The sequence below is a fragment of the Megalops cyprinoides genome, chromosome 13, assembly GCF_013368585.1.
Source record: "Megalops cyprinoides isolate fMegCyp1 chromosome 13, fMegCyp1.pri, whole genome shotgun sequence".
NCBI classification, from domain to species: domain Eukaryota; kingdom Metazoa; phylum Chordata; class Actinopteri; order Elopiformes; family Megalopidae; genus Megalops; species Megalops cyprinoides.
Genome location: NC_050595.1, coordinates 34,724,798 through 34,868,976, shown reverse-complemented (window position 1 = coordinate 34,868,976; position 144,179 = coordinate 34,724,798).

The following is a 144,179-nucleotide window of genomic DNA, read 5'->3' as shown; positions in this document are numbered from 1 at the left end:
TAAGCTCACCATTACAATTAAAGAGAATCCAAAACTGCATCAAGTCTGGACTTGAACACAGCAACTGTGATCAGTGATCCCTGACAGGAGCTAGTTGTGGAGAGGCAAGTTATTGACCGGTAGTTTGATGGTGCTGTTCCCTTGACAGGGTGTTCCAAGATTACTACCATCCTGCCTTGCATCATCCAGTCAGGGTAGGACCCTGTTGTCAGTAGCTGGTTCATTTGCATTGCTAGGCATTCATGTAGTACTGTCAAGTTCTTCAGCCATTAGGCATGGATCATGTCAGGGCCGGGTGCTGTCCAGTTCTTCATTCTGGCAACATGCTGTAGGATGTCCTTCGTTGTGATAGTAACTGGTTCCTGTTCTGGGAGGCTGTGATGCTCTGCTCGTAGATGTACCAGCCATTTGGTATTGATGTTATGTGATGCCTCTTTCTTGTTCTTCCAGTACTCCTCAGTTTCTGCTCTTGGTGGAGCTGATCCACCGATGCCCTGCCCTGCATCTGGGACTACACCTTGGATGGTTCTCTGTTGAACAGGGCATTTATCCTTTTGGCCTTTGCTTCTCTGGTGTATCTGCTTAGTCTGGCAGCCAATGATGTGAGCCTTTGCTTAGCAGTCTCCAGGGCCTCAGTTATGAAGATCCCATTGTATTTCTTTATGATCCAGCTTTTGTCATTGATCCTCACAGCAGTCTGTATTTGAGCCAGCTTACTCACATCCTTCTGTGCTGTCTTTATCTTGGCTTCCAGGCTCATCCTCCAAGGCAGAAGCTGTCTGTTGTTTGCCTTGCTGATCTTGTAGCCAAGCATCTCCAGGGTCACTGTTGCTGTGGTGTATACCAGGTCATTGGTTTCAGTGGGTAATTGGTGGTGGTAGACATTGTGCGTAGTGCTGCATTGACATCTTTCAGCAACATGCCAGGTAGGTGAGATTCAATTCAATTCAATTCAATTTTATTTGTATAGCGCTTTTTACAACACAAGTTGTCACAAAGCAGCTTTACATTGTTCCCAGGCCTGAGACACCCTGAGAGCAAGCCTAAGGCAACAGTGGCAAGGAATTCAATTCAATTCAATTCATTTTTATTTGTATAGCGCTTTTTACAACACAAGTTGTCACAAAGCAGCTTTACATTGTTCCCAGGCCTGAGACCCCCTGAGAGCAAGCCTAAGGCAACAGTGGCAAGGAAAAACTCCCTATCAGGAAGAAACCTTGAGCAGAACCGGGCTCATGGGGGGGCCCATCTGCTTCTGGCCGGCACTGGGCAGATAGAACAATAGTAGTTAACAGTAGAGTAATTATAAAAATGTCTCCTAGGATGTCCGGGTCTTGGAATGCAGTCGGCTTTGATGGGCAGGGCAGCGAGGTAGCAGGACTGGAAAACGGGATGAGACGCTTGGGCTACAGCTCCGGACAGGAGCCCGGAGCAGGGAATAGGAAGCAAACAGAAAACAGTGGTTAGTGGATGATAAGAATGGCAGGGATGTAGAACAGAGAGGCAGGAGAGGAGGGGCAGAGAAAAAGGTGTGCAACAAGGAAAGACCCCGGCAGGCTAACATTATGGCAGCATACCTAGGGGACGGGAGGCAAGGGACCGGCATAGTCATGAGGGCGACCCTAAGACAGTCAACACCAGATCACGGCACAGGGTCCATGAAAGCAATGACCACTTAGTCCACCAGAGACTCTATGATCCACGCCAGCACCAGGCCATGTCCCTCAGCTGAAGGATTTACTATATAGATAAGGAAAGGCTCCCTATTTTACAGGAAGAAACCTTGAGCAGAACCCGGCTCAGAGGGGGAGCCCATCTGCTTCTGGCAGGCACTGGGCAGATAGAATTACATAGAATATTTGAAATTGTACAGTCTACTTTAAGACATGAGTTTTGATAGACAGTAGTAAATAACAGGGTAATTATAAAATGTATCCTAGAGAATGTCCGGTTTTTGGCACGCAGTTGGCTCGATAGGCAGGGCAGCGAAGTAGCAGGACTGGAGATCTGGGTGTGATGCCTGGACTACAGTTCCAGGCAGAAGCCCGGAGCAGGGACAGGAAACAAATAGAGAACAATGATTAATGGATGGTAAAAGTGACATGAATGTACAGCAGAGAGGCAGGAGAGGAGGGGCGTGGAAAAGAGGTGCCAGTGTGCAACAAGGAAAAAACCCTGGCACACTAACATTATGGCAGCATAACTAGTGGACAGGAGGCAAGGAACCAGCATAGTCATGAGGGCAGCCCTAAGGCAGTCAACACCAGTTCATGACAGCAATGACCACTTAGTCCACCAGAGACTTTATGATCCAAACCAGCACCAGGACATGTCCTCTGTGAAAATTCTTGTTCTTGTCTCTCAGTGTCACTGTGTTATGTCGAACTGTTGTATTGTCACCGTGGGCCTGAGAGAAACGCAATTTCAATCCTCCGTATGTCCTATGCATATTGGAGAATTGACAATAAAGTTGACTTTGACTTTGATGTCCCTCAGCTAAAGGATTTACTGTATAGATATGTTTTTAGCCTAGACTTAAAGTTGGAGAGAGAGTCTGCTCCCCGAACCTCGGTGGTTAAGCTGTTCCACAGGAGAGGGGCTCGATAGGAAAAAGCTCTACCGCCTATAGTAGTTTTACCCACTCTTGGAATGATGAGAAGTCCGGCATTTTGGGAACGAAGGGCCCTTTGTGGAAGGTATGGATGAAGGTCCTTAAGATAGGGAGGGGAAAGACCATATAAAGCCTTAAATGTGAATAGGAGTACAGTATTTTAAAATCGATCCGGTATTTAATGGGTAACCAATGGAGAGAAGCTAGAATTGGGGTAATGTACTGAAAACGTTTAATTCTAGTTAGGATTTGAGCAGCTGCATAGAGGTGAGGTAGGAGAGATAAGTGAGGTAGTCTTGTTTGGGGCTGACAGTGGCTAGCTTGTCCATGATCTTCCTTTTTACATCAGCAGCTACTGTATGTGGTTCTGTGGCGGCAGTGTAGCATAGTGGTTAAGGAGCAGGACTCGTAACCTAAAGGTTGCCGGTTCGATTCCCGCTGGGACACTGCTGCTGTACCCTTGGGCAAGGTACTTAACCCACAGTTGCCTCAGTAAATATCCAGCTGTATAAATGGATAACATTGTAAAGAACTGTAACCTATGTAAGTCGCTTTGGATAAAAGCGTCTGCTAAATGAATAAATGTAAATGTAATGTAAATGTTCAGGTTCGGGCAGGGTTAGGTGTCCCAAGCTGGGCATTCAGGTCAAGGTTGCTGCTCAGGTGCGTTGGGGTGGTCATCACATGTTGTTTTTCAGCCCATCAATCTCCAGTTGTAAGAGTATATACACATTATATGCACTCAGTGGACATGCCATGCCTTCACAGAGCTCTTACTTCCTTATCTTTAAATGCTAACTGCAAAACAGGAGTCTTGATCTTTGGTATGCCTTGGCTTGGAACTAAACCAAGAACCCAACAACTTAACAAGAAAACAAAGAAACTATCACAGAAAGAACTGGTGATGAGATAATAGATTTTATGGGCTCTCATCATATGACTGTCTCATTGGTAAATCCGTAATAATCCCTAACAATGAATACATTCAATGTCATTCAAACAAAATACCCTGAAGGGCAACCACACTACTGTTCTTGTGTGACTTAATATTATTATTATTATTATTATTATTATTATTATTATTATTATTATGTGCGGTTGCCTGAAGGGTCTCTGCTCTAAGTCATGTCCACACATTCCTTTGTCAAAGGGAGCTCACAGCATCAGACACACATTGCATTTTCTTCAGAAAATGCAGACAAATCTAGTTATTTATTCTTTTTGTAGCTCTAACTGTGCCTAAACCATTCGCAGACACCAAACCAACGCCAAATTGACCAGTTTGTTCACCTTTGGTGTGCTTGTATTTTTATAAATTGATAGTTTTATAGGTTTAACGATACTTAAAAAAAACGCTCTAATTTTACCCCCATTTATAAATTTAGGATTTTAGAGTGTGGGCCAAAGGCTGTCATATCTCCACGAATTTTTTGCTCTATATGTATAGGTTATACATCAAAACAGAGGTACACAATGCCTTCAGTTTCAGTTGTGATGAACAGTTTTTAAATTATGAGCCTTTGTTCGGTCTTTGGTGTCCCCTCGCTCTAACTAGATTAACATTTGATATTTAAATTGCTGCAACAGAGCCGGTCAGGTGTCAAGTGATAGCTTGCAGCACCAGACACAGAGGGAGGGGGCATCTCCAATGCACACAAATTTGGGCGTATGGTCAATAGTGAAAAAAGGCAACCACACATCACATTTTCCTCAGGAAATTCACACAGTTCTAGTAGAGGGAGAGATTTATAAATGATAATGATAGTGCATCTATTTTTAGGGATGTCATCACCACAGGAAAGTTACTTGAAGAAGGAAAATGAAGTCACATGACCCTTGATTGTTGACTAATACTGTTTGGCACATTTTAAATTGCTTGCAGTGGGAATTCACACCAGCAGAACTGAGCTTTGACACTTACTGTACACTTACATGTACACAATGCAGCTGGCATTTCAATTCATTTCTCTCTCGGACAAGACCATTTCATTAGTGATATTTTTCCATTCTCTCATTATTCGTCCCAACTAACCAATTTACAGTTTAATTTGCTGCAAAGTATCATTTATTGACTCAGAAACCGTATTAGTAAACCTGCACAGAGACCCCTGTCCTTCCAGTACTTTTAATTTCTTGAGCAATGGAGCCTTTAGAGAGGGTAACAATCCTGTCAGATTAACCACAGGGATCTAAAATATTCAAATACAGTAAATCCCACTCTCTACCACTCCCTGGCTCCTACTGTTTTCATTGTTGCAGATTAACAGGCTACAGGTTATGTCAACACACACAAGTCAGTGTCAGGCCGCAAATTTAATGATGTACAGCATGGTGCTGTATGTTACATAAGGTACATCCATACTAGCTTCAGGTTCAGGTTCAGCTTCAGATGATGGGATGACATCCATTTGGAGATGTCAGCCAGGCATGAGGTAATTCTTTCGTTGACCTGGGGGGTAGAGGGAGGGAAAGAGAAAAAGAGTTGGATGTCGTCAGCATAACAGTGATAGGAGAAGATCAGTATATGTTGCTAAAAGACAGGGAAGTCTTTTAGATACTATGTCTTAATAGTTAAGGCCTTTTACATTATGTTACATTGTATTGTTCATTTAGCAGACGTTCCTATCCAGAGCTACTTCCAGAACAGAAAGTGCATGCATTCATGTTGAATGAGCAACAGTGTCCAGACCAGACTAATAACACTCCCAGACCAGTGACCATAACACTACTCAAGCCCTACCACAAATTAATTTGTGCACCCTGGCTAGACAAGCCAGGAAGACAGGTAGACTACCGTACATCAGGCACTCGATCACAGAATCCAAAACGCATTGTGATACTACACGTAAAATAAACAGCAGGTCATACAAGTAGCAGGTGTAAAGGTGCGTTTTAACCGAACGCGATGCGAAATTTACGAGCAACGCGAATGCATGAAAAGTCAATGGCAGGAGGCGAATGAGCGGAGTTAATCGCGGCGAAACTGCGAGCGACGCGAAATGGGCGAAATTGTCAGTACTGCGGCATCGTAGCCGGTTTGTTTTTGTTTTCCTCGGCCATGTGCTTTTGTGTTCAGTACTCTCGTTTGCCTGCCCCGCCCCTTGTTTCTCCGCCTGTGGCTTGATTGCTCATCTGTTTCACCTGCCCGCTTGTTCACCTGTGTTTCGTTTACTTGTTAGCTTGTGCATGTATACCCCGTCTGTTTCCTAGCTGTTTGCCAGTTGGTCTCAGTTTATTTGTTTCACAACCAACATTTTCTCGTCTTGTTATTCTGCCTACCTGTCTTTTGATCTCGCCTGTTTCCCGACCACGAGTTTTTGGATCCGATTCTTTACCGTCCGCTGCGCTCTCCTGGTTTTTGCCATAGCCTGTTTTTGACCCTGTTTTCTGGATTCTCCCTGAGGATTGTAATGCATCGCTTGTGCATCCTTCACGCCTGTCTGCGCCTGAGTACCTGCCTGAGTCCTGACCAGTACTGCCAACTACTTTCAATGGAAAGTAGCTGAAGTCTAATCGAAAAGTCGCTAAATGTCGCTAGATGACGCCATGCTCCGATTAACATATTTGTAACGCCATCGCGTCATATTTGCATTCTGCCTTGTGTCAGATGGTGTCAACTCTTTACATCTGGTTGCTTCTCTCCTACTCTCTGTGCTCACATGTACTGTATTTTAATACAGCCGAATTCCCAATAAAGCTGTTTTCATTTACATAATTTCCTGTTGGCATACAACGAACCAGTATGAAATAGTGACTGAAACGCGGCTCATTAAGACTACAATGTTAACCAGCAGTCACTTCCAAGCCATTTCCAAGCTGCTGCTCTACACTGCTAAAATACTGATTTTATAACCCCGACGTCGTCTGACAAAATCACCACACACATAGTTTAAAGACAATGGCTATGCTGTGATTTCGGCTATATTTACATGTAAAATGATCACTCAGAGAGAAAGTTAGAAACGATCGAATATCTTATTTTTTCTCTCACACAGTGCACACACTCCGTGTGATAGTGAATGATAAGACAGTAATAACGATCAAATTAAATTGTCTAAATTAAAACAAAGGAGGAGCAAACAATACATGAATAGTGATGGGGCCTTGGCAACACTGTTTGCACATGCGCAGCTCATTCACGTCTATGTCAGCTGCCGTGCTGAATGTGCTGCTCCATCTCTGCCACTCACCGAACAGAGTAGACGCAGAGAGGGCTGCGTCTGTCGCTCGCGGGGCAGTATTAGCGACTCTCTTCCATGGAAAGTAGCTAAGATTTGTCCAAAAAAAAGTCGCTAGATTTGTCGCTAGGTGCTTTTTTGGAAAAAAAAAAAAAGTCGCTAAAGGGGTCTGAAAATTCGCTAAACTGGCAATAGTGGTCCTGACAGAAATGAGTGTTCGCTTGAGTTAAAAAATGTTCAACTCGAGCGAAAATTTCACCTGGCGAAAGCCAATCACCTTCAAATAGGGCTCGAAGCCACGCCCCCTTTCCAGTATTGTCCGTTAGCTGACCCATCGTTGTGTTGACCGTTAACTTTGAAACGTTAGAGAAATATTTCTTAAAAGAGTGTTTCTAAAAAACATAGACAGTGCGTTCACACTATGCACACAGCCACGGCACTGACTCTCTGTCGCTGATCCATGATCACAAGAAATGAAACTGCTTGTGTGCGGTATTTATATATGCTAATTAACTAGCTAGCTAGCAACGGAAGATAACTTAGGTGTCTTATATTGTGTTTAGCAAACTTGCCAGCAGGCTCTCAATCCTGCTCCTGAGCCTCACTGCTGCGCACGTTTTCCATCTTTCCCTGCTCTACCTACCAGCCTGAACTCATCAGTGGCACTCTTGATTAACTGAGCACACGGGTAAAACACAGCGACGATGTCTATACTTTTATTTGATTGGTAGCGGAAATAGGAAAGCTTACCTTATTGCCTAGCAACTGCCCGGGCTGTGGGTCTGCCGCGTGCATCCACATCCACGACCCCATCGTGAGTTCAGTTGCTAGCTAGAGGTAACGTTATTATTATTATTATTATTATTATTATCATTATTATTATTATTTAACTTTCTATTTATTTTGTCGGTTTTTTAAATTGGGGGAGAGACGGACGAGGAGGACGACAAAAGATCGGACGAGCCACCAGCGTCAAAGAAAAAAACGTTTTACAACGTACAACTCAAGACTGAGGAAAAAAGCGAAACAAAAGAGAAAACTTTTCTGAATGGGTAAGGCCCACCCAAGGAGACCCGTTCTCTGCCACCTGTGTTTTGTGTCCAGCCAAAATTTCAGTTAAATATAAAGGAAAAAATAGCGCTACTTATCTACGGAATGTGGCAATAAAGTAAGTGCGAAAAAGAGGTGAGAAATGTCAATGTTAGGTTGCCCAAATTCATTAAGTTAAATAGTTGTTTATAATCTATTATAATACATCTAATCATGTTTTCATTTCTGAAGGGAGTATACCTTTGGACCAGTGGTGGCTAGTGAACTGGAAACAGGGGAGGCTGAAACATTACCTTTTAATCTATCATTACTTTCAGCATGTTCCCCTTTATCCTCCTTGATTAACAATGAAACAAATAATTCACAGAATAATTGACACCAATGCGTACATACAGTGAATGATTATACTCGCCAAACAGCGCAGATTGTCTGTAGTTTGTGCGCTATTGCGAAAGCTACAGCATGAGGTTGTTTAATTAACAAGGATGGCAATTTGAACAATTAAGTGGCAAGTAATCCCAAAGCTTTCTCTTAAATGTTTCACATTATAGCTTTTTTGTGTTACAAAATTCAAATTACAAAACGGAGCTAAAGTTAGTTAGATCGATTTAAATTACTGAGAATAAACTTTTAGGTTAGGTTGAGTGCAATGAACAATAACGTTTAGAACACACCTCACAAAAGCTGTGATGTGTCATGAACATTTAATGTAATTTAAATCGATAAATGCCATCCTTGTTAATTAAACAATCTCACGTTGTAGCTTTCGCAAGCACAGAAACTACAGACAATCTGCGCTGTTCCGCGAGCATAATCATTTACTCCATCTACGCGATTGGTGCAGACAAGGGAGTCCAGAGTGAGTGCAACTGCGTCAGGGCGTCAGGACAAAAATAGGTATGGCAGGCAATAGGGAATCCTACAACTGTTAACATAGTATATTTGCAAATATGGTTTAACCCCCCCCCCCCCCCCCCCCCCAAAAAAATAAATAAATAAATAAATAAATAAATAAAATAAAATAAAATAAATTTGGTCCAAGTGTCCCCGTTTTTCACAGATCAAAGGTGGCAACCCTAGATCAAACCCGCGCAAGGAAAGCGAAGCGAAATTTCGGGTTCGGGTGGTTAAAATGCACCGTAAGGGGGGGGGGCTTGAGTTTGAAATGAGATGAAGGGTGAAGAGGTGGGTTTTCAGTCTGCGTCAGAAGATGGCCATTGATTACGCTGTCCTGAGACCTGTGGCGAGAGAGGTAGAGGTGGAGGTGAAAACGGAAGTTCAGCATTAAGAATGAAGCTGAAGGGACAGGACTATGATAGTGGTCGGCATGCAGAGGAAATTTCAGTGTACTAAAAGTGTACATAATTCGAGAATGATCCATTACCCAAAGATCTTTTTTTTTTTTTTTTACTATGAAGCGAATGATTTAATGCCAGTGGGTTGGACTGTTTGAAGCATCATCACCTCCTAATAAAATGATCCAATTCTTCACTTATCTGTAGCCATTTGAATCACACTTTCTCCAGGTTTTGTTGGCTGCCATGAGTCTTATTTAAATAAGCCACTCTGAAGAAAAATGGCTTCTCTGTGGAACAGGCCCACTTGGCCCACTTTGATAATGAGGCCTGGTGGCAGGCTGGGTTTTATTTAAAGGAAAAAAGGCCCTCAGGTGCTTAAATAATTAAAGCTGACTGGTGATTTATTTGAAGTGGGACCAACATGTGAGCTTCTGACACCACCATTTTTGAATTGTAGCATAATTTTGTGTGCTGCCTGCCATTAAAATGGATTTTTTCTCAATTGGGGTTCCTTGACAGGTGATCTTAGTTGAAATCTTGCAGTGAACAGCCCATACCTTATAGGCAGTAATTTGTTGGTGTTTCAGGAGTAAAGTGTGTGTGTGTGTGTGTGTTGGGGGATTGTTGAGGGTATTGGGGTGAATGGATGAAGTACCCCCTCAGCCCTTCGGCCTGAATGGCCTTCACCATATAAAACAAGCAGCCCAAAAATGCTGGCCTGTGGAATACTCAAATAATTCGTATCAATAAAACAGGCCTACTGATTATAGATCATTGGGTCTAGCTGAGAAATATCCATGTATTTTTGTTGTGTTGTGTGGATGGGAGATGGTCACAAAAGGGCAAAGAGTAGTTGTGGCACTGTTGGCCCATCACAAAATAGTAAGTTAAAGCAGTAGATGCTAGTGGCATAGGTGACATATTTTGTTATTTTAAATTGTGTTGTTGTACTGACACTGAGCTCCTGGTTTTAATGCTAAAAGTACTTGTAATACATCGACAATGGATAACACTACTAAACAACATCATACAATCTATCATGTTCTTTTACTTTTTAATCGTCTAAATTTGAGTTGTAATATATGGAGATATAAAACAGAGGGACCATTCCTTACTGGAGTGAAAGTAGAATGCATGTTCTTTGTCACAGAATATGGCCTTGTACTCATAGTTTTGGTCAAGAGTGAAAGTCTGTAAATTTGGATGTCAAGGAAAATTAGAATAAGCTGCTGCCTGGATCTAAACCTGGATGTGAGGCATAATGGGTATAAACCTTAGCCTAGATCTAGAGGCATGAGTTGTAACCTATCAGTTTTAAGTTCAGCTTCAGTAACGTTCAGCTTACTTTACAAACCCCCTCAATACCCCCTCAACACTTCATATTCAGATACCCCTTGTATCCTATACCGCCCTTTTAAGAGGGTGGGATTTATGGTTTCATTGCCCAATGTCAGGAATGGTCTTACTCCCATGAAGATGACTGAGCTCTCATTGGGCACTTTCTGCCATGACATCATCCCTTTATATGTGACCCTCCAAAGCTAGTGAGCTGCACTTACTTAGTATTTGAAAATTATTCATTTTCTCCCTCATACAATTTGTCATGTTTTATTCTTAAAAAAGGAACATATATGAATTTCTGAAGAAGTTATATCCTGGAATGTATAGGAAACTGTGCAGTTAGAAAACACATTTCCAACAAGCACAGTTAAAATGGGCACAACACAACTATGGCAATAACTTAGAGCTGACACCCTACTGTAAAGTCAATTGGATTCACCTCTTTTTAGCTACTGTACCACCAACTGGACAAGATCTAGTAGTGTCCCTGTTTACAGGTGTGCTTCTGTGCAAAGACTACCTGATGAAGGAGACTAATAGGGCCTGGTACATGTTCTATACGGTTCTGTGCTTCAAAGAGGACTTTACTATTTCCACAAGACCTCTGTGGCTTAGGACAGTGGCTTGTTGTTCATTGGCATTTTTGTTCAGGCAGTTCTTTTGCAGTTTACTCATCACCTGACCCCATCAAAGAATAACCCAATGGATCATAGGAGAATAATTAACACTTAAACACAGAGGTCTATGTTGAGTAATTGCATGTTAGTGCTTCTTCTTTACAAGAGGGTTTAGATCCTCTTTATTTAAGTGGTGCATGATAAAATACAGGCTAGAGGGAAGAACTGCTTCTGTATTCTCTCCCTCTTTCTTTTTGCTGCACTGTGTGCATGTTCAATTCTTATAATACTCACCGTGTAGCTACAAATAATGTTACATCAGCCACAAAGGCTGTTGCTTTGTTGCCTGGGAGTGTGGGAAAAAGAGATGAGGGCACCTCACTCATACTGTAGTTTTACACCAGGCATGAAAGCCTAATCATGGAAGATAACATGTTTGTAGACACTGAAGATGAGGGTTCTGATAGAGAGTTCTGTTCTAACTATGGAGGTTAATGAAATTACTGAAGCAATAAATAAAAAGTGAAAACAGAATCTAATCATTGCTGAATGTTGTTACTTACAGGACAGCACAAATCATCTTGTGTATGTCGACTGAATCTGGTCCCAAGGCATTTTTTGCACCTGAACTAGAATGTGTCTGATTCCTTTACTTTGCTTCAGCAGCTTATTTCAGAGGTAAACTTCAGGACTTCAGAGGCCTGTTTCTAGTAGCGCCAGAACCGGGGATGCAGGGATGCATTTCCATCCCCACATTTTGGCTCTATATTTTTTCCACTTTTCTCCGTTATGACAAAAACGAAGAGGTTAGGCATTGCAGTGACAGCAGCGGCAATGAACATGAATGAACAGCGTTGTTGTTTGGCTTTAGCGGGTGGGGGTGTCACCTGATTTTCTTTAGCTAGTCCTTACAAGCTGTGGAAGGGTCAAGAAGAAGCTGAACGATGTTCTTCCGCACAAACAAGTGCATAGGCATAGCCAGGCCAATCCACATCGTTTTACAATTCATGCCTGCCTTCTGGTCATTATGTCACTTCTACCATCAACCAATCATATGTCTTAATCGCAAGGTAGGCAACAGTACATGAAGGACACGTGCGAGCTGTGTAATGTTTAGTTGATTTGGGAAATCGTTATCTGCTACCGCACTTACTCAATATAGCAGTCAGGAGTTGTTTTAACCTATTTATTTGTTCTGTAGGTAGGCTAACATTTCTTTATTCACAGGGGTAAAAACCTAGAGGTGACATCAATCACATTCCATCTCTATTGGCTAAACTCCACAAGTTAGCACTAAGGCTAATAATGTTACTTTCACAAATTGAAATGCAAACACAAACCAAGAGGTTAAGGTGGACGTTGTTACAGCACAACTGGAACATTTTGGTACATTTGTGTGAATTTCCTTTTACGCATCGTAATAAATGGTTATGGTAATATCAGTGTGTGTGGCTGCTACCGTTATTAAACCGCTAAATTGTGAAATTAAATTGATTACCTGCTTCATCTCATTCTTGTTTTCTTGCATATCCAATAGAATGCTATGACGTAATGTAACAGTCTGGTGGTGGTGTAGGTCATGCACAGCAAGTGCACAAGTGTTAATAATAGCCTAATATTATAATAGAATGTCTTAACTCTCAAATTCAGGGAGGACAAGATTTCGTGAGGCTGTAGCTCCCTCTAGTGACGTTGTGCAGATGTTATTCTAGTAAATTTGCCATAGACAATATGCAATGTGCAACATAAGCCAATATTGATATTAACAATAATAATAATAACATATATAACCTATATACACACAGAAAGATTATAAATGTTAAGTAAATGCAAATATGATGCGCAGCACATCCTTACAAATGTAGTAGGCTAGGTATTTTAAAGAGACGCTTGTGAGGCTGAAGGCTAGCGCCGCGCCTCCCTGGACAGGCTAGGTCAGACTGGCCTCATATGATTCATGTCGTTTAGGAAAAAAAAAAGATCAGATTTGCTAAATGATGCAGCCAGTGATTTCCTGTTACATCAACAGCTAAAGCTATGGGAACAATTCACAGTTGTTATCAAGCTTCTCTAGCTAGCCTGTCTGTCATTTATGTTTATATTTAAACCAATGAGCTATGACAGCTAGTAGCTTGCATGTGTGGAACAGAGAAGATAGCCTATCCACTGTACAGTCTTCAGCAATGATGATGGAACAATATGTCGGTTCACCAGTGGTGTTTTCTGACAGCTTATTCAAACAGTTTGATGTGTCCTCACAAAATGAAATTTCTGTGGATAAAAACCTTGCAAATGTTTTCTCTGATAACAACTCGGATTATGAACGGTAAGGTCCTACTCCGGAGACAAGAAATAGACTGCAGTTTTCAGATAACAAGAAGTGTCATTTCCGTTCCATTCCAATGCTGTGGAAACTTTAAATGGTAGCTATAACAACCATAATAATCAACTGTTGTCAATAACAATAACAGGAGGCTTAACAACAGTAGAATCAGCTCTAACCCAAAAAATTACCCACAGTTTTTGGTGTGTGTGGTTGGTGGTAGGCTATGTCTGGTTCACATGTTTAATTGACGGACCCTTCTTGTCTGTCTGTAGGCTACTCTTTTAGTCTCAAACTGCGTGAAAATTTAGCTGCCAGAATGCGGATTTGGCTTGGTTCTGCATCCCCACTTTGAAACTCATTCCAGCGCTGTTGCCTGTTTCACATAAACGTGTATCAACAGAAAAGATCAGAATAATCTTGTAAAATACTATTAATCCTTGGAAAAAATTCACATACTAAAAACAAACACATCTGGATGCATTTAAGTTACAAAGTCCCTATTTTCTGGATGGCAAATATTCAAAGTGAATTTTCCACCAGGATGTTAAACGTCATGTGCGCACCAGCTTTATTAAGGAGCAAAGCAATAACAAGGTGTCCAGGGAAGATACATTTCACTCAGCTTGTAAAATCATTCTCATCTGTCTTCACGCTCATCTCTTCAGTGCATACAATCAATCAATTTTGAGTGACATTCTGTTGAAATTATGCTGTATAAACCATAAAATGTGATTTAGATTCTGTACTACAAAATGAATCTATACACCACTAGGGATGTACCCGAATCCGAATACGTTATTTGGGAAAGCACAAATAAAGCGATCGAAACAGATATTTCTTCTATCTGACGTTGCTCGTTATTATTCTCAAAAAAAAGCCATGATTGACATGTCTGTGCATCATTATGTTTCTTCAGATCGATTCATATCATTGTGGATGGCCACAATGTAAAAATGCCCATTCTGTTTGCAACATAGGACTTTGATTTCACTAGTCGTTTCATTTACTACACATTATTGAAAAGTGATCGCTATATTCTGTAGTTGCCCCCAACGAGTCAGGTGCGGGAGCAAGCGAGACAAAAGCCTGGTGTGGCAGCTGGATTACCCACGCAACCTAAACATTACATTTATATTTATTCATTTGGTAGACGCTTTTATCCAAAGCGATTTATATAGGTTACAGCTCTTTACAATATTATCCATTTATACAGCCGGCTATTTACTAAGGCAGCTGTAGATTAAGTAGGCCTACCTTGCCCAAGGGTATAGCAGCAGTGTCCTAGTGGGGATCGAACCGATAACCTTTTGTTTACGAGTCCTGCTCTTTAACCACTAGGCTACACTGCCGCCCATCGACAGCCAAATGAAGCTTAGAATCAGTAGTTTTTAGCTGTATGTTTTAATTTACTCCATTTAAAAACCCAGTTGAAAGTCGTTTCATTTACTAAACATTATTAAAAAGTGATCACTATATTCTGTAGTCGCCCCCACCAAGTCAGCGCAAGGCAGGCAGCAGGCTGAGAGCTGACCGTTCCCAGCTATCAGTTGGGGAAACACTCGCATCGAGGAGGAGGAAGCGTCATGTGCGGGAGCTAGCGAGAAAAAAGTCTCGTGTGGTAGCTGGATTTTTTTAAACCCCCGCAAACTATACATCAAAATGAAGCTTAGAACCTGTAGTTTTAAGCTCTATATATTAATCTTCTCCATTTAAAAAACCCAGTCGAAATATTGAGAAAAACGACGAAACATAATTTTTCCAGATGTAACACTACTGTATCAACCACACCCACTTCCCGTCTAGTATCCTACAGAGACAAATATTGGCTGAGCAGATACAGATAATGACGTCTCTGTACACCTCTATACACCACATAAAAACTGAAGTCTTTATACATTTAATAATTAAGTTTGCTGATATCTTGTTATAGCATTACTGTGAAACCTATTTGAAGCTTTTTTGAGTATTCTTAATATTAGTATGGTCAGGGAAATTTTGATGAGCTAGAAAATACAGAAACAATATGCAATGTTACATTAGTGATATATTTACACTTTTAGTTTCAAGCTACCAATCTATTGGACATATGAGGTTCTGATGGTTCTAGAGCAAAACAAAAACTGAAATGTCAGTATGTGACTGGCCTTCCATATTTGTACCAAAGTGAAAACAAGCAAATCAAGCATGCAGGTATCTATCTACTTAAACATGTGTTTTGCTTATTCCTGAGAGAAGCATTAGATTATCAGTAAATAAATAAATACATAAAAACATACTTAATGAAAATTAAATGTCTTAGAAGCGTCTTTCAACCAACTGTAAGGAAATCTCCTTACTCATTAAGGGACCAAATAGATATTTATTAGAATAAAAATATGTCAGTTGTGTCTATGTTGTTTTAAACTCATTCATCATTTGTGTTGAAGCCTACAGTGAACTACCTCTGAATTGGTGGTCTATGGATGTTTGTTTTGCTGTTTGTTTGGCAATAAAAATCAATGGCATAAATATGACAACAGTAATTTCAGTGATTCAAGTGCAACCATCTTCTGGAACCAGATTCATTTTTAAAAATAGTGATATTAATGGTAATATTTGTTGAGGTAAACTTTCACCCTCTGGATTTCAGAAGTCAGCTGAACTAATTTATTTATAATAATTATTATCTTAGCGGGTGCCCCCCATCCAGGCCAATTCACATCATTTAGACAGTTACACAATGTATTCAAATATTTTCTGAAACATTTCAGGCTAAGTACCATACTCACAAGAGTAATGTTCTGGAAGTCAAACCAGCAGGTTTCTGGTGAAACCCAGTTGTCTAATCATAGCTATCCATAAGATAATGCAGAACTGTTGAACTGCTAGTGAACTACATTAGCAGACATGTAGCAGTAGCACCAAATATGAAATAAACACAAAAAAGTACAAAGTGCAAGTACAAGTACAAAAAGTATACTGTAAGTTAAAAAGAAGTTTATAAGACACATTGGGCATACAGTATTTAATGCAGATATCATGATATCGTGGCAAGTATTTTATTTTTGTTACATTTTTATTTTAGCAGTTGTGGTCACCCACTTCCCTCTGGAAGTCTGCCAGCAGAAGTGATAGTTATGCCATGTTGAAGAGATGCCAAAATTAGTGAAAGCACCAGAACTGAATATTTGACTGGCTTCTATTAAACTTTAAAGCGATTGAAATTGGGCCTCCAATTCCAACAAAAAAGCTGGTTAAACAATCCTTTTTGATTATCACACAAGTTTGATGTCTGCTGAAATTAACTGAAATACACTGGGAAGGAATGGGAAAAAGGTAAAACTTAAATTATGGTTAGGTCACACAGGAGCAATAATCAAGACCTGGCTCACATGGCATACTCTATAGAGCCACATTCATGGTTTCTAAGAAAGGAACAAAGTTGAGGAAATCGGATAATTTGATACACCCTGATCTATACTCTAAAAATATATATTTTTTTCAATATACAACACAATAAATGTCATTGTGTCTTGAGGGCAGAAACAGTAAAATAGGCTCTTGTGAGGTCTCTAATACACTGATGAACTCCCATGAACAATTAATTAGGTCAGAGTGCAGGGTTTCCACAATTATTCATTGTTACCAGCGATGCAGGTCTGTAATCCTTGTACAGTGCAGGTCAAGGCCATCCAAAGTGACCTTGGCCATTCGGTGGGAAAAACAAGTAGAAACCCAACAAGTATGCCCACAGTCATGGCAAGACTTCAAGAGATCTCATCCACCTCAGTGTGGACAGCATAATGTGCCATGACTCTACAGTCCATATGAATGTTTTCTCCACTGAAAGACGTCGTATTGTTATTATCATATGTACTCTCAGAGCGCATAGAAAAAAGTGAATATAAATATAGTTGTTCAACCCTACAGTTGATGTGTTGGTGTAATGGTGAGGCTTCATTCGCCCAACTTTAACACATACACTATATGGACAAAAGTATTTGGCCACACCTGTTTTTCAGGGTTTGGGCTAGGCCAGTGAATGGCAATCTTAATGCTTCAGCATACCAAGACATTTTGGACAATGCTATGCTTCCAACTTTGTGGCAACAGTTTGGAGAAGGCCCTTTTCTATTCCAACATGATTGAGTCCCAGTGCACAAAGCAAGGACTATAAAGACATGGTTTGATGAGTTCGGTGTGGAAGAACTTGACAGAGCCCTGACCTCAACCCCATCGTGCACCTTTGGGATGAAATGGAACGGAGATTGCGAGCAAGGCCTTCTCGTCCAACATCAGTGCCTGACCTCATAAATGCTCTACAGAATGAATGAGCACAAATTCCCACAGAAACACTCCAAACACTCCTTCCAACACTCCTCGTGGAAAGCCTTCCAAGAAGAGTGGAAGCTGTTATAGCTGCAAAGGGGGACCAACTCCATATTAAACTATATGTATTTGAATACAATGCCATTACAGTCCCTGTTGGTGTAATGGTCAGGCGTCCAAATACTTTTGTCCATATAGTGTACCTCTGTGGGGACCCCCGTTTCAAGCTTTGAGGTTACAAATGGTCTTTGTTAGGTCCACAGACCTGTCATGTAGGGGGCTCATCCAAAATTCATATTTCATAATTCCATGGCATTCAATTTCAAACGGCCTTCCTGTCATGTTCCAATTAGACAATCATGTGAAGTGATAACCAGACGTAAACTAGCGTTTAGACAACAGCCATAGATAGGTTATTTAGTAGACATACATTGCTTTTGATGGTCTAGAGGACTTTGATTCACAAAAGCATATTAACCCTTTTGCACATGACTTATTTCATGCTATGTAGCGCACGTGATACATTGCATGGTTTGTTATGTTTTCATTAGCATTATTAAGCTTCTCATAGTTTTCATAATCACATCAAGAAAACTGCAATGGTTTCAACCATTTACCAGACGTCTATAGGCCCATGTATTAAGACAAGCAGACACACAAACCTGAATTTGATTAGTTTTGTATTTTTGAGACATAGGAATGTGTGTAACAGATTATCATTCAAGAATTTTATTTGGGCTGTGCAAAATAACAGTTTATCATTTTAACATATTTTTTTCTCATTCTTTAGAATAAAACAGAACTGTATTTTAAGAAAAACAATATACACTGCTCAAAAAAAATAAGGGAACACAAATCACACAGTGGATCTCGAAGGAAATATTCATGTCAAAAATCTTCATTGATATACATTGTGTAATTTGTTAAGAACAAAATGACGTAACAATGTTCAATAGAAACCAAACTCATCAACTCATTGAGGGCTAGATTCAAAATCACACCAATAATCAAAGTGAAAAATCTAAATCACAGGTTGATCCAACTTGTGTAAATTTCATCATGACAACTCATAATGTGGCTCAGTAGTGTGTATGGCCCCCATGTGCCTGTATGCATGCCCAACAACATCTAGGCATGCTCCTGATAAGAGGGTGGATGGTGTCCTGGGGGGTCTCCTCCCAGACCTGGACATCAGTGAGCTCCTGGACAGTCTGTGGTGATACTTGGCAGCGTCGGATGCACCAATACATAACGTCCCGGAGGTTCTCAATTGGATTCAGGTCTGGGGAACGTGAGGGCCAGTCAATGTAATCAATGCCTTCAGCATCCAGGAACTGCCTACACACTCTGGCCACATGAGGCCGGGCATTGTCCTGCACCAGCGTAAGGTCTGACAATGAGTCTGAGGATTTCATCCAGGTACCTAACAGCAGTCAGGGTACCATTGGCTAGCACATGGAGGTTTATACGACCCTCCAAGGATATGCCTCCCCAGAAAATCACTGACCCACCACCAAACCGGTCATGCTGGATGATGTTGTAGGCAGCATAACATTCACCACAGCGTCTCCAGACTCTTTCACGTCTATCACATGTGCTCAGTGTGAACCTGCTCACATCTGTGAAGAGAACGGGGTGCCAGTGGCGAAGCTGCCAATTCTGGTGTTCTCTGGCAAATGCCAGTTGAGCTGCACGGTGCTGGGCTGTGAGCACAGGTCCCACTAGAGGACGTCGGGCCCTCATGCCACCCTCATGTGGTCTGTTTCTGACAGTTTGGTCAGAAACATGCACATGAGTAGCCCGCTGGAGGTCATTTTGTAGGGCTCTGGCAGTGCTCCCCCTGTTCCTCCTCGCACAAAGGAGCAGATACCAGTCCTGCTGCTGGGCTGTTGCACTTCTACGGCCCTGTCCAGCTCTCCTTGTGAAATGGCCCGTCTCCTGGTATCTCCTCCACACTCTGGAGAATGTGCTGGGAGATACAGCAAACTTTCTTGCGACAGCACGTATGGATGTGCCATCCTGGAGGAGCTGGACTACCTGTGCAACCTGAATGGGCTGCAGGTACCACCTCATCCTACCAGGAGTGACAAGAGCACTAGCAAAATGCAAAACTTGACAAAAATCAATCAGGAAGGATCAGGTGAAAGAAATTGTCTGTGGCCACCACCTGCAGAACCATTCCCTTTTTGGGGGCTGTCTTGCTGTTGCCTCTCCTGTCAACCTGTTGTCGCTTTCATTTGCACCAAAGCAGGTGAATTTGATTCACAATCACTTATGCTTCCTACACTGAAAAAGTGAAATGACCGTGTCATTCATTTAAAGTGCATTTTTTTGTTGTTATATTGGAAAATAATGGCTTCCAGTTTAAACCTGTTTTGTTCAGTTTGCCTAAAAGCAAATAACACTCCTCACAGAAAAAATCAAAAGCAACAAGTTTCCTTAAATGGTATTTTCACTTAAAACCAGAGGTTTTCATGTCACGTGACCACATGATGTCGCATCAAGTCGCTCAATGTCGAGTTTTGCAGTCCGCCATTACTGCGCTTCGAAAGTGAAGATCGTACAAGAAGATTGTACAAGAAAAGTCTTTTTAACAAGGTGAGAATTCGAAATTGTGTTGTTTTAAAGGGGAATGTGTGTTTTCCATGAACATTTATGGTTAGTGGTAGGATGGACAGCTACTTTACAGACTGTCTTTGTATTTTGCGAATGCTAGCTAAACCAGGTTATTTTCAAAAATGTACAAATTTGTAAGCCTGCTAAGATTGCTATGCCGAAATGCCTTATAATATTACTTATAGCTGAACTCGGTCAGCGACGTAAAAAAATCATGCTGCAACACAATTAAATTTAAACGGTTTTAAAAGCAGAGGTCCTTTTTTTGCATGAAATGATTAGTTATCCAGCTGACGTTACAGTCTCATCAAGTTAACTTATAAAATTATAATAGGAAAAGATAGAAAAACACAGGGTGCCTGTGCAGCTTCGCTGTTAGCCCCCAAATACATAAGTTTAAGCAGCTAATTAGTTAATATTAACACACCCTAGCAACCGCCAACTGTTAAGATGGCTCCCTAAGCTAGCATTAGATAGCTAGGATTGCTAGGTTAACCGGTGTGAGACCTTAACTATGACTGTGACATGAATTATTGTTCTGTTTTAGTCTCTATACTAGAAATCTTTGCTGGCAGTGATGACTGTCTCTCGTCTTGTGGAGGTTAGCTCTCACTATTCCGTAACATGCTGTTTCATGTCATAAAGAAGACACAAGGAACTTTGCTGTGATTGACGACTTACGTGTGAATGGCAATTTGTTATTGAATTCGAATATCGAATATTACGGATTGTTTTTTATGTGACACATTAATGGATTTCGTATGTGAAAGGTACTGTCCAGAGGGCCTGTCCTGCTCTGTCTGGGCAAAACACACACACACACAGACACAGACAAACAGCTGGCAGCAGAGCTGAGGCGAATAAGGTGAAACTCCGTGGACACATTTCATCGAATTGACGACTGAAATGCATGTTACTAGTGGCATAAACCTTTGGAGTAAAAACGAAAGATCAATGTATTTTAGGGATGTAACGATATCAAAAACTCACAGTAGGAGAATGATAAAAAGTCCACGATACGATATTTATCGCGATATTAAAAAATGAAGAAATATAATAAAAGAGAATTTTTATTGGTATAGAATTTGTTTTTCCTTTTAACTTAAAGTGCTTCTGCTTTCCTTCTTTAATAAAATAAAATAAAAGCAGCCAGCCATGACCTAAGCATGTGCAAAAATTGGCATGAATTGTCTTGGTCTTGGCAATGAATGATTGAACTATGTATATACAATTCAGTGGCGGTTCCTACCAAATCTCTCGGGGGTCAGTTGTTGCGATGATAGCTAAGGTGACCCGTCCAATGGGTAAACTGACAGCTAGCTTACTAGACATTGTCACATTGCATAGTGCAACTTAGTCAGCTATCTACCTTGACATTACCACATTGCAAACAAAGCATTAGCTACTTAACAGCCTACTAGCCACGTTTTCCGCTCATACCAGCTCCGCGAAAATCCCTGGGTATACGATTTTCCCCCTTGACGGATTATGTACTGATTAAAGAGGAAGAAGTCATATTTCATTGTTACATCTGTCAGTATAATACCACCAGTATGTCTAAGGCTTAGTTAATAAATAGAGTCTGTTTATTAGAGTCTGTAGTGACAGTTGTGGATTATGCTAACTGTACTAACAAAAAACTAAATGTAAAAATCTCACCTTTTCCTTTGTGTTTACAGGTTTACTGTTGTTTCCTGAAAAGGTCACAATTTTAGCCATATTGCTGAATTTGGTAAGTCCCGAAATATACAACTGTGAACATTATTTGCATTTATGTGTAAACAGGAATGACAAACTTAAAATAGAAATGCAGCGCTTTAGAGAATAGCTTTGATCTTACCACAGATGTATACTTACTTATGTAGTATGTAAATGTAATTGCAATAAATTCAGTTGAATTTGAAATGTAGTGGACATTAGATGACAGTATGAAAATTTAATGGTAGGTTCACTTCACATTATTATTTTTATATTTTTTATTTTCATATTTCAAGACTTGCAAACACAAATAACCTCAAATCAAAACAAATATCAAGAAGTTACACACCCAACGTAATGTAAGTTAATTTTACCAGACAATGTTAATTTTACCAGACAAGCGAAAGACGTACTACAAAAACATTTTAATATTGTAGACCCTATAGAATTTGTGCTTGACTCCCAAAACAGGAAATCTTTTCAATACATCTCTGTACTAAAGTCTTTACAGCAGATCCTAAGTTGTAAAACTTTTTTGGATAAAGCAATCAATTTGAAATCTCCCCATCAAATTCAATCTGATAAATTTCAGTATAAATCCTTTTATGATGGTATTTATTACAAAGAAAATTTGCACTCAAAGGAGTGTGCTGTTTGAGCTGAGTGTGCTGAGTGTGCTGTAGATGATTTTGAAATCTGTAATCCCCTCGGCACCTCCAGAAAAAAGCATAAAATCTGTGGGGTATCTTGGGCATTGGGGAACTTACCTGCTAGCTGTCATTCATCGCTGTCTAATATATATGTCAGGAACGGGGATCGGGACACAAACGCGGACCACCGGGTAAACGGAACCAAGCGTTTAATAATAATCAGCGGGCAGTTCGTCGTACAGGGACAGGCAGGGTTCAAAAACACGGGGAAGCAGTCCGGGGGCAGATCCAGGATCGGAAGTCGGGGCGGGCAGAGTCGGTAACCAGGCGGGCGAAAAGTGTCGGACGGGTTCAAGTCGGCAGGCGAAGGACGAAGTCGGGAGACAGGCAGGATTCGGCAAACAGCAATCAGACTCGGGGAAACTAAAGCGGGGACGAGACAGGAAGAACTCACTGAAACGAACTAGCAATCAGACAGGGACACGCAGGGGAGATATAGGGCAGAGGTAACGAGGCGATGGGATGCAGGTGAGCAGGCAGGCAGCGGGGCGGGGCTGTAACACAGGGGAAACACAGGTAAGGGGAAAAAAAAACGGGAACACCGCGACTAAGGGGGCGGAGCCCTGACAATATATTCTGATGACACCAGGAAGCTAATTCTGCCTGATGGAATTCCAGAGACAATGGAGCAGCTTATGGATGAAGTCAGGAAAGTGTGTGAGTTAAATGGGAATTTTAGACTACAGTACCAAGACAGAGACTTTGGAGATGCACTAGTGAACTTGACATCTACTGCGGAACTTGAGGATTTGGCAACTGTTAAGGTCATCCCAATAATTGATGATTGCAGCCAAGGATTTAGTCTCACTGTAATGATTTACTGTCTACTCAATCAGATGACACAGAGCTCCTGTCCTCACCCTCCAGTTCTGTCTCTACAAGAACTCCGATGTGGCCAAGAGAGTTTCCGATACCAGCATTCTTCTATGACACTGAACTGCAGTTAGAAAAGGGAAATGTGGTGTATAGGTCAAACATGACAAGGTTGACACTGAGTTCAAAAACAAAGTCAGATATTCTGGAAAAGGTAGCTGAAGAGATATTCAAGTACAAAGCCTACCCAACAGATGCTGACTTCAGTGACGTTGCTGAAGCACTAATCAAGAAGCATCCATGCCTCTATGAACCTGGTCCCTACAACGGTTGCTATGGGTGGAAGCAGCGGCTGAAGACAAAAATGGGCAACTACCGAACTCAGCTAAAGGGCATTGGGTGTTCTGAATTAATTGCAAATTCACTTAAGTCCAAAGCTCCAGAGGATGCATTGCCTGCAAAAAAAGTAAAGAGACCTAGGAGAGGAGAGGCCATGTGGTTGGCCTCTCCTCTGACATTCCAACTGGAGAGACCCCAGAAAATTTGGAAAATCAGAGACTGTCACTTTTAAGTAAAGTGAAGAAGCGAAACAATCATGCAATTATAAGGGAAAAAATGGCCAAGACTTTTTCATTGCGAAGACAGAAAATTGTGAAAAAGGAATCGAGAGTGGAAGAGTTGAAAGAGAGATGGCCTGCATTGTTCACAATGGATGAGGTAAGTAACTTTTTTAATCAATGGGTCAGTGGTGGCCTGTAAAGTAAATGATATTATCCCCTATCATAAGAAACCTCTTAAGAAATTGAGCCAAACCAATCTGAAATGCATATTTTGGCCCTTGATGTCAAAAATAAGATCTCACACTCCACACAGTTGTAATGTGCTATTTTGTTTTTTAAAGATCAATAATGAATTTCTGAGAGTTGCAACTGTTCCACTTCGACCGCGATTCCTGGCTTCCTTGGACAAACACCACACCAAGTTGATTGAGATCATCAGAAACAAGGGAGGAGTTGTCAGAGAGAAGACCCAGGATATACTGAAAGTTCTTGATCAGGTATGTACTTGCTCAATACATCAAAATTTGCCTTATATCACATAAATAGTAGCATTGTAAATAGCAGCAACACATATGATTGTGGAGTTAGATTACTGTTACGGCCCAGTCTAGGGTCAGACCGTAACAGGGAAAAAAGGGGAGACCACATGATCAGTGAGAGGTACTTGCCAGTAGCCTTTCAGTAGGTCGAGCTTGGAAACAAATTTGGCATGTCCTATGCAGTCTTCCATTTTCGGAAGAGGAAATGAGTCTGGCTTGGTTAAGGCATTTACCTTTCGGTAATCCGTGCAGAACTGGTGCGTTCCATCGGGTTTAGGGACAAGTATACTCGAGCTCGGGACAGCCAACCTGTTGTCAAGCAGGTAAGCGGCTTCACTTTTCATAATTGCCTGCTTAGCCGGATTAATGGGATATGCATTTTGCTTTACAGGGCTATGACCACAAACATCAATGTCATGCTTCAGGACATTTGTTTGAGAAGGGGTATCAGAGAATAAGGATGGGTACTTCTCAACTTCTCAGACTCTGACAAATGGGAAGCGCTTGGAGGGTTTCGGAGTTTGGCAATCTTGCACATGGGACGCTGGCGCTACCTTGATGGAGTCCGTCAATCTCGGGCGAATATTATGATGGGGACACTACCTCCATTGAAGCAGCAACTGTAACAATAGGCGGGCAAGGTAGGAACCTCAAGCCTGGAACGAGACACATAAGGCTTGAGAATGTTTACATGGAACCTGGTATGGGCAGCAACACCTCATCCCCAACTTGGAATGAGCGCTGAACAGACTTTCGGTCGAACCAAGTTTTCATATGAAACTGAGAGGAAGCTAGAGAGCATCTGGCTAAGTCACACACTGTGTGTAACCGCTCAGGGAAAGTGGATACGTAAGCCAGCACACTTCTAGGACAAGACCGCGCCTGATCGGAGGATAACCACTGCTCTTGCAGAACCTTCAGTGGACCACGAACCGTGTGACCGAACACTAATTTGGCTGGACTAAATCCAAGGGATTCTTGCACTGTGTCGCGAATGGCAAACAGAAGAAGGGGAACTGCCTCATCCCATTCTTTTCCCTCAGCGAGGCAGTATGTACGAAGCATTGTCTTCAAGGTTTGATGGAACCTTTCCAAGGCGCCCTGGGATTCTGGGTGGTAAGCACTAGAAACTTGGTATTTAATGTGTAATTGTTTAATCACGTTGGCGAAGAGTTTGGAAGTGAAATTTGATCCCTGATCTGTCTGAATAAATTTTGGCAATCCAAATGTCGAACAGAATTTCACTAGGGCTTTAACCACAGTTTTTGCTTTAAGGGTGCGCAGAGGTATGGCCTCAGGATACCTGGTGGCTGCACACATCAAAGTTAAAAGATACACATTTCCTGCCCTAGTTCTTGGCAGCGGTCCAACACAATCAATAATAATCCTCTCGAACGGTTCACCCATCACAGGAATTGGCCTTAGCAGAGCAGGGGGAATGACCTGGTTGGGCTTTCCCGAAATTGGAAATTGGAATTCCCGACACTGGTTTCAGCAGTATAACTTTCTAATAAATGTCATGTCTTCTATCAGGTTTTTCAGAAGGATGAAGCTGAAGCAGAGCTTGAGAGGTGTACAATGGCAGGGTTTGTCATCAGGGAGGAAGAGGATCCTCTCCAGCCACCACATGAAATTGGGATTGTTATTGAGGGTGTGGAAGACCTTAATGAGTTTCCATCAGTCACACATGCTTGTGCCATGTTATTTGGCCTTATCTATGCTCTAAACTTGAGCTATCCAAGTGAGCTCAAATACACTTTTGATGCACTGCAGAAAATAGTCATGGAGATAAAACCAAAGAAAATGACACGCAGAGTGTGCAGTCTGAGTGTCAAGCTCTAGATATTGGATTAATCAAAGAAAGACATTTGGATACAGCATGTTTTTTGTTCTATTTTATAGCTTGTATTCAATATTCCAGGGTAATGGAAGGGGTCATTGTTAAAGAGAGAGAAACAGATTTCTCTGTTAACAGAATTCTTTCTGTGGTATTGTGGTGACTCCACCACTCCCTGCCTCTACCGGTCAGGCCAGAGGTTCCTTTCCGTTCTTGTGCCTTCAATATGCTGTGTTAAATACAGAAATAACAATCTCCAAAATTAATACAAATTATACTTCAAAGTCTGATGTATGTGGGTTTATTGTATATGGATCAGAAATCACATACAGTAAACCGGGCTGGTCCACGTGGAGCAAAGCAGTCACACCCTCTCTTGAGACCCAGGTCTGGGGAAACCCCTCAACTACCTCTTCTTATATACCTTTTTCTAAACCTTCCCATTGCTGGGCTTACCTGTTAGCTCCCCCTCTCATGGTCCATCCTCTTTTCCCCTTTTTGGTCTGATTAAACTTTTACACAATTATTTATTTATTTCTCCCAACCATTCTTACTTTTTCTCAGGTTTCTCAGATTTTTTCCTACCAATATTTTCACGCTAAGCCAAGCTATATTTTTTAAAATGGGTGGAACCCTCCCAAGACTTAAGTTGGCAGTGACCCAGGCTTCCTGGGACCATTACACCTGTCCTGCAATAACCTTAAGCTAGCATGGTGAACTTAATACAACCTTTTGGCAGTGAGCTTATGCTAGTACACAGTGTTGCTAGGCTAATACAGTTTTTCCTACCACAGTATAAACATTGTGGCACTGATATGATGTATTGATATCCCCTCAATACACTGAAAATGTGAATAACGTTAAATTCACAATGACCAGCAATTCAGTAGTACTTGTAATGGTAATGTTTTTTTCTTAAACTGACTTATACACAAAAGACCAAACTTTGTTCATAGATTGCACCCCCAGCAATTGAACTGTATTTTTCCTTGGTTAATTTTTTGGTCTTTTCATCTCGCATTTGTAATGGTTCAACATAATGTGACATTCGTACATTCTGGTCATTTTATCAAAGGATAGCCAAGTTTTAACACTGTTTTTACACTTCTTAATTGCTATTACATTACATATTTAAAGTTTTAAAGGAGAGATGTACAAACCAGTTTTACATGTTAAGATTTATGTGGTTAAGGTTACAGAAAGGTTGCAGAAGGTTTAAAAAACATACCCAAAAGACCATAATTTACTTAATTTTATACTTACTATGTTTTTTTTTTCCTCAACACATTTTGATGTGTAAAACATGTACTGGGTAGCTTTACTGGCTACAAAATTCATTTCAGGTTTTATTTTTATTTATTTATTTTTTTTGGTGTTTTTATTTTTACATAACAGAAAAGGTGATGCATGTTTTAAAAAGACATCACAATAAACATTAAGGTTTTTTGAAGAGAATATTCCTGTCTTTATTTCTAGTAAGTAAACTAAATTAAATATTGACTGTAACAAGATGGTTTTAGTTTTGTCTAAAGTGAAAATTCTACTTTTATATTATAGCAAATTTAGCTTTTGTTTATGGTAAAATTTAATTTGTAAAAAAGCAAAAAAAAACCTGTTACTTAATATAGGTCAATATAATGTCTTGGCTTGTGACTAAAGAAAATATATTGATTAAGGTATAATTAAAAGTATAGTTTGTACTGAATCAGAAAATTAACTTGAGAAAAATTAAGTTAATTAAGTTGCAACAAAGGGGAAAATAGTGTATGGTCTTTATAATAAATAAACTTTTTACTTTGTGTGAATGTAAATGTTTGTCTTTGGGAAAATAAATATTTTGATTGATATTAAATCAAAATTTAAGATTTCAACCAAATTGTGAATATAATTTGAGAAAAACTAATAAATTTAGGTGTAACAAATTAGAGTAATTTTTTAAGTTGATCCAAAGTACCATTTTTTAATTTGAGACAAATTAATAAATTTAGCTGTAACAAATTAGAGTAATTTTTTTAAGTTGGTCCAAAGAACCATTTTTTTCAGTGTAACTGGACAGGTCGATATCCCAGAAATTTAATTGAGTGGGTGTTATACTGTGATGTGTGTATATGAAAACTACATTTGATGGACTCTGATAAGCTTCTTGAATCCCTCATTTTCGATAGTGCTAATGGGAAGCATGTCTTTTGCAATGCAATATGCAGTTGCATTTGTGATGTCTTTTTTTATTTTTTTTTTTTGTCGTAAGGCACGGTGCTGGATAATGCTAATCGATTGTTTGCTGCTGGGTAGTCACACTGGGTACTGGCCTGGTGCTTGTCGAGGGTCCACTAACAACACTCGTTTGGAACTGTAATTTCTTACTTTCTGCGTGTTCTAATGCGTGATATTGTTTCAAATGATGAAACAGGTTTGTGGTGTTGCCTGTCTTTGATGGCACATGTCTTCGGCACCATTTGCAGTGTATGCTTCTCTGTTTTTTGTCAGATTGTAAACAGGCAAAATAACTACTGAAGTTGAGTGACCTTTCTTGTGGATGATGTCTTTGTCCTTCAAGCTGATCATAGGCACTGCTTTTTCTTCGGTGTCGCTCATTTCGCTTATTTTGCTTATTCCACTCCAACTACAAGCTTGCCATTGTGTCTGTAAACAATACCACGTGCTGGCCTGATTTTTTACCTCTCACCGTGCAACGTAACTGCGCAATGCATACCTGTGTTCCTGCGACATGATTGACAGTTCGTGATCCATTTTGGTGCATGCTATCTAAGCAAAAAAAGTAAACATATCAAACACTTGTTATATTTCTATCGAGGAAAATTACATTGCGATAATTATTGTTATCGTTTTATCGCCCAGCCCTACTTTTGAATAAAACAGACCTGGTATTGCGAGAGAATTTCAATCATTAGGTGTATCGTAGCAATGCTGAGCGCATTCTCTGTATGGGTAGTGGAACATAACATGACAGAGAGAGAGAGCAGCAGAATTTCCTTCCATCTCATACAAATCGCCCGGTCTCAATAGTCTAACCTGTAATATACTATTTCTCTCCCATAGATTTGCACTGAATTGATTCTCAAAAATATGGAACAGAGTACATCCCGTATCAGTTTAATACGGAACAACACGTCTTTTAGTTTCCAATTACAGGTTGATTCTGTATTTTACGGGACTGTTGGCAACCCTAGACTTATTTCTCAACAGATGAATGCATCTGTTTGACCACACAATGAGACTATGAGCAAAAGAACTGTGAGCAGTTGTTAGCCACAGGGACAGGGTGTAGTCAGTTTTAGTTTCTGCAAGGCAAATCTTTCTTGCAACCTACCTGTTGACAGCCTGCAGCCTCTCAGGGAGGAGAAGAAAAGGACCTTTTAAAGCAACAGAATTATTTCTAAACTTGATTTGGCTTGAGTTGCCCGAAATTCACAAGGGACATGAGCCAAAGAGGAGCCTGAGTTCAGTCATCTAGTGTTTAAAGCACTTTGACTGGCTCACATTAAATGGAGGTAGTTACCCGACAAGCACACTCAAAAGTGAACCATGATCATTGAAAAAAGGAACATAAACGACCTCCTAGAATGTTCATGCAATGCACACCAGGTTACCTTCCCTGTATGAATACATTCAAAATAAGTATTTTTGTTGTTCTTGTTCTTGGTTCAGACAATTTTTCCTGGCCCAATGGTTTGTTCTAAACAGAATATTAGGACCTTTGAAATAAAATTAGATGGCTGTATTTTGTTTGTTTCTTTTGTGTGATCAAAAAAGTCTGTATTATTGTCTGTAAAGAGAATGTACTTTAGACAGTGAAGAGGCTGTACCATTGTCCTTTTTTTGACTGTTCATCTAAAAGTTGTTGAAGTCAGGGTTTGCAGGGTTGCCTTTTTCCAATGATATCCAAAAGACAATAAATAAGACCAAAAGGTATATTGCAGCTATCTAAGATAACACATGCTGAGGCTATAATTTATAATTCATAATTATAATATAATTATATATATAATGTAATATAATTTATAATCTATAATTTTTATCCACCAAGCTGTAATGAGTAGAGAAAAAGGTCATGCTCAAATTAGGACGTTGTGCATGTAGCAGGGAACTCTGGATGACAAGGGAAGATGCTAAACTGGGTGCAAGAAGAGTTGAAAAGTGCTCACACAATCAGACGAAATTTGTAACATGAACTGCTTGCCCAAAAATGGGGGAAAACTTACCACAGCTCTCTCCGATTTTGCTGCCTTGGATGTAGTATTGGCTAATTGCTGACATTTACAGAATGTTTCTGTAGAGGTAAAGTGCTATAGTATCACTAAAGTAGTATTACATACAGCACAGCTGAGTATAGTAGTACAGTGACTGCAGCATTCATATATTTGGTCAAATAACTAATGTAAAGTTAGTAAATACCTCAGACATCATTACATCTCCATATTCTAGTCTGTACTTCAGCATTCAGTTATGTGGGTTGCCCTTTACCTGAACAGTCTTCATTTTTGATTGTTAACATGCTATTTTTGGCAAGCAACCTTTTTTTGAAAACCTTTTTCTCTTGCTTTGCCTTTTTCCTGTGCAGCTGCATAGCATGATAAATTCCCTGTTGTGAAATCTTCAGGCCCATACCCTAACCATTGGGAATCAGCCTGCGAGAGAAGTTTAGAGTTCTGCTAAAAAAGATTGTTCTTATGTTTCAGATATGTGGTAGACTGTAGTGCGTTATGTGCAAGTGGGTGACTTTAGACTGTGGTTAGAGCAAAATACATATTTGTTTGAATCTCTGTCAGCAGTTCAGCTCCAGACAATCGTTCCCAGCTGTATAAATGGATAACATTGTAAAGAACTGTAACCTATGTAAGTCGCTTTGGATAAAAGCGTCTGCCAAATGAATAAATGTAAATGTAAATGTTCCCAGCTGCAGCCTGTGGCAAGGTGGTAGTGGTGGCTAGCATACCAGGTGGTGATTGGAAAAGAATACAACTACTAGAAGAGGCTTATGGAAATGGCCATTTGTTTACCATTCAGGGGTTTACACAAAATAAACATTAATTGTCAGAAAAAACAAAACCACCAGATTATTATAACCCTCTCACCAAGGAGGGGAATAATGTCGCTTCAACTATTGTTTCTATTAGTTGCTCCTTCCACACACAGCCCACTTCCAGTGCCTCTCCTCCATAAGTACAGCTGCCTGTGCCTTTATAACAGACCTAATAAAAGCAACAAAGTATACCTGGGCCGATTAGCAATTTACCTGTCCGCACAGCCATCGCAACTGTCCCAGGTACTAAATCCTTCCATGTTGTAGGAGAACTGCCCGACAGCAGCCAAAATATACAATAACACAGGCATGTGCAATAACAACATACTGTAAATCTCTGTTTTACACGTAACAGCTAGGAGTACTTTTCCTGTCATTGCACAGACACTTTACTACTATTACTAATTATTTATGTTCCATACTACTCTTCTATACATCACACATCTTGTATTTTTTGTATTTATTCTTGTTGTTTTTAATTCGTATTATATGTTGTCACAGCACTGACACTGGGGAGCAACTGTAATTTTGTTGTCCTGAACAATGACAATAAAGCTCGCTTATGACTCTTATTACTCTTAAAAAAGGAGTAACTTTCAGAACACCCACATCACTCCTCCCCACAGCACACAACCAAGTCATCCTTTAAATCAGGACTCATAAGGCCTCAGCACTCTCCAAATGCTCTCTTTTAACTGTGCAAAGCTGAGGACAGTGAGGGCAGTATTACATTATTAAGACTTAACCTTACTCCACCTTTTTCTCCAGAAAAACAGTTCAGACTCTCTGGTTCCTTGCCCAAGAACTGAACACTACCTTGAGACCACAAAGGCCATCACGCAAGTCTTTAAAAGGATTTGTGTTTAGATTCCCTTGCCCAAACGTATGTAGTGTGAGAGGGAGACATTTTAATCATTGTTTTGTACATAAATATTTTTGTTTTTTTTTTGGTTTTGTTCATCTGTTTCTGTCTCTATAGTCAGAAAAGAATGGAGGAGTAGCTTGTCTGTATTTGCAGATACTAACAATTATGATGTGCATTTTGGTGAATTACTAGGTTGCCTCAGGACTGGCATCAACCATATGGCCACAAATTTGAGCTGATTCCACTTCTTTTTCCAACCTCTGCTTCTTTAAGTCACATTTGTGCGTCACATTTGCATCAGATTACCAGTTAATTACAGTCTGATGATTTGTCAAGGTCAGTGGAAAACCATACGGTTATTATAGGCATCATTGTAAAATAAGTGGAACTATTTTTGTTTATTTGCATTTGGGTGCATATTGATGTGTCATTTTCAACAATAACAACATAAAAATGTCAATTTTTGCAGCTATGGGCTATGACATACTATAAAATACTGTATAATAGTAATAACAAATTAAATAACAATTAGTAGTTGCGGTAGTAATTGTAGTTGTTTAGGTATTAAGTAGACACTGTTTAACAGCACAACAACTTCAATTGTGTGGCCCTCAGTAGGAAGGAACAGAATTTGATCTTGAATTTGATTTTTGTGTCTAGGAGTCTTAAAAAGGTGCTAACATACAGGTGCAAGATGTCCTGTAATTTATGTCTGAATGGCAAATATGAAAAAAGAATCATGAACAAATCAACACTGAATATCAAAAATGCACTCCATTAATATGACTTGCCGTGAATATCAAAATGTTTTTTGTGTAGTGAAGCATTCATTTCAGTCATTCTGTGATGATGAATTAGGCAATGCTCTGATTGTAGAGAAAGCCCTGACTTCCTGGGCTGAGCACCAAGCATGCAGAGCTCTGATCAGTTATTCAGTTCAGTTTAAGCTCTGAGTTACACAGGTAACAGTCATGCACTTGCATCCCTGAAAGCTTCACAAGGCAACTGCAGTCTAGATTAGGGTTCAACACATTTCGTGCAAAGATACTGCACATTTTCTTCCCTGGTTGCAATGAAAACAAAACAAAACATTCTAGTCCATGATGTCCAGAAGAAAATTTTTCCTATTACACTCTGTAAACTTGACTGAGCAGGAGAGCCGCAAAACCTCCAATGGCCAGATTAGCGTATCAAGCAATGGCTATAAAAACCAAACACAGAATTATTCATCTGCTAATGTTAAAACCAAATTCACTGTATCTTCTGATCATAAAAATAAAAATGAAACAAAACAATGAAAAGAAGGTCACAATCTGCTTTTCATAATGGCGCAGTTTGGCAGCATTTGAAAAAACTCATGCAGTATTGTAATGACAAAAATGACTCACAATTTGCCTGTTGCCTTGCAGCGGTCTGTTTTTCAGTTCTGGGGTGGCAGCATAGCATAGTGGTTAAGGAGCAGGGCTTATAACTGAAAGGTTGCCCATTTGATTCCCCACAGGGGTATTGCTGCTGTACCCTTGGGTGAGGTACCTAACCTTGCTTCAGTAAATATCCACCTGTATAAATGGATAACATTGTACAAATCTGTAATTGATGTAAGGCACGCTACGTTATTGTCTGCACACCAGGGTTGGTTTGGATGACTTAAAGCCTCTGTGATTTTCATTTTTGTTCTTTTTTTTTTGGAAGGGAAATATTTTTTTTTAGGAAACTCCAACATCAATTACCTTCTTGTTGTCTGCCTCCTGCAGCCCCTTGGAGGTTACAAGAGTACTCTGGCTTCTCTCAATGCCATTCTCTCATTCTCTGTCCTCGGTGCTGCATAGGTTAATAGTCTTGGGACATGCTGCATTGAAATGAGCCCTGATGTACAGCAGCTTGCCAGACTTAATTTGTTGCACACAGATTTTATTGACCATTGTGAGAATGACAAAGAACTCCTTATTAGGAGCTGTATATATAAAAGGCAAATGAATATGAAATGCTGCAAGAGGGAAGGGTGGACAAGTGCCCACTCAAATAGTTCCAGTATTAACAAAAACAACCAGATCTCTTTTTGACACATAGCTACAGCCTGCAGTTTCCCAGCTATCTCTGGTGCATATGGGGATGCTGGAAAGTTTGAGAGTGACATGATGCATGAGAAAAATTGATAGAGTAGCATAGATACAAGAGGTTAGGCTGGTGCTCTTGAAAATAAAAGACATCCATTTGCCTAGTGCAGGCCTTGACCTTTGAAATACTCAGTTGAAGTGTAAATTGTAACATGCACAGCACAAATATCTTCTACAAGTGGCTCACAATGCCAGAGGGATCACTGTTAAAATATGTGGAAATGTAAATGTGTTGATTTATTTAAGAAAATAAGCTATATCAAAACTGAGCTGCACCTCACAATCACCTGCTAAAAGGAAGTCTTTGATCTCCTCAGATACAAGGCCCACAGGAAGAGTTACTTTAAACTGGTACTTTACAGAAGAAAGACATGTTCTGCATGTTGCAAGATGCAGGTCTGTCTGTCATTGCGGAGTTTCTGTGGTTAAACAGTTTCAAAGAAATGTGAGTGAAGGTGGATTGCGGTGATTTGCACAGTTGTCAGGAACAGCGCTCTGGTTTAGGTTAGATTTATTGTAAAATGTCAGATGGGTAGACATCACGCTTTATGAATGTTTTCATTTTTATTCTTATAAATTCTAAATCATCCTCCATGGTGCCATGCATGTTGTGTGGTGAACTCCATCTACTGCAAATTAACAAAGAATATTTTGATGTTTAATTGTCTAAATCATAATGTGTTTGTAAAATGCAATTTATTTTACACTTGAGGGGAGTGTTTCTACTAAGAAAACTACTTTTTCTAATACTTCATTGAGAAGAAAAAATTAGCATAGTGCTTCTGTTGAAGTATTTGGCCATGGCGTATTCAACATAATTATCGTAATCACATAAAAACAACTGAAAGACTGCAGAGAGAAATCCTATAGGGGCAAATCTCACTGTCATTTGTGGGGAGCAGCATGTACCTGTATACTTATGATATGTGGTGGGAGGCAGAGGTGAAGCTGTTCCCCAAATAATGACAGAGTCTCAGAGCACAGATAGAGCTGTGCCACAGAGTCTCAGAGCACAGGTGAAGCATTGGTTCAAAATTTCAGATTTAAAGTGGAGTTATGCCTCAGACTCAGTTAGAACTGTAACTGACACCTCAATCCACATGCACATACTATTTGATTATTAGAGCTATATTAATTTTATTACCAGAAAATTAAGTTCCCACAGTACCTCCAAAGAACACATAAATCATATTACACCAAAGAGTGAGTCCTGTTCCACCTTTAATATGTTCAGTTTTATCAATGCTAAAGTGACCCATTTTTAGAAGTGTAAGTGCATGCACGCCTGGCCACAATGAATGAAATAAAAAAAAAAAACATAGAAAGGGAGGGAGACAGATGGGGAGGGATAGAGAAAGGGAGAGATGCTGATACAGGACAGAGCTCATCCTTGTAGTCCATTACACATGTACCGCATCTGACACCAGAAGCAAGGTGCCAGCTGTCACAAAAAGTGGGTCATTCCTGCACCTGTCTCTGTACCTGCCCATTCATTACACCTGCACCCTTTGCATGGGGGTCTGCTCCTGGCAGCTCTACTATCACCAACCCACAGCTGGTGATGGAATGCATATTGCACCATAGCTTTGCCCTTGTGCAGAAAACTGCTACACAGTGCTTAACAAAGCTGGGGGAAAAGGGGGAGGCATATCTCCCCACAGTCTTTGCCAATCCAGAATTCAGTTCTGCTATAGAATAAATTTGTCTTGATGTGGAAAGTTAAAGGACTGAAAGATGTAGACTCACCCACAGGGTGAACAAAACGGTGGAGCACTGTTAAGGGGAAGTATGACACAAGCAGAGGTCAAGGCAGTTCTCGTAATTACCAGCTAGATATCGGGTTATATAGGTCACTTGGAAGGTTGCATATTTGTCATACTCAGCTGTATGGAAGAGGTTTATTCTTTTTATATCACCAAATAATTAGAAGCTAAGGCTGGATTCCTTGTTTCAATTTTCTGGTCCCACCTCCTAACTATTTTAACTATTTAAACTTGCAGTGCACATTTTACAGAAATCCACTGCCAATCCTACTGATTAAAACTTGTAATGGTTAGAATACCCCATAGACAAGACCTTGAAACAGACCCCTTATTGTTTGTTTGTTGGTTGGTTTGTTGTTTGATTACCATTAAAAGGGTTTAAAACCAGTAAGATCATCTATTATTCTGTTCTTTCAGCAATGTATTGTATTTGAATTTTTCTGTATCACTGTAGTGAAACCCCAGTAAAACTGGTCTATAAATGTTGGGGAAGCAGAGTGAGGAGAGAACCCAAAACCGCAGGAATTTTAGCTGGATTCACATAACAGGAATGGTTCTTCAGAGAAGGCACATATTGAATCCTGTGCATACGATGGAGCCCAAGGGCCAGAGACTAACACCAGAGAAGCCAGGAGTGGAGGGATGTTTAGATGCAATGAACTGAAATCTGTTTTGGGTAATAGTGGTCTCACATTCTCAGCATGGGGTTTTATCCCTTTATGATCTTATGAGATTGAGGTCAATAGCATAAAAATGAAAGGTTTCACAGGATGTCTTTAAACACAGGGCAACTGCAAAATGCCACACTTGCTCTCTTGGTCAGTCCCCCACCTCAAGTGTTCCCTCACATCAAATCTAATTAGACTCTCAAACATGGCTTTGAGCAATATGGCATCCAGGACGTATTAGCGGGACACAAACTTGTTTCTCAACTGAGGTGGCATACATTTGGGATGTTTACAATTTATGAAATACTCATAAAGTAGACATATTGGGGTGCTCAGGAATCGTTAAACTTTTCTTAGCTTCCTGTTAAAATTCGAAGATCAGGAGTCCAAACAGCCGGTCTTCGGGATGGTGCTGTTATCCTCGAAGGTTTCTTGTTGGCTCTGCTCCAACTGGCCCTGTCTGTTGCCTCTGCTGTCAATACCATTATTGCCATTTTTCACAAGCCTCCTGTGGCACTGACAGCTGTACAATAAATTGTCTGGGGAAGCAGTTGCAATGTGGAATAGGGGGTAACCATGTCTTAACATGAAAAATTAGCCAGGCCCTCAGACACCAGTACTTAAGTGGTTGTGGCATGACATTGACATAGCAAAACTGAGCACTGGCTGACCAGATATCATTCTTCAGCCCACAGAAGTGTTCTGTAATGGTTATTCAGGGCGTATCTCCTCAGGCATGGTTGGTCTGGAGGCAGCACTATGTAATTAGCATGGGGCAAATGAGTCGTCTTTTAAATAGGGCCGAGATCTGTAAAGGTCCAGACTCTCTTGCTTTTTTGAGCGATCTGCTGGCATAGCAAAGGAACACTATAAAAAGTATAACCAAAATGATCTTTGCACAGTTAAAATATGTTTAATGAATGAGTAAGATATTGAATGCTGCTCCATTTTTTCCATTGCTAATGCTTCGAAAGACTGCAAGCTTGCCACTTGAAACGTCTAATATATCTTCAGTTATTGTACAGTGATGATATTTACATTTACATTTATTTTTTAAGAGTAATAAGAGTCATAAGCGAGCTTTATTGTCATTGTTCAGGACAACAAAATTACAGTTGCTCCCTGGTGTCAGTGCTGTGACAACATACAGTTGTTTTACAATGTTATCCATTTATACAGCTGGATATTTACTGAGGCAACTGTGGGTTAGGTACCTTGCCCAAGGGTACAGCAGCAGTGTCCCAGTGGGGATTGAACCGGCAACCTTTCAGTTACGAGTCCTGCTCTTTAACCACTATGCTACACTGCCGCCGATATAAATGGTTCTATGTACATTGCAGACTGGCAGAGTAAAAAAAGGCTTTTGCAGCAAAAAAAAAGTGCATTTGATGGGAAAGAGCATTGGAAAATCACCTTTTTATAATGAGTAATGGTAGACACTGGCTTTTTGTCACAAATAAATGATGACGCTTTTACTGTGTGTGCGTGTGTGTGTGTGTGTGTGTGTGTGTGTGTGTGTGTATGTGTGCTCAGATCAGGGTCACTTGGGGTAGAGTTGACCTTGAAAAAATGTAACCTTTTCCACCGCTGTGCACGAATAAGCACTTCTGTGTTGTAGCACACAGACAGACACATATACAGATTGGGGTCATGGGACTTAGAGGAACCACTGTCAAGAAAGAAGCAGACCAAGAGAAGGTCCCTTTTTGAAGCCGTCACCCTCCTCCACCACGAGGTGAAGATGTTGCTGCCTGCTCCTGTTCGATGGTGACTGTAAATGGTTGGTGATGACCAGGCCCGGATTAGCACCATGTGGTGACCCAGGGTGACCGCACCTCAAGTGCCCCCTTCGCACAACTATTCAACAAAAAAATTGAGGCCATGTATGAAAAGTACTGCAGCAGTGAAGACCACAGATTTACATACACTTGTATTGAAAGCCAAGCTACCAGACTCTGTATGCATCTTACAGACAGACTTAAGGCATATATGAAATAATACTATGGCAACACCATAGATTTACATAGGTCTACAGTATATAAAAATGCCAAACCACTATAAACAGAATAAGCTTACTAACAATCACCAGACATAGATCTAACTTCTAGGTAGACCTGGTAGGTCAAGTATTAGGTGAGTTGTGAGGAATTGTACAGTGATTGGTTAAGTGCCAAGCTACCAGGCTGTACAAACATCCTACAGATTTTAGACATTTAATGACATAAATGATACTATAGTGTATGCAAACCACCACAACATATATTTTAACAATTCTTTTATTTGTTTTTCAAAACGTGTAAATTGCCTTATGACATAGCCCCCTTGGGAGGGCCCTTTGTTACGTTGTAGTCAGTGTGCGAAATACCCGGTGGCAATCGGGGCTCTCCCTACCCATACCTGCCAACATTTAGATTTCAAAATACGGGAGGGTTTTTTTTTTTGGGGGGGGGGGGGGGGTTGTGGATAGTAAATAAATAAGTAAATAAATTACTACCTTAAATTAAACTACCATTCAAAAGTTTTAGAACACCTCCATTTTTCCAGTTTTTATTGAAATTTACGCTGTTTAATGTCTCAATGTACTCTGTTTTTTGTTCTATGATTTAATTTCAGATTTGCAGATATAACAGCTGAACACTGTTACAACCATGGTCATTTGTGGGTGTGTATTATCCGTTTCCCGATGTATTTACTATTGTTCTAGCTGCGTGCGTTGCATCATTTTATGTTTTCCCCAGGTCCGTCTCATCCCCTCCCCAAGATGTGTCTTTCGTTTGGTGTCTCTACCCCTCTCCCGTGATTGGAGCCTTCCCTCATTTCCTGGTCAGCCCACTCCCTTCAAAGAGGCTCAGCCCACGCAAGATGGAGACCACTTGTCGCTCCCCATTGTTCGCTGTCTTATTCGCTTATGTATTTGTAGCTATTTTTGTCATGTGTATGCTTAGGTCTTCATTCATGTGTATTTGTGAGTATTGCTTTTGGTTTTCCGTAACACTCTTATTGGGCATGGGAAGTAGGGAGTTGATGCCATTTCCTTTTCAATCTCTTTTTTTCACACTGGTTTCACACTGCTTGTTATTTTGGCTTTATTGACTCCTGAGTTTGTGTTCCCTGTCACTCCCTTTATTTGTGTTATACTTCTTTATGTTTATGTAATAAATTTTGTTACACTTTCCCTATCACGACTTCCCCTTTTATCCCTGTTACGGTCTGACCCTAGACTGGGCCGTAACAACACTCGTGGCATTCTTTCTACAATGGAAATCAATTATTGTTAAGAAAGTTCTTCCCATCACTGTTGCAGAAGCTTCCACACCAGCTCAATGGGGTTTAAGTCTGGAGACTGTGCTGGCCATTCCATGATTTGAAGCCTACCATCTTGTTCTTTCCTTCTAAGGTAGTTCTGACATTGTCTAGAGGTATGTTTTGGGTCATTATCTTGCTGTAGGATGAACCCATGACCAACTAGGCGTAGACCAGAGGGTATTGCATGGTGCTGCAAAATGCTGTGGTAGCCCTTTTGGTTGAGGGTGCAAGTCACTCTGTGCAAGTTGCCGACTCTGGATCCAGCAAAAGAGCCCCAGACCATCATGCTTCCTCCTCCATGTTTGACAATTGGTGTCACACATTGAGGAACCATCCTTTCACCTACTTGACAGCGTACAAAAACCCTGCGTGATGAACTGAAGATTTCATTTCATTTTGATTCATCGGTCCATAAGACCTTCTTCTAGTCTTCGGTAGTCCACTGCCAGTGTTTCATAGCCCAGGAAAGCCTCTTTTTCTTATTTTGCTATTTTAGCAAACGGTTTCTTACTGCCACTCGACCTGTCAGACCTGCAGCTCGAAGGCTTCTTTTCACAGTTGAAACTGAGATTTGCTTACTTTGACCAGTGTTAAGCTGTGCTGGAAGCTGTTGTCCTGTGAGCTGCCTGTCACGCAAGCTTTTGACTCTCAGAAACTTGCCTTCTGATTCTGTTGTGGCTTTGGGTCTGCTGGACCTCTTCCTGTCAGAAGTTCTTCCAATTTGCAAGTGCCTTTTGATGGTGTAGGAAACTGTACTCACTGACACCTTGGCTTTCTTTGCAATTTCTCTAAAGGAAAGATCTACACAGAAAGATCGACACAGGGTTATAAAGGTCTGTCTGTCTTCCTTTGTTAATTCCCTTTTTCTCGCCATTATGATAGCAATATACTACTTCCTGTAGTGCAATATTGTCCAAATAATGCTTCAGAGGGTGTAGTAACACAGTCTGTTCTAACATTGCTTTTACAGACAGAAGGTTTGTAAATCATCAACAAAAGTCAGGACACACTCCTAACCGAAGTTGCAGAGCTGAAAAACATGGTTATGATATCTAAAGTGGAAACCGAGGAGCTCAATTACTCTTTATTAGGATTCTTACTTCTATCTCCCAGTATCTACCCATTATCTCTCTCTCCCTGTCTTCCTTCTTATCTGTCTCGATCATTGTTTATAAAAAACAAATCCAAAGATATTATAAAAATGACTTTCCTGCTGTAATATTACAACCCTACTCCAGACCCGCTGTACACAGTTGAGTCTTCAAATGACCTCCCAACTCGACTACCTATCCCCAATTACGTCAATGTTCTTCACTCTGAGTGCTTGTATGTTTCTGTGTTTATGTTACATGTTTATTTTAGTTTTATTATATGCTTCCACATTCAAAACCTTCCCCCACATGCATCCTTACTGCACATTGTGTAATTCAATATCAATCACCACAATACCTATCCCATGGTACTGCCAGTGAAAATAACATCATGGAACATAAGAGGAATCAGCTCCCCAGCAAAAAGAACAAAAATATTAAATCACCTAAATAAACTAAGATCTGATATCTGCTTTATACAGGAAACTCACGCTTTACAGAGGCAGAATCTCGGAAACTTACAGCTAGATGGATTGGCCAGACAGACCACTCCACATACAGTTCCAAAAAAAGAGGCGTTTCCACTTTAATCAGAAAAAAAACATTTCATTTTCTCACAAATCAACTTTGATTGATCCAGAGGGACGTTATATCATTATCACTGGTACTATTGGAAAAGACACTCCAACTCTAGCAAATATCTATGGCCTCCTTTTTACACTCATTATCCTCAGAACTGTCTAATTTTCCTGACTCACATATCATCTTAGGCGGTGATTTTAACATAGTATTGTACCCAAACATCGATCGCTCATCATCAACCTCCACTAATAAACCCAACCACTCCTCATCCTTGCTTAAACAGTACATGACAGATTATGGACTGATGGATATCTGGAGAATGAATAACCCCAGTAATACTGAATACTATTCAATATTATTCACCTTATCATAAATCATACTCCCGTATAGACTACTTTTTGGTTAACAACTCTATCACACACAGAATAAATGACTCAGCCATCCATAGCATTATCATCTCTGATCATGCCCCCATTAGTATTATCTTCTTAGCAGAACATCAGCCCCTCCCTCCTCCCAGATGGCGCTTCAATAACTCATTACTTAAGGACAAAGAATTTCACGACTACTTCAAACACGAATGGGCATCCTTTACAGAAATCAATAACACTCCTGGAATAACAGCATGTACACTATGGGAAACTGCAAAGACAGTCATGAGAGGGAAAATTATATCATACTGTACATACAAAAAGAAAGAAGAAATTGCAAAAGAAAACAACCTGCAAAAAGAGGTGAAGAGATTGGACCTTCTGGCCTCTCACGCGCGTACCGATTCAGTAATGAAGGAACTCCTGAAAACTAAATATGAGTTAAACAACATATTGAACAAGAAAACTGAAGGCACCCTCATCAAACTCCGACAGAACCATTTTGAATTTGGAAATAAAACAGGCAAACTATTAGCAAATCAGTTAAAGCTACAAACAGAGAAATCTATCATTACCTCAATCATAGACTCATCTGGAAATAAAACTCAAAACCCCTCCATAATTAATGACTCTTTTAGATCTTTTTACTCAAATCTTTACACTTCAGACCAGAACTCCTCGCCTAAAGATGCTGAAAGATTTCTCAGGAATGTCTCCCTACCTAAACTAACTCAAACCCAAGCAGATGCTCTAGAGGTACCTCTCTCCTTAGAAGAAATCACCAGAGCGCTTCATCTCATGCCTAACAATAAATCACCTGGACCAGATGGCTACCCTGCAGAATTTTATAAACAGTTTTGGCCTCTCCTTTCACCTCTGTTTTTTAAAGTGATGTCTGAAATCCACCAAAATACCACTATTCCCCATCATCTGAACACTGCCTATATTACACTCGTCCCAAAACCAAACAAGGACCCCATTCAATGCTCCAACTATCGCCCCATATCATTAATCAACAAAGACACGAAAATTATTAGCAAGGCTTTATCAGTCATACTGGAATCTGTAATTTCATCATTAATACACATAGATCAAAACGGCTTCATCAAGGGGAGGCATTCCTCAGAAAACACACGAAGAGTATTCAACCTGATCAATTTCTATAAAAATAGCACCTCCTCAAACAATCCACTATTCATCATAGCAACAATTGATTCCGAAAAGGCGTTCGACAGGGTAGATTGGTCCTTTCTCTTCACCTCCCTTAATCACTTTGGATTCCGGTCATATTTCACCAATTAATTATTAAAACACTGTACAACTCACCCACTGCATCTGTTATAACCAATGGACTTATATCAAAACCATTTCAGTTACAAAGAGGTACTAGACAAGGATGCCCTCTATCCCCACTACTGTTTGCACTTTTCATTGAACCCCTGGCTGCTTCCATTAGGCAATGTGACCGTATCTCAGGCATCCAATCAAACTCACATCACCATAAAATCAGTCTGTATGTCGATGACATTCTGTTATACATTACAAACCCTCATCCTCCAGCAGTCCATAATCTGATCAGTAATTATAGTAGGGTGTCTGGCTACTCCATCAACTGGACAAAATCAGAGATTCTGCCTATTTCCAAATTCAACTGGGATGCTGAGGCTGGGGTCCCCCTCTTTAAATGAACAGCAAAATCTATTACATACCTTGGAATCCACATTTCTCCAAATTTATACGAAGTATTCAAACGTAACTATACCCCCCTACTACAAGAAATAAAACACAATCTGGAAAGATGCAATAAATTACCACTATCTCTAATTGGCCGAATTTCAACCGTTAAAATGAACATCCTCCCAAACATAAACTACCTCTTTGCCATGACCCCTGTCACCCCTCCCCTGGGCTGGTTCTCCTCTCTCAATAGTGCAGTCACTAGATTTTACTGGAAACACCAAAAACCACGAATTACACTATCCACTCTCCAAAAGCTCAAACAATACAGAGGACTCGGGGCTCCAAATTTCTTTTACTATTTCCTCTCACACCAATTACCATATATCCGCCACTGGACAAATAACACCAATCCACCTTGGCTAGATATCGAAAACACTTTAGCTCAAGAATTGAACATCAAAAATCTCCCATTTATAGATAAATCCATAAAAACTCACACTATCAGCACCACCCTAACTGCTTGGTGGAAGTCAAATGAAATTCTCCATTACAGCCTCTCAACCTGGAATGAGAGAGGAGTAACCAGCCTGGGACAGTTACTCGATGATGGCTTGCTCATGACCTTCGACCACATCCAAAAAAAATATAACATACTGGACCACTGATACTTCCAGTATATCCAGTTAAAAGAAGTCATAAAAAAAACATCAACACTAGGGATTTTAATAATCACAGCCCTCCCCTCTATTTAAAGCTACAATCACTCAAACCTAAAAAAATGTTATCCCAAATATACAAACTCCTAGCATCTGAAGACAGCACTATATCAATCCCTATAGACAAGTGGACCACAGACATAAACAACCTACCAACAGATATTAATTGGCAAAGCATATGCAATAACTCATTCTCTATGACATATAATTCCAAAACCCAGCTTATACAGTATAAAGTCCTCCATAGAACACACGTTACTACCCACAAACTTTACCGCTTCGGCTTTAGCTAAAGTAATACAGTACATGTTCATATTGTTCAACCTCAATAGATGATTACTTCCATGCCCTCTGGCTCTGCCCACACGTCCAAAACTTTTGGTCGGAGGTCTTGAGCAGGCTATCTGAGATCCTTAGCCTCAGCATCCCCTTATGCCCCATCATAGCTTTACTTGGCGATGTCTCTACACTACATACACCGAAACATCTCAAATCATTCATATTAATATCACTAACTATCGCCAAAAAGACCATATTACTGAACTGGAAAGACAGAACCAAGATATCCATAGCTCACTGGCTCAATCTACTAATAGACCATTCAAATCTAGAAAAACTTACCGCATCTTTGAAAAACAACATTAAATCCTATGAAGATAACTGGTCCCCTTTTCTACAATACCTTCAACGCTGAATCCTCTCTCCACAAATGACCCTTAACATTACTATTCTTTTTAATTTTTATTTATTTGTATATTTTTTTCCTTTCTTATATATTTTTCTCTTTTCTTTCCGTTCCAACAAACCTACATGAAAACACAGTGTGCCGTTTGTCCCATCAGTCTGGTCTTGTCTGTCCTGCCCCATCATGTCTTGTCAGTCTTGTTATGCTTTATGCCTCAACCTTTAAACGTAAACACATATATAGAAAGAATGATGTATTCATTTTATTTATATATTTATTAAATGTTATTATGGGTTTTGTTTTTTTGTTTTTCCTTTTCCTTTTTTTTTCTTCATTGCTTCCCTTTGCTCTTTGTTTTTTGTAGTTGTTGTTGTTGTTGTTAAAAAAAAAACTAATTTCCACCTTGGCCCTCTTGTTATGATGACAAATTCGCTGATGTTAAATATCTTCTCACCAATTTATCCATTTTAAAATGTGAAAACCGAAGTTTATGTGCCTAGACTTTCATTTTGGACAAGACTAAAATCTTTTCTGTATTCATTAAAAAAAAAAAAAAAAAAAAAAAACTCTGAAATTTACATTATTTTTCAATGTTTGGTAACCTAAACTTTTTTTTAACCTCTGGCAGTTTACTGCTTACCTTTGTTCCATTTCAGGTTATTCACTGGACTTGAACTGCTTAAATTTAAATAAAATTGGAAAAATGGGGGTGTTCTAAAACTTTTGACCGGTAATGTATATGTAGTGTGTGGATTGTGTGTTTAGATTGTGTTTCATAGATGATTTGGCAACTTGAGTAACATCAGACAAACATACAAAACTTATGGATACGTGTATGACGATTATTCATAATAAAGTTTGCCATGCAAATTACAGGAGTTTTTCAGAACAGTCTAGGCTATCCAGATTTTCCATCGTTTGATATGATAATATTTGCAGATTTTTTTATTAGCCTTTATATCGAGGGAAAAAAGATTGTATCTTATGAAATTGTTATGTTTTTACATGTATCTCACCATAACATGCTGGCAGTAGGGATATATTTTCATAATTGTGTAGGGGAGATTGTCTGGAATCTGGCAATATCAGAACTATGATGGTGGGATGCTCTATGACTTGTGCATCCCAAATATGTGCGTAGTGCCTAACAGAAATAAATGTCGTTGTTTTATTCACTGAAGTCTTGTCACTGAATCATTGGATGAAGAATCCACGTGCACGTCTGCCCACAACTTATGAATCATTGCATTGCAATGAAAAGCAAATACATTATTTTGTGTTTATTTTTCATACAAAGTGGGATGTAATGTCAGCCCTGTGTTGGAGACAATGCAGAAATTTGCTGTGATTTCAAAACTAGATTACCCGACAACGCTTTGTCGCACAGAGAAACCAGTATCATCGGAAAGGATACGCTCTACTGTTTGTTATGTGGTACTTTGTGAAGCAATAGGGACTTCATGACTTATTCAACTGAGAAGCAGGAGTGTGAAAATGGGTGAAGAAATAAAGAAATTACTTTGCAGAAGTTTGATATGTCTTCATAATGTGATTACTTCGGTATGTGCAAATAAAATATGTGACTAGCATCATGTATTCCATATCTATGCAATGACGAGTTCATGAGTAATTCAAACAAGAGTAATGGGTGTGGAGATGGACGCAGAGCTGTATGCAGTTTTTAACTATGATTAAATTTGATGTTTTCTCGCCAACACTTTTTCGCATTGACAAGCAACTAGCATTGTTAACGATGAATACTTTGTGAGCAATTCAACCAAGAAGAAGGGATGTTAATTTGCACGCAGGCTGCATTTGTCGGGCTTTAAGGGTTAGAATACATTTTTAGAAACAATGGCAAGTGTCAAATAATTTTTTAAAGATTTCTCCCGAGACCCCCAAAATTTTGCTGGTGAGGGGGTCTCAAGTCTCAATCAAGGGGTCTCGGACCCCTGAGACCCCCGTATTTCGCACCCTGGTTGTATATAATCAAAACAACCATACCGGTAAACAGGGATATGACTATCTTTTACATCCAACATAATGACGGTTTCAAACAATCTTCTGCATTAAAAACAACCTGATATAGATATAGTCAATGTTTTTTTTTATAAATATATATATATATATATTAAGTTCAGATGCTTTGGTGCCCTTGGTTGCTCACCCGGTACCATATATGGTAGATCCGGGCCAGGTGATGACATGTTGAGCAGAGTGGCCTCAAGAAAACTCTCAGCAAGTTCCAAAGAAAGATGAAAAATCATTCCACTGCATTGTTTGTTCTACTTCTGCTTTCTGGAACATATTACTACTGTGGATGCCCTTCTATGAGGCTGAAAAGAAAATGGAAAAGCTAAGAAAAAAGCTCTCTCATTAACCCTTTTGCACATACAGTCACACCGGTGTGATTAGCCATTTAGTGTGTACGGTCAAACCGGTAGGATTAGAACACTAGATTGGAAAAAGTCTAGCTGATGTTAGCTTTGAGGAAACAGCAAATTAATGTTAAAAAGTATAACAAATGCAGCGGTGAAAACCAGGGGCGGACTGGCAACAAAAAGCAGTCCGGGAATTTGCTGTCAAGCGGCCCCAATTTCATACACCAAATTTGAACTGACACAACATTTGTCGATCAACGAATCATTAATTTAAAAAAAAAATCTGATAATTTGTATAGTTTGTGTTAGACTAATATGTAAAACGATGAAACAAATTTTCCAAGGTTTTTCTCCCCATATTTGTGTGCACAGAAAGCAAAAATTCAAAGTGGAGCACACTATATTCACACTATATGTTTACACAAAGCACACTATATTTACAGCAAACTAAATTCACATAAAGAACACAATATCACACAAAGCATATTATATTCACTCTATATCACACAAAGCACAATATATTCACAATGTTTTTGTTTGTTATTTCCCTTCTGAAGAGTGGATTGTAAAATTTACTTACATTAACATTACTTAACATTTAGTCTATTGCATGCAATCGGCTGAATGACGATAACTAACGTTAGCTATTTACATGTTCCAACAAAATTTCAGAGTAAGTACATTGCTGGGTTGTTAGACAAAGCCATCTGTCAGTATCACTTACATACACTACAAATCTTCAGGTGCCACCGCCATTGTTCCGTCCACTGTGTCTTCAACTCCGAACTTGTTGTCAGGACTTAGTTGTTTGAAATTTCAGACGTGGGCTGAAGACACACCTCTTCAGACTCTATCTGGACTGACACCCTTGCCATTTGACCTTGTAAATCTAAGATTCTTGGCTCATACTTGTAGCACTACCTATCTCTTGTATTTGTAGCACGTTTTTGCCTAGGTAGAATAGCAGTACTTTATTGTCCCAGTGACTGTATTTGATATAAGTAACCTCAGATCAGATTAGTTCTGTCTTGTTACACTGACCTTGCGCTCAGCTTCAGCACTATCTGCATTGTATGACCTGTACACATCTTGCCCTTGTGCCTGTTGTTTGCCCACTATTTGCACTTTTGTACGTTGCTTTGGATAAAAGAGTCTGCTAAATGAATAAATGTAAAAGTAAAAATATAGCTGCAAGTAGCGATACAGGGGCCAAGCACAATGATGGCCTGTTTTGCCACAATACCACTTTCAATAATCTATGGATAAGTGTTGTGAGGCATACTCTCACTATGCTGTGACTCAATTTTGGTGAGGACTGGAGAACATTTGTGGGAGGAGTAGCAGAAAGATTTTTTTCATTAAAATTCAAAATGGCAGACAATCCAACATGGCAGACATTGAAACCATTATGTGTGTAACTTGGCATGACTGAAGGAATCAGAAGAAGAAAGAATTATGATTTTAGGCCATGCAATTCAAAAGATATGTTGAAATATAAGTATATTAAGTTATAGGCAATATGTGTTATAACGCCACCTAGTGGTCAAATGACACGAGAATGCTTGGTCACCCTCAGGGCATAGTCACAAACAAAGGCACCAAACTTGGTGTCAGTACACAAAAGCATTGCGTAGATATGGCCTCACTACTCGTTTGGCGTCTTTGCTGTTGGCTTTGTTAGCACATTACTAGTGAATGCTTTCCATAAATACAAAATCCTGGATTACTTTTGTGTGGCATGCTCTCAATATGCTCTGAATCAATCTTTGAGAAGATTGGAGAAAATTTGTGATAGGAGTAGCGAAAAGACTGTTCTCATTAAAATTCAAAATGGCGGACAACCAAATATGGTGGAAATGAAACTTTCAACTGTTCAACTTGACATGACCCAAGGAATCAAAAGAAAAAAGAATCATAATTCTAAGCTAAAGACATGAAAAGTTATGAGCAGAAATTCAATTGTTTTAGTTATACCGCCACCTAGGGGTGAAATTACACAAAACTTCTTGGACATTCTCAGGACTGTGTAAGACGTTCATATAACAAGTAGGGCTGCCTCCTAATAGTCGACTAAATGTTAGTCGATGAGAAGTTTTCATTGGTCAGTTAGTCGCAGAAAAAAACCCCTCAAACTCCATTCGGGAGCTGTGCCTTGTCATTAAAAAGTTATCAGACTATGTCAGGCAGAAAATCATCCAAAGTGTGGGATCATTTCCAGCGTGTAAAGGATTACCCTAAGAAGGTGACATGCAAACTGCATGCAAAGATTCGCCTATAATTCGTCTACCTCAAACATGACTTATCTGAAACATGTAGGCGAGAGCTGGTACGAAAGTAACACGTGACGAAAATAACACGACGATTTTCTCCGAGCACATAAAAGTCTGATATGCCTGACTGTATCAGCATGTACAGCATGCAACACTTACCAGAACCCTGAAAAATTGCGTGTATACATCATGCTTTCGCGGAGTTATACCTGAGAAGCTGTTTTCGATCACGGAAAGTAAATTCACTCAAGCTATAATCTTTTTTAATGACAAGTTGTGTCTATTGTTTCATGGGTCATAGTCATGATCATTTGACAGATTAATTAGTGCTTTAACACATCCTGAAATTTGCCATGTCAGAGTTTTCAGTTTAGAAGCAAGTCAGGTTTAACTGTCAGAAGTCATTGTAGGGACGATTATAACAGTTGTTTCTTTCGTCCCTCTACAGTAACAATGATACTTATTAGGCTATATTATTATAGTCGTTCCACATTTGTAAAAAATAGCACCTGGTATTGATAGAACACACATGTGAGTTGTTGATCACAATGAAAATTAGTTTCCGTCTGTAATGTGATCTTTTTTCATTAGTGTTATTAAGGTTCTCAGAGTTTTCAGTTAGCATTTGCTATATTTTTAATGTTAAATAGCTGTTTCCTCAAAGCTAAAATTAGCTAGATTTTTTCCAATGTAGTGTTCTAATCGCACCAGTTTTGGCATACGTGCTAAATGGCTAATCACACCAGTGAGACCGTATGCGTGAAAGCCTTATTCCATTATGCTAAATAATTAATGGGTTAACTAACATTAACAAATTGCAAAGTTAAGGCTATATGCACCTAAATAAATATATTGTCATATGTGCAATTAGGCTTATCCAAGTTTTTGTGGGGGCTGGGGAAGCTAAATTACCTAGCTTACTGCATGTTTCACTTCATGTTGTTTTTTTATTTATCATTTGTTTTCTAAGTTATTGTGTTGGTGTTACAAGTCCATAAGTTGTGTTATGTTATAGGCTACTGTTAAATAAATTAACAAAATGTTCAGTCTCCTTGCTGGTTGCTCCGATATCATTCCGAGTCAATACTGCTTTTCCCGTTAGCATTGTTGTTAACAGGCGGCTTCATGCGTGCGCTTGTAAAATTTATATTTTAAAGGCTCATTATTACTCTTTGTAATGTAGCACACTGTTAACAATGTTACTTATAACATTCTTTCTCAGCCCTGGACCTCAAAACATTTTCTGATGCTCCCAAAAATAATCAATATATAGGCTATATAAATAATTAAATTAATATCATAAACATGCGACGACTAGTCGACTAATGGCTTGAGCTAACGACTACTAGTAGACTAGCAAAATCTTTAGTCGGGGGCAGCCCAAATACCAAGTTTGGTGCGAAGACACATAAAGCAATGCCGAGATATGACCTCACTTCCTGTGTCAGTGCTCCCGCCCCCTAGCCGTTGTGTTTTTGTTTTTTCCCAATCCATGTGCTTTTGTTTTCCTTGTGTTTCAGCCCTGCCCTGCTCCCCGCCCGGTTCTCTGCACATCTGATTGCTCATCGCCTTCACCTGCCTGCCTGCACACCTGCTTCCCATCCCCTTGTCAGCCCTGCCCTATATCTGCCCTGCGTTTCCCTGTCCTGTTGCTAGTTCGTAGCAGTTCATTTTTGACTGTCTTCGTCCCCGCTATTTTTCCTGTTCGTTGCCTTATTCCCTTTTCGACCTGCCCGTTTTTCGACCTGATTTTTGCCTGCCGCTCTGTACTGTTCGCCCGATCTCTCTGCCTGCCTGTTGTTCGACCCTGCCTGTTCCGGTTTACCCTCTCCTGGATTTTCCCACGGACTGCCTCTCTGGTTTTCGACCCTGCCTGTATACTGTTTTCGATTTGCTCGTCGGATTACTTCTGCCCGGACATCTACGCATGGTGGTCTGCGACTGAGTCCTTGCCTGAGCCCTGACATCCTGTTTGATATCTTAGTTGTCAAACTCATTTGCATGTTATGGACGAATGCTTTGGAATATTATTTGGTAAAGATTGGACAAAATTTGTAGGAGTGACGAAAAAAGTTTTTGTAAAAATTCAAAATGGTGGAAAATCCAATATGGCGGACTTTGACGGCAATGGGTGTGTTGGACTCGGCTTGACGTAGGGAGTCTAGGAAAACATAAAATCATGGATAACTTCTTGGACACTCTCAGGACTGTGTAGGAAGTCCATATACCAACTTTGGTGTGAAGATACAAAAGAATTGTTGAGATATGACCTCACTTCCTGTTTGGTGTCTTCGCTGTTAAACTCATTTGCATGTTTAGGGGCAAAGCTTTGGAATATCTAAAATATTTGGATTACTTTTGTGAGGCATGGTCTGAAGATGTTATATACTAAATTTGGTAAATTGGAAAAATTTTGTAGGAGGAGTAATGAAAAAACAGTTTTTGTAAAAATTTAAAATGGTGGAAAATCCAATATGGCGGACTTCGACAGCAATGGGTGCATTGGACTTGGCTTAACTTAAGGAATCTAGGAGAAAAAGAATTTTGAAAAAATTCCAACAGGGTCAGGAGTTATGGCCAAAAATGTCAGTTGAACTTTGACCTAATGGTGGTGCTAGAGGGCTTGAATGACTGACCCCAAAATTGGTGAGTGGACAGCTGGGACTGTCCTCAGTGAGTGTGCCAAATTTCATAAAAAGCATACAAATGGATCTAAGGGCTGCCATAGACTCCCATGGCAGATGTGTAATAATAATAATAAGAAAACTAACAATTACAGTGGGGTTCCAGCACCTTCGGTACCTTCGGAGCTTGGCCCCTAATAATAATAGTGAAGAATTCTAACAATTACAATACGTGCCTAGCACTTTCAGTGCTTGGCCCCTAATAACAAGCCTCTGGCCAAACACCATCTGCCTGTTGTTCAGTTAACGGAAACTGTCAATGAAGGTTCAAGGAGGTTGTGTGGGTGTGATTGCATTCAAAGTGAAGAATCATAAGAGGGCCAGTGCCTCCCTTGGTTTCCGCCTCCACACGAGCGGAACTCAACTTTGGGAGCAGAGTTAACCCGCGCGAGCGTGTGTGCCTTCCAGCGCTCGCCAAGCAGAAATTCTCTCGCATGTGGTGGCACGAGAATGTTTTCTGCGCTCACGATTTTTGACATAAATCTGACGCCATAAGTGCTAGGTACTAACTGCCTGAGTGCTTGATACTTTCAGTTGTGATGGCAAACTGCTACCTGCTATTACAGATTGCACCAGCCGTGTCGCTGCAGCTAAGATGACCTATTGAATATCTGTATATAAGCTATATAATGCTGGGGTTGGGGAAAAAAGACTGGCCCTCAGGGAAAATTCCCAAACTTCCCGGTGGCCAGTCCACACCTAATGTATGGTATGAATAGGACTTCTCACAACCAAGTATGTGGGCATTTTTATGTTATATCTTTAGATACAGTAAGTCTACTACTGAAGGGTAATGTAGGTGTAAGGCCTGTTATATTTGTTATTGGTCCACAGTAGTCGGAGGTCCTCAGTCCAACACCCACCCCCCCACCCCATTCCTTATTTCCATTTCAGGAAGTTGGCAACCCGATGTATTTCACTTCAATCTTTCTCATTTGTTTATTCAATAATCCTTAGCAATTAAGACTCTGTTTGTTAACAGAGAAAGTTTACACACAATAATAATGGAATTTCACATTCAGAAATGAGGGACTCAACTTGTACAAAGTACAAATAAGCTCCACCCCCCACCCTCCAAAAAAATGGAATGTCAACATTTTGGTAAATACTATGATATTTCCAGCAGGCATACTTAATCCAGTGACATTCTGATATCTTTACCTTGGCAGTTTTGCTTTGTGCGGAAGTGACCTATTTTTAAGCAAAAGGAGATGAAAGTGTGTTTGAATCCCCTTTACATAGTTCATCCCCTTTACATAGTTCATATGACAAGACCAAACACTGATGTTAAGGCTTTTGAGGAACCATTAGCTGCTAGATGAATGCTTTCTTCATGAAACATGACATTTGTTTTAATTTCAAATGGCACACAGCTGCTATGACGTGTCTAAAGGGTGTGTTTTTAACCAGGACTAAAACTCCCAATAGAGGACACTATCACTATCCTTCATTCTCTGCAAGCATGATCCATCTGTCAGAGCTTAAGGAGTTTTCTAACAGTACATTGACCTTGAATGCTTTGTACTGATTTCCAGTAGTGTTTTGTGAGCGGGGGTCGTTATTGAGTCATCCAGCCACAGACGTGATTGAGCATAGACTTCCAAAATTCCGAAAACTGTGCTCTCCTGCCCAAAGTGATGAATCACTGCACTGCATCCCATCAATCCCCACCTGCTGTTGAGGAGGTGACATCTGTATAGAATTTATCATCATGCATGACATGGATGCAAGCTATTACACCTGGCTTTTCTGAGCAAACCCTCTAAATGGGAAGGTTCTGTTTTTTCTACAAATGAATTTAATTCTCAGACTGACATGTGAGGAGAGGATAACTAGGAGGAGGTTCATACATGAATCTAAACATGCGGGAGAGGGACATCTGGGGGAGCCAAATGTCTTTTTCTAGTCTTGCTGGTATCTGACATCTGACACAGATGAAAACTTAAAGATGATGATCAGCTGACCAGCCTTCATGAAAGTCTTGAATCACAGTCCAATACAGAGTCATGCACCAAATGTTAGACATTGAAGATGTCAGTTGCTTGCAAATTTATTAGCTTTATTTTAAGAATGTCATTTTGATTGCCCTTCAAGACAACATAGATGCAGTTTTCATAAAGGTCTTGTTTTCTCACTGTTATGGACTGCCAAAGATCTCAATCAGCACTGATAGAAGGGATGGTGGAAAGTGTCCAAACACAGTCAGGGCAAAACCAAGTACTGCCCCCAGAAGCAAGGTTTTCTGTCCATACCATAGCACAGTGCTCAAAAGACAATTCATTTGGAATGCAACAGCTTAACCATTTGAGTACAATGCTCCTTTCAGAAAGTAGCTCCAGCAGCTTTAGAGGAACTCACTATGTACAAGCCAGAGCAGGCTGTAAGGACTTTTTCCCATTGAAGGAAACTTAACTACATGGACCAATAACAAAAGAATAGAAATCATAAACTCTTTGGAATGCATGGAGCTTTTGAGAAAAAAGTCAGAAAATTAATCCACAAACATTAATTAGGCAAATTCAACAAATGAAGAGTATCACTGATCAGGATTTCAGAATTTTGTATTGTTCTTCTGAAAGTAATAAAACATAGCCATGCATCATATGTAGTGCGCTGTTTTTTGCAGATGAAATTAAATGACAACTGAAGGAAAAACAGAAAGATTGTGATCTGTTATGAGTCCTTTTTAAGAAGGTTCATAAATTTACGATGCAGTTCAATGGAAACATCTTATCAATTTATCAATTCCTACTCTGGTTTCTATCTTGCTGCCCCAGAAAAACAAAATACCGACTCACTATGCTCTACTGAAAGGGTTAAAGGGTTTAGTTAGATTAACCACATGCTTATCCCTGGATTCAATGTAAACCCCCAAGTCATCTTAAGGAAAATACTAGTCAGTCAAATAAAGAAAGAAATAAAACACATTGTAAGGAAAATCCAAAACCTGCTTCAGTGTGCTTGGATGGTCACCTAATACAATCAAAAATAACTCGATTATCAAGGGGGAGTTAGAGACAAAGGGAGTTGATTGGTATGCCTTGATGTTGACAATGACATCTGGTTGCCTTCCACACCACATCCATTGTTCCTGTGTGAGGTGCGATACCCCTGTCCCTTCCCGTGAGCAGGATGAAGGACTCTGTGGAGCCTCGAAAACCTGACAAATGTAAATGTCCATTTGTTTCTCTGCCATCCGATCAGGGACAGGAACCTGCATTTTATTCCAACATTTTATTTCAGGTTTTGGGTATAAAAGCTTGTACCCAGACAACATCACTTTGTAATTGATCTGCCTTGCTTTTACCTGATATGCTTCATACTGTAAGTAAACACTAGTTTTTGCTTTATTAAATTGCTATTAACGTAAACTTTGGAACTACGAGTCTTACTTCACAAGAAGGAAACATCCCTACAACATAATAATCAAATCATGTAATAATGAAAAAAGTGACTCTTCACAAGCATGAAGGTGTTTTTAAATTGAATCAGTTTCATTTAATATAGTGCTATTATCAGAATGATTTTTAATGATAGCATAGCGCTGTTCTTTAAGATGAATTTGGGGGTAGATCTGTAGTCATACCTTTCATCTGCCCACACTACACTTTTGACTTGTGTAGCATAATGCCAAAACTACAAGTAAGTTAGACTACGCCACCCTTGCATTAATGGGGTGAGAGACCCTATTAACATGACCTAAACATAACATAAACAAACTACTTGGACTGAGCTCATCCCGGTGCAACTGGGTACTTGACTTCTTAACAAATAGGCCCCAGTCCGTCAGAATCCACAACATCCCATCCTCCCCCATCATCCTCAACACCGGTTCCCCCCAGGGGTGTGTCCTGAGCCCCCTACTGTACACACTGCTGACCTATGACTGGTTAGCTTGTTCTGATGAAGTGAACTGAGGTCAATCTAATGCTTCTTGTGAGGCAGATGGAAAATTGTGCCAACTCATGCAGTGTGGTTACTACAGTGGAATTTCCCAAACTGTCATAATGAATGGGGAGAAAATTATCTTCAGCTTTATCAAACAAGTGCCTGACTCTTATGATCAGCAATACTCACACTGTTTTCTGCCATACATATACACAGAGAATAATGCATTGGATTTGTGTATCATGCTTTCTTCTGAGCTCAGTGTGAATATGTCTCTTCAACAAAATTCAAAATTGTAAATAGTACAGCTGAACTACAACCATCATTTATTTCCCCTCCATTCAGCCCAATGTTCTTACAGTAAATCTTTCTGGGAAAGCCATGCTGACTAAATTATGACTGGTGTCTACCAACCCTGCTCTCCATTAAGAAGCTGTAGAATCAACAAATAACATGAATCTGCGAAGTATTTGCTTCCATAATGGCTGACAGTGTGAAATGGTAATTGTGTACTCTTGGTGTTATTTATAAAAAACAAACAGCCCACAATAACACAGTGTTGCTCACAAATAAGTATGTCATGTTCATTTCAGATTTCAGATGTTAGTGGATTTTTGTCGTTCTTTATTACACAAAGGTGACATTACTCATCATATTCTCCAGTTTCTTTTGCTATAGTATACTTCAATTGGGTGGATATATCTTTTCATGCAGTAAGGAGGTAACAGTAAGGCTGTTTATATTGAATAATTACTGTATAGAGAATTTTTAAGGGGAGGAAGATTTGTTTCTGTATTATGCAAATGTAATGCTCATACACATTTTTACACAGTAATTAAACTATCACAAAAGTTGGTGCACTAAATAAGGTGCCATTCTATCTTAATACTTATTCAATATTGTATTGATGTTTAGTTAGGACTGTAATTTAAAATTATGTTTATGAATTTATTAAATCTGTGTGTGAAGTGGATTAATCTGTAAATGTATGTTGGAACAAAGTAATACCTGTGGATTAAAATGTTTGAGAATCTCTTTGAGAAGTGATCATCATCACTAGCAAATGTTTTCATTTAAAAAATTAAAGTTGTTGACTTTACCCTGTTATTTGTTTACAGAAAGATTCATATTGGCTAGGGGTTAGACCATTGCTCATTAAAAAGCTGGCAGCAAGGCCAGGGGAGGAGAATAAGATGTAGTTCTGTTTGTGGGTGGCCTGTTTGTGACAATGAAAAGAGATTGTCTTTGTATCACAGAGGGGAAATCTTGCCTACTTCCTGTGAATATTTTATTTAACCTTTATTTAACAAAGTCATTATATGTGTGAACTGGCTGATTTTTATTCTTTTTTAATCTCTCATTTCCCTTTGCATTTATAAAAATGTATGGGGGAGGGGGGCGCATTAAAACATAGTAAAGAAATAAAGAATAATAAAGAAAAATGCTTGAGCACATTTACAAAGACAATGTAGTGGGGGAATTTCTAGATTATAAAATCACACCGACATCCTGCATTATGACACGATGCAAATCTTCCATAAGAACAGCTGTCAATGAGTTGAAGTCCACAGTGTGAAACAGCGGTGAGATCACTGTGACTTGACTTCTTGTCAGTTCTCATTCATTTTGAAACAAATGTTCCGACTGTTGCCCAAGCAGATGTTATATGGAAAGGTATGCTGAAGGAGCATTATTGATTTCTGAAGCAATGATTCAGTCACAATCCCTTGATAATGAACAAGTATCACTGATTACACAGTGACTACATGCCTTGTGTTGTGCACTTTGTGCTTTTGTTCCTCTCAATGGAAGTCCCCTCTCTCCCCATCTCAAAGGCGATATACATATTTCCTATCATTAGCTGCTATCAGGTTTTGATGTCAGAGTAATTTGAACTCCAGTTCCCAGGGGCCTCCTCCCTTACTTCCTGCTTTAGGAATAAGCTGCCTCTTGATTCAATATTAGGAAGTAATTGGGCCCTAAGAGATATGATAGAGATGACAGGAAACAGATACCCTTTGGGTTCTTGTAACCAATCTCACTAAACAATGTCCTCTTTCCACCTCAGCACCAAGTTTACTACACACAAGGTTACTAATTGCACAATTGGAAAACAAACTTCTGGCACCCAATATCTTTATGAAATGCTCAAAGATATCCATCAGAAGCTCACACTCATGTTCACTATGTGGAAAAGACAATTTGATTACAGCAGTGCCCTACCTACCCACTGTAGTAAGGAATGGTGCAGAGTATATGCTTCAATTTATCTAAAACTCAACTGTTGATATGAAATGATTTGAATTAAACAATTACGGGTTGAAGATAAAATCCCAGGAATATTGTTTCATTGGACATTCCAAGCATGTATAAATCAGTGTGGTAAGTAATCCTATTAGCCTATGGAGTGCTTTGTATGTCCCACTGAAAAGGTTACATTGGGTACAATTTCAGATACATATTGACTTTACAGAAAACTTTAAATTTTTGGCAAGTAATAGCTACGTCTGTAGGGATACTGTCCATAAGAAATGAGTGTGAAAACTATCCTTGGAGCCCTTTACATGCAGCACTGACTGTATGATGGTACTATGAAATTGAGGTTTGTGAAAACAGATTTGTGTGTGTGTGTGTGTGTGTGTGTGTGTTTCCAGGAGAACCATATTCCACACCTTAGGCCATTTTTACACCTACTGAAAAAGCCACAATCTTCTGATGTCACTTCTGATAAGTTATTTCTGCAAGCATGGAACAAAAAAAAAACCTGACCTGCATAAGAAAGGTGACAAAGGTGACAAGATGAAAAGGACAGGAAGAGATGGAAATGGATGATCCGCTGTGGCGACTCCTAAATGGGAGCAGCCGAAAGAAGAAGCAGATTTTTTGGGGAATATGATGCGTTGCAAAATATGTTTTAAATATTACCTTGATGTGTCTGTACTTTGGCCCCCTAGCTGTTGTTTTGGTGTTTCTCCCTGTCTGTCAGTGTCATCCATGTGCTTTTGTTTACAGTTCCCATGTGTTCCGGCCCTGCCCCCCTCTCCACCCTGTCCCCGCCCACCTGATTTCCTGATCACCTCCACCTGCCTGCCTGCCCACTTGCATCCCATCTCCTCATCAGCCCCAGTCCTTTATATTCCCTGCTTGTCTCTGTCTTGTTGCCAGTTCGTCTCAGTTTCGTCTGTTTCATACCCACCTGATTATTCATTGTTGCTTATCCTGCTCTGACTTCTGCCCAACTTCTGACCACATCCCTGCCTTGGTTGCCTGATCTGCCTGCCTGCCCGGTTTGACCCAGCCTGTCCCTGTTTTTTGATTCTTGCTCATTGTTGATTCTGCCTTTGGATTGCCTTCCTGGTTTTTGACCCTGCCTGTTCTTCCACTACGATTTCAATAAACCGCTTGGATCCTGAGTACACTTGGTCTGCGTTGGAGTCCGTGCCTGTGCTCTAACATGATGACTGACAAGAATGCTTTCAAAGGGGGGTTAGCCCAAATCCAAAACCTGACCAAACCTTTGATGAGGCAGCTGAAACTAAAAAGGGAATTAAAACTTTTACATAAAGGATTCATTGATCATATATGCCTACAGCATTATGAGTCATTAACTGCTCCCTCAGATTGGAATTATTTTCATTTTATAATTTACTCCAAAATATGTTGTGTACTGCCATTACTGCAGCCAATGTGCACAATAGAAACATTGTTCAGTCACCCAGAATGTCTGACAGAAATGGACAGTGATGCCTAAATGATATTTTTGTTTGTTACATGCATTTATATGTGTTTTCATATCTAGCTATGTGACATAAACATGTTGTGTAGTAGAACTTCAATAATAATGCTGTAATGTAAAAATTTAAAATACCCATCTCACTAGTGACCAGATCAGCTGGATCTGAAATACCCATTTGACTAATATCTAGCTAAATATTACATTTACCAAACTGGCCGGGCACTTGTTGGGGGTCATTTTAAATACATGACCGTAGGAGTAATCCAGCAATGGCAATCATATCACATCACTTTTCCCCTCACTAGAAGAGGTGTCTTTTCTACATGGCACTTTAACTGAACAGCAATGTGAGCTTTTAATGGTGAAATCTAAAAAAAATCATCAGACAGCAAGCCAGCTGGACTTTACCCTACAAAATCATGTAATGTGTAGGCAATCAAGATGGCGCTGCCATGTTCGGTTGCTGTCGTGGCAGCTCCGGTCTGACTGCATTTATTTGATTTTTGTTGTGGTTTTTACAATTTCTTATGCGCCTTTTACAGCTGCACTGATTAGTTATGATCGGGATACCCTTCTCAACATTGGATTAAGTTTTACCCACCTGGCAATTCAAGGTTTGGACACCCCTACGTGGCCAGAGGAGATCCTCAGGAACGCTGGACAAAACAACAACAAAGGAGGCGCATCTCCGTGGAAGCGTAGGAAAAAACACAAGGGGAAGCAAGTGGGAATTCGGAACAGAGTGAGGTTGCGGGCACTACACCCTCCTCTGCCCAGTATCCTGCTTGCAAATGTACAGTCTCTTGAAAACAAGCTGGATGACATCAGGGCTCATATCCGATTCCAAAGGGACATGAGGGACTGCAATACCCTGTTTCACTGAAATATGGCTGTCCCCCTTGGTGCTGGGCAAATCCATACAGCTGACAGACTCCTACACCATCTTGCGTATGGAGAGGACAGCGTCGTTACAGAGTCTGGTAAATCCAAGGGTGGCGGAACCTGTTTCATGACCAACAACAACTGGTGTGATCCCAGGAATGTTAAAGTCATCTCACACTCCTGTTCGCCCCATCTGGAACATTTAACCATAAAGTGTCACCCATTTTACCTTCCCCGGGAGTTCACCTCAGTGATTGTAATGGCTGTTTACATACCACCCCAAGCCAATACGGACGTAGCACTATCAGACTTTCATGATGTGCTTAACAGTCACCTTGCTAAACACCCAGATGCAGCCCTCACAGTGGCCAGTGACTTTAACAAAGCAAACTTAAAAGGCATCATGCCGAATCTCCATCAACATATCTTATGTCCCATCAGAGGAGACAATACCCTGGACCATTGTGACACTCAGTTCAAGGGTGGTTACAAAGCGAAACTCTCTCCTGCGTTTGGTAAGTCTGACCATGCCGCCATTTTCCTGATACCGGAATATAAACAAAGACTGGTAAAGGAGGCTCCGGTGATGAGAGGTCAGGCACTGGACCGCCCAATCAGAAGACATGCTACAAGACGCATTGACGGATGTAGACTGGGATGTGTTCTACTCCACCTTCAATGACATCAATGAATGCGCTTCATCGCCAAGCTGGTGGACGATGTAGTCCCTATGTAGCGAAGGGCGAAAGCAGCCACCTCACCCAGCCTTGAACCCAGGTCTACAGGGTACCAAACTGCAGCTTTGACCGCAACGCCAAAGAGCCAGGCTCGTTGGTATGGCAGTCAGAGCGCATACTCAACCGTAGTGACAGCACTCTGTCACACTGCCCTCCCCTTCAGGAAGGGCACCCATGTGCTTCACGCACCAAGGCATCCCTCACGCATTCCCCCACCATACTTCTCCCATCCCAGGGTGCCCCACTCACTGGTCCTTCTCCCATCTCTGGGGTCCCTCACACTGGGGTCAACCTAACCTGGGGGTCCCTCATATGGCTCACACACTGGGCATGCCTCAGATGGCCTTGCGGCAAGCCATCCCACTTCCAACACTATATGTAGTGAAGGGCGAGAGCAGTCACCTCACCCGGCCTCGGTCTACAGGGTACCAAACTGCAGCTTTGACCATGACGCCAAAGAGCCAGGCTCGTTGGTATGGCAGTCAGAGTGCATACTCAACCAGTGACAGCACTCTGTCACACCCTATGTCAAAAGTTAGGACCTGTCCTAACCAGAAACCATGGGTAGACAAATCCATACGCAAAGCACTGAATGCACGCGCTGCTGCCTTTAACAGCGCTCTTCTGAATGGGAATATGGACGACTACAAAGTGGCGTCATACAAACTATGGAGGGCTATGAAAGTCACTAAGCGACGGTACAGGAACAAAGTAGAATCACAATTCCAACTCTCTAACACCCAACGCATGTGGCAAGGACTACGGACAATATCAGACTATAAAGGCGGTGTTTTACTCTATGGTGCGTGCTGATGCTTCTCTCGCTAACAGCCTTAACTCCTTCTTCATGTGGTTTGATGCAAATGACGCTGACGCATAGAGACTAGCGCCTGGGAATTGAGCCCTGCTGCGGGAGGAGAGCATGTGCTCACTGTCTCAGAGCATGATGCCAGGAGACCTCTGAGACAGGTAAACACTAAGAAGACCCTGATGGCATTCCTGCGTGCATGCTAAAAACTTGCGCAGATCTGCTAACCCCTGTGTTAATGACCATCTTCAACCTCTCCCTGGCCCAGTCTGTAGTACCCACATGTTTCAAAAGATCTGTCATTGTTCCTATGCCCAAAAAGCCCTCCCCAACCAACTTAAAAGACTACTGCCCTGTAGCCCTCACATCAGAAATAATGAAGTGCTTTGAGAGGATTATGAAAGACTACATCTGCTCCTCTCTGCCATGCACTCTGGACCCCCTTCAGTTCGCCCCAACCACTCCACCGATGATGCAGTCACTCACGTACTGCACATCGCCTTATCCCACCTTGACATCGGCTACACCCGCTGTCCATCAACGGTGCGCCAGTGGAGAGGGTGAGCAGCTTCCAATACCACGGCATACTCATCACCGAGGACCTGACATGGACCACTCACACTTCCACTCTGGTGAAAAAGGCACAGCAGCACCTCTATCACCTCAGACTGTTAAAGAAATTCAGACTGCCAAAACACATTTTAAAAACCTTCCACTCTGGTGCCATCACGACGCCTTGTTCCTCCCACCATCACAACGAAAGAGGACCCACGGTCCTCACAACGTCGCTTTTCTGTCATCGCACCCCTATGGTGGAATGAACTCCCCACCCCCCTGAGAACAACTCCTTCACTCCAACCCTTCAGACATGGGCTGAAGACACACCTCTTCAGACTCTACCTGGACTGACACCCTTGCCATCTTATGCCTGACTGAAACTTGGCTTAAACCTAATTACTTTATCGTTCTTAATGAATCAACTTCTCCCAATTACAGTAATCAGCAGGTCCCTCGACCTACTGGCAGAGGTGGTGGTGTTGCTGCTGTACACAGCTCCAAACTCTGTGCCACTTTTAAACCTGGCTATAACTTTCACTTATTTGAACTGTTAGTACTTAGCTTTGCACATCCTGGCAAGACTGCATTTCAGTTATTTACCCTTGTAATAGTTTACAGGCCACCGGGCCCTTATAGTGTTTTCTTATTGGAATTTGCCAACTTTTTATCTGACCTGGTTGTCAATACAGAAAAGGCTGTGATAGTAGGCGACTTTAATGTGCATATGGGTAATGAACATGATCCGTTCAGAACAGCATTTTTGTCTATCATTGAACCTATTGGATTCTATCAAGCTGTGGATAAACCCACACATTACTGTAACTATACTCTAGATCTGGCCCTCACATATGGAGCTGATATTAACCAGGTAGAAATTATGCCACATGATCCCGTGTTATCAGACCACTGTCTCATCTCTTTCAATTTACCACTAACGTGCTTCACATACTCGGAGCCTAGATTTTCTTCCAGGCGCACGTTTTCTTCTTTTACAGGTAATGCCTTTATCGATGAGCTCCCTAGATCATACAACCTGTACAATGAAATCTCCTCTAGTCTATGTTCAAACCCTAGCTCAGCTGAAATAAATCTACTTGCAGACAGTATTGACTCTACTTTGCGTAAAACTGCTGGGCCCGACAACATACCTGGCCGTGTGCTGAAGGACTGTGCAGAGGAGCTCAAAGATGTCTTTACAGACATCTTCAACACCTCCCTGAGCCAGGCAGTTGTCCCTACCTGCTTCAAAGCAACCACAATAATACCTGTGCCAAAGAAGCCATCTCCATCCAGCTTCAATGACTACCGCCCTGTTGCACTGACGCCCATCTTAATGAAGTGCTTCGAACGGCTAGTCATGCAGCACATCAAATCCATCCTCCCTCCCTCCCTGGACCCATTCCAGTTTGCATATCAAGCCAACCGGTCCACAGACGACGCAATCTCCACTGCTGTACACTCAGCCCTCACCCATCTGGAAAAGAAGGACTCATATGTGAGAATGCTGTTCATAGACTTCAGCTCAGCATTCAACACAATCATCCCCATGCAGTTAATTCAGAAACTGGATCATCTGGGCCTTAACACTTCCCTATGCAACTGGTTACTGGACTTCCTCACTGGAAGACCACAGGCAGTTCGGGTCGGCAACCACATATCCAGCAACATCATACTGAACACTGGAGCCCCTCAGGGATGTGTGCTTAGCCCCCTTCTCTTCACGCTGCTGACCCATGACTGCACACCAAAGTACAGCTCCAACATCTTCATCAAATTTGCGGATGACACAACTGTGGTGGGCCTCATCACCAACAAAGACGAGGCTAACTACAGGACGGAGGTGAGCCAACTTGCCAAGTGGTGCGGTGACAACAATCTCTCCCTGAATGTGACGAAAACAAAGGAGATGGTCGTCGATTTCAGGAGAGAGCACACCCAGCATCGTCCTTTGACCATCAATGGTGCAGCTGTGGAGAGGGTGAGTAGCACCAAGTTTCTGGGTGTGCACATAACAGAAGACCTCTCCTGGTCAAACAACACCACATCACTGGCCAAGAAAGCTCAGCAACGCCTCTACTTCCTCCGCAAACTGAGGAGAGCCAGAGCCCCAGTTCCCATCATGTGCTCCTTCTACCGAGGCACCATTGAGAGCATCCTTACCAACTGCATCACTGTGTGGTTTGGGAGCTGCACCACCGCCAACAGGAGAACCCTGCAGCGCATAGTGGATGCAGCAGAAAAGATCTCTGGTGCCTCACTCCCCTCCCCCTTGGACATCTACGACACGCGCCTAGCGCGTAAAGCACAGAGCATTGCTGCCGACCCCACTCATCCTTCGCACACGCTCTTCAGCCCCCTCCCATCGGGGAGGAGATTCAGAAGCCTCCAGGCCCGTACCTCAAGGTTGAGGGACAGCTTCATCCACCAGGCTGTTAGGAAGTTGAACTCTCTTCCCTCCCTCAGCCATCTGCTCCAACACAGGACTGAGCTTTGAACCCCCCCCCCCCCCATACTGAAGCCTGGACTATTCTCCACCCATCCTTACTCCCAACATTAATCATCACTCACACAGATTTGCACAGTCACTTTACTTATATAAACAGTCTACATCGTATTCCTGTGGAATACGTAGTTATAGTTATATTTATATTTTTTTATATTTATTCTCCATATTTATAAACCCACAATGTGCCTGAATGCCCTTGCTGTAAATATGTGTAATATGTGTAATTTGTAGCAATTCTTGTTCTTGTCTCTCAGTGTCTTCATTGTGTTATGTCGAACTGTTGTATTGTCACCGTGGGCCTGAGAGAAACGCAATTTCAATCCTTCGTATGTCCTGTGCATATTGGAGAATTGACAATAAAGTTGACTTTGACTTTGACTTTGACTTTGAACTCTCAACGCTGTTGCTCCTCTCAAAAGGAAGAAAATCATAGACAAAAAGCTAGCACCTTGGTACAATGACCAAACGTGTACTCTCAAACAAACTACGCGAAAACTCATGGTGCTCCACCACATTACAAGTTTTTTTCCTGGCTTGGAAGGAAAGTCTCCTAACCTATAAGCATGCCCTCATAGCTGCCACATCCAAATATTTCTCTACCCTTATTGAGAAAAATAAGGACAATCCTAGGTATCTGTTTAGCACTATCGCCAGATTAACTAAGAGTCCTGCATCAGTTAACCCTAACATGCCAGCTATTTGTAGTCGCAATGACTTCATGTACTTCTTTGATAGTAAAATCACAAAGATAAGAGACACAATACAAAAATTGTCATCGACTTCTGCCTCCTCATTGAACTTTGAACACATTGAACTCATTGAACCCATTGAACTTAACTTTCTTTCTTTCTTTTATCAATTCATCTAAAAACTCTACCAGCCAACTAGACCCCACACCAGCCAGTTTCCTAAAACAGCTACTACCTGCAATTGGCACACCGTTATTAAATCTTATCAACGCCTCCCTTACGTCTGGAGATGTACCTCAGTCCTTCAAAGTAGCAGTTATCAAGCCTATTCCTCTCAAAAAAGCAGTATCAAAGCAACTCTGTGCATTTTTACACTCTAACAACATTTTGGAAGTCTTTCAGTGCCGGTTTAGACCAGTTTTGTAATGCGGATGACACTCAGTTATACATATCAGTCAAACCTGATGTCCCTCTGAATATCTCAAACATGGAGGCCTGCCCAACAGATGTACAGAATTGGATGGCCCAAAAATTTTTCTTCCTTAACTCAGACAAACCTGAAATATTGGCCATTGGCCAAAATTCAATCAGGAGTAAATTCACTCACTTTACACTGGACCTTGATAGTGTCTCCCTCTCCTCAAGTGCAGCTATCAAAGATCTTGGTGTTGTTATTGATCCTGTGATCTCTTTTGAAACTCACATAACTAACACCTCTAGGAGGTCTTCTTCCATTTGAGAAATATAGCCAAAATCAGGACAATTGTATCAATTAATGATGCTGAAAAGTTAATCCATGGCCTTTGTAACATCCAGATTAGACTACTGTAATGCCCTCTTGTCAGGATGTGCAAATGTCTCACTAAAACCCCTTCAGCTGGTACAAAATGCAACTGTTTGAGTCTTAACTAAAACTAAACATTTTGAGCACATTACCCCAATTCTAGCTTCTCTCCATTGGTTACCCATTAAATACCGGATCAATTTTAAAATACTCTTACTCACATTTAAGGTTTTAAATGGTCTTTCCCCTCCCTATCTTAAGGACCTTCTTCACCCATACCTTCCACAAAGAACCCTTCGTTTCAAAAATTCCGGGCTTCTTATCATTCCAAGAGTGGGCAAAACTACTGTAGGCCGTAGAGCCTTTTCCTATTGAGCCCCTCTCCTGTGGAACAGTTCACTCACCGAGGTTCGGGGAGGAGACTCTCTCAACCTTTAAGTCTAGGCTCAAAACATATCTATGCAGTAAATCCTTTAGCTGAGGGACATAGCCTGGTGCTGGCATGGATCATAGAGTCTCTGGTGGACTAAGTGGTCATTGCTGTCATGACATGGACCTGTGCCGTGAACTGGTGTTGACTGCCTTAGGGTCGCCCTCATGACTATGCCGGTTCCTTGCCTCCCATCCCCTAGTTATGCTGCCATAATGTTAGTCTGGCTTGTTTTTCCTTGTTGCACACTGGCACCTTTTTCCCTGTGCCTCCTCTCCTGTCTCTCTGCTGTACATTCATGTCATTCTTACCATCCACTAATCATTGTTCTCTATTTGTTTTCTATCCCCCAAAACTCAAATGTCTTAAAGTACATTGTACAATTTTAAGTATTCTATGTAATTCTATCTACCCAGTGCTAGCCAGAAGCAGATGGGCTCCCCCTCTGAGCCAGGTTCTGCTCAAGGTTTCTTCCTGTAAATTAGGGAGTTTTTCCTTGCCACTGTTGCCTTAGGCTTGGTTTCAGGGGGTCTCGGGCCTAGGAACAATGTAAAGCTGCTTTGTGACAACTTGACAAATAAAATTGAATGGAATTGAATTGAATGTGCCTTAGCCCCAAAAAGGTTGAAAACCTCTGCTCTCGGGCCTTTACCCAAGAGCTTGACAATTGCTAAAACTGGCAGCTTAGTTATGGTTAACAAATGTATCAATTGTTTCAAAAAATAGTAATGTAATATACACTATATGGACAAAAGTATTCGGACGCCTGACCATTACATTGTAATGACATTGTATTCAAATACATATACTTTAATATGGAGTTGGTCCCCCTTTTGCAGCTATAACAGCTTCCACTCTTCTTGGAAGAAGTCCAAGATTTTGGAGTGTTTCTGTGGGAATTTGTGCCCATTCATTCTGTAGAGCATTTATGAGGTCAGGCACTGATGTTGGACGAGAAGGCCTGGCCTGGAGAAAACAGCCTTCCCCAAACTGTTGCCGCAAAGTTGGAAGCATAGCATTGTCCAAAATGTCTTGGTATGCTGAAGCATTAAGACTGCCCTTCACTGGAGATAAGGGGCCTAGCCCAAACCCTGAAAAACAGGTGTGGCCAAATACTTTTGTCCATACAGTGTATACCAAATAAATCCTGTTCTTCATTTCCTGTAAATGTCAATTCTGTTGCTTCCATCAGTTCTTGAAATTCACTGAAAAGACACAGTCCCTTGCTCTGCTCTGACTTTATCCTTGAAGGAAGTAGGAAGCTTTGCAGATGTAGTTTCATCAAAAAGCATCACAAAGTTTTGCTCAATATGTAAAAAAGTGCAACAAATTAAACAATTCGTATAGTATTTTACCACTACCAAACTCAAATATACATTCCAGGCCCTTCACATCTGCAAAACTAGGAAACACTGAAAGCACATTAGAAGATTGCTGTGGGTCATGGACCATCTTCTGGCAATGGCTGAAGGTCAGTTTCATCTTCTGCTTTACCATGTCTTCATCTGAGGAATGCCTCATCAAGGATATTGCCTCTCTGATCTGTTCTTCCTTCAGGACAAGTTCAAAATTGAATGAAAGCTTTCGTTCTGAAGTTGGCCCTCCAGTGTATGCACTGCATGTTGGCCTTTGGTTCTCTGCAGCTGCTTTTCTTTGGATCGTCTTTAGACGCCAGACCAGGTACCCCGATCCGCTGTCTGGGTCATAGTAATGTTCCTTTGAAAAAAGAAAATTGACATTGGGTAAGGGAAGTAAGGGAACTTAAATATAAATATAGAATATTTGGTAACACTTTATTTGAAGGGGTCTACATAAGGGCGACATGTAACTCATAAGAATGACATGACACATGTCATGCACATTAATGACACGTTATTGATGTTTATGATTGTTGTCATAATGTGTCATTCGGTTTTTGGAATGTCAAGTTGACATTGTTTTGGGCGTCATCATTATGACAACTTGACATTAGCCAAGATGACATTATGTGACGGTGTCTTTGTCATGACAACTTGACATTAGCCAACAAAATGTAACCCGTTTACAATATTGTCATGACAACTTGACTTGATTAGCCAAGAAAGAAATGCAACCCGTTTGGTACGATGTTGTCATGACAACTTGACATAATTGTTACATGAACCAGTTCAAGTAGGCTACTGGGCCAGATGTTTGGCCTGGCATATCTTCTAGATTTGTGCTGAAGTGATGGGTCCGAACAATTGACTATGAACAGTTGGCTGTCATGACACCATTATAATTGTGTCATGAATACTTTCCTTGACCTCAACTACAGTGGTACAGTTTTGACTTGTCATTAAGCTGTCACAAAGAACTATTACACACCAAAATACATTCCTGACAGTGTCATGAATACTTTCCTTTGACCCAAACTACTGTGGACCATTTGTGATGTTTCCTTAACATGTCATTAAGTGTCATTATTCTATCATGTATTTCTGCATATTTTACATTTCTGTAAAATTGAGACTAATTTCAACTAATAAGAACAAATACTCATAGTCATGACTTAAACAACAGTTTATTTGATCAATGAATATTGTAAAACCATAATACATGCACATGTAACTGATGCCAGCTAACCTAACTGTGCATGTGGAACACGCATTAAACACTATTCACATTTAAAACACTAGTCTTCAATTGCCATTTCATTGCCATCATTTCTGGAATTTTTTAAAATCATGAACGAGTCTACCCAGCACACCATTATGATGGCGGATTCCTAACCAGTAGTACCATTCGATCATTTTAAGGTGTGTTTCGAGGGACTGAGGGTTTGATTCCCCCTGAGACGCCATATTTGGTTTTTGTATGTCTGCCATGCACGTTCAATGTGCTGAGTATGTGCACTTGTTTCTGGATTTACAAAGTTTTGCTTGTGGCAGACTGAGAATTGTCTATACCCATACTGGGAAAGTTGATTCTTGTAGGCACGCCATTCATCTGTGAGGATGGATGCATTGGTCCTGACGTGTCTTCGGATTTGTCTTATAAGAGCCCGCCTTGAGCGGTTCCTGACAAGCTTCAAAATGGGTCTTCTGGAGTGACCATCAACTTCCAGCATCCCAAAGACCCACATGCACTTGCAACGCCAAGTGTTACCACATCGGCCACGGTGATACTGAAAAGTAAGGGGTGGGAACAAAGACAATGAAGACAAGGCCCCTTGACAATTAATTTACTGTGATTAACTGTGTTGTGGGACAGAGGTAAACAAATACACAACCAGTAGGCTACCTTTCGTTTGTGGGCGAATTTGCTTTCGTCAATTACAACAAGTCGATGACGACCACCAATTCTCATTCCTCTGTCCTTCAGTCGTCTGAGGACAGACATGCACACCTTGGAACAGAGAAATCAGTACATCAGTACACTGACATAAAATTGGCAAGCTCTTTTTTTCAAACGCACTGAAAAGGGATGCCTTTGTATGGAATACTATGAGCATCACACATACATTTTATAATGGGTTATTTTCATAGCATTTTACTGTCATGGGCATTTTTCATTTTATCATTTAATACCACCTTACATGTGTCATGCACCAACCTCTCTGAGTATTTTTGCCATTCTTGACAATGTCTTTGAGCTTGCTGCAATCCCATCTGCAGTCATATCCAGTTGTTTCAACTGCAAACCTTGCGGAAACCTTTAGAGAAGAAAGGTGACATGAGCCTGTTATAAACATGACATAACACGTCATTAATATTTATGACTGTTGTCATTAAGTGTCATTCAAGTTTTGTAGCCTAATGTCAAGTTGATTTTGTTTGGGATGCAATCATTAACATGTCAGGTCAGACAATATCTGGCCCAGAGTTTGAATTGGTCTGGAATTCTCGGGAGCGGAGTTCCTTGCACTTTCACAATCATTGAAATTTAAAAAACTTCAAAAATATTAATGAAGTGTCATAGGTGTCATGTCATGTTTCTATAAAACTGGAACCCTGTCTGGGGCAAGTCTCAGCTACCAAAACAACTATTTCCACAAAGACATGGCTGTATAATGGGTTAATAGGAAATTCCTACACATAAATTATGGATGCCTACCTGACCATGAATTCAAGCCATTTCACTAAAGGAGTGTGGGACTTTGAAAATATTGAGCCATTGCGTACAGACAAGGGGGAGCTTTTGTGATGCTTGCAGACCCTGAGGAAAATTAAAGCAAAGCATTAGAATTATCACACATAAATCAAAAAATACTTAGCCTTGGTGAAAATATAAGTACTGCTTTGATAGCTATTTTCCATTATAATAACACAGCAATAGTAGCCTATAAAACATAGATGCAAAAGTGGTAGCTCTTAGATTTACCAAGTCAAATCTTAAAATCTTGTTTGAGAGAATAGCTAGATTATTAGATAGGAGGGGAGCTTACCACCGGAAACCATCACTACGGTTTTGTTTCTTCAGTTTCATGCTGAAATGGCATTTTTCTGCAGTTCATGATCCTCTTCAGCATTCCCCATTTCTGCATCCATACAACAATTTTTCTTCTGTTTTTTTATAGTATCTGAGCGCCTAGTATTTTTTATAAGTCCTTGTTGTAACAGTGTCATGGTTGGGGTCCTTTACATAACCCACCAACCTAATAATGATAGACTATCCCAGCTCTGCTATCCCAACTACAAGATCCTGGCGCCAAATTAGATTTTGAATTTAGGCGGCAAGTACCGTAAGAACACTAGCACCAAGTCAAATTTGAAAATGTTCAGAATAAGGCCTATTTAAGTATTTCCCATTTTCGTCCTCATAGTAATTGAGTGTGTAATATTTTTTATTTATTTTTTAATAAATCTTGTCATAGCATTGTCAACCTGCATGCAAGTTACCATAAACACCATTTCCACTGTCAAGTGCAAGCGAATTCTGACGATGACTAGTGACTAACCTAAAGAAGCCCTGGTAGCCTACAAGCAACTGACGGCGTCGGAACAGACGCCGAGAGACAGAGAGACAGAGAGAAGTGGAAGCATTCACTCATTAGATAGCCTATTTAGAGGTAAGTTAAGGTTAAACTAAGCATGTTAGTTGTAATTTCTGTGTGATTTTTTTTTAGAGTTGAGTGAGCTTGCAGTTAACATTATTAACTTTAGTTAGTGTTCGCTAACCGTTCGTTAACCGTAAATTAGCTAGATTCAAGATTCTTGTCATTTTCTTTATCACATCATTCTCATTATACTAGAGAGAGAGAGAAAGAAATCATATGTTTTGGCTCTTAAAATGTGCAAAAATAAATAATACTGATGTTAATCCCACTAAGTGCTAAGTGGGTAAGTGAATGAGTGTAGGTGTGGAGGGTGGCATGTGTCTGAAAGCATGTTGGGGCATTAGCCTAAACTATATCAGAATAGGCTAAAGTAGTAAAGGTTTCAGTAAAGGTCTGTTTTAAACGAATTGGTTTGCCAGTCTTATGACCAACTTGTGCAGGTTCATTTTAACTGATGACAAATGGTGTGTTTTTTGCTTTCCACAATTTTGGCTAACACTGGCCTAGATGGAAACTCGTGGGAAGAAGAGGTGTGGTGCGGGAAGCAAAAGAAAGACAGATGATGCATGCCTGGAAGCAAAGGAAAGTTCCCCCAAAAAATCTTGTAAGTTAAATCTTATTGTAAAAACAAACACATGCACCTATCCCAGCCTATCCTAGAGATGGTGATCAGCAAGTGAAGAGTTCAGATGCAAAACCAGTTAAGTCCATCTTCAGAAATATGCAAAAATTAAGTTGTTTTTATAATAATTTCAAGTATTTTCTGTCAACCTGCAATTATAATGTTATTATCAAGTAAAAATAAATCAAAACAAAACAATCCCATAGGAGTTGGACTGATAATAAAGTAAAGTAAATAAATATATTTCTGTAAATTCATTGCAAATGGACTTAACTGGTTTTGCATCTGAACTCTTCAAGTGTTGTCAGAACAATGGATCTACTGCAGCTTTATCTTTTGAAGAAGATAGTTGTACACTAGTCATACATTAGCCCTACATTCTTTGTATGCTAAATTCAGACTCATGTTGTGCTAGGAATATAATTCACTGAACAGTTTGTACGAGAACATGTAGATGCTGAATTCATATAATATCTAGCGCAAAATTGCCAATTTGAAGTGTCTCAAAATGATAAAATTACTGATATTATTTATCAAACATTGTTTAAATGCTGCTGACTGTGTATGTTGGCAACAGATTCACAACTTCCTGGGCTGCTCAGATTGGCTGATCTCACCAATAGGGCTTTGGATGTTAAATTAAGCCTAACTGTATTACTGCCAGGGGTTAAAATAACTGATATCTGTTACATCTGTTTGAAAATTCCCTGGTTCGTTACTTTGATACAGTTTCATATGTAAATTCAACAGTTTAACCCTAATCTGAGCTGGAAATCTTTTTAGGTTTTTTTTGGTTATGCTTCATGCTTATGTTATTTGAACCTGGCCCAACTTAAATAACAGGCTCATGGTCACCATTCTGCTGGAGTAGTTGAATTAACACCCACAAATTATATATTTATGCCTGTTCACAGTTTTTTCCCCCCAAATTTGCCATCAGAACATGACCCCAAAACCATTACTGTGTGTACATCCTATTAAGTAGTCAACAGATAGACCTATTGTTTCTACACAATTGTGTCTTCAGACAAGTTAGGGATAACGGCTGCTGAGGTGTCCCGATATAGGGGAATAATGGACGAGGCAGGGACAAAGAACTCCATGATGCGAAGCGGAGTGGAGTTGCCTCCGCCAAGTCCATTATTTCCGTATATTGGGATATTTCGAAGGCCATTTTCCCTTTTATCACCCGGTTGCAACCCATGCATGTAGACAGAAGGAAAACACATGGACCATGGAACATGCAGTTTAGCATTAGTATGGAATGGTGATTAAACATTTTACAGATCTACTTCATCCCGTTAACACACCATGTCAGCCAATCAGAAAGCAGTATTTAATTTCTCCGGGTGATAATGCAGTAATGAAGCATGCTTGAGTCAACATGAGTTCAAAAGAATTAACAAATTTTGTTATGTTTATTTGTCCTGAAAATGTGTAGGGTCACCAACTGGCGCGATGCAGATGGCCAAACTGAGAGAGGAGAACAAATTGGCACTGCAGAAGATTAGTCATCTTGAAGAATGTGATAAACACTTCGAGGAGGCCAATATTGACTTGAAAAGGGACAAAGACTTCTTGGTGGCTCAACTCAAGGGATCACATGTAGAAAGCAAGGAGCCAAAATCCAATGAAAAGTCAGGTACAATGTCATCATCTGTAATCCTATCCATGAAGTGCTAGATCATCAAACATCAATAGTTTTTCAATAGCAGATGGTAAGGATGGTCAATATCTACATTGAATTGTTTATAATACAGTAGTGCAGTGCCCGTACAAACTATATTTTCCAGGAAACAGTTACATTTGTGCAGGTATCCTTATTGAATCTGTGATGATACGCGCTACAGTAGCTTCAGGCCGGTGCAGTTAGAGGAACCACTTGATTTTTGAAGGTAGGCTACAAATACGGTCCAAGGTAGTGAGAGTTGAAATTGCTTGTTTGGGTTGCAGGTAACTTACATGGTGTGTACAGTTGTGGAGATTTAAGATGCACTGCATACCCGTCTGTTCCTGTGTTTTGCGAAATTACTGATTGCACGCCAAATGCATAGGCTACAGAGGCCATGTCTGTATTGTAGAGCTCCAAAGATTTCAGTTCACATCCAGACACTTCAGGCTACCGCTTCCTTTTATGTAGATTTTAACAAATTGCTTACCCATGTGGATTTGCGTGTTTTAGCATGTTGCAAGATGTGCGAAATTCAATCAATGTGTATATCGTTAAAGTGAGACATGGTCATTTCTTGGACAAAACATGGGCTAGGAGTCTGGCTTCCGTTTTACCTGCACACTGATACTGTACTGCTCCAGGAGAATGTGTGAGAGGGGGCATGGCTACAGCAGATAGAGCGGCAGAAGGCAAATTGTGCTTCTATTAATGATATCTTTTGTGTTTTTTGTCCAAATAACACCAAACTGGCACTGCACTCACTCGTGTCATTAGCAAGACACCTGCCAAATCTGAGGTCAGTCGGATCAGTGTTTCGAGAGTTATGCGTGAAAGAGATAGATACACACACACATTTCTTGCATTGAAAGATAGACATGAGATGTCCACACTTGGCTGTGACATGGAGGTTAAATAAGAAATGATAGATTTTTCTGTCACTTTAAGTACACACGCTCATGTGTCCACCGGTGCGGCATATTTCTATAAAAACAGGCTTAGAGATTGTGCGCATAACTATACTAATGATTTATCCTTTAACTGATCAACCTCTCAAATAATCAATTGCAGAGGGTCACTACACTATCAACCTGGGAAATGGTTTCAAGTATTTGAGTTTTGTTTACTTATACATCTTTATGCTTGTCCACCCCACACCCGTTTTCACAGGTTCCAGCAAGACTACTAGCCACCTCATTTTATCGTCTTCAAGTTCTCCTGACTCATCCTCTTCTTCCGAATGCCCGAGCTCTGATGAAGGGGACCAGAAGAAGTCCAAAAAGAAGTCCAAAAAGACCCACAAACACCTACCCCTAGATTCCCATAGCCATTCAAGAAGTAAGTAGAGATATTGATTTTTCCACGTAATTAATAGTTTTGTTACCCTAAATTTACCCAAGTAGTTTGGTATCCTTATTGGCTATATCATTGGTAGTCTTAGGAAAACAGCTAAGTGTAGTCTAATTTTTGTTTTGTTTTGTTTCTTCTTTTAAAGTGACAACTGTGGAGGGTGTCGTAAGGCGTTACAAAGAAGCTTTCAAGGTGTACAAAAAAGTGGGCTCAATGAAACGGTCCTTTGACCGGATTAATGTGGACAGAAACACCATCGCCAGAACGGCAGTCATGGCGGAGCTGCCGATGGTGTTCCCTGATGTGCTGAAAATGGTCCAAGAAGCGCAAGTAGCTGAGTGAGAGAGGTGCCGTGAGGCTGTCACTGAAGAAATGAATGCAATCCTCTCAGCCAAAAAAAAGTGGGGGCCTTCTGCCTATTGTTCATAAATATACCTGAGTAACCATTGTTTTGTTTTGTTTTTTCACTCATAAAGTGCATTGAACTTCAAATGCCCTGATAGTTCGGAGTAAACAGAGGAACAGGGGTTTTGGTTGGATTACAGGTATTAAAATATTGCAGTTTTTTGTTTATTGTTTTAGTGCCTATGTTAAGGACAGTTGTCCATTTGGATGATGTGTATGATTTTGGGCTTTGGCTTGGTTTTGATTAAACTGCTGCTCGGTAACTTGAGTTTGAGTGTTGATGTCATTAAACAGGTTGTGCAATGTAGGTAAATGTTTGTTCACTCTGAGAGGTCACACAATACTGCAGCAGTGGCACATATGTTGTGGCATATGTAATAAGGTCAGTGAAACAGCCATAACCTTCCATTGCCTGGACTAAGATTTTTATAAGCACATGATAGAATAATGACACTTAATGACATGTTCAGGAAACATCTCAAATGGTCCGCTGTAGTTTGGGTCAAAGGAAAGTATTCATGACACTGTCAGGAATGTATTTTGGTGTGTAATAGTTCTTTGTGACAGCTTAATGACAAGTCAAAACTGTACCACTGTAGTTGAGGTCAAGGAAAGTATTATAATGGTGTCATGACAGCCAATTGCTCATTGTCAATTGTTCGGGCCCATCACTTCAGCACAAATCTAGAAGATATGTCAGGCCAAACATCTGGCCCAGTAGCCTACTTGAACTGGTTCATGTAACAATTATGTCAAGTTGTCATGACAATATTGTAAACGGGTGTCACAACTCAGGCAGGGACTCAAGCGCAGACAGCGGAATGGGGTGCACCAAGCGAAGTATAATAAGCCGATACGGGGAATCCAGAAAACGAAGTCAAAAAACAGGCAAAGTCGGAAAACCAGAAAAAACACGGCAAACAGTACCAAACAGATCCAAAAACACGGTCGAGGGAAACAGGCAAGATCGGGAAAACAGGCTGGCAGGCAGAACAGGAAGAATAGCTTGTAGCGAAACAGATAACTGAGACGAACTAGCAACGAGACAAGAAACAAACGGGGAATATATATGGCAAGGCAGATGACAAGATGGGATGCAGGTGTGCAGGCAGGCAGGTAGAGACAATCAGGTGGGCGGAGGACGGGGCAGGGCAAGAACACAAGGAAAAACAAAAGCACATGGACAGGGAAAAGAAAACAACCGGCTAAGACGCCGCAGTCATGACAACGGGTTACATTTTCTTGGCTAATGTCAAGTTGTCATGACAAAGACACTGTCACATAATGTCATCTTGGCTAATGTCAAGTTGTCATAATGATGACACCCAAAACAATGTCAACTTGACATTCCAAAAACCGAATGACACATTATGACAACAGTCATAAACATCAATAACGTGTCATTAATGTGCATGACATGTGTCATATCATTCTTATGACAGTTACATGTCACCCTTATGTAGACCCCTTCAAATAAAGTGTTACTGAATATTTTTGTAGTGTACGAAGGCACTAAAGGAAGCAGGAAAAACCAACTGTAATAAACCATACTTACATAGCCGTTTTTGGAATATAGGTCCTTCAAGTATGGGAAGAGGGAGACAATTCCCTTTGCATACATTTCCCTCACGTCTTAGTGGTTGTGTGCTTAAAACAAGCCAACAACAGTGGTGTTTTTTTTGCAAGAAATCTGGAAACATGCATTTGACTCCTGCAGCCAGTCAGATTTGTTGATGGGGGCTCATTAAGTGCCTTTTTTCCCCTTTTCCATTTTCTCCCCAATTTGGAATGGCAAATTCCTCGAATTCTGGAATGTCCAATTAGTCATTATCGATGTTCGGTCCCATTGCACAAACCCCACTGTCAATCCAGTAGAGTGCGGACAATAACGTGCCCTCCCCCGAGACAGGTGATGTCAGCCGCTTTTCGCACTGTGGTCACAAGCTAAGGCTAGCAGAGAGATGAGTCAGAGGAAGACATTTTATATGCAGCTTTGGCACGTGTGGACCACAGGAGCCCGAATGACCAGGGGTTCACAGTTGCTAATGGGACAGAAGCCCCTGCCAATGTATCCACCCCTATCCCTGGCAGAACGAAGCCAATGTGTTCTCTCAGTGAGCTCCCGGTCACTGTCGGCTAGTGACACAGTCGAGTTCGAACCCAAGCCGTAGCATTCAGTCTACACTCACAACAAGTGCTTTTACTGACTGAGCCACTCGGGAGCCCAACATTAAGTGCTTTTTTGAACAAATTCACAATCTAGCTGGGGGAGTCAAATATGCGTTCACAGAATTTTCATGAAAGGATACATGGATTCAAAACCAGGTAAGGCAAATGTTCACCATGAAGCAAGTTCAAATCTCTACAAAGTGGAGCATCACTTCAATAAAACTTCCTGAGTACATTCCAGAATGAAACAGTTTCACAAATTTCTGGACTCAATTTCTGGACACAAATACTGGATTACACTTAAAATGAAGCATTTGTTATCTATACTCACTACAGCAGCAATTCCCCAAATGATTTCACATTAGATTTAATACTGTTAATTACCTTGTCAACTAGATGGGTATGTTATTGGTCTTTTGTTAGTATTTCTGGTCAGTGACAAGCATTTCAATTCTCTTAAAATTATGGCACTTACCTGCTCTGGTTCATCATCATCTCTCTGGCGTTTATTAGGGGCAAGATGACCATGTTGTCCGGGTCATATGATGGACAGATCAGTTGAGGAGCTCTGTGATGTGCTGGGAGAGACTTCCTCTCATGACTTGCATTCTGCCTCTAAATGGGGTTAACCCTGGTGCTGTTTTGAATTTCTGATAAGAGGACTTCATACTAAATGTATTTAGTAGCATGTAATGCATTTAAACACTTAGCTAATGTCACTTTTCAGAATTAAATGGTGGCCTGGCAGATGCTACCTCTTAACTGCGGCAGCAGGCGCGGACTGGCCATCGAGAAGTTCGGAATTTTCCCGGTGGGCCCGGTCTTGTTGAGGGCCAGTCTTTTTTTTTCCAACCGCAGCATTATATAGTATATAGCCTATATACAGATATTCAATAGGTCCATCTTAGCTGCCAGCGCCACAGCTGGTGCAATCCGTAATAGCAGGTAGCAGTTGCCATCACAACTGAAAGTATCTAGCACTCGGGTACACTCGGGTACAAGCACTTATGGCGTCAGATTTATGTCAAGTCGTGAGCACAGAAAACATTCTCGCACACAAAGCAGCAACCATACGCGCAAGAGTTTCGGCTTGGTGAGCACTGGAGGGCACATGCGCTCACGTGGGTTAACTCCGTCTGTCAAGTCTGTCAGGTTTTTGTTCCAGGTTTGTTTTTCTAATCTGCTATCATGGCTACTATGTCCAGAATCGTAAAAACGCTGGGGATCACCCTGATCGTCCTACAATTAATCTACGATCTCAGAAGTGCTGCATTTCTCCCAGAGGTGCACGGTGAAAACAAACTCACCTACTCCTGAGAGGATCTCCTCTTTCTCCGAGGCTCTGTCCCTCCCAGCCTAAAACCTGTGGATGTAATTCCAACTGACATCCAAAACAGGCCGAGGAAACGAGGACGACGAGGAGGGATCCGGACCAGGCTCAGGTGGCGTCCATTCAAACCTCCACTTCCCTCGGTTGTGTTGGCAAATGTACAATCTCTCCAGAGTAAGATGGACATCCTACACGCCAAGTGCCGAACGGAGATAGCCTTTCGGGAGGCTAGTATCATCGCCCTTACCGAGACCTGGCTAAGTGAGTCGACTACTGACATGGTGGTTGGCCGGGACAGCTTCACCATCATCAGAGTGGACAGGACGAGAGAATCCGGTAAGGAGAGGGGTGGGGGTATTTGTGTCTACATCAATGACCGATGGTGTAATAACATCAAGATTCATGAGAGGGTCTGCACTCCTGACATTGAGATGCTGACACTATTGCTTCGACCCTTAACCTCCCACGGGAATTCCCAACACTGGCCGTCTGTACTGTTTACATCCCACCCAGCGCTAACACCAAGTCCGCAGCTCAGGCAGCGGCCCGGTGTGCTAATGCTATGCTCGAGAAGTACCCGGACACTCCAGTCTTCATTTTAGGGGACTTCAACAGTTGCAGGCTTGACAGCATTCTCCCGTCATTCCAACAATATGTTGATATTCCGACAAGAAGGGACAATGTCTTGGACTTGTGTTATGGGAACATAAACAATGCTTACAGTGCTCGAGTGCAGTGTCAACCAGTGGTTAGAGGATGTAACTGCAGAACTGCAGGGGTCACTTGCCTGCACAAACTGGAGTGTTTTTGAGGATGAGCTAAACACTAAAGTCGAGGTAATCACAGATTACATCAAATTCTGCATGGCAAATTCCATCCCAGCCAAATTCATGAAAAAATACCCCAACTCCAGACCATGGATGACAGCTCAAATAAAACTCATGCTCAGGGAAAAACATCAGGCTTTCCACCGCAAGGACTGGCTCTCACTCAGGAACATAAACCGCTCTGTGAAAAATGAAAGGCAAAACTTGTATATAAGGACAAATTAGAGCAGAATTTTAGCAGTATGAATACCAGGCAAGCCTTTCAAAAGGTGAAAACACTCACTGGCTCCACTCCAAAACCCTGCACATCACCTACTGATCCGGTCTCATTCACTACAGACCTGAACAACTTCTTCGCCAGGTTTGACACCACTGACTTCTCTGCCGAGTGTGAAAGACTGCTCAGGGACCTACCAGCTCCTGAGCAGCCATACTCTCTCCCCTTCATAGAGAGGGATGTCTACCTCAGCTCAGGAGCTGCAGAACCAGCAAGGCGCCTGGCCCTGATGGGATCAGTGGGAGGCTGCTCAAAAGCTGCACCCTGGAGCTCTCACCTGTCATTTTCTCCCTCTTCTGTGAATCATTCCTAACTGATGTTCCCACCCTCTGGAAAACATCTATTATCATCCCTGTTCCCAAGAATCCCCGTCCCTCTGAACCAAACCACTACAGACTAGTAGCACTTACTTCCATCCTTGCAAAATGTATTGAGAAACTGATACTGAATGCCATCCTCCCATTTGTCAGCCCACAGCTAGACCCACTCCAGTTTGCCTACAAGGCTAAGAGGGGGACAGAGGATGCAGTGGCATGCCTCCTCCACACTCTCCCCCAACACCTGGATACCCCTGGCCACTATGCCAGGGTAAATTTCATAGACTTCAGTTCGGCATTCAATACTATTCAACGACATTTGGTCATCGGTAAACTCAACAATCTCCACATTCCATCTCCTCTCATCCAATTCATATACAATTTCCTCAGTAACAGATCCCAGGCTGTTAGATCAGGTACCACTACATCCCCCCTCATCATCATCAATACCGGTGCCCCACAAGGCTGTGTTCTGAGTCAATTTCTGTACACACTCTACACCAATGACTGTCTCAGCCCATCTCCCATTACAAGGTACTTCAAATACTTAGATGACACAGCCATACTCGCTCTTCTTACGGACAAGAACTCACTCACAGCCTACCAACAATCTGTTGCTCACTTCTCCTAGTGGTGCACAGACAATTACCTCCTCCTCAACATCACAAAAACAAAGGAACTCATATTTGATACCTGGAAGAACACCACCCAACATGATCCCATATACATCAACAGTCAACCAGTGGAGATAGTGGACAGCTTCAGATACCTTGGTGTCACTCTGGACAATAAACTGAACTTCAACCAACACACAGACATCCATAAACATTGTCAGCAGAGACTCCATGTTATCCGTACACTCAGGTCCCTCTCAGTCAAATCCCACTTTTTACTCCTTCTGTATCACAGCATCATCAAGTCCATCCTTCTGTACTGTGCCACCTGCTACTTCACCATGCTCCCCATCAACAATAGGAATAAGCTCATAAAAATCACTCACACATGTTTCAAAATAATCGGCCTTCCCACTCCCAACTTATCAGCCCTCATTGACACTGCCATTATTCATAAAGCACAAACCATAGCACAGGACCCCTGCCATCCTTTAAATACATGCTTCTCACTCCTCCCCTCTGGTATCAGATACAAACAGATAAATTATAAAAAGACAAAATCTGCCATAACTGCTTTGAATAACTTGTGCAGAAGATAGCAGTGTTGCTGTAGTTGCTGTACTGTCTCTGTGTTAACTGTTAGGGTTGTTATGCTGAATGTTTGGGTCTGTTATGTTGAATGTTTCTTATGTTGAATGTTTCTTGTTGTGGTACAGACTGTGAAAACAAACTTCTCCACGGGACAAGAATCTGAAATGCAGAAAACAGCGACGAACGGTGCATGCTCTCAGAGACAGAGAAAGCCAGGTACTCTGCTCGATTCTGTGAGTTGCTAGGCAATGGGGCCAGGGCAGACACACTCGAGGGAGAGAAGAGGAGAAACAACAGAGTGGCATTAAAGTTTTCCTGAACGTAAAAAAACGGGGGGAAAGACAAAATGGTGGTGGCAGCTGTACAGATATCACTCCCAGAGCCATTTGACTTCTCAAATCCGTCAGAATGGCCAAGATGGATCAGATGATTTGAGAGTTTTTATGTCATATCAGGATTAATGGAAAAACCCAAAGAACATAAGGTGAATTCACTCCTATTTGCAATGGGGGATGCAGCAGATCTTGGTAGGAGTTTTGCCAATGACTGATGAAAATAAAAAGAAATATTATGCGGTTAAAGCTGCATTTGAGCAACACTGTGTAGGAAAACACAATGTAATTTTTGAAAGAGCTCAGTTTAACATGCAATGTCAACAAGAGGGAGAGAGTGCAGAAGCATTCATCACAGCAGTGCACAAGTTAGCGGAACATTATAACTTTGGAATGCTTAAAGATGAACTTACAAGAGACCAAACTGTGGTTGGGATAACAGACAGGAGGTTGTCAGAACAGCTACAAATGGACTCAGAATTAACCCTTGCAAAGGCAATACAAAAGTGAGACAAAGTGAGGACTGTTAAGAGACAACAGACAATACTGCACAGCAAATGCAGTGGGAGGAGACCCCAAGACAAATGTGGACGCCATTAAGACATACATGAAAAAGAGAAAAAGTTCCAGCACACCAAGACAAAAAACAAAGGCGAAAAGTCAGACGGTCAAGGAGAAAAAGGAGTGTGGCCGATGTGGAAAAGGACGCAAACATGCATGGAAAGACTGTCCAGCTAAAGACGTTGTAAGGTGGGAATGGGAGACGCCTGACAAAATACGGACTGTGGCACATTAAAATAAGGGACTGTTGCTCAAGTAAGCATTCTTGGGCCATAAAAGACAAGGAATGTGTCCCCGCTCCTCCACACCAAGGAACTATACGACAGGATGGGTCACCAGGGGGTAGGGAGAGTCAGAGGGCACGGGATCTTGATGATCCCAAAACTCTCAGGGACCCTTCCTCCTGACCAGTGGTGAATTCCCAACCTGCAACTATCAACTATTATTACTGTATATTCTGTTTGGTTCAAGGTACACATGTCTTGTTTGGTCTCATTTTGATCCAGACAATGCGAGTAGCAAAGGGGTGATAGTTCTATAACAGCAGAACCCTTAGTCTAAAAAACCGCTCAGCAAGATGAAAGAATGAACACCAATGCACATGTCCCAAATAACGGGACAAGAATAAACACCGGCACCAATCAATAGCCAGATAAGGACAAAACCTAGTGGGGCTCTGTCCATGACCCCACCTCATGTGCTGACCAATTCCTTATGGTTTGGGTATATAAAGGGAAAGATTTCTTCACTCAGGGAGCCCGTCAGAACGGCCTCCTGCGCATTAAGCGTATAGCCATGTATAGCCACTCTGCCATACTGTTTACTGTAATGCGGGAATTTCTAATTGATTGGAATACTTTTAATTGGAACAGTTTGGACTAATAAAAATATTAGCCTTAACCTTTGTTTGTGATTTCTCATTTGGCCATTTCTAACGACGCACGTAGCAGGATTCGAGGTTTTTCCGTATGTTCTTGCCGTACTGCTCGAAACCCACTGATACTTACGCTCATAGTCAGTCTTAAGTATTGCACTATTCTGACGAGTCTGCAGTCCCTAGGTGGGCCGCCTAATGTATATTCTATAACTTAGAATATAATACGGCAGTGAGTTATATTAAATGTGCTGGTACGGTATCCTACGTCGTGGACTATGTAGCCTGATCACCTACAAGCCAAAGCGAACTAAGAATTCCTGGGATGCTAAGTAGAATTGGGAATTGAGGAACTAAAACGCAGGTTGGAATAAAATGGAGTCAGATTTGAGATATTTGATAGGCAGATTTTAACATCACTACTTCCAAAGACGCAAACGCACGCATCTGCCTTCAACAGCCACCACTTCCCTCATTGGTTGTGACTGGCTGTCCTACAACGTTGAATGTCGAAAGTGTCACAACAAAGGACATTATGCTATAGCCTGTTGCAATGGTCAAGCAATACACACAGTCACACAACTCTCAGGACTTTGCATTCTTAGGTGAAGTGGATTCACAAACTACAAGGCCATGGATGGAAAAAGTTCATCTGAATGGGGAAGCCATTAATTTCAACATTGACACCGGAGCAGATGTCACATCCATACCAGAAAGTGTGTTCAAACCAGAGCGTGATGGTTAGCTGGGAAGACCACTTAAAAGACTGTTTGGACCAGGTCGCAACCTACTGAACGTAAAAGGCTGCTTCCCGAGCAAAATGATGTCAAAAGGGTACTCTACAGATCGACATGTGTATGTTGTGGCAGGACTGACACAACCACTATTGGGCCTACCAGCAATTGAGGCCATGGGACTGGTACACAGAGCTGATGAAGTGACAGTGACACTGAGACAGACTTCAAGGCAGCATATCCAGCAGTGTTCCAAGGGCTTGGTAAGCTGAAAGAGCCATACCACATAGAGTTGGAACAGGGGGCTACACCTAGACAGGTTCTTCTACCCTTGAGAAAGAAAGTACGTGAGGAACTGGATAGGATGGAACACATGTGAGTCATATCAAAAGTGACTGAACCAACAGCCTGGTGTTTCGGAATGGTTGTTGTTCCAAAGCCAATGAAAGACCGCCTCAGGATCTGTGTGGATCTCACACCACTGAATGGGGCAGTGAAGAGAGAACGCCACATTCTTCAGGCAGTTGATCAAACACTCGCAATGATGTCAGATGCAAGTGTTCACAAAACTGGATGCTCGATCTGGATTTTGGCAAATCCCGCTAACGCCAGAGTCAGGACCCCTCACTACCTTCATCCCTCCTTTCAGGAAACACCTCTTCAACTGCCTGCCCTTTGGCATTGCATTGGCTCCCGAACATTTCTAAAGAAGGATGTCACAAATGTTCGAGAGTTTTGAGGGCATGGTATGTCATGCAGATGATGCGTTAGTGTATGGACTAAAGATTGCATCGTGTGCTTCAGAAGATGCAGGACGAAGAAAGGCCTCACTCTGAACGAGAAGTTCGAGTTTGCTAAGGAGCACATAATCTTTGTCGGTCACAAGGTTTCCGCAAAAGGCATCGAGCCAGATCCAAACAAAGTTAAAGCAATCCTACAGATGCCAGAGCCGACATGTGTGGATGATGTGCGGCACCTTATGGGCATGGCAAACTATCTGGCCAAGTTTGTGCCACAGGTGGCTACTGTCACCATGCTACTTAAAGACGTATTGAGAGAAAAAAATGAGTGGGTCTGGGGAGAACCTCAACAGACTGCTTTTGAAAAGCTGAAAGAAGGACTGAGCTCACCAAAGGCACTAGCTCAGTATTCGAATACAGCAGAGACAAAAGTAGCAGCAGGTGCATCAGCATACGGAATAGATGCTGTTCTCACACAGAAACAGACAGATGACTCATGGCAACCTGTGACATACATCTCAAGAGGACTGACGGATACAGAGAAGCGCTACGCACAGATTGAAAAAGAAGTGCTAGCAGCAATGTAGGCGTGTGAAAGACTAACCTCTTACCTGCAAGGTCTGCACTTCACACTACTGACAGAGCATAAACCCCTGGTCCCGCTGTTGAGCACCAGAGGTTTGGATGATCTGCCACCCTGAGGTTCTGTCTGAGACTCTTAAGATACGACTATGACATTTTCCATGTCCCAGGTAAAAATCTCATCACCGCAGACACATTGTCAAGAGCTCCATATGAGTGACACCCCGTCCTCTGATGACCTGCAACTAGAAAAAGAGGTCCAGGTGTTTGTGGATGCTGTTGTGTCTTCACTCCCTGCTAGAGACACAGGGTTGGAAGAAATCAAACAGACACAACACACAGATGAAACAGATGCAAAACAGTGGCCCACCGTGGTGGAAAAATTTTGATAAAGTGTATACCCCATATGTAAATTATGAGTATTGCCACTTTCACCCCCCCAGAGAAAAGCGGAGCTTGACGTGGTACGATTAAGCGTGTTACAAGGTAGAAATAAGTTATTGCCAGCAAGCATCATAAGCATTGCCAACAGATGTTAGCTTTTGATTTTAACCACAGTTATTGACATATTAACTGAAGTTATTGGTATATAACATTAGCTATTTACTTTATCTTTTGTCAGTGCTCCGCCTCCTTAGCTGTTGTTTTTGTTTTTCCTTGCCCATGTGCTTTTGTTTTCCTTGTGTTTTAGTCCTGCCCCGCTCCCCGCCCGGTCTCCGCCCGCCTGATTGCCTGCACACCTGCTTCCCATTCCCTCGTCAGCCCTGCCCTATATCTTCCCAGCTTTTCCCTGTCCTGTTGCTAGTTCGTCACAGTGTTTTTCGCCTGTTTCGTCCCCGCCGTTTGCGTTTTGCTTCTGTCTGCCTGTTTCTCGTTTTTTCGACCCTGCTCGTACCCTGACCTCGTTTTTTTGCCTGCCTCCTTGCCTCGTTAGCCTGATTGCCTGCCTGTCCGGTTCCCGACCTTGCCTGCCCCGGGTTCCGATCCTCGTTCTGTCCACGGACTGCCTTCCGGTTTTCGACCCTGCCTGTTTTCTGATTAGCGATTCTGCCTGACGATTCCATTTAAGACGCTTGGAACCCGAAGCTCCTGTGGTCCGCGCCTGAGTCCCTGCCTGAGCCTTGACATCTTTACTGTACATGTGGAGGTCTGGAAATGTATAAGGAAACCAGACAATCTAATATGTTAGCCTTAAATAATATGTATTTTATTATACTTTGTATAGTGGAACGTATTGTATGCATTAAGCACTACTACTGAAAAGTAATATGATGTGATTCTATGCCTAAGTAATGCTGGGGGGTTATAAACATTGCATGTAGGCCATTGTAAGACACTGCTAGGGGGGTAATCTTGGGGGCTCTTACAGGACAGTGGGTGACCTTGGAGAAGGAACACTGCCTTCAGCATTGGCCCTCCCTGGAAGTCACCCCAGAACCTTTGTGCACTATGTTGCTGTTCCATAGTCATGCCACCTTCTCCTATTGGTTCATGGTCTACGCTTATTGTATCTTTTTTCTCTGGTTTCATAGTCATGCCACTTTCTCCTATTGTTTTACAGTCACGCTTATTGTATCGTCTTCCTCTGACTCATAGTCATGCCACCTTCGCTTATTGTATCTTCTCCCCCTGACATGCCCCTACAGCGTGTCAGCATGTTTTTGCCTCCTTTTAACATATGCATCCCATTTTAGTTTTATATTTTCTTTTAGGAGTCATACAGCTAGAAAATAAGAGCTGATCACCTGCTTTGGCCTAGCTGACATCTACTGGCAAATGCTTGTGAACTGTATGTGGATTTACTACAGTTTGTCATAGTTGCCCATCATAGTAGTGCTGAGCCAACGGCCCTCCTTCGTGGGGTTTAACTCTTCATTGTCTTGCTCTCGCGGCCCATCTCCTGGGCCGTATCCAGACGGGGCCTAGTTCTTACATTAACCCTTTGTTTTAAGGCCTAACCTTGTAGCTTATGGCACATAGATATCTGAGTGCCTTCTTACAGTCTGCAGCACCGCTGTCTGGTTAACTGAGTTATTTAACCTTTTTTATTATTCAAATGTGGGCCTGGAAATAATGGTAATATTCCAGGCATATATGCTTAAAAATAATAATAATAATAATAATAATAAATGCTCTGTATTATTTAATTATGTTTAAAAATCATATAGGTGTGGAGTGGAAATAATGGGAAATTTCAGAAGTGTTATGTTTAAAAATAATATACAATCAATGACTATGCAATTTATGGGACTTTCCAGGCAGGGTAAATGTAACAGCTTAAAAATTAAATAATGGTGTATTAAATGGAAAATGGGATGATCTTGAAGGAGGAGCCTGGGAGGAGTTGGAAATTGTGGTCTGGGATAGGAGGAGTGAGAAAAGGCATAAAGGATGGATGCAGGCTGAGGGGAGGGCAGAGTGATTGGGGAGTGTTTGTGAATGTATACACACCGCATATACACCTGTTGCTCCGCGGAACAACCCGGTTTACTGTATGTGATTGATCACCATATGCAATAAACCAAACAACCATGATTACATCAGACTCTGTGAGGACTTATTTTCCGGAAGGCATCAAAATGTGGAGGATTTGGTCCATTTGGCCCAGACCAGGGGGATATCCACCACACCACTACTATCTAACAGAATGGCCAGAGAAACATGGACTGAGGCCAGATGTTGCACCCTACTGGCAGGTCAGAACGGAGGTGCATCTTGCAGGAGATCTTCTCATGAAAGGGGAGCGAATCGTTATACCTCAGGTACTCAGAGGCGAGATAATGAATAAAGTCAATGAAGGTCATCAAGGGATCTCCAAATGCCGTGCCAGAGCCCAGGAATCAGTATGGTGGCCGGGTATCTCTGCCCAGATCAGAGAGACAGTAGACAAATGTGAAATATGCCAGAAAAACAGAAAACAGTTCAGACAGCCATTGATCCAGACCACAGTCCCAAACCGGCCGTGGCAAAAGGTGGGGATGAACTTGTTTGAGTGGTCAAAAAAGACATACCTGCTTATTGTGGACTGTTTTTCGAGGTACATTGAGGTAGCAGAGCTCAGGGTCACATCAGCTGAGGCTACCATTCGAGCTGTGAAGGAGGCTTTCGCTCGTCATGGATATCTAGAGACTGTAGTATCCGACAACGGGCCACAGTTCTCGTCAGAGATATTCCGGACATTCTCACAAGAGAGCAGCTTCACACACATCACAAGCAGTCCTCGTTGCCCAGCAAATTGCGAGGCTGAGCATGCTGTTCGGACAGCCAAGTGTCTATGGAAAAAAGACATTGATCAAACCAGAGCACTGCTGGCATACAGAGCCACACCAGCGCAGTTATTCAGTTCAGTTCAGTTTCAATTCAATTTTATTTGTATAGTGCAAGGAAAAACTCCCCAATTAACAGGAAGAAACCTTGAGCCCATCTGCTTCTGGCTGGCACTGGGCAGGTAGAATTAGAGAGAGTCTTAAAGTTGTACAATGTACTTTAAGACATTTGAAATTGATAGACAGCAGTAATTAACGCCATAATAATTATATATAATATAATATATATATTATATTAATAATTATATTATATTATAATAATTCTTGGCAATTGGCTTGATGGGCAGGACAGCGAGGTAGCAGGACTGTTCGGTTCTTGGCACTCAGTTGGCTTGATGGGCAGGGCAGCGAGGTAGCAGGACTGGAAATCGGGATGTGACGCTTGGGCTACAGCTCCAGGCAGGAGCCCGGAGCAGGGATAGGAAACAAATGACAAAAAAAAACAGTGATTAGTGGATGTTAAGTGTGGGAATGGAAACAAAGGCATAAAGGCAAAGGGGGGAACAGAGGGGGGAAGAGGGATGCATGTGCGTAATAAGAAAAAGTCCCGGCAGATAAGGACTATGGCAGCATACGGACAAGAGGCAAGGGGCCAGCACAATCATGAGGGTGACCCTAAGGCAGTCAACACCAGACCACAGCTGGATCAGCTGAGCACAGAGTGCCCAGGCCATGATGTGTGCAATGTCAGCACCGTGCCATGTCCCTCAACTAAAGGATTTGAAATAAAGATACATTTTTAGCCTAGACTTAAAGGCGGAGAGAGAGTCTGCTCCCTGAACTTCGGTGGGTAGATGGGGCTTGGTACGAAAAGGCTCTACCACCTGTAATACTTTTACTCACTCTTGGAACAATGAGAAGTCCCACACTTTGGGAACGTAGAGTTTGTTTTGGAGTATATGGGCAGAGAAGGTCCTTAAGATAGGGAGGGGTAAGCCCATTTAAAGCTTTAAATGTAAGGAGAAGTATTTTGAAATCAATGCGGTATTTGATAGGTAGCCAGTGGAGAGGGGCTAATACTGGGGTGATGTGCTCAAAGCGCTTTGTTCTGGTTAGAATACGAGCAGCTGCATTTTGAACCAGCTGGAGGGGCTTTAGGGAGGCTTATGCACATCCTGACAAGAGGGCATTACAGTAGTCCAATCTGGATATAACAAAAGTGTGGATTAGCTTTTCAGTGTCGTGTGTTGATAGAATTTTCCTGATTTTGGCAATATTCCTCAAATGAAAGAAAGCAGTCCTGGAGGTGTTTTTATATGTGTGTCAAAAGAGAGCTCAGGATCAAATGTGACACCAAGGTCATTGATGGTTGCATTTGAAGCCAGTGAGACACCATAAAGATTTAGTGTAATATTGGTGAGTTTGCTCCTGACAGACTTTGGGCCGATAACCAATATTTCTGTTTTGTCCGAATTTAGGAGGAGGAAATTATGGGCCATCCATGTCTTTATGTCTTTGAGGCAGGCTTCCAATATTTCCAGGGAGACATCAGGTTTGGCTATATTTGTATAACTATAATGTCATGTTTACGAACGATATTTAAAAGAGGGACCATGTATAAAGAAAAGAGCAAATGCCGGGACTGAGCTAGGGAAGCGGCTATCTGACACATCCGGTACTGAGAAAGATTCAATAAACTCGCTAGCCTTAATCTTGTATAAGGTGCAGATGCCTGCTTCTAATTCTGCTATCTTCTCCGTCAACCTAGCATTTAACTCATATTTTGCACAGGTGAAATTAGCGCTACCGCGGGAGAAGGAGTAACTATACATATTACACACCATGCAGGGGAGAAGCGAGAGGGAGGAGAGCTGAGAACAGGCAAGACAGAAGAACTTGGAGAAGTATAGGTTGCAGCCATTATCTCAGATTACTTACATCTTTAATTACCTTCTTTAGATAAGTGTTGTAGTTCACATTGTAATTTCCTGTTTAGTTGTAACTTTTCTTTTTGGAAACTGCAAACACTCCGAGTTTGGGTCCTGGCTGGGTCCTAGCCGATCGTGTCTGAAGTTCAGGAAGTGCGAAGCAGGAAACAGGTATCGAGCAGCGAGCAGAGGTAGCAAGCAGCGAGCAGAGGTAGCGGTAGAGAGCAGCAAGCAGAGGTAGCGAGCAGCTATTGAGAACCTGCGCACATTGCTACACCAGCCTTCAAGTAAGCTGGATCCTAAATGGCCAGAGCTGCAGGCTTTTCGCAGAAAGGATGAGGAAGGGAGTGTCAGGGTGCAGGCACGGACTCAGATGCAGACCACAGACCAGGGGAATATGGGTTTCACTGGCTTTAATGAAATCGCTGGGCAGGCTCGAGGTAGCAGTAGAGGCAGGGTCAAAACCGGAAACACAGTCCAAAGCAAACATAAACCGGGAGCGGGGATCAGGAACCGGGTGCTCAGTTATCAAATCACATGGCTTCTCCTATCACTGCTATGCTGATGACATCCAACTCTTTTTTTCTTACCCTCCCTCTACCTCCCAGGTCAACGAAAGAATCTCTGCATGCCTGGCTGACATCTCCAAATGGATGTCATCCCACCATCTAAAGCTGAACCTCAGAAAAACGGAACTGCTCTTCATCCCAGCTGGCCCTCCCCCCCTGCATGACCTCTCCATCACCGTCGACGGCACCACAATACCATCCTCTCAGTCAGCAAAGAGCTTGGGCGTCATCCTTGACAGCAACCTGGACTTCAAGGAGTACATTGCTCGCACGTCCTGATAACATACGCGACGCAGCTCCTTATCCAGGCCACAGTTCTCCCTTGACTGAACTACTGCAACGCTCTCCTCGCAGGCCTCCCAGCCTGTACCACCCAGCCTCTCCAGCTCATCCAGAATGCAGCTGCTCGACTAATCTTCAACCTCCCCAAATTCTCCCATGTTACTCCCCTGCTGAAATCCCTCCACTGGCTTCCTGTCACTGCCAGGATCAGATTCAAGACCCTGACCCTTGCCTTCTCTGCAATCAACAGGACAGCCCCTACCTACCTCCAAGAACTCATCCAGCCCTACACACCAGCCCGACCCCTGCGCTCAGCAGCAACTGGACGCCTCGCTCCTTGCATGGTCAAGGCAGGAGGTGCTCGTTCTGCCAGACATCGGTGTTTCACCTACATCGCTCCCCAGTGGTGGAACGAACTCCCTGTCTCGCTACGGACAGCTTCTTCACCCCATTCCTTCAGACGGGGCCTGAAGACACACCTCTTCAGACTCTACTTGGACTGACCCAGCACACAATTGCTGCCCCCCCCCAATCAGTGCTGTCGTAAATTGCTGTGCTTTTTAAATTGTGCTTTTTAAATTTTCTTGTTGCCGCCTTTACCCTGATGCTCATTGCGCCGTTTGAAGTTGTTGAAGTTTGCCGTTTGAAAGTGTATCGTATTAGTTGCCCTATAGGCTGTAATTGTACAAATCTGATAGTACTGTGTCCTCAAACAGACCTTGCTCTCAGCTGAGAACTGTCTCATTGTGGAACTGTACACATCCTGTCCCCGTACTGTCGCTATACTTGCTGTATGCACTTTTGTAAGTCGCTTTGGATAAAAGCGTCTGCTAAATAAATAAATGTAAATGTGTAAATGTCTGTCAGATCAGGAGACCAGGAGATCAGAAGGCAGGAGCAGCAGGCAGAGACGAGGTACGAAGAGGGGCAGGGGTAAAAACAGAGCATGAAAGCAGCATGAAAGCAGCATGAAAAACAAGTGGGTACGCAATAGGGAAAAAACGTTGGAACGAACTAGCAACAAGACAAAGACAAGCAGGGTATAAATAGGGCTGGGCTGATGAGGCGATGGGTTGCAGGTGAGCAGGCAGGCATGTGGAGGCGATCTGGAAATCAGGTAGGCGGGGACAGGGCGGAGAGCGGGGCAGGGCTGGAACACATGGGAAAACAAAAGCACATGAACCACAGTGACAGACAGGGGGAACACAAAAACAACAGCTAGGGAGCTGAAGTACTGACAGGGAGGTGTAAGCAAGCTGCACGCTACAACCATTCCAGAACACCCCCAGAGCTCACCTATGGACAGAAAGTATGGATCACCACAGATGAAGCTCCAGAAACGGTATTAAGAACTGCCAACACACCAAGGTCATACTTGGTAGAGACTGACAGGGGCATTCTAAGGAGAAACAGAATTCACCTTAGAGCCACAGGGAATCCTCCTGAACAACCATCAGTCACTAGATCAGGCAGACTTTCAAGGGCTCCTGAGAGACTTCATGTTAGTACGGCGGCTTCTTAGCTGGCTTTGTTTTCGCAGTCCATGTGCTCTTGTTTACTGTTTTCCCCTGTGTTCCTGCCCTGCCCTGTTCTCCGCCCTGTCTCCGCCCACCTGTGCTTCATCACCCGCCTACCTGCACACCTGCATCTCATTCCCTCATCAGACTCTCCCTATATATACTCTGTTTTATTGTGTGATCGTTGCTAGTTCGTCTCAGTTTATCTGTTTCGCTACCAAGCCGTTCTTTGTTCTGTCAAGCCTGCCTGTTTTGTGACCCTGCCTGTTCCTGTTACTTCGATTTTGTATTTTGCTCTTCGGATTTGTTTGCTGTGATTTCTCTGGTTTTGGACTGTGCCTGTTCTGACTTTGTTTTTTGGATTACGACTTGGCTTCAGTAAACTCGTTGTTTCACCGTGCCTTCCTGTCTGCGCCTGAGTCCTTACTTGAGCCCCGTGACACTTCATTTATCAGTGAAAAGTGAATGTAATCGAAGTTCATATAGGTAGAAATAAAAAAAAGACTGGTCAAAGCGATATAATACCGTTCCTAAGTGTTAAAGGAAAAGAGCCTATACAGAGTTGTGTTAGAAGAATGGTTTATTTTGAAAAGTTTGTTGTTGAGCTAAAAAGAGGTGTAGTGGTAGAGACTACAGTACCCATAAATTTTAGTAAATACCCATAGTACATACCAAGAATTTCAGTAAATTGTTGTCGTTCACCTAACTCCAATGCGTCCCGTCTCCTTCATTATACAGAAACATCAAAGAGGAGTGTGCAGGGAGCAGGTGCTTTGTCATGCTTACATGCTATGTGCTGTGAACTAGCTAAATGAACTAACTAAAGAACAAAATGTTTTTGTTAACCTTGGGGTTTCAGTGCTAGAGTCCCGCTGCAGGTTTGACCATTTCCAAGGTTTAACCAGTCAGACTCAGAACACAAACATTTAGAGAAGTTTACGCTAAATTTCTCTAAAGTGTTTTTAAAAATGGTCATTAACTTCAACTGTAAATGGGTAAAATATACCCATTTTCTTCTAGACTACTCAAATTCTTTTTTGCATTATAGCCTATAAGGCATATAATATTTGATAGCCAGCCCACTGGATCTCAGACATATGAAACCCCAACATTTTACACTCTACTCTTCAGAAAGGAAATCACAAACAAAAAACATTGTGAATATAATGTGCTTTGTGTGATATAGTGTGAATATAATATTCTTTGTGTGATATTGTGTAAATATATTGTTCTTTATGTGAATTTAGTTTTCTGTAAATATAGTGTGCCTTGTGTGAATATGTAGTGTGAATATAGTGCATTCCTGTGGATAGAGTCTGCTGGTTCTAATTAGGGGTCCAAGCACCGCTTTTCCAATCTTGCCCATAAAACCAAAACCGTGCATCAAAAAAAAGTCACCAAAATTGGTACGATGATAGAGGTTCATATCCTGAACAATTGTCTACAATATGGTGTCCATAGGTCACATGACCTGGCAGCCATCTTGGATTGAAATCGCCATTTTCAAAAGCTCAGCTCCCTTGACCCATTTGACTAAAAGTCACGAAATTTGGTACACAGGCTCCCCTCATCACAAGGAACAACTTTGCCTCTTGAACCTTTCAAGTCCACCATATTGGATTTTGAGCTAGTTTGCATAATTATAATTTCAGCAAAAATGACATCTTCTCCTGAACGGTGAGGCCGATTTGCAAGAAACTTGAAGTATGTCATCTTGAACCAAATCCCGACTGAATTTACGAAAAAGAAGCTGCTACATCAAAAAACATGGCCTCCACAAGCGAATCAATTTGCTTCGTTTCCTAATTAATATGTAAATTAGCCAATATCATTCACCGTTGCATCAATTCTGAAACTTCTTGTGCACAATGACAAGCCCTCACTGATGGGATATCCCAAATTTGAAAGCGATCCATCATAAAACACAGACTCCACAAGCGCTTGAACACACCCATTTTCAACTCAATTTTTAATATGTGAAAAATATACTGAAAAATCTTCTCATGAACCGTAACTTCAGTTGATTCAAAATTTCACTTGTAGGGTCTGTGGTGTATGCTATATCTAAATTGTGAAGGAATAGTCGCTACATCAAATAACACCAGAACCATGTGTCAATCAAATTACAACAGTGACATAATGAGTTTTTTGACATTTAATACTCATGTGCTTCTGAACCACTGTGCAGATCGGCACAAAACTGCATGTAAAATCCTTACACTGACTTCTGTCTAATTTATGAAGGAAAAGTTGCTATATCAAAAAACATGGCCACCACAAGCCAATCATTTGCATCATTTACTAATTGATATGCAAATGAGCCAATATGATTCACCGTTGCATCAATCATTTTGAAATTTCTTGTGCACAATGACAAGCCCTTACTGAGGGGATATTCCAGATTTGAAAGCGATCTGTCAAAAAACACAGACTCCACAAGCGCTTGAACGTGCCCATTTTTAACCCAATTTTTAATATGTGAAAAATATACTTAAAAATCTTCTCATGAACCATAACTTCAATTGGTGCAAAATTCCATATGTCAGGCCTTTGAATATGCTCTAAATTGCGGAGGAATAGTTGCTACGTCAAATAACACCAGAGCTATGTACCAATCAAATTGCAATGGTGACATGAGTTTTGTGACATTTAATACTCATGTGCTTCTGAACCACTGTGCTGATTGGCACAAAACCTGGTATGTAAAACCCTTACACTGACTTCTGTCTAATTTATGAAGGAAAAGTCACTATATCAAAAAACATGTACTATATGGACAAAAGTATTTGGCCACACCTGTTTTTCAGGGTTTGGGCTAGGCCCCTTATCTCCAGTGAAGGGCAATCTTAATGCTTCAGCATACCAAGACATTTTGGACAATGCTATGCTTCCAACTTTCCAACGCCATCAAGCACCTTTGGGATGAACTGCAACGGAGACTGCGAGCCAGGCCTTCTCGTACAACATCAGTGACCTCATAAATGCTCTACAGAATGAATGGGCACAAATTCCCACAGAAACACTCCAAAATCTTGTGGAAAGCCTTCCAAGCAGAGCAGAAGCTGTTATAGCTGCAAAAGGGGGACCAACTCCATGTTAAAGTATATGTATTTGAATACAATGTCATCACAGACCCTGTTGGTGTAATGGTCAGGCGTCCGAATACTTTCGTCCATATAGTGTAGCCTCTACAAGCCAATCATTTGCTTCATTTAATAATTGATATGCAAATGAGCATGGAATTCTTCTTAACACTGGCTTGTGAAAATCTTCATCACAGACTTTTACTGCATGAAGACCCCTTCAAGACCCCCAGGCAATTAGCTTATTTGTGCTTGGACCCCGGAATTGCTGCTTGTAGCTATATTTTACGTCTGTGTTTAAACACTACTGACTGTTTTGTAACATTTTAAATAATTCTGATAATAAAAGCAGGCTATTAAGTCAGATTAGGTGTCAGGTGATCATTACATTAATTCCACTTTGAATTTTTGCTTTCTGTGCACACAAACATGGGGAGGAAAATCTTTTAACACAAACAATACAAATTAACAGATTGTTTTTTTTAAATTAATGATTTGTTGATCGACAAATGTTGTGTCAGTTCAAATTTGGTGTATCAAATTGGGGCTCCTTGACTGCAAATTCCCAGGCTGCTTTTTGTTGTCAGTCCACATCTGCTGGGCGATGTCAAGTTAATTCCTTTTTCATACAATACTCACCAGCATGCTCTTTAGATATCAACTTTAAAATACCATGATTAGGAGCCTTCAGTACACTACTTATGTCAGAACTCAGGCAGGGACTCAAGCGCAGACAGAGGAGATGGATGCCAAAAACTGGTTTATTAATCCAAACGGGTAATCCACAAGACGAAGTCATGGCTGGCAGAGTCAAAAACCAGGCAGACACGGCGACCAAAACCACAGGGCAAGAACGAGGAACGAAGTCAGGAAAAACAGGCAAAGAAACAGAACCGGCAGGCAAACACAAAGAAACAACAGCGAGTAGCGACACAGCAAACTGAGACTGGCGACGAGACACGACACGAGCAGGACTAAATAGGGTAAGGCTGGTGAGGAGACGGGATGCAGGTGCGCATCGATCTCAGTTCCAGATGCCTCAAACTTTAATTCCAGCCTGGTGTTCCACAGTTGTATGTTGAATTTGATGAAAACTAAGTCCAAAGATAAGGAATATTATTAGTCACCCCCTTGCATCATGTTAAAGATACTAAAGATAACATGGCTAGGTGAGTCATGATGTTTGCATAACATACCTTGCTTCAAAAAGTTATCCAGTGTTGCATCACAAAGTCTGACATTTCTGCTCACTTTTGTACTTGACCTTCACCAACATTCGGTGGGCAAATACAGTACATTCATAACTACTTTAAGAGCTTAACAGTTGCCCTCCACTCTTCTTCACATGGAAAAAAAGCCTTCCATGATCTGGAAAAACTGGTGATGCTGGAACAGTTCATGTTGGACCTTAAAGGTGCCTTTATACTGAACGCGAAGCAAAATTACAAGCAACAGTTATGCATGAAAAGCAAACTGAAGGAGGAAAATGGACAGTCAGTTGCGGGAAACTATAGGCAATGCGAAACGAGTGAAATGAGCTGTTGCGCAACTTGAAGAATTTCCAACTCGAGCGAAATGTTCGCCTGGTGAAAGCCAATCACCTCAAGCAGGGCGGGAAGCCACACGTCTCTTCCTCGAATTTTGTTTTCCAATATGGAGGACAATCTAACAACCGTCCGGGTACGGTGGGACTTTCAACAAAGGTAAAGCAGAGCCACTTTAATGACTTTGTCGCTAATCTATAACCAGAAAATAAATGTGAGCCTGCCTGTGTTGTATTTATACAAGCAAGTTAGCTAGCTAGCAATGCAAGGCAAGTTTGTGACCTTGGATCAGCAAGAGTCATTGCAATGTCTGTGCTTTATCTTTAAGTCAGCGGTTTGCTAATGCTATATTCTGAAGCAAACATGGCCAGCAACATCGGTGTAACGAGATATGCTTGCTGTGACATGTCTCCGAATTTGCTTGTTAATTTCTCAGGTAAGCGATCAAAGGCACACTCGACAGCGAGGCGAAGTTTATATTTGCGTTTGGTTAAAATGCATCTTAAGGGAAAAATACCAGAGATTGAGCCAAAACTGTAGGTGCGCTAGATAGGTAAGAGGAGAGGACAAACCAACCAGACAGTTTCCTGGAAAGTCCCCAAATGTTACAAATGTCATAATTGTAACCAAACTGGGTGTTAGCGCCGGTGATCGGGACACAAACGCGGACCGCAAGATGTTCCGGTTCCAGACGATTATTAGAAAGGGACAGGTAGTTCATAAATCCAGGGACAGGCAGGGTTCGAAACACAGAAGCAGTCCGGGGGCAAATCCAAAGTCGGGAGTCAGGGAGAACAGGGTCAGGAATCAGGCAGGTGAGAGGCAGCGATCAGATCCAAACGGCAGGCAGGAATCGTGGTCAGGAAACAGGCAGGATCGGCAATGTAGCAGTAAATCACAAAAACCAAAGTGCGGGGACGAGACAGATGAAACACACTGAAACGAACTAGCAACAAGACAGAGACACGCAGGGAAGATATAGGGCTGGGGTAACGAGGAGATGGGAAGCAGGTGAGCAGGCAGGCAGGTGCAGGTAATGAGGGAATCAGGTGGGCGGGGACCAGGCGGGGAGCAGGGCGGGGCAGGAACACAAGGAAAACAAAAGCACAAGGACAGGGAAAACAAAAACACTGCGGCTTAAGGGGGCGGAGCCCTGACAGTGGGACCTTCCTAGAGCTTAAATAACATCCTAGTTAATAACGTTTTAAGGATGTGCTGAGGATAACGTCATGTCATAACTTACAGAGGAAAAAGGGACCTCACTGAATGTCCCCAGGGCGCATCCCTCTAGGGTTAATGTTACTTTGATAATGAGCTACCTACCTAGCTAACCTCTGCCTAAATACAAAACTGACATATAAATATTTGTACTCATTATCATTAATTTGCAGCAGTTATTCCATTTGAAAATCGTTGGTTATTCCTGAGATTATATTACCATTTTCATCATGCTGAATCCAAACCTGAAGTTGGTTAGCTAAACCCTTAGCAAAGTTGTTTAGCTAGTTATGTTAGCTACCTAGTTACCTTGCCTGTACAGACAAGCAAAGAACAATTGTGCTTAGCAGTTAGGTAGCTAGCTAGCTACAATGCTCAAAATTGCTAAGCTATGTTAGTTAGTAACTGGTTAATTACCCAATGACCTAAGTATTATTTTGGTAAAATTAAAGACAGTAATATCAACTATACAAAGGACATAAAATGATTAACTTACTTAACGCTACCATTCAAACCACTAACCGTGATCACTTAAGTTCAGCTAGTGACGATATTGTTTAAGCGAAGGCAAGACGCGAGCAAAGTGACCAAAAAGGTAGGAGTGGGCTGTAACATATACAGCTATGATGAAAAATACTTTTAGCTCGCTAGCTAGCTAGCTGGATCAGCTAACATCATAGCTGCAGCTGTTAAGCATAATGGAAATTAAGGGGCAGAGTTTGAATGGCAGCACAGAGTTAAACTCTCACTTGTTTCGTTAACTCTGATAATTAACGATGCTGGAGTTCATTCTACTCTGATGGTTGTTGTGGTAACTCTTTTGGTGTCAAAAAAGTTTACACTGTAATTTTAACTCTGGGGATTTTACTGTGTAGAGCACAATTCAACAGAAGAAAGGCAGAAAGGGTGGGAACCATTGTGCAAAGTTGACGTCACATCAACAGTTGAGCTGGGCTGTGCCCATTCTGTAGAGGGGTTGCTCTATAAGCAAGCGCACACAGTACGTGTCAGTCGCTTCCTTTAGTAGGTTTTTGACTGTTTGCACAGCGCGTTCCACTTCTCCATTAGTCAGAGGAAACTTTGGACTGCTTGCGATGTGCTTGAAGCCATACTTTGCTGCAAAAGCTGTGAACTGACTCCCTGAAAACTGCGGTCCGTTGTCTGATAATAGTATTTCAAGAATACCGTGATGTGCGTATATCGACCTCAGGTGCACAACCACATCTGTTGACCTTGTGGGTGTGAGCTGTGCAATTTCCACATATCTTGAGTAGTAATCTACTATGCTTGAATAATTCGCTACTTTTTAGTTTAAACAGGTCAGCTCCCAGTTTCTGCTATAGCCTGTCTGGCATCTTGGTTAGCATCAGTGGCTCTTTGACATTTGTTCTCTCTTGGATGCAGCTTCTGCACTGTAGCACCATCTCATTCAATTGGCTGCTCAGTCCTGGCCACTGTCTGCTTGGCTCGTTCCCTGCACTTTGTCACTCCCAGATGACCCTCATGCAGTTTTTGATGACCCTCATGCACCTCATTTCTCAGGGTTGATGGAATGACCAGCCTTGTACCTCTAAGCAGTAGTCCATCATGTACAGTCAGCACTGCTCTCTCAGCCCAATAGTGTCCCAACATCCCCTGCAGTCTGTTTCTATCTGGCCAGCCTTCTCTGCAGTACTCTGGTGGTATGGAGCAGGTACTGTCAGCATTCAACTGCTCACAAAGGTTGCTCAGATAATCTTCACTGGCAGGTAAATTGTTAATGACTGAGTCAATGTAGATGTTGATGATCCTCATGCAAATTCTTTGGATTCTTGGTGGAAATTCTTCCAATGCCTTTTCTCAGAGCAGACTTACCAAGGGCTTATGGTCAGTTTCCAGTTCAAAGTGTTTACCGAGGATGAAACTTCTGAACCTCTCACATGCCCATGCTGATGCCAGTGCCTCTTTCTTAACCTGAGCATACCTCTGTTCAGTTGGTGTCAATGGCTGTGATGCAAATCCCACAGATGACCACATGCCGTCACGCTTCCGTAGCAGGACTGAGCCCAATCTGAACAACGATGCGTCTGCAGAGATTTTCAGATCACTGCTTGGGTCATACAGTGTGAGAACTGGTGCAGATGAAAGCTCTTGCTTCAATTGATCAAAAGCTGACTGCTGCTCTGTCCCCCAGTACCAATGGTTCTTCGTAGACAGCAGGTCCTTCAGCACCTTGTCTTTCTCAGCTAGGTTGGGTATGAATTGCTCAAACTGATTTACCATGCCCAGAAAACTGTGCAGTACACTGACATTTCTTGGCTCACTCATCTCCTGTATAGCTCTCGTTTTCTCTGGATCTGGCTTCACCCCGTCTGATGAGATTACATGACCAAGGAACCTTACTTCATGGTGTACAAACTTACATTTCTCTGTGTTGAGTGTGATGCCAGCCTTCTGCACCTTCTCCAACACTGCATGTAGTTGTGCATCATGCTCTTCTCGCATCTTCCCCAAACAAGGATGTCATCCATATGGCACAGCACACCTTCCAGGCCACTGGCTAATTCTGTTTCCATCATCTTTTGAAAGTGCTCTGGGGCTGACAAAATGCCAAATGGTAATTGCTTGAAAAATATCTCCCAAAAGGAGTAATGAAAGTGGTGTATTTTGCAGTCTCTTTCGTTAGTGGTATCTGCCAAAAGCCATTATTAGCATCTAGCTTACTGAATACTGTGAAACCTGCTAGCATACCAAGAGTTTGCTTGACTGAGAGTAAGATGTACTTCTCCCTGCATACTGCTTTGTTCATCTTTGTGAAGTCCACACAAATGCGAACAGCGCCAGATTTCTTGGGCACCACCACCATCCTGGAACACCAGTCAGTCGGCTCTTCAATTCTGCTGATGACACCCATGTCAATCTCCTCTTTTACTTTCCCGATCAAAGGAAGAGGGACTCTGCGTGGTGATTGGAATGAGTAAGGCATGGCATCTGGCTTCAGCTTGATTGAGTACGGTCTCTGAACTAGGCCTAGGCCACTACAGAGCTTTGGGTATGTCTGCTTCACTGTCTCCATGGTGATATTGTCTAGCTGAAGCTTTGTTATTGCTGGTTGACCCAACAGTGCTGTGTGTAGGCCTTTCACAACATAAATGTCCTCTGTAGCAGTCTTTTTCCCTCTGCGCAGTGTTTCTTTGGCTACCACAAGCACAGTGAGTGCAGCTCCTCCAGGCCACAGCAATGGCCGCATCGCCTCTGCCAGGTCAATAACTTGTCCCACTGTTGTGTCTTGGTACACATCAGCTGGAAGGACAGTGACATCAGCCCTTGTGTCTATTTTAAAGTGCACTTTCTTCTGCCTCACATGGAGCTCCACTGACCATCCCTAGCATCCACTGTTCCTAAGAAAAAGCTGGCATCATCAGCTGTGACCGCATTCATAGATCTTGCATTTGCTCAGCATACTATCCCATAATGGCCTTTCTTCTCACATTTGTAACCCACGGCGTCTTTTGCAGGTCATTCTTGTTTTGCATGTGAGGGCATTTTACCACATTTGCTACACCTTTTCTGTTCAGGGTGTGATGAACTTTCCAATATCTTGCATTTGGGACTCTGTCTGAGGCTTTTTGATTAATTTTGCCTAGTGGTAATTTTTAGCATGAAGAGCAGAGACATTCGAGCAGTTATTTGCACCACCGGTTTCTCCCCTTAAATCAGACTGCAGTCTTTTAAACTCTTCTTGCCTCACCTTTGTAATGTTACCTTCAAATGCCAGGTCTCTGTCTAACTGAAGTTTTTCAGACAGCATGGTGTTTCTCAGGCCCACAACTAGTCTGTCATGGATAAGGTTGTTGTGAAGCTGCCCGTTCAGGCCTGGATTACTGCATGGGCCTATCAGACACAGGCCCAGGGGCCCAAAGGTCACAGGGGCCCTAAAAACTTGGCCAAGTAAGCCCCGATGTTCCAGGGTTGACCCTTGAGAAACCCTAAAAGGCCAGTAGCAATACACAAAGGGCTATGTGGGCCCCCAACCTGAATGCAAATGCTTTAGAGCTAGTCTGATGATTATAGACATGCATTGCTTTAAATGTATGTTTTGCACATATGTGAGGTCCTGTATGTCATGAACGTCTAGCATGTGTGCGTCAATGACAGGGGCACTGCTAGGAATTCTGGGCCCCCTGACAGAATTTTCAGTTAGGCCCCTCCAGCGAGATTTTCAGGCCCCCCTCCAGCCAGGGCCCTAGGAATCATACTCACCTTTCGTGCCTTTACGGCACCCATGGCCAGTGAGTACTGTGTGTCACAATGTTACATGTTAATGTGTGTCTAAGCAATTGCACCAAGTACCAATTCCTTGTAGGCCTACATGTCTTGTGCTTGGTGAATGAAGGAAATTCAAGGAATTCAGTTTCTGATTCAGATTATAAGGGTTTCTGAGGGCCTCTAGCAGAGATCGGGGGATCCGCAGATTTGAAATACCCTTTTTCCCTATAAAAGTCTGGTTAATGAACATTTTATAGTATAGGGATGCACCGAATCCAAGATTCGGTTTCGGATTCGGCCGAATATTCTCGTTTTTGAAGGGGTTCGGATTCGGCCGAACCTTATACCATTTTGTCCATTAATGTGCTATTTGTCGGCTATTCAAATACATTAATATAGCCTAGCTTATTGCATCATGTGTTGATGTGGTGTAAATCCTGTAGGCTATATACAGGTATTAAATGTCCCGTAAGCACAGGGTGGTTGGACTGCGAGTCGTTTTTTTGCTGTGCACACGCGCCCGGGGGTTGGGGGCCCCAGAGGCTTTCGTGCCGAGGGGCCCTTGATTTCATAATCCGTCCATGTGCCCATAGTGGCAATATTCAGCTAATCCATACAGTGCAGTGATAAACGAATCCATCGTGGCTGTTGCACTTGCTGATTAAACTTAGCCAGTTCATAAATTATGTTTATCTTTGTTATGAAAAATGCATCAAAGCCCTCCTTAACGTATATGTACTTCTACCCATGAGCATCGGTTATCGTTAGCCCTCTAAGCACGTCTTCGGCTTCATCTCCTGTGGAATAAACTAATGTAGTCACCTGGTTTTCTTACGATATTACGTTAAGGTTGCTAGCGAGTGAAAGCACTCAAATCTCTGGATCCCCCGCTCCTATTCTTGTGGTTTAGCGAAGTTGAAAGGGTCTGGGGGTCTGGATGAATGCTACAGTTGGAATCGTGACTTGTAATCCTGGACAATTCAGCTCTCACATCCCAAAGTTATTCACTTCTGACACCATGTCACGTTAAGGTTGATAAATCAGGTTCTTGAACAACTGCCGTGTTTAAATTTTTGTCCATCAATTACAAAAATTGCCGGTTCTAACTGCTATCTGACCTCTGACGTCACAGCATATACATATCACCACATCAATCATCCCAGCATTATTCACAATACCACAGGGCTCAGCCTGCACTTGATATAGGAGCTTTCATTCACACTGAGTATCTCACTATTTCAATAGGAGTCTCCTATAGGAAAGGTGCAGTTCATCTGTATTGTATTAACAGTACTTTATAAACTGAACTGTACTTCACTGTGCTGCATACATGTGCTGACTGATTTACTGGCAACAGCTGCAATCCAAAGAGAGTATGAACCAGTTGCAGTATAATAACAATGCACTTTGTCCTGAATGCAAATAATTGAAGATAACACCTTTGTCTTGGTATTTACTTTGGAAAAATTGGTTGGGCTAAAAAAAAGTGACATTGTTGGACTGGATCTTGTTCTGGGAACAGCTGAATCAATGAGCAAGGCCTGTTCTTGTCAGTACTTCAGCCCCCTAGCTGTTGTTTTTGTGCTCTCCCTGTCTGCCTATGTGGTCCGTGTGCTTTTGTTTACTGTTCCCATGTGTTCTAGCCCCACTCTCTGCCCTGTCCCCACCCACCTGATTTCCTGATGGCCTCCACCTGCCTGCCTGCTCACCTGCATCCCATTGCCTCATCAGACCAGCCCTATATCTGCCCTGCTTCTCTCTTTCTTGTTGCCAGTTTGTTACAGTGTTTTTTGTTTTTGTTTTTGCTTTTTTTTTTTGCCTGTCTCGGTCCCGCCTGTGTATTCTGCTTTGGAGTTTCCTGTGTTGACCTTGCCTGTTCCTTGACTTCGTCTTTGCCTGCCGTTTTGCCCTGATTGCCTGCTCCACCTGCCTGCCTGGTTCCGACCCCGTCTGCCCCGTCTTTGACACCCCAACTTTGTCTCTGCCTGCCTCTCTGACCGCCTCTCTGACCTGTTTGCCTGTTTTGCCTGTTCTTTACCTTCACCTTCCTTGTTTGCGACCCCAGCCCCTTGTCTGCCCTGCTTCGGACTGCATCCTTTATTTTGACCATGCCTGTTCTGACATTCTGTACCTGTCCTACGACTTCAATAAACCACTTAGTACCTGAGTACGTCTGGTCTGCATTTGAGTCCGTGCCTGTGCTCTGACAGTTGTAGTTCCAAAGCACCATCTCATAGGTCACAGCTTTGGTCACTACTCCCCCATAACATAATGACTAAGGTGGAAGACACACATCAATGAACATCTCCATGAAATTATGTGCCACATAAATAACTATGAAAAGAATGTTGCCTCTCTGCTTCCCTGTAGATCATTTTCCAGCCAAAGTGTGAATCAGGTTAGGGTCTGTGCTCCATGACTTCCATTGCCTATGACACATAACCTAAATAGACACCAGTGACGATGATGATGATTTATATGATTTTTATATACATACTTATAGTCACAGAGATTTAATGAGTTGCAGTGAGAACAAAAACTTATATGAGTATGGAAAAACAGATCAAAAACTTTTTGAAGGAGGTATAATTTTTAATTCTTCTGAAATGCATGTTTCTTTGAAATGTGTGAATCTTGTTTTAAGAGAGGTACACTGGGTTTATGACACTGTACAATAAACCAGTACACATTCTTGCATGTGTGCATTTTTCCAGAAACTAAGCATATCTTAATTCAGAGTCTTTTATTTTCCAAATGGCACAGTGAAAAGAGTTGCATGGGATAACACAGAAGTTACATTACAGCAGGAGGCTGGACATCAGTGTGACAGGTTATCAGTCAATAAAGGATAATACTGCACATAACTGGACAGAGTTGTCGTGTACCTTCCATCATGAGACTTGACAGAAGCAAGAACATTTTTATAGGGGTTGTCTGTGAATGTTTTTCTCCAGGTACCCACAGGTAATCTGGCAGCAACAACCCCCATAATCAAATGCAACTTTTCTTCTTTTCCCGGGTTTTAGCAGTGGAAGTCCATACCCAGAGAATGACAGCTTCACAACTTGAAAAAAGAGGGTTATATTGAGACAAAAAAGATGTAGGATAATATTCAGTAACTACATTTGGTAATGCCATCTTAACCGTGTGTTGTGACCCTATCAGCACTGTCCTCATTACTTCACAATGAACTAAGAAAAATGAGCTTGAGGACTTACTGGTAGCTTCTACAGTCATTTTGGTGACATGGGTTGGATGTCTTGCTGTACTTAAGCCCGTGGAATATGCGTTGCAGTCAAAAGGAATATGGTATAAAAACTGCTGTGTAAGCCTTACATAGTTTGCAAATTTCAAACTCTGATGAATATGGATCCTAAAACTGCATATTGTGCATATGTTAGCCTTTTATCTTTCTCCCCTTTTTTTAACAGAGGTTTCTGAAAGAGTCTAAATCTCTTCACAACAACGTATATATTACATATAGTATAGCTTTGTGAAAGCTATAATGCTGTGGAAAAAGTCATTTCAAAATGCAGTTATCACACAATGCAGATTGGCTGAGACAGTATGGTTTAAATGATCTAAATGAATTTACCTGCAGAATGCTGTCAGTGTCTGAACAACCTGAGCAACCAAAACTGGATCTTTTCAGCGTTGCTGTTGCTTTATATCTGCTAAGAAACGCAGCTATCTTCCGCTGTTCACAACAGCTTACTCATGGGTCACTATAGCAGAACACATCTGATTCCACCATGTTCCTATCCTCTATAAGCCTGCATAGGCCTTTTCATTTGGAAAAACAGCCTTGAGAAGACGTGTTCAGGTGAAAACTATTAGTTTAAATCTAAAACAGTAGATTGTACCTGCACTCTGACTTAAACCGGTAAGTTTCTAAGCACGGTTGGGAATGTTATACACATGGGAAAGTATGTGTATAAGTTGATATTAGGGAAAAAACATGACTTAATATATACATAATTAAGGTCACGGAGAAATGAGTAAGCCCTTTGCTAGACATTTGTCATACCTTGGAAAGATGTCATTTACAGTATTAATATTACATTAGTATCATAACCTCCATATACAAACAGTACACAAAAGTTGCATCTACATATTGATCACAGCTTAGTCAACTCACAGTCCAGTGTTTGGATCGTAGTCCTACTTGTACAAGATGGTGATATATCACCTATGAAGGAATCAAGTTGCCTTGTGCAGGTATGACAGTGATTCATGCTTAGTAGATTTAACCATTGCAAAGGATGCTGAAATCTGGCTGAAGTGAAATGAGTGCAGTGACTGATGTAGGTCGTTCAGGAAATGGTGTGGCTTTGAGCACCGATGTGCTGTTCTGCTGACTGGGGGGCTGGGATGCAGGGCGGGAAACCCCACTGCCATCGCTGCTGCTTTTCCACCAGCAAGCACAGTAACACTCTCCTGCTTGCAGCGCTGGTGCACACTCCAGTCCACATCCTAATCTGTGGTTCAATCTGCATCAGGCCCACCGTGTACGCACTGTGGGCGTGACTCAGAGCTGTACTCTTGCATTCGCTCAGGCTTTCCTCGTACTGCTGCCGCTTCCTCGTTTCCGCTACCGATCTGGAGATAACTCCATGTCACGCTTTCCAGGCACGTCCTGTTTCCTCTTTGTGACCTTATCTTTGCTCTAAACTCTCAATACAGACTTCAGCTCACCACTCCAGCATCACCTCCTCATGTGGTGCTTATATTATGTTTTTAACATTTTTTAAACATATCTCAAAGCTGTCTGAGATGGGCATCTCTGGAACTGCCCTCTCCTGGTTCATGTCCTACCTGACTGGTAGATCTTCCCAGATCTACTGGAAAGGCTCCACCTCTGCACCCACCCCCCTCACTACAGGAGTCCCACAGGGTTCAGTACTGGGACCCCTACTCTTCTCAATTTATATAAACTCTCTTGGCTCAGTTATCAAATCGCATGGTTTCTCCTATCACTGCTATGCTGACGACATCCAACTCTTTTTCTCTTTCCCTCCCTCTACCCCCCAGGTCAACGAAAGAATCTCTGCATGCCTGGCTGACATCTCCAAATGGATGACATCCCACCACCTGAAGCTGAACCTCAGTAAAACGGACCTCCTCTTCATCCCAGCCGGCCCTTCCCCCCTGCATGACCTTTCCATCACCTTCGATGGCACCACAATACCATCCTCTCGGACAGCAAAGAGCTTGGGCATCACCCTCGACAGTAACCTGGACTTCAAGGAGTACATTGCTCGCACGTCACGGACCTGCCGATTCCTCCTCCACAACATCAGGAGGATTCGCCCGTTCCTAACCACATACGCGACGCAGCTCCTTATCCAGGCCACAGTTCTCCCTCGACTGGACTACTGCAACGCTCTCCTTGCAGGCCTCCCAGCATGCACCACCCACCCTCTCCAGCTCATCCAGAATGCAGCTGCCCGACTGATCTTCAACCTCCCCAAATTCTCCCATGTTACTCCCCTGCTGAAATCCCTCCACTGGCTCCCTGTTGCTGCCAGGATCAGATTCAAGACCCTGACCCTCGCCTTCTCTGCAGTCAACAGGACAGCCCCCGCCTACCTCCAAGAACTCATCCAGCCCTACACACCAGCCCGACCCCTACGCTCAGCTGCAACTGGACGCCTTGCTCCCTGCATGGTCAAGGCAGGAGGTGCTCGTTCTGCCAGACATCGGCGTTTCGCCTACATCGCTCCCCAGTGGTGGAACGAACTCCCGGTCTCGCTACGGACAGCTCCTTCACCCCAGTCCTTCAGACGGGGCCTGAAGACGCACCTCTTCAGACTCTACCTGGACTGACCCAGCACACAATTGCTGCCCCCCCCCCCCCCCGCCCATCAGTGCTGTAAATTGCTGTGCTTTTCAAAAATTGCTGTGCTTTTTAAATTGTGCTTTTAAATTTTGTCTCTTGTTGCCGCCTTAACCCTGACGCTCATTGTGCCGTTTTGAAGTTGTTGAAGTTTGCCGTTCGAAAGTATATCGTACTAGTTGCCCTTTAGGCTGTAATTGTAAAAATCTGATAGTACTGCGTCCTCAAACAGACCTTGCTCTCAGCTGAGAACTGTCTCATTGTGGAACTGTACACATCCTGTCCCCGTACTGTCGCTGTACCTACTGTATGCACTTTTGTAAGTCGCTTTGGATAAAAGCGTCTGCTAAATAAATAAATGTAAATGTAAATGTAAATCTTACTTTACCGCTCTGTATGGACACTAGTGCAAAACCTGAGCATATCGAGTCGCTCTATGGCTGCTGGCCAGATGTATGGTGTTTCCTCTGGACCGCCTGCTTCAACATCCCTTGTTAGCCACTTCCATCATCGTCAACGTCTCAGTGAGCTCAGCCCCCCTTGGCTTCAACAGCCCAAAACCAATACATTTAATGGCCACTGTGAGGGAGTCAGAGGTGACCCGGAGTGGAATGGTGGGATATTCATCCATCATTTAAATGGAGAGCTGGCACAGCACAGAGAAAATGTTGTGCAACTCTCATCCAGTGGAGCAATTAATCACACTGTGGTGCTACTTGCAAAGGCATTGCTCTCGCCTGACACAGGGGCTTCTGGAGGAGTGACTACAGCTAGGCAAACTGCATCCAGATTGCCTCGTCATCACCTGCTGTATAATAACACCAAAAAAAACCATTATGTTCATTTTCAGTTGAGTTTTAGAGATCAATATATGTTCATATATGTGTCAGCATTCCGTGTTTAGATAAATAAAACAAAATGTTCCCATCAGTGTGGTATGAAAATATTAACAAACATGAAAGTATTATTATTTTCTTTGGCAAAATGCACCCTCCTAACCCCAGAGAGATTGGAAACCTTACAATTTTTTTTATTCTGGACTTCTGACATTCTTCATTTATACAGCTTTTTTTTTTTTTTTTTTACAGATTTTTATGGTAATAATTGGGGTGAAGTTTTGAAATGGACACATTCTTAAGGTTGGCACTTGCCTCATTGCCCCTCACATCCTTATCCCCCTGGCCGGGACCTATTGTAATACATTTCCCATCTGCACTACTAGAAGGTTATCTGCACTATAACTTGACACAGTTGCTTACCGTAGCTTATACTGCACTATTCTTTGACCCATTTAGAGCTACTGCACATACCATCAGTCTATTATTTGTAATTTTTAATCCAGAACCACTTTATATGTTATACAACTGTAAATATCATAGTATATATTATATACACTGTATATATCAACTGTATATATCTATTCGTAAATTTGTCTACAGCTACTGACCTCATAATGTACATATCACATTGTATATATCCATCTGTACAAAAAATGTCCATAGCAGTGATCTCATACTGTACATACATATAACTGTAATATATCCTCTGCACTTGCTGCTTACTGCACTTCTGGTTAGATGCTAACTGCATTTCGTTGCCTTGTACTTGTTACATGTGTAATGACAATAAAGTTGAACCCAATCTAATCTAATTGTGGTGTGGTGTAGTGGAGCTCAGAGGTGCAGGTAAGTTAGCTATCATACCTGTTCTCACCCTCTAGATTTGGGGATTAGAGCAGCTGGATCTTTATGAGTTGACTCTGACTGTTATTGGGAGTTGTGCTATAAGAGTGGTAAGGCCAGATCATTGGGTCAGATCATTGCAATGCTTCTTCAAGTTACACTGGTCCTGTGTTTTGAGTTCTGTAGACCAATGCCCATTGTTCAATTACTGTCGATGTTTAGTAATGTTGTGCAGTACGTGAACGAATGAATGTTTTTGAACGAATGTTTTTGAACGAATCTTTGGGGTGTACTGAGTGTACTGAATCGCTGGTCTAAAGTTCCTTCCTCTTTGCAAACATGCGCGCTGATTAGCTGGCATAGCAGCTATAACTCTCCCTCCAGTGGATATTAGCTATGCGGTCTGTCCATGAAGCAGCCTATCACAAAACTGTATCAGCAGTACGTTCATGACGACAACTAGCCAATGGCTGAAATGCTAAAACACTCGAAGCACCTCGGCACAGCTGACGATGTGGAACAATGCAAAAGATCCGGTGACTACGAAGACTTTAAATTCCCCCTACTGACCCAATGAACTGGTGACAAGTTCTCAGCTCAACAGTTCCTTCAGACTCCAAAGATTCACTGACTATGCTGACAAGTTCCCAGTACACCGGTTCCGTTCCCCTCAAAAGAGTCACTGACTATGCAGATCTGGTGACTACGTGTTGCCAGAATCGCTAGTTCTTAGTATAGCAGGCTTGGGCTACATCCGCCATTGACTGTGACGAAGCAAACGGAATCAGAGCGCTTCCGTAACATTATAGGAAAATATATTAAATATTATTTTGCTCATCTACCTGGAGTATTTTATTTTTACATTTTTAACAGTAGCATATTTTAGGAGCGCACAATGTATCGCAGTTCTTGTTTATCACAACTGCAATTTTATGTAGGCTACAATGTAATGTTGACATTACATTTCCTTTTAACGTGAATAAAGTCCTTACTAATAAAATCTGACAAATCAACATAGTAGGCTACAAAATAAAACAGAAATGTGATGCATAAGCCTATGCATCACATTTGTTGCGTAGGCTACTATGTCTACATTACCAACAAATAAAATACAACATCACTGACTACAAGATTTTTGGGCTTGGTTAGTTAAAAACTGGCGAAACACTTCGGATATAAGCGTGGCTCTTTTTTCCTCAGTGCATTTTTTTTAGTTTTAGCAAATGACTAAAACTTACTGTACTTATTATAGCTACGCATTAAAATGTGGGGTTCTATTACCTTCCTAAAGATAAAATAGCCTATACTTTGTGGCTGCATGATTGTTTGAATAGCATTGTCAGGGCTCAGGCACGGACTCAAATGCAGACCATGAGTGCTCAGGTTCCAGGCGGTTTTATTGAAATCGTAGGACAAGAGCGTAATGGCAGAACAGGCAGGGTCAAAATCAGGTAGGCAGTCCGAAGGCAAAGCAAGGATGAAAAAACCGGGCAGACGGGCAGATCAGGCAATCAGGGCAAAACAGCAGGCAGAGATGAAGTTGAGGAACAGGCCAGACCAGGCCAGGCCAGGCCAGGCCAGGCCAGCACAAGAAACTCAAACTCAAAACCACTGCCACAAACTGGCAACAAGACAGAGACAAGCAGGGTAGATATAGGGCTGGGGTGACGAGGAGATGGGATGCAGGTGGGCAGGCAGACAGGTGGAGGAGATCAGGTAATCACAGGGATGGAAGTAACGAATCACAATTACTCTGGTTACTGTAACAAAGTTGATTTTTTGTGTACTTATACTTTTTTGGGTATTTTTTTAAAAACTGTAATTTTACTTTTACTTAAGTATGTTTATGTTGAGGTATTTTACTTCGCTACAATTTAAATTGCCTCCGTTACAGAGTAAAAAAAAATGTCTCCATGAACTACGCGCCAGGAAATGACGTGATCTCCTACGCCAAGGCAGAAACTAACGTCCTATAAATGTCTCTGGTGGAGATCGGAGAGAGCGTTATTGCGCCAGCTTTTACAATAAATATTACATGTAAAAGATGACACAATTGTATCTGACAGAATTAAAGTGTAGACCATTTTTGGATTGTATGATCGTAATAACGTGAGCATTTATTAACATTTAGAATTTACTGTGCTTTATTCAATTTATATTGAAGCAGAAATTAGCTTGCTAAAGCTAAGGTTAGCTTGCAAGTTACCTGCAGCTAGCTCTCGGCACACTGAGGAAATTAGCTATAAAACAAACAACAAACTGTGATACACCTACTTTATTAAGTACCGGGCATGACCACCTCTGAGTGTTTACTGATATTCACATATCATGTGCAGGTCCACGTCATACATTCTCCTCCGGCTAAACGCTCTTCAATTAGGATATGTGATCAATGTCTGGTCTGTTGTCACCGCTACCACGATGACAGACGACAGACTCACTGGACTTGCCCTTATGAACATTCATCCTGAAATGAAAATAGACAGTGAGGAAGTGCGCAAACGGTTCGATGCGACCGGGAGAAGGAGGGTAAACTTCAAATAGATAGGCCAGATTTCATTATTCATTAATCAGTCAGTGGCGTTTCTCTCTCCCAGTTTCTCTCTCTCTTCTCTCTCTCTCTCTCTCTCGATGTGTGTGTGTGTGCATGCATGTAAGTGCATGTGTGTGGTCAGGTTTCTATGCGTACCCTAAGAAGAAATCCTGCAGGTGCCCCTGCTTGTTGCTAACCATAGATCATTTGGGGGAAGCCTGCAAAGCAGCATTTAGTGACTTAAGTGAGAATAAAAATCAGGTCAGCTCCACATATCTTGGTTTGCTTGAGCTAACGGGTGGTGATGCTAGGGCTATTGTGACTGCACTAATGGATTTTCTGGTCAAATGTGGTTTAGAAAAGGAACATATGATTGGCATTGGGACAGACTCTGTAATGACTGGCATAAATAGTGGTGTTTACAAAGTCCTTCGGGATGAGTATGGCCTGTCCAGTCTGTCAGCCATGCATCATATGACACTGCTGTTTTGCCACAGAGCAGGCTAATAATGGACATGATGTTTGGAACAATGTAGTGTAAATTTTAAAATGCAATAAAAGGGAAATGAACGAATCAGTGAGTGAAAGATTCAAATCATTTTACTGTACCGAACGAAAGGAACCAAATCACTAAAAAGAATAATTTTAAACACCACTAATATTTAGAGGGTGAGGAAATGTAGCAGAGTTCAAAGGAGCATGTGAATTTACAGGAGGTAAAATCAAAACAAGAGCATTAGATGCCAAGTTGTGGGTACTGTCTCAAGACCTTGGTGGGATAAACATAGCTTTTGTTCTGTGTGTGATCTGTGAGTCTCAATTTCCAGTGAACAATTAATACAACTAATTAATGCTATGTAATAAATTATTACAGTGTCAGTGGGTTCGAGATTAAAATTCAATTTCACTGGTGTCAAAACAGAGAGGGGGGCTGACAGGGATAGACTAGACAGTTTAATTAAAGAAGCCGATTGAAAATATTTGTTGAAGCTACAATTATGCCTACCCTGAAGATTTGTCTTGTTGAGAAACAAACCGTCTGTCATGGGTTCTCCTCCTGTTTCAGATTGCACCCCAAATCATTCATGTTCTTGTAAATATAATTTCTTTATTAAAAGAAACATTCAATCTTGTGAGTATTTAAAAAGTACACTTTCTCCTGAATTCCTTGTAGTCGCTCTGTTCTTCCATTGGATGTTATTGTGAGTTAGCAAAGGCTGTGTTTGTTCCAATTAAGCCCCAGTTCCAGCTCCCAGTGGATGTGCTTGCCTTTCTACCGGGGATATTCTACAAACCAGACCATAGACCAGAATATGTGAGAATTTGAGCAGGGGGTAGGTTCTTGATTACATTACAGTACATTACTTTACAGAAGTGTGTCAGAAGTCAGATTTTCTGCCTGAAAAACCCACCTACTTGAACTCAACTACCAGAACAATGCCTACATTCTTTATAAATGAATACAAACACAAATTGCTTATACATAACCCTTTTGATAAAGATGAAAAATTAACTTTGGAATTTACTTCCAAAGCTGCTCTTGGCATATGGGTGACAGAGTTTTGGGTTGACGTTCCTTTGGACTCTAGCCCAGATGTGCGTGTTTTCCTATTGGTCTGTTCAATGTTGTTGCCAAGGTCTTCAGAGCAATCAGATTCCCTCACCTCCATAGATCCACCTTTGCCCTGGGCCAGGATCTAAAACAGTTCCAGTAGGGCTAAAGTTACGTTTTCTGCATTAGATAATGACTGAAACATAACAGGGGATGAAGGAACTGTTGCAACATAAATCAATGTTTTCTTCTTGTGTGTGATCCTTTAGATAACTTTATTGTCTGATTTGCAGAGCCTATGCATGTCCTATGCAAAGAAAGTAAGAAAAAAAATTGTGTGGGCATGTTTAAATGTCAGTAATAAAGTCATTAATAAAATAGTCAGTTGATGTTTAATCTGTTATTATTATTATGAGAGTTGTATACATGTATGAATATTGGCAGGCAAGGTTATAAAATTAAAAAAACCTCTCAAAATTGAGCAACACATAATCCTTTATGATAGTGTTTCACAAGACCAAGGCCTATTAGACACATGCTTGTTATAAGAAAACAGACTTACCTATTGATGGGAAAGTAAAACCAAATAGCATTTTGACAAGTCTGTTTGCTATGAATGTAGCAACATTACAGGGAGTTCTGAGATAATAAGACTTGCAGTGGTGTTTTCACTAAGATCTACAAAAGCCAAACCTCTTGATCTAGATGTTGTTAAGTCGTCACTGTTGGGTAATAACTTTATTGCAACCCTTGATTTATAAGCATTTTGGTCTGGATCGTGTTTATTATTATCATTACTCAGGGACATGCATAGACTTTTTTGGATAGAGTGGTTGTGAAATAAATATGTTTGATCGCTAAATTGTTATATTTTTATTTTTTTTAGTTGAAAATTGACAGTTAAGCGTGTTTTGTCTTTTTGTGATTAGAAAAAAACAGCCTACAATTTTTTCAAAGAAAATGTAGAGTTATCTCCGCACACCTTAATTATAGGACTATATAAAGAGATATGCCTATATAGCTTTTATTTCACACAGTCAAAGTAAGTGACGACAAAGGCCTAAAGGGGGGCAGAAATTAACAAAATATTACTACAGTTTGTGTGTAGGATGTAGGTCTCATTCTGCAAATGAGATGGTTTAGTCTCTCCTTAAACCACCTCAGTGTCAGGTTTAAGCAAATATGCAGAAAAAGTGACCTCTAGTGGCTGACATGAAAGTTCTTGAAGACACAGCAACTGAGATCAAGCTAAACCTCAGCAGTAGGTTAAAACACAGGTACCGATGACACAGCAATAGGCCTTAAGAAGCCATGTGACTTGCAACATGCACGTTTAAAACCGTGTTAAACTCTAAACCACAGCTAAGCTAACGACAGAGCAATTGCCCCTGCCTCCCTGTTTGTGTGGGTGTGTCTTTTGTTTTTGTTTACAGGTCCATGTGTTTCCTTGTCCTTCCTGCCTCCCCACCTCCTGTTATTCTGCCACGCCTATCACCTGAAGCTCGTTTCTGCACACCTGTGTCTCGTCCCCTCATCATCTGTCTGCGTAAAAATACCCTGCTGTTTACTTTGTTCTTTGCGAGATCGTCTTAGTGCTTTACCTGTTTTGTTCCTACTTTTGTTGGTAATGTAACCATGAGGTGTGGGGCACAGGCAAAGCTCAACTACGCCACCTTGGGAGTTTCACCCAAGGAAATAGTTTAGGTATGTAAACCCCAAATATACACCTGCGCTACAAGAGAAGGGTTCCCTCCGGTTCTTCTACAAGGATAAGACAGAGACGTGATTCTGGGAAGCACAATACATTTATTAAAGTTAAGAAAAGTCAATTTATTTAAATACATTCCATCATTACAGTTTAAATATGTAAAAATACTATGCTATTAAAATTGGGCAAAGAGCTGGTTGGGGGGGGAAGTATACTCACCACTAGGGATACCCGCATGTGAAAAATACTCACCCAAGTGCTCTCTCATTCACTCTCAAACCGCAAACGCGTGCCTACGTGATAAAGTGCAGTTAGCATTAAGACACACAGTGAAGAGGAATACGAATATGCTAACCGGCCCACCAAACGGCTCCTTGCCCACTATACTAAAATCGTTATAAAACAAGCGGTTAACCTACCCACGACCCGTTGGTTTGCGTTGGATTGCGGGTAGAAACACGCCGCCACACGCATAAGACACTAAGAGTTCCCGCAGTCTAACCTAACCCTCTCCGCTGAGGCGGAACTATAGAGAGGCAAAACAGCAACTAGCGTTACAGGAGGGAAAAACCTAAAACACAAGCACACAACAATCAGCTCTGCATCGTTGCACGCATTATAAACACAGGAATTACCGTAAATGCTGGAGAAACAAACTTACGCCATAAATCATTACCTCGGCGAAACACAGCAGGAGACACTACTCCCAAGAGCTCGCAGACAGAGGCAAACTATGGCTCCAGCACTGGCCGACTGATACTCTAAACAAACATAAAAGCATTAGGTTAATAATACATGTGTTGGCATATCCGCATGCACTTCCCGTTTAATGCCGCTATGAACTATACCTACCTATACACCCGATAGGGTAAAGATTACCTCAGTAGGCAAGCACAGGACACAGGACAGCTGACAGCGTGAGATCCAACACCACTGCAAAGACAGGAAACGGGAGATGCACAGATCCGGAAGCAGAAGCAAGGTCACTCAACAGGCAGGTATACGCAGCTTAAATAAGGAAAACTAAGTGGCTACGCGTAAGCTACCACACCCCCAATTATCTACGCCACGTAAAGTAAGAGGACAGCCTACCCACGTTACAGTAAGCCTGCTCTTATTGCTCTGCTCTTATTCTTTTGCCAGCCGTTTTCGATGCTGTCTGTTTTCTACTGGATTTTTGGCCACTGACATGGACTGTTTTCTGTCTTCAATTTAGCTTGTGAGCTTTTGGAATTGTCATTAAAGCTTAACCATTTTGTACTGCCTGTATTGTCTGCGCCTGGGTCCTTTCCTCACAAATCCTGACACTGTTTTTTTCCTGTTGATATTGTCAGTCAGAATCTTGCATATTCATTCTTTCCTGTTTTTTCATGAAATTAGCAACACACTATACTTTGTTTTCATTAAAGTCAAGTTATAACTTTTTTGGTCAATAAAGAATTCAAAATAGTAAACTGTTAACACAGAATGGAGTACGTCAGGGGGTTATTTTAGAGAAAACATCTTTTACTTTAATAATGATAAGGGCCTTGTTTCCTGGTATTTTTCATCAGGGAAAACTGCCAGATGGTTATCTTTTGTCAGAAGAGGTAATTTTCTGACATCTGTGTAACCTTCTCCACTGGCATGTAATGCCACAGCCACAGTTTCATAGGAGTGTCATACAGATTGATATGGTGTGGTTCACTAATAAGTCATTATTGTCATTGTAAAAATGGAGCATCTGAGCCATCTGTGTATTAACCAGTAAATATACTGATGAGCCAAAACATTATGACCGTTCACAGGTGAACCGAATAACGTTGATCATCTCCAACCAAGGACACATGTCAAGGTCTGAGTAGATTAGATGGTAAGCAAACAATCAGTTCTTGTAGTCAACGTGTTGGATGCAGGAGAAATGGGCAGGAGTAAAGACCTGAGCCACTTTGACAAGGGCCAAATTGCTATGGCCAGACGACTGGGTCAGAGCATTTCTTAAACGGCAAAGCTTGTGGGGTGCTCGCAGTCAGCAGTGGTGAGTAGCTACTGACAGTGGTCCAAGGAGGGACAAACCACAAACCAGCAACAGGGTGTTGGGCGCCCAAGGCTCATTGATGCGCGAAGGCAATGAAGGCTATCCCATCTGGTCTGAACCAACAGAAGGTCTACTGTGGCACAAGACACAGAAAATAATGATGGTTATGGGAGGAATGTGTCACAAGACATAGTGCATTGCCCCCTGCTGTGTAGCCTCAGACCAGTCAGAGTGCCCATGATGACCCCTGTCCACCGTCAAAAGCGCCTACAACGGGCACGCGAGCATCGGAACTGGACCTTCGAGCAGTGGAAGACGGTTGCCTGGTCCAATGAGTCCCGTTTTCTTTTAGATCATGTGGATGGCCCTGTGCATGTGCGCCGTTTACCTGGGGAACTGATGGCACCAGGATGCACTGTGGGAAGACGACAAGCCGGTGGAGGGAGTGTGATGCTCTGGGCAATGTTCTGCTGGGAAACCCTGGGTCCGGCCAATCATTCAATTCAATTCAATTCATTTTTATTTGTATAGCGCTTTTTACAACACAAGTTGTCACAAAGCAGCTTTACATTGTTCCCAGGCCTGAGACCCCCTGAGAGCAAGCCAACAAGGCAACAGTGGCAAGGAAAAACTCCCTATCAGGAAGAAACCTTGAGCAGAACCGGGCTCATGGGGGGGCCCATCTGCTTCTGGCCGGCACTGGGCAGATAGAGTTAGACACAAAATTATGCAATGTACATTTGTTATTGACAAACAATAGCAGTTAACAGTAGAGTGATTATAAGAATGTCTCCTAGGATGTCCGGGTCTTGGAATGCAGTTGGCTTTGATGGGCAGGGCAGCGAGGTAGCAGGACTGGAAAACGAGATGAGACGCTTGGGCTACAGCTCCGGACAGGAGCCCGGAGCAGGGAATAGGAAGCAAACAGAAAACAGTGGTTAGTGGATGATAAGAATGGCAGGGATGTAGAACAGAGAGGCAGGAGAGGAGGGGCAGAGAAAAAGGTGTGCAACAAGGAAAGACCCCGGCAGGCTAACATTATGGCAGCATACCTAGGGGACGGGAGGCAAGGGACTGGCATAGTCATGAGGGCGACCCTAAGACAGTCAACACCAGATCACGGCGCAGGGTCCATGAGAGCAATGACCACTTAGTCCACCAGAGACTCTATGATCCACGCCAGCACCAGGCCATGTCCCTCAGCTGAAGGATTTACTATATAGATATGTTTTGAGCCTAGACTTAAAGGTGGAGAGAGAGTCTGTTCCCCGAATCTCAGAGGGTAAACTGTTCCACAGGAGAGGGGCTTGATAGGAAAAGGCTCTACCGCCTACAGTAGTTTTGCCCACTCTTGGAATGGTGAGAAGCCCGGCATTTTGGGAGCGAAGGGCTCTCTGCGGAAGATATGGATGAAGAAGGTCCTTAAGATAGGGGGGGGCAAGCCCATTTAAAGCCTTAAATGTGAGTAAGAGTATTTTAAAAATGATCCGGTATTTAATAGGTAGCCAATGGAGAGAGGCCAGAACTGGGGTGATGTGCTCAAAGCGTTTAGTTTTAGTTAACATTCGAGCAGCTGCATTTTGCACCAGCTGAAGGGGTTTTAATGAGACGTTTGCACATCCTGACAAGAGGGCATTACAGTAGTCTAATCTGGATGTTACAAAGGCATGGATTAGTTTTTCAGCGTCGTTAATTGATAGGATTTTCCTGATTTTAGCAATATTTCTCAGATGGAAGAAGGCAGTCCTAGAGGTGTTAGTTATGTGAGTTTCAAAGGAGAGCTCGGGATCAATAACAACACCAAGGTCTTTGATGGCTGCACTCGGGGCAAGGGAGACACCATCAAGGTCCAATGTAAAATGAGTGAGTTTGCTCCTGATTGAATTTTGGCCTATGACTAATATTTCGGTTTTGTCCGGGTTGAGGAGGAGAAAGTTTCGGGCCATCCAATTCTTTACATCTGTTAGGCAGGCCTCCATGTTTGAAATATTCAGAGGGACATCCGGTTTGACTGATATGTATAACTGAGTGTCATCCGCGTAACAGTGGAAATTAATGTCATGTTTACGGATGATATCGCCAAGAGGCAACATGTATAACGAGAAGAGCAGAGGTCCAAGCACAGATCCTTGAGGTATACCATATTTTACTCTGGAACGAGCGGAGGATTCGTTGTTGATGGAGACAAACTGATATCGTTCTGATAGATAAGATCTAAACCAAGATAGGGCATGTCCACTTATGCCAACCAGGTTTTCGAGGCGGTCAAGGAGGATACAATGATCGATGGTATCAAAGGCTGCACTTAGGTCTAGTAGCACAAGAAGAGAGATACAGCCATTGTCACAGGAGAGTAGAAGGTCGTTGAGCACTTTCAGGAGAGCGGTTTCCGTACTGTGGTGAGGTCTAAATCCGGACTGGAAAACTTCCAAAATGTTGTTAGAGTGTAAAAAGGCACAGAGTTGCTTTGATACCGCTTTTTCCAGAATTTTTGAGAGGAATGGAAGGTTCGAGATGGGCCTATAGTTTGACAGGTCATTGGGATCAAGATTAGGCTTTTTCAGAATAGGCTTGATAACTGCTACTTTGAAGGGCTGAGGTACGTGTCCAGACATAAGAGAGGCATTGATAAGATTTAATAGTGGTGTGCCAATTGCAGGCAATAGCTGTTTTAGGAAGCCAGTTGGTATGGGGTCAAGTTGGCTGGTAGAGTTATTAGATGAATTGAGAAGAGAAGAAAAGTCGCCAAATTCAATGGGTATAAAAGAGTCAAAGCGCGAGGCGGGTCTAATAGACATGTCTACATAATCTGGAACGGGACTGGCCAGGCAGGAACCAGAAGTTGATGAGAATTTTTGTATTGTGTCTCTTATCTTTAAGATTTTACTGTCAAAGAAGTTCATGAAGTCACTGCTACTATAAATTGCTGGTATGGTAGGGTTAACTGATGCAGGACTCTTGGTTAATCTGGCGATAGTGCTGAACAGGTACCTAGGATTGTCCTTGTTTCTCTCAATAAGAGTAGAGAAATATTTGGATCTGGTAGCTGTGAGGGCATGCTTGTAATTTAGGAGACTTTCCTTCCACGCCAGGAGAAAAACCTGTAGTTTGGTGGAGCGCCATTTTCTTTCGAGTTTTCGTGTGGCTTGTTTGAGGGCACGAGTATGGTCGTTATACCAAGGTGCTAGCTTCTTGTCTGTGATTTTCTTCCTTTTGAGGGGAGCAACGGCATCTAGAGTTTTACGCAAAGTAGAGTCGATTCTGTCCGCGAGTAGATTAATTTCAGTTGAGCTGGGGGGATTCAGTTGAGAGGAGATTTCGTTGTGCAGGTAGTATGATGTAGGGAGCTCGTCGATAAAGGCATTTGCTGTAAGAGAGCAAAACGTGCGCCTGGAAGAAAATCTAGGCTCCGAGTATGTGAAGTACGTTAGTGGTAAATTGAAAGAGATGAGATAGTGGTCGGATAACACAGGATTGTGTTGCATGATTTCCACCTGGTTAATGTCTGCTCCATATGTGAGGACCAAATCAAGAGTATGGTTGCGGTAATGTGTGGGTTTGTCCACAGCTTGATAGAGTCCAATGGATTCGATGATGGACAAAAATGCTGTTCTGAACGGGTCATGTTCATTATCCATATGGACATTAAAGTCGCCTACTATTACAGCTTTTTCTATATTGACAACCAGGTCAGATAGAAAATTGGCAAATTCCGATAAGAAAACACTGTAAGGGCCAGGTGGCCTGTAAACTATAACAAGGGTAAATAGCTGAAATGCAGTCTTGTCAGGATGTGCAAAGCTAAGTACTAATAGTTCAAATGAATGGAAGTTATAGCCAGGTTTAAGGGTGGCACAGAGTTTGGAGCTGTGTACAGCAGCAACGCCGCCACCTCTACCAGTAGGTCGAGGGATCTGGTGATTACAATAACTGGGAGGAGTTGATTCGTTGAGAGCAACAAAGTCATTAGGTTTAAGCCATGTTTCAGTCAGGCATAAGATATCAAGTTGGTGATCAGTAATCAATTCGTTTATTAATAAAGCTTTAGGTTGTAGCGATCTGATATTTATTAACCCAATCTTAAGGACCATTTGTCTACAGGTAGTACTTTCAGGTTTGGCAGACTTAATTTTTATCAAATTATCAGCACAAATGCCCCTACTGGATGTTTTTAAGAAGTTTGGGATGGAGGGTCGTGGAACAGACACTGTCTCTATGGGATTTTTAAGTGGTGGTTCCAGGTGGTTCCAGGGAAAAAGCAGACAACTGCCCCCAAAACTTGTGCCAATTATCTACAAAACCCACGTTGTTAGAGGGGCACCATTCAGACAACCAACGATTAAGTGACGTTAATCTGCTATAGATCTCGTCACCGCGCCGCATGGGGATGGGGCCAGAGAAAATTACTGAATCCTACATTTGTTTGGCAATCCTGCACACCGACTTAATAGTTAACTTTGTTACTTCCGATTGCCTCATGCGAACATCGTTAGCGCCGACGTGAATAACAATTTTTGAGTATTTCGCTTTACTTTTACCTTTAGCTTTAGCCAGCACTTTCAAATTGGCTTCAATGTCGGAAGCTCTGGCTCCAGGAATGCAATTGACTATGGTCGTTGGTGTCTCTACGTTCACGTTTCTAAGAATGGAATCGCCAATAATCAGGGCTCTTTTAACAGGTTTCTCAGCAGGTGTGTTACTGAGGGGGGAGAACCTGTTGGAAACGTGAACCGAGGGTTGGTGGTGCACCGGGGGCTTGCGCTTGCGTCTATTTTCCCGAACCGTAACCCACTCGCCTTGCTGCGAAGGCTCTGCCGGGGTTGAGCTAGGGGAAAGGCTAATTGACGCATCCGGTACTGAAAAGGATTCGATAAACTTTTCACTAGCTTTAATCTCGTATAAGGTGCGGATGCGTGCTTCTAATTCTGCTACCTTCTCCGTCAACCTAGCGTTAAGCTCGCATTTAACACAGGTGAAGTTGGTCGTAATGGCGGAGAAGGAATAACTAAACATGTTACACACAGAGCAGGGGAGACAGCGAGAGGGAGGAGAGCTAAGGATTGGAGAAACAGAGCTGCGAGAAGCCATCGTACGTAACTAGTGGCTACTTACGTAGTTTTTGCGAGGGTGTCGAAAAGTAGTGTCGGCGAGTACTCCGGGTTTGGGTCCTGGCTGGGTCCTAACCGATCGGCGTCTTGCGTCTGGCGTTCGGGAAACGAGCAACGGAAGTGCGGGGGGACGTCAATTTGACACGTGCCACCTACCTCACCATCGTTGCAGACCAGGTACACCCCTTCATGGCAATGGTATTCCCTGATGGCAGTGGCCTCTTTCAGCAGGATAATGCACCCTGCCACACTGCACACATTATTCGGGAATGGTTTGAGGAACATGATGAATTGTTCACGGTGTTGCCCTGACTTCCAAATTCTACAGATCTCAATCTGATTGAGCATCTGTGGCATGTGACAAGTCCGATCCACGGTGGCTCCACCTCGCAACTTACAGGATTTGAAGGATCTGCTGCTAATGTTTTGATGCCAGATACCACAGGACACCTTCAGGGGTCTTGTAGAGTCCATGCCTAGGTGGGTCGGCGCTGTTTTGGCAGCACACGGAGGACCAACAGCATATTAGGCAGGTGGTCATAATGTTTTGGCTCATCAGTGTATTTCCCCATCAAAACAGTAGTGTGGAAACTTTTAGAAGAATTATGTAAATGTATATCATTCTACTTCTATCAAAGACAGGAAAAAGCTTTTTTTAAATAAACAAAGGAATCATACAGATTCATTCAGTGTATATTCTCAACTGCAATCCATTCCAGTTTAATTGAGGCATGGATAGTGGACAAGGCTGTGCCCTAATTCCTTTCGATTTTATATATTCCATAGCTATTTCAATAACACTGAACAGTGTCAAGATTCTGCTATTTATTGAATATTGTTTATTAATATGAACATGAGCTTTCAGGAAACTGAAAAATACTGGTATCATTTTGAAAGCCCCATTGTCAGCAAACAATTATGTGCTTTGTATGCTGGAGTAGGTGTTCTTGACGTGACCGATTGGACCAATTCAGTAATTATGGCGAGGAATGTTCATTTGGTTAAGGTCAAGCCTTGACCAACTGAACATCATTGTTTTTATGTTCCTGGGACACAGGCCCAAGTGCCACTCTGGAGTCGCCTGTCCCAAATGAATCATGGGAAGTCAAAACTGGTGCCGCAGATGGGAATAGGATGGTTGCTGACCCTCCTGTTTAGAGCCCCGGCAAACAACCAGTAACAATATAGGGGCAGTCAGAACACACAGAGGTCTCTGTTCAGCATGTATGCATTTTTCTTTATTACCTAAATCAGTATGTTTGCGGTGGGGCAGGAGGGTGGGAGATACTCTATAGACTGATAATGAGTTGGAGAAAAGTGATGGATACTCTCTATTAACCCACTAATGGTAGTATGTTAAGTCTCAGTCTCAACACACAAACTCCTCTTCATCACAGTTTGAGGAATGAAAGCAGCTGGAGCTTATGCCATTGATTATACCATTGCTCAGCTCACCTGCTCTAGGTTTCCATCTTTCCAATACTCTCCACCTTTTGCTGCTCCAATGCCCCACTGTTCCTCTCATCCACTGATCCTTCATGTCCCCATGCAGCAGGGTCAACTGCAGCACAGTCTGATGTTAGATGACCTGCATGAAGGCACGCTCAATCCCACCACACTACACACATGATCAAGGTTATGACCATGTTTAATAAACACCGCCCCCACCTAAGTTATCAAACTATTTTGGATAAATTGGCCCTTCATCCAGCCCCTTTTTAAAAGCCGGATGAGCAGCCCTGTGTTTCCTGGCACTTTCATTTCTGTCAACAGCAAATCAAATGTGTACCCTGCTAGCTTGAATGATGACTTCCTGTGGCAAGCAGAGGAAGTAGCTCTTGGCTGGGGAGTTCTCAGCACTGAGAGAGTGTGCAGACCCTTGTCTGGCAAAATGATCTGCATATTTGTGAAGAGACTTCTATACTTTGATTTTAATCTTCACTCTTGAACATTTCCATTTAAAAAGACATTCAATAAGGAACTGCTATCCAATTTCATTGCTTTTATGAACTTTGGCATTCTGTTTGATACAGTTATTTGTTGAAACTACAAAACAAAAGAAAGACAACAAAACCAAAACTAAGAGAGGGATGTTCCTATTCTTATGAATCTCAGTGCCCAAAATACCCTTTGATTCCTGTAACTGGAAAGTGCCATTTGATATATGTATCAAGATTTGTTAACTTGCATATTATTGTGAACGTTTTCTAATGCTGGGTTTTCAGTACGTTGTTGTCATTACAGCTGTATCATTGAAAAATAGCAAGGAGGATTAGAAGCTCCAAGCTTCCAAAATTATTATCTGGCAAATAAACTACAGTATATCACCAACTGGATTCACCCAAACCAACAGAACAGCTCATGGTTAGAAATAGAACAGTCAGAATGCAAAGAAATCTCAATCTCCGATCTACCATTTCTCAACACCACTATAAAACACCATAATTGCTTTAACAACACCGTAATTTCAACAACTCTGACAGCCTGGTGGAAAATCAACATCTTCAAATATACAATGAAACCCTGTAAATATACTCCAATATGGCACAACCCTGACTTTCTGCTCAACAAAACACCACTTAACTTCAACACTTGGAAACAGAGTGGTATCACACATCTCCACCACCTTTTCCAGAGTAACAATTTCATTACTTTTCAAGATTTGGTCCAGAAGTACAATGTTGGGAAAGGACAATACCTTCAGTACCTCCAATTAAAGTCTGTCCTTGAATCTAAAATCAATATATCAAATAACAAGTTACTCCCATCCCCACTAGTAGAAGGAATCAAAAAAATAACCAACCCAAAGAAAATTCTTTCCAAATTATATAAACTAATATCCACAGTAGACTCAACAATTCCCAATCAAAGCCTGGGAAAAAGACTTATTCACTCCCGATACCGAATTCTGGACCCAAATCTGCAGGAACACCTTCACAATGACTAACAATACTAACCTACAGCTAATACAGTACAAGGTAATCCACAGAGCACATATCACCCAGCACAAGATGAGACTCACAGACACATGCTCACACTGCACATTAAACACCCCAGATAATTACTTCCACTCCACCTGGCTCTGCCCACCCACACAACGTTTCTGGCAAGATGTCACTAACAGAATTTCTGTTATTATGAGCTGTAGCATTCCGCTATCTCCTTCACTCTGTCTACTTGGATATCTCTCAATAATAAACCCACCAATCCAAAATACAAAACCTATACTCATCGCCTTAACTATCGCCAAGAAAACTATCCCACTAAACTGGAAAACTAGAAATACATTAAACATCACGCAATGGTTAAACCTCCTCAAAGAATACATATCCATGGAACAAATTACATTCCAGCACCAAAACCCACACTTTGAAAAGGTTTGGGGCTCCTTTATCATCTCTTTAGACTTGCCTGTTAACTAACCCCACCAACACCAACACACACATACACATATCACAAACCCTCATCAAAATCTTTTCTTTCTTTTTTTTTTCTTTCATCGTCTTGCTATCTGATCTCATCTACATCAGCACCTAAACCCCCCCATTAAGTTCCATACAACCCATTATATTGAATGCTTGGTCTTGTCATGTCAGTCTGTATGTGTGTCTGTCTATCTGTCTGTCTGTTTGTCTGTTTTTTTTTTTGGCTCTAAAGGGTATCATGACAAACATGCTATTATAAAATACTAATGATGCTACAGAATATTCCTGATGCATTTGAAATGTAACTAGTGGTGTTGGAGTTCCCTCCAACACCACTAGTTACTAGCTAGTTCCCAGCTTCAGTTGATATTGAGTGTATTTCATGGTGCTGGGTAACAGACACTTATCACTCTGGCCTCTTTTTCTTATCACAAAAGCCTTACTTCGACCAGCTGCGGCATGCTTTAAATAACTGCATGTGCAGAACTTGAAGAAACACCACTAGTTTCTAAGAAAGCTTCAAAAACACTGGCTGGGATTTTTGTGGTTTTCGGTTTTTTGAGGTAGATGTTTTCGGTTGTGTTATGCATGCGGTTTTTATTTTGCACTGGCCCAAGTAATATTATAATCATAAATGCACGCAAGATGATTTTTGGACTTGCTGTCTTGCTTTGTGTTTCAATGCAGCTTGCAGTAGATTTCATATACTGTGAGCTCATTACTGAACTTCTTTTGTATTTGAAACTTTAATGAATTGGCATGAGTTTAGATTATGATTTTGGTTGTAATTGAAATTATATGCGTCTTGTTAATGTTTGTGTCATGTATTATCTGTTTTCTTTAGGTTTCCATCGTGGGTGGACCACAGAACTCATTTCATCTCTTGGGGTAAGCAGCTGTCTCAGGGTGTTCAACACTTAAACCCCGTACACAAGGGAAGAGACAAGTGACGAGAAACCATGGAATGTTAATGAGATTAGGCGACTTGAAGCGATGTCAGGCGAAATGACAGTTGGCGACGCGAAGTGGGAGGGTTCCGACTTAAACTTTGGTGAAGGTTCTGAAATGTCATTTTTGTGGATATGCATATTTGGTAAATCTATGTATTTCTTCTTTGTCTAAGGCTCAGCAGTGTGTGGAGCTAACCTATACTATTGTCCTCACTTTGAAATATGTCTTACTTGCACTGTGGGTGTTACTGCTATTGCATGAGAATTTCCCCTTAACCTGACATTGGGAATATGCTGTATGGTAGAGTAAAGCTGTCATTGGATCACATACACACATATACACACAAACAAAACAGGAAAGGACACAAACCTGGTTAGAAGTTGAATAAAGGGCTGGAAGATTTCCAGTGCTCCTTATGGAGGGGTTTTTGTCTGATACTCAGGAGAATACAGCTCTAAATACATTTGGGGCACTCTCACTTTTTCTTCACATTCAGAACATTTGTCTGTGCTGATCCCAACCATGATAATACAGACAACAGCACAGACATGTATGCTCATGTAAAAGGTAAGCATCTTAAAGATGACTGTCTGAGAGAATCCTCTTGTGCAGTTTTTAAACCTGTGTTGAGGGAGTGTTGCCTTGGTGTCTGAGTTTGTGCTTTCCTGTATCTCCCATGATCTGGAGGGGATGACAGTGACTGGTGTTGTCTGCTGGCAGTTTTATTGGCTCACCATTTGGCACATTCCCAACAAGGGAGGCTTCATTGTTTGACAGGAAGTGATTTCACTTGGCAGGGGTGGGGAGGGGGGAGCAGCTCTGTCTGTGTTAGACTTAACCTTTTCAATAGATACATAAAGTTAACAGGTCTTTGTGTGCTTTACCATAGCCTGGATTACAAAAACAGGATTGAGGGTCACAATATGTCAGAGCTAAAGCATCCATTTTGAAGCTGGTCTTTGTTCCTGGGGGAGAGGATGCATGGCATTCAACAGTGCTAAGGTAGAGAGAGGACAGGACCACTTGAGCCGGTAATGTCAGCGCAGTCAAATAGCTGTTCTGGCTGGTCTTTCTGGGTCACATACCCTGGTGGGAACTTACTAACCTCTGGTGCTGACAGTCAAATGGGCGGCCAATGCAATGGGCCAATGCTCCTCTTGCTCACTAAAAAAAAGATTTTGTGGATAAAGAGTATTATTGGTGGCACAGGTGTCAGAGTGTTTCAAAAACAGACTATCTTACAAATCAAATAGTTTCTGATGACTTTTTTCATAATTCCAGAGGTCCAGAGTTTGTTTCTGCGAAATGAAACTACCCTCCTCATGTGTTGCTAAAACATTGCACAGTAGTACTTTAGAATGAAAAAAAAAGTAAGGTAATTCTATTTCCTTTATACTAGTATGCTTACCATCAGTAGGGCAGCTGCTAAGACTGCTAGTATAAGAAATTATTACAGTCTTGGTGTAATTTCACCATAAGTTCAAAGTTTCATCATAAAAGTTTGTCAGAATTTGCATCTGCGGGTCCCAAATTTATTGGATTGCCAGATCTAACATTTATGCTGTGCAGTGTGTTCCAAAGGCAGAGGGAAACATTATATCCTATGGTTAAGTTCTGCTTTTTGTCAATACATGTAGGTGGAGGAAATAACACTGAGTGTTACTTTTTGGGTGATCCTAGAAAAAATGAAAGCTAAACAGCAGGAAGAGTGATCTCAGTAATTCACTGTCAACACACATGCTTCTCTGAGTCAAGACTGCAGCCTTTTTCAATGATATACAGTGATACAGTGCTTTTAATTATGTGTCCGAAATTAATTTAGGTGAAATTAATTTAGGATGTAGAAAGAGGCAATTAAATAATCAAAGCTATTTAATGTAAGGCCCATTCATTTGGTCTTAATATTCAGGCAGTCTAGATGCAATACTACAGCATTAGTATTTTCTATTAATGAAAACCTGTTTCTTAATAGAGGAGAGATTTTTATTGCTGGAAAAATATGTCTGTCTGGACTTGTTGCTGCTGGCTGGCTCCAACAATGTTTTTAACCATGGCTTGATGTATCCAGAATGTATCTATGGAATCTCAGACATACAGCCCTAATGTTAGTTGATTGTTTTGAAAAGTGACATGAGGGACATATTTGGTTGGTTGTGTGATGTATTTATCAATCAGTTTGCCTACATGTGTGGACTTTGCCCTTTTTTCCACATATCATATTAGAATAGGCAGACCAAAGACATACAAGTTCTGAAAAATAGCCCCACAGTTTCATCTGGCATATTTTCAGATGCATACATCACATTTATTCATTTTACAGATGGTAAGGAAATGAATTCTTCTTTGAAGAATTCTTTGAATTCTTCTTAATGAAGCTTATGATGAAGTAAAGGCCACTTCACCCTTGAACTTCTGACTGATGACTGTTGATAATTATTTTATATATTAGCATGGATTCATTTCACATTTCTGTTATGTTATTGCTAGTTCTTGACTTGGGGTCATTAGAGTAGAGAATGAACTTTCAGTCAGAAATACGTTTAATGTCATGTGATCATCTCATATTGATGTATCATGTATGATCTGTCATAAGGGACAGCAGTAGATGACCTCTGCAGAAGGAATACAAGCTTCTTAACTATGACTTCACTGTCCTGTCTCGATGACCTCTTTTACCCAGATGACAAATAGAGTAATCTAATTAAAATCTTGTGCTGCCCATACTCTCACACCTCGATGGAAATTGAGACTCCTGGTGAGAGATTGCACAAAAATGTTGATGCAACTTTCTGCCCCCTTTGCATTAGCTTGTGGACTTGTTTACACATTATGACATTCATTATGACACAAAGACAACGGATCTTCAGTTTATCCTCTATACACAGCTACCCCAGCAGCTTTTGAAGTGCTAAGTGTGTATTACTTTATACTACTGAAGCTCTGCAATCTGAGTAGGGACTTTGTTAAAATTTCAGCCATGGGGCTTTGAACAATGGAGAAATTGATAACAAAGTGAGATACACACAAGCATGTGAAAAGTGGACAGACCACTGATTAGAGAGCAGGCCTATGCCTTATCAACAGCTGTGATTGATCATTAACAGCTCCATTTAATATACAATGTATCCCCACAATCATACTTCAAACTGCATTGTGACCTCACAACTCAATTGCCAACACAAATAGAGAAGAGGAAATCTCAGGCTGTATAATGCATTTATATCGGTGTATTCTGTCAGGAACGGGGATCGGGACACAAGCGCGGACCACCGGGTAAACGTAGCCAAGCATTTAATTACAATCAGCAGGCAGTTCGTCGTACAGGGACAGGCAAGGTTCAGAAACACGGGGAAGCAGTCCGGGGGCAGATCCAGGATCGGAAGTCGGGGCGGGCAGAGTCGGTAACCAGGCGGGCGAAGAGAGTCAAACAGGACGAAGTCGGCGGGCGAAGGACGAAGTCGGGAGACAGGCAGGTTTCGGCAAACAGCAATCAGAGAGCAGGTTACTAAAGCGGGGATGAGACAGGAAGAAACTTACTGTAACGAACTAGCAACGAGACAGAGACACGAAGGGAAGATATAGGGCTGGGGTAACGAGGAGATGGGAAGCAGGTGAGCAGGCAGGCAGGTGCAGGCAATGAGGGAATAAGGTGGGCGGGGACCCGGCGGGGAGCCGGGCGGGGCAGGAACACAAGGAAAACAAAAGCACACGGACAGGGAAAACAAAAACACCGCGGCTTAAGGGGGCGGAGCCCTGACAGTACCCCCCCCCCTACGGACGCCACCGGGCGTCACAGCGGGTTCGCCAGGGTGTCGGCGGTGGAAGTCCCGGATCAGGGACGGGTCCAGGATGTCCTTAGCAGGAACCCAGCTCCTCTCCTCGGGGCCGTAACCCTCCCAGTCCACCAGATATTGCCGACCGCGCCCCCGACGCCAAACCTTAAGCAGGCGGCGCACGGTGTGAGCCATCGCTCCGTCGATCAGGTGGGGCGGTGGAGGAGCCCGGGGAGCAGGGCAGAGAGGGCTGCGGACGACGGGCTTAACCTTGGAGACGTGGAAGGTGGGGTGGACACGGCGAAGTGAGAGCGGGAGCTTAAGCCGGACCGCCGTGGGGCTGATCACCTTGGCGATGGGAAAAGGACCGATGAAGCGGGAAGCCAGCTTGCGGGAGTCCACCTTGAGGGGAAGGTCCCGAGTGGAGAGCCACACCCGCTGACCCTGGCGATAGCGGGGTGCCTTGGAGCGGTGGCGGTCAGCAAACCGCTTAGCCCGAGCCGAGGAGCGGAGCAGTGTGGTGCACGCGCGTCTCCAGGTGCGACGGCAGCGCTGCACAAACGCCGTTGCCGAGGGGACCCCCACCTCCTCCTCCTGGGCCGGGAATAGGGGAGGTTGATAGCCCACACAGCACTGGAAGGGCGACAGCCCCGTGGAAGCAGAGGGAAGGGAGTTGACGGCGTACTCAACCCAGGGGAGGTGCTGGCTCCACGCCGACGGCTCCCGAGACGTCAGACACCGTAGTACCGTCTCCAGCTGCTGGTTGGCCCGCTCGGTCTGGCCGTTGGATTGAGGGTGAAAACCAGAAGACAGACTGACGGTGGCCCCCAGTAACCTGCAAAACGCCCTCCAAAAGTTGGATGTAAACTGGGGTCCCCGGTCGGACACCACGTCGGAGGGTAGACCGTGCAGCCGGAATACCTGGTTGATGAGTAGCTGAGCGGTCTCCCTGGCGGAGGGCAGTTTGGGTAGGGGGACGAAGTGCACGGCTTTAGAAAACCGGTCCACGATGGTGAGGATGGCGGTGTTACCGTCAGATGGTGGCAGGCCGGTAACGAAGTCCAGGGCGATGTGGGACCAGGGCCGTCTGGGAACAGGCAGGGGTTGCAGCAGACCGGCAGGGGGTCGGGTGGAGGTCTTGCTCTGGGCGCAGACCGAGCAGGCGGCGGTGAACTTCCGGATATCCTCCGTCATAGTGGGCCACCAAAACCGCTGGCCAATGAACGCCGCTGTGCGCCGGGCTCCGGGGTGGCCCGCGAGCCTAGATGAATGTCCCCACTGCAGGACCTGCGAACGGACAGACTGGGGAACAAAAAGGCGGTTAGGGGGACAGGAGCTGGGACCCGGTTCGTTCTGGAGGGCGGTGCGGACGGCGGTCTCGACGTCCCACAGCGCCGCTGCGACAACGCATCGGGCTGGCAGGACTGTGCTGGGTTCCTGGGAGTCCTCGGCAGGGGCGTGCTGGCGCGAGAGGGCGTCGGGTTTACTGTTCTTAGAGCCTGGTCGATACGACAGGGTGAAATTAAAACGGGAGAAAAAGAGAGACCAGCGGGCTTGTCGGGGATTGAGGCGTTTGGCTGATCGGATGTACTCGAGATTCTTGTGATCAGTCCACACCAAGAACGGAACACTCGCCCCCTCCAGCCAGTGCCTCCATTCCTCGAGCGCCAGTTTGATGGCCAATAGTTCCCGGTCGCCGATGTCGTAGTTACGCTCGGTGGGCGTAAGGCGGTGAGAGAAGTAGGCGCAGGGGTGGAGCTTGTTGTCGGCGGACGATCGCTGAGATAGGACCGCCCCCACTCCCACGTCCGAAGCATCCACCTCCACCACGTACTGACGAGCGGGATCGGGCTGGGTAAGGACAGGCGCCGAGGTGAAACGAGCCTTCAAGTCGCGGAATGCCTCCTCGGCAGCCGGAGCCCAGGTGAACGCTCTGTTGACAGATGTCAGGGCGGTGAGGGGGGCCGCTACCGTGCCGTAGTTACGGATGAAGCGACGGTAGAAATTCGCGAAACCCAGGAATCGCTGCAGCTCCCTGCGGGAGGTGGGGCGAGGCCACTCCTCGACTGCGCGGACCTTCTGCCGGTCCATGCGGATACTTCCTGCCGTGATCACGAAACCCAGGAAGGAAGTAGTGCGCTGATGGAAGGCACACTTCTCCGCTTTCACGTACAGGTGGTTTTCGAGCAGGCGCTGCAGAACGCGGCGGACGTGCTGTACATGCTCAGGCAGGGAGCGAGAGAAGATCAGGATGTCGTCGAGGTACACGAACACGAACTGGTTGAGCATATCTCGGAGGACGTCGTTCACCAGGGACTGGAACACGGCTGGGGAATTCGTCAGACCGAACGGCATGACCAGATATTCATAGTGCCCCGAGGGGGTGTTGAACGCCGTCTTCCACTCGTCCCCCTCGCGGATCCTGACCAGGTGGTAGGCATTACGGAGGTCGAGTCTCGTGAAGACGGTAGCGCCCTGTAGCGACTCGAAGGCGGACGACAGAAGAGGCAGGGGGTAGCGGTTCTTGATGGTGATGGCGTTGAGGCCCCGGTAATCGATGCAGGGACGGAGGGAGCCGTCCTTCTTCCCTACGAAGAAGAATCCGGCCCCCGCAGGAGAGGAGGAGGGGCAAATGAGACCGGCCGCAAGAGACTCCCGGATGTATTTATTCATGGCCTCGGTCTCCGGTGGCGATAAAGAAAACAGTCGCCCCCGAGGGGGGGACGAGCCGGGCAGCAGGTCGATGGCACAATCATACGGGCGGTGAGGAGGCAACGAGGTGGCGCGGGACTTGCTGAACACAAGTTTCAGGTCCATGTATTCGGGCGGCAGCGCCAACAGGTCCGGGAAGTCCTCGGGAGCGGAAGCGATCGATGACACAGGGGTAACGGCATCCCGAAGGCAATGGGAGTGGCAAAAGGGGCTCCAGCCCAGGATTCGGTTGCCCTCCCAGTCGATGTGGGGGTTGTGCCGCGCCAACCAGGGGCGACCCAGGACCACGGCGGCTTGCGGGGAGCGGATGACGTTGAGGACAATCTCCTCGCGGTGGTTTCCCGAGACGAGGAAGTTGACCGGGGGAGTGGCGTGGGTCACGCGAACCAGGGGGGCCCCGGTGATCGCGTGGGCTTCCAACGGCGAGTGCAGGGGGACGCGGGGCAGGCGCAGCTGGGTTGCCAGGTTGGCGTCGATAAAGCTGCCATCCGCCCCGGAGTCAATCAGGACGGAGACAGCGTGGCTCTGACCTCCGACGAGCAGGGTGGCTGAAAATAGAGGAAGGGTCTGGGGGGAATGACGCAGGGGGGTTACACTCACCTGCAATCCCCCCGCTGCGGGTGACCGCTGGCCCTTGGCCGGGCAGTTCGCCACAAAATGGCCAGGCTGCCCGCAGTATAGGCAGGACTGGGTGCTGAGTCGCCGTTGTTGTTCCGCGGGAGACAGGCGGGTGCGGTCGACCTGCATCGGTTCGGAGGTTCCCGGGGATGGTGGTGCAGGGCTTCTGGCCGGCATCGGGAGGGGTTGTTCACGGACGGGACCGGGCAGGCTGCTGGACGCTCTCTCCCTGCGTCTCTGCGAAAGGCGCTGGTCCACGCGGATGGCCAGGTCCACCAAGGCCTCGAAGCTGGCCGGCAGCTCCCGAGTAGCCAGCTCGTCCTTGATGGACTCCGCGAGACCGTGGAGGAAGGCATCGAACTGGGCTTCCACGTTCCACCCGCTGGTGGCGGCCAGGGTGCGGAAGTCGACACCGAGCGACACCCCTGGCGAATCTGCAGCATCTCTCTTGCTGCCTCGCGGCCCTGCCTGGAACGGTCAAACACCCTTCTCATCTCATCGGCGAATCCGGCATATGAGTTGCAGAAGGGAGCGCCGGCGTCCCAGACAGCAGTACCCCACTCCCTCGCTCGGCCGGTCAGCAAGGTAATGACGTAGGCGATCCTCGCCCGGTCGGTGGGGAACGTGGAGGGTTGCAGCTCGAATATCAGGGAACACTGCGAGAGAAACGAGCAGCAGGTTCCCGGGTCCCCTGCGTACGACTCGGGGGGTGGCAGCCGAGGCTCCCGGCCGGGAGGCGCTGGCGGAACCGGTGGGTAGACAGCCGCTGGCGGAAAAGGTCGGCTCTCCTGGCCGAGCTGCAGTTGTTGCAGCCGCGCAGAGACCTCAGCGAGGCTGGTGGCGAAGCCCTCCAGGGACCGGCCGATGGAATCCAGCTGGTTCTGGTGTCCGCCCAGTAGAGCACCCTGGAGCTCCAGGGCCGTCCTCAGCTGAGGTAGGTCCGCTGGGTCCATCTGGCTAGTTCGTTCTGTCAGGAACGGGGATCGGGACACAAGCGCGGACCACCGGGTAAACGTAGCCAAGCGTTTAATTACAATCAGCAGGCAGTTCATCGTACAGGGACAGGCAAGGTTCAGAAACACGGGGAAGCAGTCCGGGGGCAGATCCAGGATCGGAAGTCGGGGCGGGCAGAGTCGGTAACCAGGCGGGCGAAGAGAGTCAAACAGGACGAAGTCGGCGGGCGAAGGACGAAGTCGGGAGACAGGCAGGTTTCGGCAAACAGCAATCAGAGAGCAGGTTACTAAAGCGGGGACGAGACAGGAAGAAACTTACTGTAACGAACTAGCAACGAGACAGAGACACGAAGGGAAGATATAGGGCTGGGGTAACGAGGAGATGGGAAGCAGGTGAGCAGGCAGGCAGGTGCAGGCAATGAGGGAATAAGGTGGGCGGGGACCCGGCGGGGAGCTGGGTGGGGCAGGAACACAAGGAAAACAAAAGCACACGGACAGGGAAAACAAAAACACCGCGGCTTAAGGGGGCGGAGCCCTGACATATTCTGCATGCCAATGACGTCTAAATGTCAAAGAGCTTTAAAGTAGAAGTTATCCTGCAATTAAATTGATAAATAGATTTTCAATGTGAGAAAGTTTTTGTTGAGGTGCTTTTCATGTTAATTACTTCTATTATTTCAAGGCTATCAGCAGATTGCTGTTGATTCTGAAGGTTATTTTTTTCCTTAAGACATCAAGAAAAAGATGACAGTCGTTTAGGACCAAGATTCAATTCAGTAGCATTGTGGTTTGTAACTAGGGGTGTGCAAAAATATCGTTTTTTTCCCCTGATTAATCGTTTTTTTTATTTTTTTTTAATTTATCCGATGAAAATTTATGGATCGAGCTTTTACGATAATATGCATTTTCCCGGTTTACTAGGTTCATTTCCGAAATGGTTAAACATAGCCAAAGAATTAAATAGACGGGCTCTGACATAGCCTAACTGTCGGATTAAAGGCAATTACTAGTCGTCGTCGTCGTCCCCATTAGATGTCGCTCTATCGTTTAACTTTTAACGTTTAACGACCTGCGAACGCATAGAGGAAAACCTGTTACATCATTTTTTTTTTTTTTTGTACTATGATACGACCTCCCACTGTTCACCATGGTTAACCCTACGGTCACACGGACGACACAGGAGAGACAAAGCGACCGGCTGCCTTTCATTCTCAATGAGAGTTGGCGATTTACAACGACAAGAGACAAGTGGCGTTGCAAAGCCAACTAGGTGGAGCTAAAATAGACTAGACTCGAGGTCTGGTTTCTGCAAATACTGAGCGATGCGACACTGCGAAGGCAACGTGATACGTTGCTGAAACAAATGATCCAACGTTTTGGTTCTAGTCAAACATGGAGGAGAAGCGTATCGTGGCAGTGTCGAGTTTCCCCATACTGTACAATTTGTCTCTTGATACGTACAGATATTTAAATAAAAAAAATGCATGGAGAAGGGTGTCCGAAATCGTGGAGATGCCTGGTATACATATTCATGTACACTAGGGCCCAAAATTATTAGGACACCTGGGCATTTTGTGGTTAAGCGTGGATGTGTCCATGTAGCTATTAGTGTTATCACTCGAACCTAATTTATGGTGTGGCGAAAACAGTTACATGTTTTGGCAACTATTAACATTTTAAAAACATCTCTTTCTGTGGTTGGCACACGATTGCCTTATTTCCAACATTTTAATAATATGTATGATATTAATTCTGCCAAACAAACTTACAATTCCATGATTACCTACAAGGTACCTACATACTTATTGAGTGCAGACAAGTGAACAAAAATGACCATCACTTCAATTAGGCCTGATTGAACGTTGCCCTGCCCCCTAATTGAACACTCATACTGAAGCCTATATAAACCTAACAAGGTTGGAACATGGTCACAGAAGATGAAGCTGAAATTGACATTGATATAAATATGACTTTCCCAATGTCTGATGGAATATGCAGCAAAAATATTGTGGGTTTTCAGGAAAAAAAATGAGTGTCCCAATAATTTTGGACCCCTGTGTATATGTGCACTGCAGTCACAGCTTTTTAGCTTTAACTTTAATACAGTGCCCAGCCACTACTTAGCTACCTAACTAGCTAGCTAGCTAAACTGAACAGCAACACTTGCTCATGAATGTAATGTAATTTAGCGCAATTCAAAGTGAAACGTAGTTGTTCATTCCAGGGGCGGCAGTGTAGCATAGTGGTTAAGGAGCAGGACTCGTAACCGAAAGGTTGCTGGTTCAATCCCCGCTGGGACACTGCTGCTGTACCCTTGGGCAAGGTACCCACAATTGCCTCTGTATATATCCAGCTGTATAAATGGATAACATTGTAAAGAACTGTAACCTATGTAAGTCGCTTTGGATAAAAGCGTCTGCCAAATGAATAAATGTAAATGTTCGTTAGCTAGCTAGTTGTTCATTTTAGGCTAGCAAGAAAACGTTCACAATTGCAAAGTTGCTACTGGCAGTCAGCTACATTTTGTCAGTCATTGTAGCTACCTTACAAACCAGCTTTCCCTGAGCTAACTGATGCAAACACATTGCTGCTTCGTGTCATTAATAAGTAAGCAATGATACAGACTGATTTTTTAAGGAACTATATCCATGTGTTCCTCAAATAAAAAGATTGTGGTATACAGCCATGCGTCGCTTAAAGTCCACGATACGTTCTGTGAAATAGGACATTATGTGATTTGGACGTTGTGCGAACACCATACTGTATACTTACTGTACGTTCACACCGGGAGCGGCGAGAGCGTCAAAATTTGCTCTGGCCGCCCTGTGACAACGCTGTCGAAGAAGTAGACGCTCTGACGTAGATGAAATAGGCGGCTACAAGTTCCTTTGGAATGCTTGGGCTTGCAAACGTTATTTAAAGGGGCCGTAAAGCAAACAAACGTGTCGACCGGTATCTTTGTGCCGACTGACCACAAGTAGTGTAGTTAACCTCATAAAATCTTTGAAATGTTAAGGTAAGAAATTGATCGATGAAGGAAAGAAATGAACAATTATAATTACATATTTGGTTACAAAATAAACTAACGAAATAAACTAATTTAATGCCATTTGTGTGGTGTGACATTTGTATTGATGCTAAATGCTAAGTCAAATTTCAACATGCAGTTTATAGAACACGTTTACTACCCTTGGTCTTTAGTTAACATTAACGTTAATTTGGGTGTAGCCTACATTAATTAAATAAACCTCTCCTCCATTGTGCTTGAGAACTAATGTTTGGGAACGAAAGTTTACACCGTTGTGTTCTTTAGAATTCTCTAGAGCGGAGCACTTCTATTCCGATTGGTTGCCGCCGAACCGCGTCATAGCTCATTACCATAAAGTTGCCCAGATTTCAACTTTATTCTGACGCCCACACCGCCCAAGACGCGCCGTTAACGGTCATGCCGCTGCTCGCCGCATTTAATTGTTTATGCAAAGTTCACATTAAAACAACGATAGAAAGTACAGTACATAGGCTACATAAGACATTAGTATAGGCATTTATTATGACTATTAAGACATATGTATTATACGGCATACTATGTAGGCTACTATAGCATTATCGCTTTATTTCCATGAGACATGAGATAGACGTGTTGCGTGCGGGAAGCATTGCCTTCATTACAGCTACGTCCAGCTATGTCCGCTACGTCCCGTTTTAGACTTTATTATAACCTTACGGGACGCACGTATATATATATATATATATATATATATATATATATATATATATATATATATATATATATATGTGTGTGTGTGTGTGTGTGTGTGTGTGTGTGTGTGTGTGTGTGTGTGTGTGTGTGAACGTCCGAATGGACGTTAAGCGGCGATTGACTGTACAAGCCTTTGGCCTTTTCTTTAGTGATTTTCACACTTTCCAGTGACTCTGCATTTGTAAATTTGTGTTCCTTTTAGAGCTTTTTAAACATCTCCCCAAATATGGAAAGCTGCTATATAGTATTTCACATCTCATTCTTATCGAATCGAATTGGATTGAATCTAATCATTAGCTTGTGAATCGGAATCGAATCGAATCGGGGCATCTGTGCCAATACCCAGCTCTATTTGTTACTAATGCAAAGGAGAGATTTTAATGATACAATTGTTTTTCACTTTTCACTCTTCACTTCACATTCCTATATTACATGTTTTCTGTTAGTTTCAGATGCTTCTAGGGAGATTGTATATGTTTTGATATAAAGCAGCCCTCTATTAAACTGCTAAGTGGGTGGATGTCACGGCACGGGCTACCCTGCCACCAACTGATGCCTACTCAAAACAAAGACAGGGAATACCTAGCTGAACTATTAAAAGATCTAGGGGATCCAAACTGGGCCATCCATATCTTACCCTGTGGTGTGCAAAGAACGTGAACCTGAGCCTATGTCAGTGTGACCTGGATGTTGGACACACCTACCGAAGGCCGCAAGAGAATCAGCTTACCTTAGGGCTTCACGGTGTCTCCCAATATGAGCACCGTTGTAGCTGCCACCTGAAGCGGCATGCTCCAGCCTGGTATCTCTGTTCACGTTTATTTTTTAGTGTATTTCCCAAAGTGATGATATCAAAAGGAATCATAAACAAACGTCTCAAAAACTTCTTAGTGCATAGCCTTTCACAGGATTGAGCGGGACAAGTTATCTGCCACTACCGGAACTCTTCTTTTTTTCCCTTCCCTCGTTCAGGTAACTTCCCATCAATTTAAACTAGCCACGCCTTTCAATCAACTGGTCCCCTGTAGCCTTCAATGTCAGTATGTAAAAGGCTGTCCCTAACCAGCTCCCTTACAGGGGACTAATTAGCCCTTGAGTTTTTCACAGTGAAAAAGTCTTGAACAACCTCATATGGTATATGGTTAGACTAAATCGTACAATATCTCATAAGTTCATTTCAGAGCAAAACAAGGATTTGGAAAAGTTATTCACTTTCAGATGAAAATAATAATAATAATAATAATCTAATGGGGCATTGCTCCATGTCTCCTGGGAGAATACCCCCTTTATTTATTGTCATTATTTACCTCTCGCAGAATGCATTCTTGGACAGGATTCTCCTTTTTGTTAGCTATCAGTGTATCCTAATGGAAAATAAAGGCACATTCCTTTAATGGAAATAGCTGGAACTGTCACAGAACTCACCATGCACTCCTGTATCTACATCATTTGCACTGATGTTAATAATGTAAAGGTTACACATACATGTTTCAAGGACAGACATTTGCAGCGTTGAAACTCAATGGTCTGGCCCTGTCTCTGGCCATAATGTCACGGATATTTTCTGCTGTGTAGAATTACTACCCTCCAAGAAATACATTCAGCTACATTAAGCCCACCACCATCCAGTGGTTTGTCTAATGAGCTTTCCCTCTTTTGTGTTTGGTCTTGCACTGCTAAGGTAATGCTCTTGAGAATGCTGGTGAGTCTCATTTTAAGCAATCGGGTAACACCAGAACAGACTAAGGATAACTGCCAAAAGAAAGGGGAAGTGTGAAAAAGAAAGGGAAATGTGAATTGTGTTTGTAACAGTGTCCATTTGGCGCTGTGTTGGGACCCTGGTTGCACTAGCTACGCTCATTGCCTATATGTATTGTATAAGGCCTAGTAGATTTTTAGCTATACGTTTAAAAAAATGTACATGTACAGCCATTCAAAATTTGGTGTTAATGCTGTCTGTGGTACCTATTGTTGCTATTTCAGTAATCATTGAGTTACATGCTGTGAAACTGCCCACAGGTTATTTTCTGTATGCCACATTGAACTGAAGGTCTTAGGAATTTGTTCATAAGGATGTTTAACATCACAAAGTTAGTGTTAGACCTGGAAAATTAAAAAAGAATCCTCTCATACCACTAAACCTTCATAACACAAAAAGTGCACCACTAAGAAACATCAGGCAGTTTTTAATCTTTGTCATCTTGGAAGACTTGATTCATGAGAAATGCAAATACCGCTCAAGTCAATTAGTTTTCATTTCTTCCTTTGAGGTCAGCATGCAAGGCCACATCCTTGTCAACCGCATTGCTACTCTGCAAAGGAGATGTCATCCGTCTCTCAGGAGACCACAAGCCCTGGCTGCTCTTTGTTATCACCTCTTTTCTCACGTACTTCAAGTTGTTGCACTCTTCCCAGACTCTGTCATCTCAATAGTGTTCACAGAAATCGGCCTCAAAAGAAGTTGCAGACACGTGCTCCGAGACCTCTGCCCACCTTACACCCTAAAACCACTGAAAAAAAGGGCTGTCTGCCCGAGCAGCCGGATGGTAAAACAGCTGATCAAACTGCAAGTCATATGAGTAATATGACTGCAAGTCATATGAGATTAGAGATTAGTACCTGGGTGGTACTGTGATGTAATGGTTGGGGGATTACACTAAACACCAGAGGGTTATGAAGTTAAATGTAATAGAATAAAATATATTGGTCATTTAAAACATGGGTTAAATATGTCATCCTGGGAAATGGTAACTGCTCATTAGACAAATAATTTGATATCACAAATCCAAATGCAGAGAGGATGAACAAAGAAATACAGTGATACATTTGTCCTTTAACACCTCCAGGAGGAAATGAATAAATACCCAGCATGCCTGACCTGGCAGTCAACTAAGGAGAAAGGGAAGAATAGACGCAACTCCTTCATCAGGCAAAGCCACAAAAGCAGGTGGAGACAGGGGTAAAACACATTACAGCAAGTAAAGCAAGCCTGATGCATTTCACTACTTCCTGGGTAAGTTTAGACTATTATATATTGCCTTTGCAAGATGGCAAAGTTACAAAAGCTACATAAACTTTTAGATTTTTAGAAGTATAGGGAACCAGAGGACAGTGATGACACTTTTCTGTGTCTAGCAGATCA